This window comes from Mobula birostris, chromosome 5 (assembly GCF_030028105.1).
Source record: "Mobula birostris isolate sMobBir1 chromosome 5, sMobBir1.hap1, whole genome shotgun sequence".
NCBI classification, from domain to species: Eukaryota; Metazoa; Chordata; class Chondrichthyes; order Myliobatiformes; family Myliobatidae; genus Mobula; species Mobula birostris.
The window spans coordinates 180,403,775-180,547,953 of record NC_092374.1 but is presented as its reverse complement, the minus strand read 5'-3'; the positions used below and the strand labels follow the sequence as shown (position 1 = coordinate 180,547,953).

The 144,179-nt window shown below is 45.5% G+C and overlaps 2 protein-coding genes across 3 annotated transcripts in view; both read right to left on the bottom strand.

Moving 5' to 3' along the window:
• The window catches only part of LOC140197385 (complement C3-like), a 67,336-nt gene extending 12,841 nt beyond the window's left edge, over positions 1-54,495 (bottom strand). Inside the window, exons 1-12 of the mRNA XM_072257343.1 lie at positions 54,384-54,495; positions 49,424-49,616; positions 47,639-47,816; positions 42,938-43,008; positions 35,499-35,587; positions 31,963-32,045; positions 20,617-20,720; positions 18,506-18,679; positions 16,816-17,007; positions 10,607-10,801; positions 4,840-4,986; positions 3,258-3,387 (exon numbers count right to left, since the gene is read on the bottom strand). Coding sequence (XP_072113444.1) covers positions 3,258-3,387; positions 4,840-4,986; positions 10,607-10,801; positions 16,816-17,007; positions 18,506-18,679; positions 20,617-20,720; positions 31,963-32,045; positions 35,499-35,587; positions 42,938-43,008; positions 47,639-47,816; positions 49,424-49,616; positions 54,384-54,448 — 1,621 coding nt within the window. The 5' untranslated portion in view covers positions 54,449-54,495. The remainder of the gene's footprint in view (positions 1-3,257; positions 3,388-4,839; positions 4,987-10,606; positions 10,802-16,815; positions 17,008-18,505; positions 18,680-20,616; positions 20,721-31,962; positions 32,046-35,498; positions 35,588-42,937; positions 43,009-47,638; positions 47,817-49,423; positions 49,617-54,383) is intronic.
• An 11,726-nt stretch (positions 54,496-66,221) lies between these two features.
• Positions 66,222-138,545, bottom strand: LOC140197384 (complement C3-like). 2 transcript variants are annotated; one of them, XM_072257342.1, is made up of 21 exons: positions 138,447-138,545; positions 135,933-136,137; positions 131,401-131,578; positions 129,125-129,195; positions 127,416-127,504; positions 123,914-123,996; positions 114,125-114,212; positions 113,861-113,960; positions 110,026-110,152; positions 109,150-109,262; positions 102,626-102,799; positions 97,168-97,359; positions 96,052-96,243; positions 93,844-93,993; positions 80,137-80,266; positions 79,005-79,046; positions 76,364-76,417; positions 75,043-75,118; positions 71,548-71,615; positions 69,240-69,345; positions 66,222-66,399 (listed from the first exon to the last, which is right to left on the bottom strand). In XM_072257342.1, the coding sequence occupies exons 1-21, from the start codon at positions 138,506-138,508 to the stop codon at positions 66,396-66,398; spliced, it is 2,304 nt and encodes a 767-aa protein (XP_072113443.1). In that variant the 5' UTR covers positions 138,509-138,545; the 3' UTR covers positions 66,222-66,395. The 2 variants fall into 2 exon arrangements, with proteins under 2 accessions (XP_072113443.1, XP_072113442.1); XM_072257341.1 differs by having other exon boundaries at positions 76,358-76,417; positions 138,447-138,544.
• Between the last annotated feature and the right edge of the window lie 5,634 nt (positions 138,546-144,179).

Genomic DNA, 144,179 nt, shown 5'->3' with positions numbered 1-144,179 from the left:
AGCTCACGCCCACTAATATAGGCAATATCCTGGAGAACCTCTTCTGCACCCTTTCCAAAACCTCCACACACTTCCTGTAAATGGGGTGAATAGAAAAGCAACTCAGGATCCTTTGTTTCATTCAATTCCTCTCTTTTGCTTCTCCACTGACAGAATATCAGGAATACCAAGGAACTGATGTGAACTTCAGAAAGTTGGGAAAACACACACCAGTCCACATCGAGGAGTCAGCGGGGGGAAAGGGTGAGCAGCTTCAAGTTCCTGGTCATAAATATTTCAAAGGATCTACCTTGGGCTCAACACACTGATGCAATCATGGCAAATGTACATCATCAGCTCTACTTCATCAGGTGTTTGAGGAGATGTGGTATGCCTCAAAAGTCTCTTGTTGCAAATTTCGACACAGCATGGTATGGAAGCTCTAATGCAAGGGATCACAAGAGGTTACAGAGGGTTGTGGACTCAACTAGCTCCATTATGGTCACAATCCTCCCCACCATTGAAGACATCTTCAAAAGCTGGTGCCTAAAGAAGGCAGCATCCATCATGAAGGATCCTCACCATTGAGAAATGCCCTCTTCTCATTACTACTATCAGGGAGGAGGTACAGGAGCCTGAAGGCCCACACACAACATTTCACAAACAGCTCCTTCTCCTCCACCATCAGATTTTTGAACAGTCCATAAACCTGTGAACATTATATCAGTATTTCTCTTTTCTCTTTTGTAACTAATAGTATTTTTTATGTCTTTCACTATACTGTAACTTAAAAAGAAAACAAATTTCATGATATTTGTCACTGGCAGTAAACCTAAACACAAGAGATTTTGCAACACACACAAAATGCTGGAGGAACTCAGCAGGCCAGGCAGGATCTTTGGAAAAGAGTACAGTCGACGATTTGGGCCGAAATCCTTCGGTAGGGCTGGAGTAAAAAAGCTGAAGAGTAGATTTAAAAGGTGGGGAGGAGGGGAGAGAGAAACACCAGATGATAGGCAAAACCTGAAGGGGAAGGGATGAAGTAAAGAGCTGGGAAGTAAATTGGTAAAAGAGACAGAAGGCCCCTACACCTCCTCCCTCACTACCATTCAGGGCCCTAAACAGTCCCTTCAGGTGAGGTGACATTTCACCTGTGAGCCTGTTGGGGTCATCTACTGTGCCCAGTCCACCCGGTGTGGCCTCCAGTGCATCAGTGAGACCCGACATAGATTAGGAGACCACTTCGCTGTGCACCTACCTTCCGCCTGCCTGAAAAAGTAGGATCTCCCAGTGGCCACCCATTTTAATTCCCCTTTCTATTCCCATTCCTATATGTCTATCCATGGCCTCCTCCACAGTCGTGATGAGGCCACACTTAGGTTGGAGGAACAACACCTTATATTCTGTTTGTGTAGCCTCCAACCTGATGGCATGAATGTCAATTTCTCAAATTTACAGTAATGCCCTGTGGTAAACCATATATATATGTTGTAACTGGGTTACCTGTCTGGACACGCCCCTCTGCTGACTGCTCCTGTGGCTCCTCACACAGACCCCTGAATAAAGGTGATTGCGCCATTGCTCCTCCTCTCAGTCCAGGGGCAGATACTCAGCATGGTGGAGGTCACATTTTACTGCTAATAAAAGCCTTTCAGTATTTACTCTACTTCCAGTCTTTTGGAGTTATTGAAGGTGCATCATGCCCCCCACACACCCCCCACCCCCACCAATTCCTATCCTCTTGTCCCTCTCCCACCTTATCTCCTTGCCCACCCATCGTCTCCCACTGGTGCTCCTCCCCCCTGGGCTGTCTGTCTCTTTTACCAATTTACTTCCCAAGTCTTTACTTCATCCCTCCCTCTTCAGGTTTCACCTATCACCTTGTGTTTCTCTCTCCCCTCCATTTACCTTTTAAATCTGTTCCTCAGCTATTATACTCCAGTCCTGTCAAAGGGTTTCAGCCCAAAACATCGACTGTACTCTTTTCCATAGATGCTGCCTGACCTGCTGAGTTCGTCTGGCATTTCGTGTGTGCAGCTCGGATTTCCAGCGTCGGCAGATTTTTCTCTTGTTTGTGACAAGAGATCCTGTGGTTGCTGGAAACTCGGAGCATCAAACCCACATAAAATGCAGGAGGAAAGCAACAGTCAGGCAGCAGCTATGCAGAGGAATAGATAGTTGATGTTTTAGGCTGAGACACTTCATCAGGATTGGAAAGGAAGAGAGAAGAAACCAGAAGCAGGCTATTATCCCCTTTCCTGTTCTGAAAGGTCTTGGCCCAAAACTTTGACTATTTATTCCCCACCATAAGTGCTGCCTGACTTGTTAATTTTCACCAGCATCTTGTGTGTGATTTTGTCCAACTGTTCTAGATAATTCAGGGATCCATTAAGTAAAATATATATGGTAGATAATTTTGAATATAGGGTTAAAATAGCTGTAACTATTGGTAAAGGCTTTGTGTCCTTGAGAATATCCTGTTTCTATAATTAATGTTTCTAGTCTACATAACTAAGATTATAGTTCTGGCCAAATCCCTCATTAAAGTGATAACACAGCTGCAGAAATGATAGATGGATAAACCACAGATCAACTCTTTATCTTGCTGATGTGGGGTTGGTTTTGCTCACTTGTCTGTTACTAGATATAAAGACAAGCTTTTCCTTTGTACCTCAGAGTTCACATTGAACTCTCCATGATATCATGCTAAAATGAAAGATTCACCACTTGAAGTCTGATATCGAGCTCTATGTTAAAAATTCCTTGACCCTGTGTCTCATCTACTTCTATTATTGGTCTTCCTTAAACAAGGACTGGACACAATACCCTAGATGTGGTCTCACCAATACCCTATGTAACTAAATTACAACAGCCCCGTTTTTATACTCAGCTTCCACGAACAGTAAATGACAAGACCGTGGAGACTGACAAAAAGCACTGCAGCAACTAAACTGGTGTAGTTGAGGGGTCTCAACATGAAATGTTGATTGTCTCCCCCGTTTTCCTCCACAGATGCTGCATGACCCTGAGTTCCTTTGTGTTTTTGTGTGTTCCTCCAGATACCCAACATCTGTAGTTTCCTGTGTCTCAATGGTACCATTTCGTGAGCTTTCTGGATTACTTGTGCTACTTGCATACAAGACTTTTCCAAATTGTGCATGAGGATGCCGGATTCCTTTGTAACACGGCACTCTCAGTGTTTGGATCATCTGCTTCCGCAAAAAAAATGGAGATGTTTGTTATCCCCCTCATTACTTGTCTGGTCTTTACTCACTTACCTGCTATCAGTTGTAACTCTGGCATTAGATCAGAGATGTATCGCAGCCCAGAATCCTTGAAGACCTCGGCCGTGTTTCGGCCCCCGCCATAGGAGATGCCAAAGTCATACAAGTCCTTTCTGTAGAACACCTGCACGGTCAGAAGAAAGAGCCATCATTTCCAACAGAGACTTGGCCTCTGTTAAAGGGGGGTTGGACCATCTCTACACTCCCAATACCATGACTAGGCAAATTCATTGAGGTGGAGCATTAGATTAGCAATTAGTCCTGCCTCCATATTACACTCCTCCCAATACCCATTCCCTCTGAAGTCAAAGAATAGAGGAGAAGAGGACAGAAGAAGTCAGAAAATTACAGCACAGTTGGTCCACAGCGTCTGTACTGAACGTAATGAACTTACCGCATTAGATCAATTGCGCGAATACGGCCAATCGATCGTGCCTTCTACATGTAGGAGGCACTCTTATTTGGGTATGAGCTTTCTAGTGCACATGCTTTCATCTTGGCGTGCCTGATTCGTGCCTCTTACATGGTAAGTGCCCGTGTCTACTGTTACTAATGTGACTCAGTAAAAATATTTAATCCTATTACTCCATGGTTGCTCTTGCTCCATGTATATATAACACAAACTAGATCCATGTGCCTATATGTGATCCAAATCCCTCCACCCATGCCTGTTCAAATTCCTCGTAAATGCTTTCCTCACAAATCTCCTTGAAACCTTCCCCTTCAATCTCGGCCAACTGTGATGTCTACCTGGAGGAGACAGGATGGCCATTCAGCCTGGGGACAGAGGGATGGAAAGGGAAAGACCGAGGAGGTTATCTGGGAATTGGAGGGGAGTTCAGGTCTGGGTGTTAGACATGATATTGGGCAGGCCACTCTGAAGTGATGACTGAATGGTGGTGGGGAGCTCCGACTCCCAGTTGAAGCATTGGGATTTAGGATGGTAGCACCAGATCTAGTAAGCCCCTTGAACCCATTCAAGCCATTCATCAGCAAAATGGCAGGTCTTCTGTCTCAACTCCACCTTCTCGAACTGTCTGCCCACCAGGAACACGTCTGCTCTCTTCCTTGACTGAATCTACCGGTGTGCCAGCAAACTCTAAAAGACTCACGGCGCTCCTGGCAAAGAGGTTTCCGCTCAGTTCATTCCCTCCCGTCTTTGAGGCTGAAGTTTCACCACCTCATGCTGGTCACTGGATCGCTCAAGGAAAATCAGGGTTCTCGGGGCAACTGCTGGGAGGAGGCATGGCTACAGTGTTGAACCTGGGTAAAGGCATGTGATTTGAGTCACTGGTGGAGCCCAAACAATGTCTGGAGCATAGCTGAAGAATATTATTATCCCAGAGCTCTCTCTGGGAAAAAATTTCCACAAATGCACAACCTTCCAGCAGAAGAAATTCCTCCTCACCTCAGTTATAAAGTAACTCCCTTTTAATCTGAGGCTGTGCCCTAGGATCCTAGACTCTCCCACTAATCCGTCTATGTTCACCCTATCTGGGCCTTTCAGATCCGGTAGATTTCAATAAGACCGTACACCAACTCTTCTGCATGAACATTGCCCAGTGGAGCTTCTCACCTGACGGTAAGTGTCAAGGTCCACATGAGCTCTCGAGAGCTTCCCATCCACCACTTGCACGTAGACGCTCGCCGTACTGTTGGTGAAAACGGACAGCAGCAGGTCTCTCTTGTCCTTCTCCTCCAACAGCCTGGGCACCATCTGGAACTGTAAAGGGTCGGAATGAATGCCTGCACTTTGGTCTTAGTACATCCTGGCCCCGAATCATAGCCCAATCCCCAATGGCCGGTTTACACCCCACCCGATACCTTACATCAGACAGCTCTTGATAGAGACCAAGGTCAAAAACAACTTAACATCCATACCTGCTCGGATATTTCCTTACTGTTCCGTTGCCATGCTGAGGCCAGATGCAGCTTCGAGGTACAATAGCCCATAATCTGTCTTGGCATTTTCCAATGGGACAGCATCAACATTGATTTCTGAGTTCTCCCAGCATCTTGTCAATGGTTCTGGATTTCCAGCTATCTGCAGAGTATCTAATGTTATTGACTTCTCCAACTTCTAGTAACCACTGCCCTCTGTGCTTCCCAGTTTCTGTTTTCCTTTACTCCATGGCCACGTTACCACTTCTGTTTCCACCTACCTCCTGCCTATTACCTTCACCTTCCTCCTTCTGGTTCTCCACCTCTTTCCTTTTATTCCATTGTCTACCATTCTTCTTCTTCTTCTTCAGCCTCCCATTTTCTCACATCATTCCCTTCCCAACCCCATCCACCACTTTCCTATGTCCCCCTCCCCACTCACCTGGATTCATCTATCATTCATGAGTTCAAAACAGGCTCATGCCATTCCCTGTCCCCTACCCTCTTATTCTGCCTTCTAACCCAGTCCTGATGAAGGAGCTTGGCTCGAAGCATCGCCTGTTCATTGGATTCTGCCTGACCTGTGGAGTTCCTTCAGTAATTGCTGCCTGTCGATTCATATTTCCTTACACCAAGGACATAAAGGAAAGATGTACCACTGAAACTTAAAAGGTGTTGGTTAGACCACATTTGGAATATACTGAGTATTTTTGGAAGGAAGAATGTTCTGACCCTGTAGAGGTCCCGAGGAGGGTCACAACAATGACCCCAGGACGAAAGACTTAACCTATCATGAGCATTTGATGTCTTGATAATGTTGATCGAGTTCAGAAGGATGAGGGTGAAATCTCATTGAAATCTACCAAATGGAGCAGATGGAGAGAAGCTTTTTCCAGTAGTGAGAGGGTCTAGGATCCAAGGCCACAGCTTCAGAATACAACGGCGTTCCTGAAATCTGATATGAGGAGCAATTTTATTCAACCAGAGGGTAGTCAATCTGTGGAATTTGTTGCCACAGTTGGCTGTAGACACCAAGTCATTGGGATATTTAATACAGAGATTGATAGGTTCCTGATTGGCGAGGGGCAGAGGGTTGGGTTGGGAGTAACAGGGAGAAAGTCGGACAATGGGGTTGAATAAAAAATAAGCCATGATTGAATCGCAGAGAAGCTTTCATGGCTGAATGGCATAATTATGCTCCTATGTCCTGTGGCCATAGAAGGATGTTGCTCACTCTGTTGAGTCAATGCCAAGTCTCAGAGCAATTCATCAATCCTACTCACCCACCTCTTAGAATACAACAGAACATCACAGGAATAGGCTCACCAGTCTACAATGTTGTACCAAACTAATTAAACTTATGTCTGTACATGGTCTATATCTTCCCATTCTCTGTATATTCAGAATCAGGTTTAATAAGTTTGGTAACTTTATGGAAGCAGTACCATGCAATACATAATAATAGATTTTAAAAACTGTGAATTACAGTATATATAGTTAAATTAAATAAGTAGTGCAAAAATAGAAATTTAAAAAAAATGTAGTGAGGTAGTGTTCATGGGTTCAACGTCCATTCAGAAATTGGATGGCAAAGGGGAAGAAGCTATCCTGAATCACTGAGTGTGTGCTTCCAGGTTCTGTAACTGATGGTAGCAATGAGAACAAGACATGACCTGGGTGATGGGTGTCCTTAATGATGGATGCCAGCTTTTTTGAGGCATTGCTCATTGAAGGTGTCCTGGATACGACAGAGGCTAGTGTGCATGATGGAGCTGGCTAAGGTTACAACTCTCTGCTGCTTATTTCAGTCCTGTACAGTAGACCCCCCCACCCTACCACCTCCCCACCTATACCAGACAATGTTGCAGCCAATTAGAATGCTATCTACGGTACATCTGGAGAAATTTGCTTACCTAAGAGCCTATTAAACACCCCCATCATTCCTGCCTCCAGCACCATCCCTGGCAGTGGATTCCAGACACCCACCTCCCTCTATGTAAATTATCTAGACCCAAGCATCTTCCTTCAACTTTCCCCCCTCACATTAACTGCATACCCTCTGGTTTTAGACATTATGACCCTGAGCTGCTTACACTATCTATGCATCTCATAATTTTACAAAATTGTATCAGGTTTCCTGCAGCCTCCCGTGCTGCAGAGAAAACAACCCTATTCTCTCTCACTTGCCCATAAATGCTCCAAGTCTCATAATGTGGATGTTGGTCCAGCACACTGTTGTCCCTGACAGAGTTAAAGGCAAATGGACTTCAGGATGGAAACACCGAGAAACCTTAGTGTGTGATCTTCTTCCAGTGATGAATTTCAAAAGTAACCTGACATTCACATCAGATGGTAGAAAAGAAGAATATTGTGCTCAGTGAGTCTATGCAAAATCTAAGCCATCCCATGTCCCCACTAATTTCCCTGTGCATTATTCTCCCCACATTCCCATCAACTGACCCCTCTACCCCTAACCCACACTCTAGCAACAAATTATATGGGCTAATTAACGCTCTGACCCACATGACCCACATGCGAGAGGAATCTAGAGCACCCAGGGGAAATGCACCTCGTCACAGGGAGAACATACAAAAACTACATACACACACACACACACACACACCGGTGGGGGTCTAGATTGAACACATGAATTCAGAAGAATGAGGGGTGATCTAATTGAGACCTATCGAGTTGTAAAAGGCCTTGATAGAATGGACGTGGAGAGAATGTCTCCTGTGGTGGGAGAGTCTGAGACCAGAGGACACAGGCTCAAAATAGAGAGGCGTCCTTTCAAAATGGAGATGAGGAGGAAATTTTTTAGCCGGAGAGTGGGTGAATCTGTGGAATTCATTGCCACGGGCAACTGTGGAAGCCACCTTTATGTATATTTAAGGCAGAGGTGGATAGATTCTTGATTGGTCAGGGGATGAGGGATACGGGCGGGGGAGGCAGGAGATTGGGGCTGAGAGGAAAAATGGATCAGCCATGATGAAATGGTGGAACAGACTCAATGGGCCAAATGCCCTAATTCTGTTCCTATATCTTATGGTCTTAGGGTCCCTTGGGCTGTGAGACAGCAGCTCTACCCGCTGCGTCACTGGGCCATCTTCAGTCAGGGCAGGGAACTAAGACTCCAACACCCAACCCCATCAATTCCCTGTGAGAAAATTAGCGAAATGTTGTCCCCTCAGAATGACTTCAGATGTTCAATAAAAAAATAATTTGCATTAATCTAATGCTGATTTGATTTGACACAAATGACACCACTGCATAGTTCAATATACAGAGACAGTGACAGCTAATTGCTGTCTTCCTTGAATTCACTATGCTCAAACAACACCACAAAGCTTTGCAGATTGCGGGATCTTGCTGTGTGAAAATGAGCTAACATCTTTCCAATGGCAGCCATCCCACAGAAATATTTTGTTGATGCAATTGGAAATATGGAGCCTATGATATACCTGTAATGTGTGGCTAACACTGCAAGATCCACAAATAGCAATTTTTTTTTTGTCATGTCATTTGAAGGGCAAACATTAGTCAGGACATCCTGTTGATAAGTCTGCTTGAACTAGAAAGTATGGTTTCACACCACCAATGACAGGGACACAAACCCGGGGCAATTTGAACCCAGTCCAGACTTTCTGGCAAGAAACTAATATGAAGTGAGATTGCTCCATGTCCATCTCCTGTCCCATATCTGTATGTGGGCCCAGGACACAGATGCAATCACAAGGAAGTTTGGCCAGTATCTACTTCCTTAGAAGGTTTGGGATATCACTGAACACTCTAACAAATTTCTGCAGATATAGAGGATTCCGTGGATGCTGGGAATCTTGAGTGACATATACAAAATGCTAGAGGAACTCAGCAGGTCAGGCAGCATCTAGGGAGGGGACTAAACTGTCGAGGTTTCGGGCCAAGACCCTTCATCGGGTCTTATTCCAAGCTTCCTCAGATGCGCCGATGGAAGCATGCTGTCTGACTGCATCATAGCCTGGGATGTCAATTCAAATGCACAGGAAAGTAATGAGCTGCAGAGCACAGTACATCACGGGTGCATCTCATCCCTCCATCACTAGTACCTACAGAAAAAGCTGCCTCAGGAAGGGATCATCTATCCTCAAAGATATCTGCCATCTTCTTGCACCTATCATGGGGCAGGAGGTAAAGAAGCCTGAAGTCCCGCACCATCAGGTTCCCCTCAACCAACCTTCATAACTTAATCAAAACCTCAGTAGAGAGACACTATAGTTACATTGACAATTTTACAATGCAATGAACTTCGCATGTTCTTACTGTGCTTTCTCGGATAATTTGGTATTATTTATGTATAACATGTTTTTCTTGTGAATGTTGTGTATCAGATGCTATATGTGATGATTCTGTCGCAAGTTTTTCATTGCACCTGTGTATATATGTGTTTATACGTAAACTACAGAGATTTGTGGACACAGTCCAGTACATCATGAGAAACAACCTCCCCTCTATGGATTTATCCACTCTTCTCACTGCTTTGGAAAAGCAGTCAACATTATCAAAGACCCCTTCTACACCCAGCTTTCTCTCTTCTCTGCTCCCCCATTTGGCAGAAGATGCAACACCTGAAAGCAGGTACCGCCGGGCTCAAGGATAGCTTCGATCCTGCAGTTATAAAATAATCGGAATGGACCTCTTGTACAATGAGATGAACTCTTGATCTCACATTCTACCTGGCCAATGCCTTTTATCTTACTGTCTGCCATCACTGTATTCTGCATTCTGTTATTGCTTTGTCCTTGTAATACCTCAGGAGACTGTGTGGTGGCTCATCGCTGTGCTGGCGGCTTGCTGTGCCTAGAGGCCAGGCCTCTGCATTTGAGCGGTGTCTCTCTCTTTCGACGATGTCGGAGGATGTTACTGAGGTTCTGCGTTTATGGATTTTGGACTATGGACTATGGACTTTTTCAGTCTTATGGTTTTTATATTCTGTGCCTTCACCCATTCTCATTTTTTTGTGGGGGAGGAGGGTTTGCGGGTCAATGTTCTTGTTGTGTTTTGTGCAGGGGGGTGTTTCAGGGTTAATAATCGTGTTGCAGTTCTTTTTTTGATCAGGTGGGTGGGTTTGCATTTCCTTTGAACGACGACCAAGGTATTCTTTGTTTCATGGCTATCTGGAGAAGATAAATCTCAGAGATCTGTACTGTATTGCATACTTTGATAATAAATGACCCTTTCAACCTTTGAACTGATGTGGGGGAACACGCTGTATGGATGACATGCAAAGTAAAATTTGTTACTCATTACCAATTACCAATCTGACAATAAACTCATTTTAACTTGGGGCTGTTAACAGCCAATAAAAAAAGGCACGGATGTCTCACATATGGGGTCTGCTTATTAATGCAAGTCTTACACTTTCCAAGAATCAATTAGCAGAGTAATTAACAGACCCTCAAAGAATGAAGAAAACCACCACATACCTTTAGGTCACATAGGTCCTCCACTTCCAAACGCACTGAGTCTGAGATCAGCTCTTCAACGCCGTTGATGTCAACAAGATAATAGGCCACAATGCGGAAATAAGGTACCATGTCTTGTGTGATGTTAACCAGAAATGAAGTGTTGGTGGACCTCTCAATTGTCTCATAGTGTATCAGATTCCCTTTGTTCAAGATCTAGGAAGAATTAGCATCTTGGATAGGAGCATCCAAAATGTGACTTCAGAAATGGGAAACCCTGGTCTTCTCCAGAGACCCACTTCAAAAGTAACCTGACATCCAGAGCTGAAGTTATATAGTAATTCCTACTTTTCCTATAATGCAGCCCGTCAGTCACATTCCCGCATTAATCCTCCTTCTTAGACCCAACCAAAGCACTCACCTGTATTGGGAGCCAACTGTGCTACCAACCATAATATTGGAAACAGTAAATCACTCCCCACTGTTTTAGAAAAGGGTATCACTGAAAGACCACATTGCAGTGCTGTGGACCAATATAGAAACCAATAAATTGTATCTGTTAATGTAGCAGATTAACACATTTATGCATTTAAACTGTATGTGTGTTGTTGGCACTTGTAGCCTTGTCTGTCATTCTGTCAGCTCTTCATGTTTATCTATCTGTCTGTGTGTCCACCTGTTCACCTGTCCAGTGGTTCATCAGTCATTCTGTCCTCCCATCTCACCGTCCACTTCTGTCCACTTGTCCCATTCTTCATTTGTACAGCTATCAAATTCTCCACCTGTTCACTTTCCTCCTGTCTCTCTCTGTCTGGTGTCTCTCAGCACATTTGTACATCCATCCACCTGCCTATTTATCCAGTTATCTATTCGACTCTTGGCCCATTTGTTCATTGGTCTTCCTATCGATCCAGTCCCCTGTTGCTCCATCTGCTATCTGTCACCCTGTCCCTCTGCCTTCCTGTCTCTTTATACACATGTCCTTCTCCCATCCTTGTATGTTCATCCACATGTTCATCTCCCCTCCTGTCTCTCCTTCCACATATTCATCTGCCCTCCCAACTCCTCATCCACAGGTCCATCTCCCCCCAGTCTTTTTAGCCACATGTCCATCTCCCCTCCTGTCTCCCCATCCACATGTCCATCCCCCTGCTGTCTCCCCATTCACATGTCCATCTCCCCTCCTGTCTCCCCATCCACATGTCCATCTCACCTCCTGTCTCTCCATCCACATGTCCATCTCCCCTGCTGTCTCCCCATCCACATGTCCATCTCCCCTCCTGTCTCTCCATCCACATGTCCATCTCACCTCCTGTCTCTCCATCCACATGTCCATCTCCCCTCCTGTCTCCCCATCCACATGTCCATCTCCCCTCCTGTCTGCCCATCCACATGTCCATCCCCCTGCTGTCTCCCCATTCACATGTCCATCTCCCCCCCTGTCTCCCCATCCACATGTCCATCTCCCCTCCTGTCTCTCCATCCACATGTCCATCTCACCTCCTGTCTCTCCATCCACATGTCCATCTCCCCTCCTGTCTCCCCATCCACATGTCCATCTCCCCTCCTGTCTCTCCATCCACCGGTCCATCTCCACTCCAGACTCTCCTTCCACATGTCCATCTCCCCTCCTGTCTCCCCATCCACATGTCCATCTCACCTCCTGTCTCTCCATCTACATGTCCATCTCCCCTCCAGTCTCTCCTTCCACATGTCTATCTCACCTCTTGTCTCTCCATCTACATGTTCATCTCCCCTCTTGTATCTCCATCTACAGGTCCATCTACCCTCCTGTCCACCCATCCACAGGTCCATCTCCCCTCCTGTCTACCCATCCACATGTCCATCTCCCCTCCTGTCTCCCCATCCACATGTCCATCTCACCTCCTGTCTCTCCATCCACATGTCCATCTCCCCTGCTGTCTCCCCATCCACATGTCCATCTCCCCTCCTGTCTCTCCATCCACATGTCCATCTCACCTCCTGTCTCTCCATCCACATGTCCATCTCCCCTCCTGTCTCCCCATCCACATGTCCATCTCCCCTCCTATCTCTCCATCCACCGGTCCATCTCCACTCCAGACACTCCTTCCACATGTCCATCTCCCCTCCTGTCTCCCCATCCACATGTCCATCTCCCCTCCTGTCTCCCCATCCACATGTCCATCCCCCTGCTGTCTCCCCATTCACATGTCCATCTCCCCTCCTGTCTCCCCATCCACATGTCCATCTCCCCTCCTGTCTCTCCATCCACATGTCCATCTCACCTCCTGTCTCTCCATCCACATGTCCATCTCCCCTCCTGTCTCCCCATCCACATGTCCATTTCCCCTCCTGTCTCTCCATCCACAGGTCCATCTCACCTCCTGTCTCTCCATCCACATGTCCATCTCCCCTCCTGCCTCTCCTTCCACATGTCCATCTCACCTCCTGTCTCTCCATCTGCATGTCTATCTCCTCTCCTGTATCTCCATCCACATGTCCATCTCCCCTCCTGACTCTCCATCCACATGTCCATCTCCCCTCCTGACTCTCCATCCACATGCCCATCTCCCCTCCTGTCTCTCCTTCCACATGTCCATCTCACCTCCTGTCTCTCCATCTGCATGTTTATCTCCTCTCCTGTATCTCCATCCACATGTCCATCTCCCCTCCTGACTCTCCATCCACATGTCCATCTACCCTCCTGTCTCTCTATCTGCATGTCTATCTCCTCTCCTGTATCTCCATCCACAGGTCCATCTCCCCTCCTGTCTCTTCATCCACATGTCCATCTACCCTCCTGTCTCTCCATCCACATGTCCATCTCCACTCCTGACTCTCCATCCACATGCCCATCTCTCCTCCTGTCTCTCCTTCCACATGTCCATCTCCCCTTCTGTGTCCCCATCCACATGTCCATCTACCCTCCTGTCCACCCATCCACAGGTCCATCTCCCCTCCTGTCTCCCCATCCACATGTCCATCCACCCTCCTGTCTCCCCATCCACATGTCCATCTCCCCTCCTGTCTCTCCATCAACATGTCCATCTCCCCTCCTGTCTCTCCATCTACATGTCCATCTCCCCTCCTGTCTCTCCATCCACATGTCCATCTCACCTCCTGTATCTCCATCTACAGGTCCATCTCCCCTCCTGTCTCTCCATCCACATGTCCATCTCACCTCCTGTCTCTCCATCTACATGTCCATCTCCCCTCCTGTCTCTCCTTCCACATGTCCATCTCACCTCCTGTCTCTCCATCTGCATGTCTATCTCCTCTCCTGTATCTCCATCTACATGTCCATCTCCCCTCCTGTCTCTCCATCCACACGTCCATCTCACCTCCTGTATCTCCATCTACAGGTCCATCTCCCCTCCTGTCCCTCCATCCACATGTCCATCTCACCTCCTGTCTCTCCATCTGCATGTCTATCTCCTCTCCTGTATCTCCATCCACATGTCCATATCCCCTCCTGACTCTCCATTCACATGTCCATCTACCCTCCTGTCTCTCTATCTGCATGTCTATCTCCTCTCCTGTATCTCCATCCACAGGTCCATCTCCCCTCCTGTCTCTTCATCCACATGTCCATCTACCCCCCGTCTCTCCATCCACATGTCTATCTCCCCCGTCTCTCCATCCACATATCTACCTCCCCTCCTGTATAGCCATCCATACGCCCATCTCCCGTCCTGTATCTTTATCCACAGGTCCATCTAACCTGCTGTATCTCCATCCACAAGTCCATCTGCCTTCCTGTATCTCTGTATCTCCATCTACGTGTCCATCTGCCCTCCTGTAACTCCATCCACGTGTCTGTGTATCTATCATAGTTTTCTTTTATTTATTCATTTGTTGGGAATCACTCTTTGGTATGTGGGGTTGAGTCAGCTTCTTGAACTGCTGCAAACCTTCTGGTAAAAGTGCCCCCACCCTGCTCTGGCAAATAAGTTTTCCATATTTCTAGTAAGTTTGCCAAGGTTGTTTGGAGTTGATCCCAGTATAGACAGACCACAATCACATTGAGGACATTGCAAATGGAAGGGGCCTGGTGGCCAATTCTTGTTCCACTTTCTTCCGGTGTGCTTGATACTATGAACCTGTGGTAGCTGTACGCTCCAGCCCTGAGTGCATTAATCCACAGTAAGTTCTCATTGACTACAGAGAAGGGGGCAGTGCTCATGCTCTTGCTTGCATCAACAGTGCTCAGGTCCAGAGCATTGAAAGCTGCAAATGAACATCACCAATATCCTGCTCTGCTCCAGCCATGGCTAAGAGTCTCACCAATGCTTTTAATACTTCAGGATGCTGAAGAAATATAGCATGTCCAGGGTGACTCTCACCAACTTCTATTGATGCATCATAAAATGCCTTTTATCTGGATGCATCATGGCTTGGAGTGGCAACTGTTCTCCCATGACTGTGAGAAACTGCAGGGAGTTGTGAACACAGCCTAGCACAGCGTGGAAACCAACCTCTCCTCTATGGTCTCTGTCTACAACCCCTCCTCTATGGTCTCTGACTACCCTTCTCTCTGCCTACAAACTCTCCTCTATGGTCTCTGTCTACAACCTCTCCTCTATGGTCTCTGTCTACAACCCCTCCTCTATGGTCTCTGTCTACAACCTCTCCTCTACGGTCTCTGTCTACAACCTCTCCTCTATGGTCTCTGTCTACAACCCCTCCTCTATGATCTCTGTCTACAACCTCTCCTCTATGGTCTCTGTCTACAACCTCTCCTCTACGGTCTCTGTCTACAACCTCTCCTCTATGGTCTCTGTCTACAACCTCTCTTCTATGGTCTCTGTCTACAACCTCTCCTCTATGGTCTCTATCTACAACCTCTCTTCTACGGTCTCTGTCTACCCTTCTCTCTGTCTACAACCTCTCCTCTATGGTCTCTGTCTACAACCTCTCCTCTATGGTCTCTGTCTACCCTTCTCTCTGTCTACAACCTCTCCTCTATGGTCTCTGTCTACAACCTCTCTTCTATGGTCTCTGTCTACAACCTCTCCTCTATGGTCTCTGTCTACAACCTCTCCTCTATGGTCTCTATCTACAACCTCTCTTCTATGGTCTCTGTCTACAACCTCTCCTCTATGGTCTCTGTCTACAACCCCTCCTCTATGGTCTCTGTCTACCCTTCTCTCTGCCTACAACCTTTTCTCTATGGACTCTGTCTGCAACCTCTCCTCTACAGACCCTGTCTACACTTCACACTGTCTACAACCTCTTCTCTCTACACTCTATCCACACTTCTCTCTGCCTTGTAAAGAAGTCAGCATATCCAAAGGCCTCACACACCCGGACATTCTCTCTGCCCCCTCTCATTGGGCAGAAGCTGCTCATAAGACTAGGCTCAAATACTATTTCTAGCCCACTGTTATAAGACTATTAAGAGGTTCCCTAGATGTAAAGATGGACTCTTGACCTCAGAATTGATTCATATAATCACACCTTATCGTCTACCTACTCGGTTCCTTAAGGTTGTTATAGCTGGTGGGTGGTAATGGGGACAAGCTCCCACTACTATTAAATGCTCCTAATGGTGTGTGACCTAAATAGCTTCTGACCACCAAGTCGAGCTCCTGTCCTTCATGTATGGCTGAACTACTAAGCCCAGAGGAACTCTTTCTACTGACAGGAGAAGGGGCAAAGGTGGGTTACTGGCACCTTAAAACAAGCTGCTTTGGGCAGATGGGGCTTGTCAGCCGTGGATGGCAGCTCACCTAAGAGAAGGAAAACTCTGATCTCAAACCTCCACTGCCATGCAGATATGCCCACACATGGGGAAGGCTACGGGAGTGAACCCCGAGGGAAAGATTCGGAGCTGGAGTCCCTAAGGCAGTCTTACGTTCAGTACAACGATGACTGGAAACTCCTGCGAAGCACTTGGTACCAAACTGCAACCATCTCCTGTTCCTTTGGGTTCATCAGATGCATGGAGAGGGGGAGCTTGCTACATGGGCAGCAGCTTACTCTCTAAATCGTACTGCCCTAGATTGTGTATCCAGACAGCTGGGATGCAACATTTATGGTCAACCCTGACCGACAGAGGTCCTCATGGTGGCCTACCTGCTCTGTACTTTCCCTGTAGCTGTTACACTTTATTCTGCATTCTGTCATTGTTTTCCCTATTTCAACCTCAATGCACTGTGTAATGAACAGTATGCAAGATAAGCTTTGCACTGTACCACAATGCCTGTGACAATTCCAATTTCAAAGGTAAAATGCACTCATTAACTCACCATGTAGTAATAGTGATCAACATTGCTACCATCAGTCAGACCCAAAGCTGTCAGAGTCACCTCGATGCTGTCGCCAGGGTACAGTAGAACATTGGGTGCTTCAATATACAGGTAGGCCTGGCTACTCTGATGGGATTTTATAGCCATCTCACTCTTTCTTTCTGTGCCACTGGCTTTGGTCCCAGCAGTCACCTGGGGAGAAACAACAGGCAAGAAAATTGTGTCTATCTAACAGCCCTTTAAATAGCTCAATTGTATCTGTTTCCACCAAACCACTTGGCAGCCTTCTGGGCACTTAATGCTCTCTGTGTTAAATAACCCGCCCAGCACCTCTTTAAAATTCCCTCCTCTTGCTTTAAAAGCAATGTTCTCTAGTATCCAATCTTTATATTTGAAAAACATTCAGGGAGGCTTCAAATGAGTTTATTGAACATGGTTAGGTCTTGGGATGTGAGGGGAGGCTGACAGCAGAATGAAGCAGCAAACAGAATGTCTTCAGGGACCTTGGTTCAGTACCGACTTCATACGGCCATACGGTTGGCCCAATTTGAACATGCTGACTGCGTTGCCCAGCGAGCCTATTCCATCTGGCCATACCTGGCCCATGGACCTCTAAACCTCTCCTGTCCATGTACTTATCTCGATGGTTTTAAATGTTGCTATTGTGCTCACCTCAACCACTATTTCTGGCAGCTCATTCCCTTTGTGTAAAAAAAGGAGCATCCGAAGTCCCTTTTAATTCTTCTACTGGTGACTCTAGACCTATGCCTTCTTGTTCTTAGCACCCTCGCAGGGTAAATGTCTATATTCTTTCTCCCTGTTTGTGCCCCTCCTCAATTTATATACCTTTATCAGGACATCCCTCAGTCTCATGTATTCCAGAGAATTAAGTCCTAGGCTATACAGCCTCAGGCCCCCACGTTCAGTCAACATCCTGATGAATCTTCTCAGCACTCTTACGAGTTTTATCATGTTTGTCCTGTAATGGCGTGACCAAACCTGCACACGATCCTCCAAGTGGGGCCTCACCAACATGTCTCACGGATATACAGGAGGTACATCGGGAGTACCGGACACGGTATATGACCTCAACAGACTCACAGGTGAAGAGTCGCCTCACCTGGAAGGACTGTTTAGGGCCCTGAGTGGTAGTGAGGGAGGAGGTGTAGGGGCAGGTGTAGCACTTGTTCTGCTTGGAAGGATAAGTGCCAGAAAGAGATCAGAAGTGAGATGAATGGACAAGGGAGTTGCATGAGGAGCGATCCCTGTGGAAAGCAGAAAGTGGCGGGCGGGTGTGGGGGGGAAGATGTGCTCGGTGGTGGGATCCCGTTGGAGATGGCAGAAGTTTCAGAGAATTATGTGCTGGAGGCGGAGGCTGGTGGGTTGGTAGATGAGGACAAGAGGAGCCCTATCCCTGGTAGGGTGGCGGGAGGATGGGGTAAGAGCAGTCGTGTGTGAAATGGAAGAGATTCCGCTGAGGGCAGCGTTACTCAATGCCCTGACTAATGAGAGCAAGATTGCCTTTTTCACCACCTTGTCTACCTGTGATGGCACTTCCAGCAAACTGGACACTTGCACCCTTAAGTCCCTCTGTTCCACAGTCACGTCCTCTCAGAATATCATACGCTTCAATGAGTTCATGCCTCATTCTTGTCTTTATCACCTTCTCCTTTTCTGGGAGCATACACACCGTGACATATATCTCGCTGGCATCTTCAGGGACATTGAAGGTAAGACTCATCTCGCCGAAGTTGTCTGTGAATCCTCCCTGAGAAGCCTGTATAGTTTTCCTCTCCTTGATCATTACAGAAATCTCGATGGGTGCCTTGGCAACTGGTGAATAATCCTGGTGTGTCACGATTGCCTGTAACACAGCACAACTGTATGAGTAAGCTGGATCTCTCTCTACATCAACATGAGAACAGCAAACTTTAGCATCCTTGTATCTCCTCAAATTAAAGCTTTCAAGAGAAAAGATAAGTTGGGATGGTCCACATGTCCAAAATGTTGTAACAACAAAATTGGTTTAGTACTGTCACATGTACTGAAATACAGTGAAAATCTTTGTTTTGCATTCTATTCATACAGATAATTTGAAAACAAGAGTACTTCGAGGTAGTACAGGGGAGAAGTAATCACAGAAGACAGAATGGAGTGTAAAAGTTTCAGAGAAATTGTAATGAGGGAGAAAATAAGATGCACAGGCCACGATGAGGTAGATTGTGAGGTCAAGAGATCGTCATTATTGTCAACATTGGGACAGAACTCTCGTTGAGCCTGATGGTATGTGTTTTAAAGTCTTTGCATTGGAAGCTTGATTGGATAGAGGAGAAGAGAGAATATCCGGGGTTGGCACGGTCTCACGAGAACTCAGCAGACTGAGAAACTTTGCTTATGTTGGCTGCTTTATTGGGGCAGTGAGAAGTGTAGATGGAAAGGGGGCTGGATTCTGCGGTGGACCAAGGTGTCTTCAATTTCTTCTGGTCTTGGACTGTGACACGTCCAGATAAGATGCTCTCAATAAAAATTAACAAGGATCAATGGGAACATGCTAAATTTCTTAGCCTTCTGAGGAAGGCCCATGCTCTCTTGGCCTGGATGCTGTTTATATGGAAGTGACTAGTTTCCCAGATACCAACTATTGAATCAATGTATCTACAAAGACTCTAAAGAATGTGCTTGTCCCTCACACTCTCCCATCCACTTGTTTGCAAGGTTAGGACTGAAAATAGGTGGAATATTTATGTGCAAAGGAAACAGAATTTATGACAGGAATCACAGTAAGTTCTTCCAGTAAAAGCCAGCTAATTTCAGCAGGACATACTGTGAACAGGAGGTAGCTACAGTTACTGTAGTATAACTGACAGAGCTAGTGCCTCAAAGCTCCATCGATCCGCATCAAGGTTCAAAAGTTCAAAACAAATTTATTATCAAAGCATATATGCAACTCTCAGATTCATTTTTGTGGGCATACTCACTAAATCTATAGAATAATAACCTTAACAGAATCAATATTTGGGTGTTCAAACAGAGTAGAGAAGACAACAAACTGGGCAAGTAGGAAAAGAAAGAAATAATAATAATAATAATAAATAAGCAATAAATATCAAGAACATGAGATGAATAGTCCTTGAAAGTGAGTCCATTGGCTGTGGGAACATTTGAATGATTGGGCAAGTGAAGATATGACCTTTGGTTCGAGAGCCTGATGGCTGAAGGGTAACAACTATTCAATCCCAACCTCTGGTGAGTCTATGTGGAGTTTGCACTTTCTCCATCTGAATGTGTGGGTTTCCCCTGGGTGATCCAGGTCCGTCCCACAATTCAGGTAGGTTGGTGGGTTACTTGGCTGCTGTAAATTTGTTGTGGGCAAGGACAGAAACTGGAGCAAGGGGGTGATGGGAATGTGGGGAGATTTTAAATGGGACAGGTGTAGGATGAGTATAAGTGAATGCTAAAAGATCAGTATGATCTCAGTGGATTTCAGGGCCTGTTTCTGTCCTCTAGGATGCCCTGACTTCATTATGCAGTATATCGAGAATTTACCTCCATCACCTTTGCCTGTTTGGAACCAGGGTTACACAGTGATCCTCACTTTAACTGAGCAATACCATTTTATGCAGGTTAAGAACAATGACGTTCAGTTCACTTGAAGTCATTGCAATGACGAGGATGGCATTGACTTTAGGAATAGGTCTCTTGAACTACAGTACCTGTCCGGACCCTGTATACAAGCACCGTCCCCCCGCCCGCCCACCATCTCACACCATCCACACGACTCCTGTACAACCTCGTAGCCACCTGAATTCGGAAGGGACCTCCAGGTATAAAGAAGCGTTTCATCTTTGACAAATTGATGACGAAGGGTGTAGCCTCCACGTCGTTTCTTAGACTTTCTTCCTCACCTGTGAAGGATGAGATGAGGAACTGTTACTTTGTGATTATCGAGGGGAGAACAGATCTTGGAACTTTCCTGAGTCTACCGTCTCAGGACTTTTAGATGCTGTCATTTTCCAAGCTGTTTCAAAAGAAAATATAGAGCATAGGACAGAACAAAGGGGTCACATTGGCACGATATAAACCTACTCCATGGACGAACCTGAAGACCCACACTCAAATGATTGATGACAGAATAGCTTCTTCCCCACTGTAATCAGATATCTAAAAAATTCATGAACTCAGGAACACCACCTCACTCTTCCTCTTTTACACTCATAGTAACTTGTTATACCCACACAAAATATCACATTTCAACACTTATGCCAGTGACAAGGTCTGATTCTAATCAATCTAATTCTTCCCTCTCACACATCCCATAACCTTCCATTTTTCTTTCATCTATGTGCCTGTCTAGAAGAGTCCTAAACGTTCCAAATGTATCAGCCTCTACCAGTACATCCCAGAAGAACATTCCAGGCACTTACAGACACTCTGTGTAAAAGTAAAAAATCCTACCTCTCACACGTCTGCTAAACTTTCCTCCACTCATCTTAAAAGAATAACTTCTGGTATTAGCCATTTCTGCCCTGGGAAAAAGAGAATTCCAGAGGAAGGGAAAATGTTTCTGGGATCCATCACCCTCTCTTGGGAACCACTGCCCCCTAGAAAATCTAACAAACCTCTACATCCTCAGCAGGATGGAGAATTTTGACATGTTTCTTTCCACACCTACAAACTTTCATTGATGCACCGTATCTGGATGCATCTCTGCTTGGTATGGCAAATGTTCTGCGTGTGACCACAGGAAACTGCAGAGAGATATGGATACAACTCAACACAACAGGGAAACCAGCCTGACCTCCATGAACAGTGCCTTCACTTCTCGTTGCCATGGTAAAGCAGCCAGCATAGTAGGGGAATTAAGGGTTATGGGGAAAAGGCAGGGAGGTGGAGATGTGTCCATGGCCAGATCAGCCATGACCTTATTGAATGATGGAGCAGGCTCGACAGGCCAGATGGCCGATTCTTGCTCCTATTTCTTCTGTTCTTATTGTAACATGCTGTAAGATTTCACTGATAATGTAATGGTTTCCCTGCAGCAGCAATGTTTGGGTTATGACTAGCGATAACGGGGTTTGGAATGCTGTTGTTCTTTCTTGTGAGTCTGGAAGAGAGATTTCCGTGGTCTTTGGTTGGCAGGAGGGGAAGAAGGAAGGCACATGTGGAGAGAGCTGGTAGACCACCAGACTGAGTGGACCACGAGCGAGGGTCCGAAGGTTGGCGACGCTAGGAGGAGGTCAATGGCTGATGAATTGCTGTATTTGTGAGCTGCAAAGCGCACTTTTGACTTTTCTCTCAAAATTGGCCCTATTTTCTTTACTAACCCTATATTCAGATTAAGATTTATAAAGTTCAATCAGTTGCTTGCATATGGTGTACTGTCTGATATCTTGTGATGCGGATTTGTAACACATCACGCAGCATCCACACAAACGAGATTTCTCAGTTTATCTTCCCCTAGACGAACATGTGCTTGCCGAGCCCAAGGGTTACATTATAATCAAAGATCCTACCCACCCTGGAGAGAAGATACAACAGCCTGAAAGCATATACCACTCAGTTCAAGGACAGCTTCTAGCCCACGTGATAAGAATTTTGAATGATTCCCTGATATGATAAGATGGACTGTGGCCTTGACAAGTTACATCGTTATGATCCTGCGCCTGATTGTTCACCAGCTCTGTAGCTATTGCTCTTTTTTCCTGCCTTGTTCTATCTCAATGGACTGTGCATTGATTTGATCTGTGTGAAAGGTATGTAAGTCAAGCCTTTCACTGTACCTTGGGACTTGTGACAATAATAAACCAATACTTATGCCAAGCACCCAAAGTCACCAGTGGGATCACGCATTACATGTGCATTAACTGATGAGGGAGTACATACCCTCCCAACAATGTACCGGCCTGTCCCATCACATAGTACCTGCCACAGCTGTGAGATGGAGGCGCCCTATATTAACCTCATCAGTCCACCCCAGTCCCCTCAAAACTGGAAAGAAAGCATCAGCCTTGAAAGTGAAGTACTTTTTAATTTCATAAAGTACCTTTATTCATAACATAATATATATAACTGAAAGAAAAAGAAGTACAAGAACTTTTAAATTCTTAGTCATTTGTTCAGAAGGATTAATACTTAAAAAAAAATACATAGCACCACAGCCCCTTGTGTGTCTAGGAGAGAGAAACCACTTCCATGTCCGAGGGGCTTCCCCACTCAACTCATCCCCCTCGTGTGCAGAGGCAAAAGGAACCTACTCTGTAGTCCTTCCCCACCAAGCTGCAGTGTATCTCTCAACACACGCTCCAGCAGTCTGTACTGTGCCAGATGGCAACATCCCATAAGACCATGCAACCATAAGATATACGTAGGAGCAGAGTTAGGAGTCTACTCTGCCACTTCATCATGGCTGATCCAGTTTTCCTCTCCGTCCCAGTCTCTGCCTTGACCAATCAAGAATCTATCCCTCTGCCTTAAATATACATAAAAACTTGGCCTCCACAGCTGCCTGTGGCAGAGAATTCCACAGATTCGCCACTCTCTTGCCAAAGAGGTTCCTCCTCATCTCTGTTCTAAAAGGACGCCCATCTATTTTGAGGCTGTGTCCTTGGATCTTAGACTCTCCCACCATAGGAAACATCCTCTTCACATCCACTCTATCAAGACTATTCACTATTCCAAAGGTTTCAGTTAAGTCACCCTTCATATTACAAGCCATTCAATCCTAGAATCATTTTTGTGAACCTTCATTGAACCCTCTCCAGTTTCAACACATCCTTTCTAAAATAACTGCTCACAGCACTGCAAGCAAGACCCCACCAGTGCTTTATAAAGTCTCAACATTACATCATTGATTTTATATTCTAGTCCTCTTGAAATGAATGCTAATATCACATTTGCCTTCCTCACCACAGACTCAACTAGCAAATTAACCTTAAGGGAATCCTGTACAAGAACTCCCAAGTCTCTTCGCGACTCAGATTTTTGTATTTTCTCTCCATTTAGAAACAAGTCAACCCTTTCATTTCTTCCTCCAAGGTATATGACCATACAATTCCTGATACTGTGTTCCAACTGCCATTCCCCTGCCCATTCTTCTAATCTGTCTAGGTCCTTCTGTAGCGTCTCTACTTCCTCACAACTACCTGCCCCTCCTCCTATCTTCATATTGTCTGCAAATTTTGCAACAAAGCCATCAATTTCATCATCCAAATTATTGATGTATAACATAAAAAGAATGAGTTCGAACACAGACCTCTGTGGAACACCACTGGCCACCAACAAGCTCCCTTTATTCACACTCTTTGCCTCCGGCCAATCAGCCACTACCTTTATCCATGCCAGTGGGCTTATAACTTCTTAAGCAGCCTCATGTGTGGCACCTTGTCAAATGCCTTCAGAAAATCCAAGCACACAACACCCACTGAGTTTCTTTTGCCTATACTGATTGTTATTTCTTCAAACAGTTCCAACAGATTTGTCAGATAAAATTTTCCCTTGAGGAAATCATGCTGACTACAGCCTCCAAGTAACCTGAGACATCATCTTTAATAATCAAATCCAAAATCTTCCCAACCATTGAGTTCAGACTAACTGACCTAAATTTCCTTTCCTTCTGCCTCTCTCTCTTCTTGAAGAGTGATGTGACATTTGCAATTTTACAGTCTTCCAGAGCCATTGCAGAATCTAGTGATTCTTGGAAGATCATTATTAATGCTGCCACAATCTCTTCAGCCACCTCTTCCAGAACCCTGGAATGTACACCAGGGTGGCCTATCTACCTTCAGATACATCATGACTTCCAACAGCTGGAACTTCCACCATGCTGCTGGTGTGTTCTACACTGGAGAATGACACTAAATACTTATTCAGTTCATCCTCCATTTTGCTGTTCCCCATTACTAACTCCCCAGCAACGTTTTCCAGTGGTTCAATATTCACTTTATGTATTCAAAGAAACTTTTGGCATTCTCTTTAGCATTATTGACTTGCTTACTTTTGTATTTCATCTCTACCTTCTTAATGACCTTTTTAGTTGGTATTTAAAAGCTTCCCAATCTTCTAACTTCCCACTATTTTTCACCCTATTATATGCCCTCTCTTTGGCTTTTTTTGTTGACTTTGACTTCTCTTATTAGCCATGGTTGTGTCATCTTGCTGTCCGAGTACTTTTTCCTCTTTGGGATGTATACAGTATATCCTGTACCTTCTGAATTACTTCCAGAAATTCCAGCCACTGCTGCTCCGCTGTCATCCCTGCCAGTGTTCTTTTTCCAATCAACGCTCATGCCTCTGTAATTCCTTTTACTCCACTGCAATATTGATACACCTGACTTCAGCTTCTTCACAGATTTCAAGGTGAATTTGATCATATTATGATCACTTGCTTCTAATGATTCTTTTACCTTAAGCTCTCTAATCAATTCAGCTTCATTGCACAACTCCCAATCCAGAATAGCTGATCCTCTAGTGGACTAAAACACGACCTGCTCTAAAAAGCCATTTCATAGGCTTTTTTAGAAATCCTCCCTCCTGGAATCCAGTACCAACATGGTTTTTCCAACCTGACTCTATATCAAAGTCTTCCATGACTGTTGTGGCATTGTCCTTTTGGCATGCATTTTCTATCTCCCATTGTAATAATGTACTGGTTGGGCACAGGAGTACATTCAGCCGGAGACTCATTCCACCGAGATGCAACACAGAGTGTCATAGGAAGTTATTCCTGCCTGTGGCCATCAAACTTTACAACTCCTCCCTTGGAGGGTCAGACACCCTGAGCCAATAGGCTGGTCCTGGACTTATTTCCATCTGGCATAATTTACATATTGTTATTTAATTATTTATGGTTTTATATTGCTATATTTATATTCTTGGTTGTTACAACTGTACTGAAACCCAATTTCCCTCGGGATCAATAAAGTATGACTATGACTAATATGTAGATCACGTCCTTACCACTGTTTGGAGTCTGTATACAACTCCCATCAGGGTCTGTTAACCCTTGCAGTTCCCTATCTCTATCCACGATGATTCTCTGACTGAGCCAGCTGCAGAAGAAGGCAAATCAGCTTGATTTACTGTGTGTCAATTGCTGTCAGAGCAAAGTGTGTAATTCACACAGTTGACATTTCAAGTAGCACTTGATATCTGCCTCAATGTGTGTCTGTTGGAACAGCTCATAGATCGGAGAGTCCTCTGTAACGCAGCTGTGGAGCTGGTATGAGGCAAGAACCCTTGTGCCTGTCTCCACGCTCTCTAAGCAAATCCACAGCCTGCCAAGAGATGACCCTCCTTCTTCAAGGAATCTTTCTGAAACATTAAAGATGTCCTCTTTCTTCAAAGAATGTTTCTTCAACGTTGGAGATGTCCTCCTGCTTCAAAGAAGCTTGCCAGAACATCAAAAGTGTTCTGCTTCTTCAAAGAACATTCCCAGTACATCAGAGATTCTCTGCTTCTTCAAAGAACAGGTTTTCCTTCCTTCACCATTGCTGCTGCCCTCACACTTTTCCCAGTCATCCGCTCTCAACGTGTCTTCCCACCGCCTTAACGGTGAAGGACTTCCTCTTGTCCTTACCAACCCATGAACCTCCACATCCAACACATCATTCTCTGAAACGTGCACTGCCTCCAAAGGAATCCTGCCACCAAACACATTTTTACCTCTGCCCCGCTCTCCGCTTTCTGCAGGGATCACTCTCTCAGTGATTCCCATCCATTTGTCCCTCCCCACTGATCACCCTCCTGGCACTTACCCCTGCAAGCTGAAGAAGTGCTGCACCTGCCCCTACACGTCCTCCCTCACCTCCATTCAGGGCCCCAGGCAGTCCCTCCAGGTGGGGAAGCGCTTCACCTCTGAATCTGTTTTGGTCGTTTACCGTATTCAGTTTTCCTGATGTGGCCTCCTCTACATTGGTAAGACCCCAATGTAAATTGGGGGGCCCTCTCTGTTGGGTACCTTCGCTCCGTTCACAAGAAGCAGGATTTCCCAGTGGCCAACCATTTTAATTCCAAACACCCACTATCAACCCAAAATGTCGGTCCACAGCCTCCTCTATTGCCACAATGAGGCCACTCTCAGGCTGGAGCAGCAACACCTTGTATTCCGTCTGGGTAGCTTCCAACCTGATGGCATGAACATTGATTTTTCAAACTTCCAATAATTCCACCCTTTCCCCCTTCCCACTTCTTCCATTTCCCACTCTGGTTTCCCTCTAACCTCTCCTCTTCTCCTCACCTGCCTATCACCTCCCCATGGTGACAATCCACTCTCCTCTCCTGTGTGTCGACTGTTTATTCATTTCCATGGGTGCAGCCCGACCTGCTTGAGTTCCTTCAACAAATTTGTGTGTGTTTCTCTGGATTTCCAGCATCGGCAGAATCTCTTGGGTGCCTGTGCAAATGATGCTTTTGTAAAGTATTGTAATTGTACCTATCTCCCCCACTTCCTGTGGCAGCTTATCTCACATACCCACCACCCTCCTTGTGATAATCGTGCCCCTCAGATTCCTTTTAAAGCCTTCCCCTTTCACCTGAAACCTTTACGCTCTAGAAACCATAGAAACTACAGCACAGAAACAGGCCTTTTGGCCCTTCTTGGCTGTGCCGAACCATTTTCTGCCTAGTCCCACTGACCTGCACACGGACCATATCCCTCCATACACCTCCCATCCATGTATCTGTCCAATTTATTCTTAAATGTTAAAAAAGAACCCACATGTACCACCTCGTCTGGCAGCTCATTCCATACTCCCACCACTCTCTGTGTGAAGAAGCCCCCACTAATGTTCCCTTTAAACTTTTCCCCCCTCATCCTTAACCCATATCCTTTGGTTTTTTTCTCCCCTTGCCTCAGTGGAAAAAGCCTGCTTGCATTCATTCTATCTATACCCATCATAATTTTATATACCTCTATCAAATCTCCCCTCATTCTTCTACGCTCCAGGGAATAAAGTCCCAACCTATTCAACCTTTCTCTGTAACTGAGTTTCTCAAGTCCCGGCAACATCCTTGTAAACCTTCTCTGCACTCTTTCAACCTTATTTATATCCTTCCTGTAATTTGGTGACCAAAACTGAACACAATACTCCAGATTCGGCCTCACCAATGCCTTATACAACCTCATCATAACATTCCAGCTCTTATACTCAATACTTTGATTAATAAAGGCCAATGTACCAAAAGCTCTCTCTACGACCCTATCTACCTGTGACGCCACTTTTAGGGAATTTTGTATCTGTATTCCCAGATCCCTCTGTTCCACTGCACTCTTCAGTGCCTTATCATTAACCCTGTATGTTCTACGTTGGTTTGTCCTTCCAACGTGCAATACTTCACACTTGTCAGTATTAAACTCCATCTGCCATTTTTTAGCTCATTTTTCCAGCTGGTCCAAGTCCCTCTGCAGGTTCTGAAAACCTTCCTCACCTTCAATCTTTGTATCATCAGCAAACATGCTGATCCAATTTACCACATTATCATCCAGATCATTGATATAGATGACAAATAACAATGGACCCAGCACTGATCCCTGTGGCACACCACTAGTCACAGGCCTCCACTCAGAGAAGCAATTCTCTACCACCACTCTCTGGCTTCTTCCATCGAGCCAATGTCTAATCCAATTTACCACCTCTCCATGTATACCTAGCGACTGAATTTTCCTAACTAACCTCCCATGCGGGACCTTGTCAAAGGCCTTACTGAAGTCCATGTAGACAATATCCACTGCCTTCTCTTCATCCACTTTCCTGGTAACCTCCTCGAAAAACTCCAATAGGTTGGTCAAACATGACCTACCACACACAAAGCCATGTTGACTCTCCCTAAAAAGTCCCAGTCTATCCAAATGCTTGTAGATTCTGTCTCTTAGTACTCCCTCCAATAACTTACCTACTACCGGCGTTAAACTTACTGGCCTATGATTTCCCGGATTACTTTTCAATCCTTTTTTAAACAACAGAACAACATGAGCCACTCTCCAATCCTCTGGCACCTCACCTGTAGACAGTGACATTTTAAATATTTCAGCCAGGGCCCCTGCAATTTCAACACTAGTCTCCTTCAAGGTCCGAGGGAACACCCTGTCAGGTCCCGGGGATTTATCCACTTTAATTTTCCCCAAGACAGCAAGGACCTCCTCCTTTTCAATCTGTACAGTTTCCATGATCTCACTACTTGTTTCCCTTAATTCCATAGACTTCATGCCAGTTTCCTTAGTAAACACAGATGCAAAAAACCTATTTAAGATCTCCTCCATTTCCTTTGGTTCCGCACATAGCCGACCACTCTGATCTTCAAGAGGACCAATTGTATCCCTTACAAACCTTTTGCTCTTAATATACTTGTAAAAGCTCTTTGGATTATCCTTCACTTTGACTGCCAAGGCAACCTCATGTCTTCTTTTAGCCCTCCTGATTTCTTTCTTAAGTATTTTCTTGCACTTCTTATACTCCTCAAGCACCTTATTTACTCCCTGCTTCCTATACATGTCATACAACTCCCTCCTCTTCTTTATCAGAGTTGCAATATCCCTTGAGAACCAAGGTTCCTTATTCCTATTCACCTTGCCTTTAATCCTGACAGGAACATACAAGCTCTGCACTCTCAAAATTTCTCCTTTGAAGGCTTCCCACCTACCGATCCATGCCAGAGAACAACCTGTCCCAATCCACGCTTTTTAGATCCTTTCTCATTTCTTCGAATTTGGCCTTCTTCCAGTTCAGAACCTCAACCCTAGGACCAGATCTATCCTTGTCCGTGATCAAGTTGAAACTAATGGTGTTATGATCACTGGAACCAAAGTGCTCCCCTACACAGACTTCTGTCACTTGTCCTAACTCGTTTCCTAACAGGAGATCCAATATTGCATCCCCTCTAGTTGGTCCCTCTATATATTGATTTAGAAAACTTTCTTGAACACATTTTACAAACTCTAAACCATCTAGACCCCTAACAGTATGGGAGACCCAATCAATATATGGAAAATTAAAAGCCCCTACCGCCACAACTTTATGTTTCCTGCAGTTGCCTGCTATCTCTCTGCAGATTTGCACTTTCAATTCTCTTTGACTATTGGGTGGTCTGTAATACAATCCCACTAATGTGGCCATACCTTTCCTGTTTCTCAGCTCCACCCACAAGGACTCAGTAGACAAGCCCTCTAATCTGTCCTGCCTGAGCACTGCTGTAATATTTTCCCTAACTGCTGTAATATTTTCTAGTGTTTAACTTCTCCTAGTTTTGGATAAAGACTGTGACCAGCCCCTTACCTCTGCCCCTCATGATTTTATAAGTCTCTGTCAGATCACCCCCCCTCACAAACTACCTTGCTCCAGGGAATACAGTCCCAGTCCATCCAGCCTCTCTTCCCTCACACCTTCATGTCCAGCAACATCTTATCTATCATTTCTTTATCCGCTCTGTCGCTTCCATTCACCTTTTGTTTATACAGACGCAAAAAATTCTGCCGATGCAGGAAATCTTGAGCACACATCAGATTCCCTGAAATCCTGAGTTCCTCCAGTAGAACAGGGAGAATGGTGCCAGCGAACAGCGTGACCAACGGCAACAGCCTGTTAACAAGGTCCCGCTCTAAGAACTGGAATTTGATTGTAAACAAGGTGGGACAGTGGAATCCCGATTGGATGAGGACTAACCAATCAGGACGGACAGACGTTGGGGATATAAATACCACCAGGCATCGTCCCTGATGAAGGTGGCAGAGTTTATTATCAAAATGTTCGTTACAATGATACTTGTACCGGCTGGAAGCCCGAGAGGAGTTTATTCATCATATATGCCAGGAAAGAACTAGATCCTTTTTCCTGCTAACAGTTCACAAAACTGCTTCTTTTACTTTTGCCTCTTACAAATTTGATTCTACAACTAAGCTGCCTGTGATTGGAACCCGTGGTTTACAACTTGATGTTGAGATTTGGGGCCGATTGAGTGATCTGGGCTTTGGCGAGGTTTAGTGCGGAGTTTGAGGCCTGTGGGTCTGGAACCCTGGAGACAGGACACAAGCCTATGATCAACTCCATTGCCTCTCTCTCCAATTGAGGCATCGAGTGAGGTTGAAGCCACTGAGGACTGGTGTGGGCTCAACGCTATCTGCCTGCGTTTGACTGGTCTTACGTTCTCTCTCACTAGCCGCTGTCGGCGGAATGTGCAGGAGCCTTGGGTTCCATGTCACCAGGATTGATCAGCAAATCTGTGGACTCTTTTGGGGCACTTTGAGGTTCATGTCACATATGTTCCAGGATCCTGGTTGCTTTTTTTTTCTGCTGCTCCTGAGCAGTTTGATCGATGCAGTCTGGGGGAGGACGGGTTGGCGAAGAATGGCCCTGCGACCTGCATTGGCACCGAACTGAACTAAACGGAACATGACTCGAATCCTGGTTTGATATTTGCTATTCTGTGTGTTTTTCACTCTCTCTCTGCCATTTGCACAAATTGTTCCTTTTTCTCACTGGTGTTTTCAGGAGCAGGTTGAATGGTTGTTCTTTGCTTTGGCTGCCTACGGGAGGACAAATCTCAGTGTTCCCTCCTGTATACGTACTTTGATAATAAATGTACCTTGAATCTTTGGAATCAATTTTGTGTCTGTTGCACAAGATTTTCAGCAGCTGCAGAATATCCTGTTTCCCTCATCTTCCTATTCTCGTTTCTGCCTTCTTTCTTTTCAGTCCTGATAAAAAGTTTCAGTACAAAATACCAATTGTTTGTTTCCCCCCACAGGGGCTGTCTAATCTGCTGACTTCCTTCAGCATTTTGTTTGTGTACTATCCTTTATTTACTGATCTACTGGGGTCTTAAATACATTCAAAGTCATCAGGAAATACAAACCAGAACCTTAGAGTTCTCAGAACTGGTGATTCCTCTCTGTTCAGTTACAAAGTCGTACAACACAAAAACAGACATTTCGGCCTACCAGGTTCAGGCCAAACATCAAGCACCCATCTAGACTAATCCTAGTTGCCAGCACTTGGTCAATACCCTGGCGATGACGGGCTCATTCAGATATTTTTCAGAGTTGCCTCCAACACCCTGTAAGGAAGGGTGTTCCAACTCCCAACACTCTCTGGGTGAAGCTATTCCCTCAAATGGACCACAGGTCGGTAGGAATAACAACTTTGAAGCTGGACTCACCTGCAGCGTTAACCCGGAACTTCCTGTGACCATTGTATTCCGCATATTCTTTGGAAACAGCCTGAATTTCAAAGTCTCCAACCCTTTAAACAGAATGAGATCCAATTATAATGCAAGTCGACTTGATTTTATAAATTAATATCCCAAGGTATTACTACACCTACACTACTCTTTGATCTTTCTTGTAACTTGGAAATAGCTTGATCCTTTGATCATTCCTAAAATGTAGAGTGTTCGTTAGTGGTTCTTTCACATTTAACTCTGATACCAAATAACTAACCCCGTCACTAGCACCATTGCTTTATACCGCTTTGGTGAGAGCTCACACCTGGAGCCTCTCTCTGTGAGAGAGGGAGAAGAGATCAGAAGTACCATCTGTTATAAAGGAGAACATATGGATGAAAACAAATTTCCTATGGATGTAACTTTGCTGCATCTGATGATAGTCTCATAGAGAGGTACAGCAAGGAAACAGATCCTTTGGCCCAACTCTTACCTGCTGACCAAGGTTCCAACTGAAGTCAGTCTCATTTACCTACATTGGGCCAAATCCTTTCCAAGCCATTCACTTATCCAAATAGCTTTTAAGTGTTGCTATTGTACCTGCTTCAACCCAATTCCTCTGGGAACTTCATCCATATATGGACCATCTCTCTGGTCCCTTTGAAATCTTACCCCTCTCACCTTTAGCCTCTGCCTTCTAGTTTTTGGTTTCCTTCCCTGAGGAAAATGGACTGAGTACATTCACCATTTCTATGTCCCTCATGATTTCATATGCCTCTATAAGGTCACCTCTTAGTCTCCAACACTCCAGGTAGTTTTGGGGAACAGAGGAGATGCTCAGAAGACTTCCTGCCCCTCCGTCTGCCTTTGGTTTGTACTGCTGGTGGATGTTACAAGAAAAGAAGGGTCACATTGGTACAAGGCATCAGGACATCCCAAAGTATTTCACAGGCAACCACAGAAAGTGTCTTGCAGCACTGAAAAAGTCCGGGATTTGAAACGCGAACTGTTCCTCTCTCTCTTCACAGATGCTGCCTGGCCTGCCGAGTGTTTCCAGTATTTTCTGGTCACGTTTCCCACTCCCAGTCAACCAGGCTAGCCCAAGGATAGTTAGGGTCAGCATTTGGACTGGAGTCACACAGAAAGCAAGCCTGAGGGCGGTGGGCCAGATAGAGCCTTACTCTACAGCCTGGTAGTTACAAGGTAATATCTCAAACTTTTATCTCAATTTCTTTATTGACACATCATAAAAAAACAAACTGCCCGTGTGTATCGCTGATTGGTAAGGCAACTGCTCAGCAAAAGGATAAGAAACAGCACAGACTTTTGGTCATGGCTCAGCACATCCCCCACACCCCCTCCACTGACTCTGTCTACTCTTTAGAATTATGTACATTGTAATACACAATAATAGAAGAAAAAATGTATGTTACAATCAGAAATATATATAACTATTAAATTAATTAATAGTGCAAGAGGAAAGCAAAAAAAGGTAAAACAGTGTAAGATAGTGTCCATTCAGAAATTTGAAGGGCAGAGAGGGAAAAAACTGCTCCCAAAACTTTGAATGTTTGCCTTCCAGCTTCTATATCTCCTCCTTGATGGTAGCAATGAGAGGAGAGAATGTCCTAGGTGATGACGGACGATGCCTTTTTGAGGCCGCGCCTTCTGAAGATATCCTCAATGGTGGGAAGGCTGGTGACCATGGTGAAGCTGGATGAGTTTGCAACTTTCTGCAGCTTTTTCTGATCCTGTGCAGTGGCCCCTCCATACCAGACGGTGATGCCATCAGCTGAATGCTCTCCACGGTACATCTGAAGAAATTTGTGAGAGTCTTCGGTGACTTATCAAGTCTTCTTCCTCTCCTAATTAAATATAGCTGCAATCATGCCTTCTTTGTAATTGCATTAATATGTTAGGCCCAGTAGAGGTCTTTAGAGATGTTGACGCACAGGAACTTGGAACGTCAGCCTTTCCATTGCTGATCCCTTGATGGGGACCAGTGTGGTCGTCTCCTTCCTGAAGCTGATAATCAATGGTCTTCGTGATGTTGAGTACAAGGTTGTTGTTGTGACACCACCCAACCAGCTGATCTATCACAGTCCTATGTACCTCCTCTTCCTCCTGCTGCCTCAGTAAAGCGGTCAGCATTGTCAAAGATCGCATCCACTGCATATGTCCTCTCATCTACCTTCTTCCATCAGGCAGAAGATGCAAAAGCCTGAAAGCACATACTACCAGGCTCAAGGACAGCTTTTACTACAATGTTAAATACTACTGAATGGTTCAATAATAAGACAACATGGACTCCTGACCTCACAATCTACCTCATTGTGATATGCACCTTATTGTCTACTTGCACTGTGCTTTCTCTGCATTAACTCTGCATTGTTATTGTTATACCTTGTTCCACCTCAATGCACGGTGTAGTGAATTGGCCTGTACATTCAGCATGCAAGACAAGCTTTTCACTGTACCTCAGTTCATATGACAATGATAAACCAATTTCAATTCTAATTCCAAATCCCAGGCCATGCTCTCTTCTCGCTGCTGCCATCAGGAAGCAGGCACGGAAGCCTCAGGACTCACACCACTGAGTTCAGGAAGAGTTATTACCCCTCAACTATCAGGATCCTAAACTAGAGGGGATAACTTCATGCAACTTCACTCGCCCTGTAGCTGAACTATTCCCACAACCAATGGGCTCACTTTCAAGGACTCATCATCTCATCTTCTTAATATTTATTATTTATTTATGTCCTATTATTATTATTATTATCATCTCTTTTTTTCTTTCTTTTTTGTATTTGCACAGTTTGTTGTCTTTTTCACGCTAATTGTCCATCCTGGTCTTTCATTCTATTATAGATATTGGATTTATTAAGTATGCCCGCAAAAAAGTGGGTCTCAGGGTTCTTTACGGTGACAAAGATGCACTTTGGCAATAAATCTGCATTGAACTTTGAAGTCTTCATACTGGCTTCAGTAATATCAATGTAACCTTCTCCACTACCTGCACCGAAGGCACATTACAGCACCAAATGTTCAAAAAGTGGTGATTGTGGTGGGGTTTGAATATTGAGCCCCAGCTTTTTAATTCACTTTTATTTAAATTTCCCAGTTGCCACAGTAAGATCTGTGCTGGAGTCTCCAGATAATTAGTCAGGGGCTTAGAAAGTGACTACAGTGCTGTAGCGGGTCGAGGCTGAACTCTGACCCTGCCTATATGTGGAGTTTGCATGCCCTCTCTGTGCCCTGTGGTGTTCCCCCCAGGATACCCTCACATCACAGAGACTGCATGTCAGTGGTTTAATTGGCCATTAGTGAGTAGGTGTGTGTTAGAAGTTATTTTGGTGGTGGGGGGCTGAATTCAAGGTGAGGAATTGAGGAAGACAAAATGGGTGAGGGTGGGATTAGTATTGATTAGTTCTTTGTGGTGGGTATGATGCAATGGGCTGAATGGTCTGTGGCCCTATTGCATCCTCCCACAAATGCCCTACCAGACCCACAGTGTTTGAGAGAACCAGACTTACTTTGAGGGACTGATTCTTATTTCACCTTTGCAGACCTTGCCTGAGCCCTCTCTTCGACTCTCAACTTCATTGACCAAGACACCCGCGTTCTGGAAGGGAAAAAGACCAACCTTGAGTTATCAACAGCTTCAGCAAGGAGCAGGCAACTGGGACTGTCAGAGCACTATAACCAAAGAGGTAGTACAGAGCAGAATGACCTCCATCTGTACCAAATTAAAGTGTGAAGTGATACCCTTTAAACGTTTGAACTTGAAGGCAGAATACAGGGTTAATGGTAGCTTTCTTAGCAGTGTGTAAGAACAGAGGGATCTCGGGGCCCATGTCCATAAAACCCTCAGAGTTGCCATGCAAGTTGACAGGGTGGTTAAGAAGGCATTCAGGGTGGCCTTCATTAATCGGGATTGTGTTCAAGAGTTGCAATGTAATGTTACAACTCTGTAACACTCTGGTCAGACCACGGTCAGGGAATTATGTTCATTTCTGGTCATCTCATTATAGAAAGGACGTGGACACTTTAGAGAGGGTGCAGAGGAGATTTACCAGGATGCTGCTGGGATCAGACAGCATGAATATAAGGAAAGGTTAAGCAAGCTAGAATTTCCCTCTGTAGAACAAGAGAGGATAAGGGGCAACATGATAGAGGTATTAAAATGATGAGAGGCATATATAGAGTAGACCTCTTTCCCAGGCTGGCAACGGCCAATACAAGAGAGCACAGTTTTAAGGTGATTGGAGGAAAGCATAGCAAGTAGTTTCTTTTACACAGAGAGTGGTAAGTGTGTGGACTGCACTGCCATGGATGGTGTTAGAGTCAAATATATATTTTTTTCAGTCAGTGGGTGCCGTTTCAAATCCGGGCTTGGCAGCTATGCACCGCCACCTTCTTCGATCTTGTGACAGCACCGAGTACAGCCTCTCCTCCAGTTTGTTCTCACTGGCCGCCTTGGCACCGCCCACCACCACCCGCACCGAACTCGAACCCGAGGCCATGTTGGCCTCCAGCCGTGGCCGCTTCTTCGAGTTCGGCCCTTCCTCAGGCAGAGGCCTTGGGCAGGTCCAGGCACACGGTGCAGCGCCCAAGTTCATCATGTCTCTTCTAACTAGGTGCACAGCATACGATTCGTAGATACATGGTGAGGCTTTAATCTCTTCCACGGAAGATGGCCGTTGGCTCATCCGCCCTTTGTCAGGTCTTGCTTTTTTTAAGTCCTGCTGGGTGTTCTCACACCATCCTCACCAGACTAAGTCTGGTGGGGGAGACCGTCCAAGTTGCCAACCACTCGACCACGGCCCCCAGCCGAGCGCTGGGTGCCCGCCCCCCGCTGAATCTCTCCGGGCATCTGGTGCCCGACCAAAAACCATGGTCAAGCGGCCGACAACCAAACCAAATATATTAAGGCCCTTTAAAAGACTCATAAACACATGGATGAAAGGAAATGGAGAACTATGTAGAAGGAAGGGTTAGATTAATCTTGGAGTGGTTTAAAAGTTCAGCACAGCACTGTGGGCTGAAGGGCCTGTACTGTTCCACATTCTATGTAATGTTCCCATTATACACTGAAGATGTGCCAATGTATCAGATGCTGCGGATTGCAGAAGAGAAATAAATGGTGGTGGACCCCTGCAGGGGATTGCTCCGATCTCTCTGCTGGAGGATGGAGGCTCTGGTCACCACACACAGCACTGCTGTGGAGAAAAGCGGTGGAGGCTGGCAGGAGAGAATTACTATGCCAGAGCAACAGAAAGTCTGCTGGAGGAACTCAAATGGTTGCACAGTATCTGTGGGGAGAAAAGGAACTGTCAAGGTACTGGATCAAAAAATACATCAGGACTGAGAATGGAGGTAGGAGATGCTACCTGATGAATAGATGAGGAATGGTGTGATAGAGGCCAGAACATACATCATACAACATAGTATAGCACAGGAACGGGTCTGTCAGCCCACAATGTTGTGCTGAACTAATATACAAAGTAGTTAAATGCCAAGTTAAACTAATCCCTTCGGCCTTCAAAAGGTTCATGCCCTCCCTGCTCTGAAAGTCATGTGCCTATCAAAGGGCTGCTTAATCACCTCTAACGCATCTCCCTCGACTTCCACTCCGGCAGCATATTCCGGGCATCCATTACTCTCTGTGTTAAAAAAAACATGTCCTGCACATATCCTTTGAACCTACTCCCTCGCACCTTAAATGCATGCCTTCTAGTGTTAGAATTTCGACCCCGGCAAAAAAAGATACCAGCTCTTTGTCTCTGCCTCTCATAACGTTATAAACTTCTGTCAGATTTCCTCTTAGCCATCTCTGCTCCGGAGAAAACAACCCAGGTTTATCCAATTTATAATCCAAGCAGCATCCTACTACTACTACGTCGACTCAGGCCTAGGGGGCTGGTGTTGGGCAAAACCTCTTCTGCACCCTTTCTAAAACCTCCAACAGTTTCCTATAATGGGGCGACCGGACCTGAATGCGATACTCCACATGCGGATTACCCAGAGTTTGAGTCGTCTATAGGGTGGTTAAGACAAAAGAGATGCAGGAAATCTTGAACAGCAACGTACAAAATCCTGGACAAACTCAGTTAGTCAGGTAGTATCCATGGAGTCTATGTCAGAGATAGCCCGGGCCTCAACCTAGCAATGGACAAGCTCCCAAACCTTCCTGGACACAGAGAAGGAGAATAACTGATGTTTAAAGGTGTGGATCAGGCAGAGGATGAACTATCAGAGAGGGCTCTGACAGGTGTTTGAAGAGAAAGACCCAAAACTGTGGTAGAGAAAGAGAAAGTGACGATGGCATGTAGCTTACTATGGGAGAAGCAGTCAATGAAACGCAGGCACATGGGATCCTCACTGAAGCCAAACTGGGAGGCCTGGAAACAGATCTAGAAGCCTTGTTGCACAAGATGGTGGCTGTGACAAGTTCTGAGGAAGGCCCCATGGCTGTGATGGTGAGTCTGGGCAAACACATGATCAAAGAGCAGGAGAGATCACTGAGGGCAAGCAGACAGAGTGTGTTTGTTTCCCTCCATAGATGCTGCCTGGTCTGCTGATCTTCTCAAACAACAGAAAATCTGCAGATGTTGAAAGTCCAAAGCAACACACACAAATGCTGGAGGAGCTTATCTGGTCAGGCAGCACCTATGGAAAAGAGCAAACAGTTGGCTTTTTGGGCCGAGACCCTTCATCCAGACTGCTGAGCTCCTCAGGGTTGTGTGTGTGTGTGTGTGTGTGTGTGTGTGTGTGTGTGTGTTGTGAGCAGTGGACTGAGAAGGGGTTAAGGGTGAAGGACAGATGGAGCCAGATAGGGAGAGAGGGAGGTCAAAGGAGGAAATGGCTGCTGGAGAGACATAAGCAGGAACACAAAGGCTGCCTGATAAGTATGCAAGGTATGAATGGGAGCTATTCAGGGAGAAAGGGACAGATCATATGGGGGATGGGATCAGGTGTGAAGTGTGTGGGCAGTGAAGGATGGAACCAGGAGGGGATGTTTCAAAATAGGTGATGTATTTTATTTTAGTCAGGTTGTTCCCAGAGATCTTTCCCTGAACTGCTTATTATATATAACATAGAAGATTACAGCATAGTATGGGACCTTCAGCCCATGATGTTATGCCAACCTATATAAACCCTCTCCATCATCAATCTAACCCTTCCCTCCCATAAGTGTTCTTACAACCATGTGCACAACTGAGAGTGTCTTAAATGTCCTTGTATCAACCTCTCCAACACCCCTGGCAGTGTGTTCCAGCACATACACTTTCTGTCTGGGAAAAAAAAACTACCTGACATTTCACCTAAACTTTCCTCCACTTACCTCAAACTAATATCCTCTGTTAATGGCCACTGGGGAAATGGAGTTGGTTGTCCACTATATCTATCCCGCTCCTAATCGTCTAAACCTTTATCAAGTCACCTGTTATCTTCTGTCACTCCAAAGCTGGGATTGTATTTGATTTCATTGGAGTGGAAGAGTCCAAGGGGCACCTGGGAGAGGGATACAAAAGTTGCGGTGGGCGCAGTTAGTTAATAGAAAACTTTCCCAAGCCAGAAGTGTCTAAAGTTAAATGTTTAATGTGTGGATGAAGAATCTTTTTACCCAGAAGGGCTTGGAGTTTGGAATGCACTGCCTTTGGGGGTGGTGGTGGGAGAAACTCTCACAGTATTTAAGCATCTAGATGAGGACTTGAATTGTCAAGGCTTATAAAGCCCAAGTATTGCTAAATGGGACTGGTGTAGATGCAGGGGTGGCGCTAAGGTGGTGCTAGCTGGTGCTATAGCCCCAGCAGAAATTACAATAGCACCACCATAGCACCACCAAGAAATTAACTGAAATTTCACATACAAATTGCAGCTGCTTTGCTTTCTCTGCATAGTTTTGAATACAGCTTGTTTCTCCAGTTGATCTAGTGAAACAGCGCCCCCAATTACCATAGCACCCATGCAGCATAAAGTTATAAACTCTGTCAGATCCACTCTACACTTCTGCTTATTCGTTCGTTGTCAATATCTTGCCGTTGCTGTCCTCAGATCAGTTAAGCTGATCTAAGCTGACTTAAGGTGGGGATGTCACTCACTCTCACTCACTCGAGAGATTGATAGTATACATCCAGCCACAGATCCATGGTCTTGAGAGACTAATGGATGCCACACACACACACCCATTGTGCTTTTACAAGCGAGCGTGGGTCTGGCTCGTGCATTATTTTGGCCGGTGTGAAAAATGGATTGATTTTTAGTGAGAAAACGAACTCATCCTGAGGAATCAGTGGTGTCTCAGCCTGAGCCTGTCTTAATTGAAAGTGACATGCAGAAAGAAGTAAGTGGGGATGAGGACGACAGCAGTTCATCGAAGGAGTGTGAGGGCGAAGTAGAGGAACAAGAAATGGAGCGAGATTCGTGGATGAAGCTGCTCTTAGTGCCAGTGGGAATACTGTTAGCGATGTTAGCCAGCAGCCTGAGGAAGGACCCGTCGGCCAGCATTGAAAAAGTACCCTCCGCTGTTCGCAACAGTTTGGCAATCAGCAAAGGAGTTTTATTCGTGTCTGGTTTGACTGACTGGAATATTCAATCACGAAAGATACTACGTCCTGCTTCACATGCAGTCATTTCCTGTGTGGAGGACATGGGTTCCATTCTGAGTTTACCTTCACTGTCACCGGTCACCACAACTGGCGGAAAGCTACAACAGCTTTCAAAACCCACCATGTAAGTGCAGCTCATAAGTTTGCTATGGAGGCATGGGCCAAATTCAGATTGAGAAAACAAGACGGTTCAAGATTGGGAAATATGCTTGACAAAGGACATGCAAAGATTGTCCAAGAAAATCGTGAGTATATGAGAGCAGTGGTTGAGTCTCCAGCAAGGACAGACAGTGAATGACACAGTGGAATTTCTAGCTCTAATGAGACCCTACCATGATGCATTTGTAGATTTATACAAACTAACCTGCATATCACTGACTCTACCTGTGACATCTGCCTCATGAAAACAGAGTTTGTCTTGCCTCAGACGCCTCAAAAACTACCTAAGGAATAGCAGCGGTGATGCTCGGAACAGCAACTTGGCCCTGTTGGCCATAAACAGCCGGAGGACCAAAGCACTTGACATCCAGAAAACCATTGATGCTTTCGCCACCAATCACAACAACAGATGGATTGTGCTTCTCTGAAAACATCAATGGTGAGTGCAGTTGATTTTTTAAAAATTTGGGCCAAATCTAATGTTGATTATTATTATTATTTTGTGGTGGATACCCCATAGTCCTTATGTTTCCTGCAGATCTTAAAATATTACATTTGCTGCTATTAAGCCTACTGGTTTTGCTTAGACTTCCAAGCAGTGATTCTGTTGATTTTTGTTTTAAATTCAGTATCTGAATTAATTGAGGTATTGCATGGTCAGAGTATGATTTGTCCAACTCCTGGTAAAGCCTTGCATCTGTTGTTTGCCTTATTTGACTTTAATAACAGTGTATCTTTTGGCATTGTCTGTCTATGTAATGCAATTAACAGTGGACATTGTGGGTTAGTGTTGTGTTTTTCAGTTGAAAAGCACGCATTTGACGCTGATTGCTGGATTGGTGTGTGATTCATGTTGTGCACTGTGGGTCAGATGCTCTGTTGGTTTGTTTGCTTACGCTCTGTGTAGCCCGGGCTGTCTCCGATACTGTTGACAATGTCACAGTTCACTTCTATATTAGATCTGTCAATTGCTGTTGCTTGTGAATCAACAGAGGTATTTATAGTAGACACATAATGCTTGAAACTGACTTTTGAACGCCACGCGTCTGGCCTTGCGAATACATATTACCATACAGTATGTCCCTCAGCACCATCACTGAATAATTCAGCCCCACTGTAACACCAGCAAGAAAAAAATCTCTGGCGCCGCCACTGTGTAGATGGGTATTTGATAGTCAGTACTGCTCCTTCTAAGCTGCACAGCTGTGCAGCCACAAATTAACTGAAATGTTCCCATGCATATTGAGTTTGTTGCTATGCAGCTGGAATTTTCTTTTATATAGTTAATATAATATTGAAATCTATGTTAATATAATTGTGAAATATCCTGTAATTAATTATGCATTGATAAATATAATCCATGGATTTTCTAAATAATAAATGTACCACGACCTTTACTTTGAAACATTTTAGAGCTTCTATGTATTTATACTGTCCTTGTTTCAAGTTACAGCACTGTTATAAATTGCAACAATAAACACAGAATGGAGGTCTGTAGCATTGTTAATAAACTGCCCACTGAACACCGACACCACCTCGTAAAAATGTATTATTTTTGCCATTGTGCCTGTCAGTTGTTTTGCCTTCACTTACTCATGTGTGTGTTTAAAGTGAAAAATTTTATATTCTGACTTTCTAACATTGTTGGAATATTTCAAGCTTCTAGTGCTGACTGCAAACATAGATCTAGTCTTATGAATTCTATCAAATATAAATCCAGAAACAGACGAGAAGGGAAACATTTGGATAATCTAATGAGGATTAAGACATATCTTTTATCTGGATGTGAAATTAATCTGGACAGTGTTTACAAACAATGGATTTCTAATAAAGGCAGACAAGAAAAAGTTTATGAAACATGAAATATTTTCTTTGTTTTACTGTATTTCATTATACCCTTCATATGTGATTTTACCATTTTCATTCTAAATATTCATGGTGTGTGTATATATATATCAAAAAAACATTTGAAGTGCTGCACAGTTTTCAGGCCATGTAAAAATTTCCTGCTCAGAGCAGTGGTTGGCCTGTGCAGCTGTAAAAGAATATTAAGAGGAAACCTTGGTGGTCAGCATGGACATGACGGGCTGAAGTGCCTGTTTCTGTGCTCTGTGATTTGATGCAGAGATAATTAACTCTGTGAGCTGTCCAGAGTTACAACAGTGACAATACTACAGTGAAGCAAAGAGATAGTCACTCACCAAGATCTTCAGTCTGGCCTCACAGTCTGTGAGCTTCAGTGCGTGGTCCAAGGTAAAACTTCGGAAATAGACTGGAAGGGGAGGTTTGATAATCAGAATCTTAGTTAAGGTAGACAAAATGCCATCAATTAATAATGCTTTTTCCTTTTCTCTGATAACTGACATTGTCAGTGACCCAGCTCACCTCTCCCCACCATTGGTAATATCGACAGGGGGCGCTGCCTCAGGAAGGCAACATCCATCGTCAAAGGTCTCCACCATCCGCCCCATGCCTTTCTCTTTGCAGCTACCATCAGGCAGGAGGTACAGAAGTCTGAAGTCCTACACCACCAGGTTCAAGAACAGCTACTTCCCCTTCAGACTTTTGACTCTTGAATCAGCCCGCGTAGTCTTAATCACTACAATTATCAAAGCCTCTTTGATTACTTTTCACCAAAATGGACTCATTATTAGTCTGTGTTTTAAATATTGTGCGTAATGCATGTTTGATTTATGTTTTTTTCTTGTGAATGCTGCTTATAGGAGTTATCATGCTGCTGTAAGCTTTTTTGATTGTATCCGTGCATACATCCATTGACACACAGCATAGAAAAGGCCTTTCCGGCCCTTCAGCCATGCCGCCCACCGACCCTCCGATTTTAATCCTAGCTTATTCACAGGACAACTTACAATGACCAATGAACCTAGCAACTGGTACGCTTTTGGACTGCGAGAGGAAACCCACGTGGTCAAGGGGAGAACTTACTGGCAGTGCGGGTCTCGGGTCGCTGGTATTGGAAAGCATTGTGCTAACCACTACACTACCATGCCACTCCTTGGACTTCAGTGCATTGCAACAAATTTCACTTTGACAATGGAAATTTCCTCCGAGAAATTAAAATAGTAGGGCCCCCAGGGTCCCTGCTTAGTTCATCCAGATCGATAGTAAAGTCCCAACTCCCTCACCATCAACATGGAGTGGCAATTCACCATCCCGCTAACTGTGCAGACTAACAGCACAAGGTCCTTTGAAAGTCTCCCTGTGGTGACAGGAGATATTGCAGCAGTCACAGAAGCTGTAGAAGTGTAAGTGGCCAAATTTTCTAGCTGCTGCAGGGCCACGATGGTGGTCTGGCAGGTGGTTACAGAGGATTTTGCTAGCATGCAGGCTGCAGTGATAACTGTTGAGGAGCAGGTCATTGTGCAGAGCCAGCAAAGTCTTAATCCCTTTCAGTAGAGTTGGGAAAATAAGGTAAACAGCCCAAGACACTTTTCTACACCAATGTTCACTACAGATTCCATCAGACAGAGCTCGCTACTGAACAAGATTATTTTTAACTAAGCACTATGAAAGGCTTTAGTTGGCGAACAAATATCAGTTCAGCACTGAAAATCCTGGCTAATGCAATACAGTTGGTATAAGTGGTCCCTCAGAGCACCAGAGAATTGGGTTTGATCCCGACCACCGGTGTCTGTGTTTGGAGATCTCACTTTCTCCCTGACACTGCATGGGTTTCCCCCACATGCTCCGGTTTCCTCCCACATCTCCAAAGACATGTGGACAGGGGAGTCAGCTGGCTGTTGTAAGTTATCCTTAGTGCATGGGTGAGTGGCAGAGTCAGGGAGAGGAAGTGGGGGATTGATGGGAATGTGAGAAGTATAAAAGGTCAGAGTGGGACAGAGTTGATCAGAAAGTGGGGAGAATGAAAATAGGATTAGTATAAATGGATGGCTGATGGTTGATCTGGGGTTGATGTACTGAAGGGCCTGTTTTCTTGCTGATTTTCTTGATGCATCTACTAGTAATAGGAACAAGAATACATTAAATATCCTTCTTATCTGAACTTTGCTGGGTTACTGTTAAGATGACGCTGAGCTGCAATCTCCCTAGAGGCTCAGATATAATTTATTTTAGGTGCATAGGAGACAGGGACAGAGAGGGGAGTTAGGGGTCATTTTAGGACAGTGATGTGAGAGGTTAGAGGTCAGGAGAGAGTCTACACTTCTGATCCATGTTCTGCAATTGAAGACCACCTATAACATGGATGAAGGGCATCCGTGGATGAATATTGGGCTGGGTGATTGAAGATCATCGTGGTGTTATGGGGGCACAAGCCCCATTTCAATCTGTGTTGCTCTATGTTTCAATGAAGAGACGAGCTTGGAGTTAACCTCCCTGAAAGACAGGGGGCAGCACTTGGAAGCCACACAGCTCTTAGACATTGTAATCATCTGCTCCACAGAATCGTGGACACAAGGTGAACCCTGGGTACAATTGTAGCCACAAATTCAAACCCTGGAATTTTCCCATCAAACTAGAGAGTGTGCAGATTGGCTCCTGGACTGGAGGACTTTCATTATGTGGAGAGATCAGACAGGTTGGGATCATTTTCCCTTGAGCAAAGGAGGTTGCACTGGAGAGAGTGCAGAGGAGGTTCAACAGGACATTCACAAACCAGAGAAGATCTGCAGATGCTGAAAATCCAAGTAACAGACACAAAATGCTGAAGGAACTCAGCAGGTCAGGCAGCATCTATGGAAAAGAGTAAACAGTCAATGTTTTGGGCCGAGACCCTTCATAAAGACTGGGAAAAACAGAGATGAGCAGTCAGAATAAGAAGGTGGGGGAAGGAGAGGAAGAAGTGCAGGGTAGTAGGCGATACATGAAACTGGAAGAGGGCAAGGTGTTGATGTATAGAGCTGCAAAGCCAACTGGTGAAAGAGATAAAGAGTTGGAGAAGGGGGAATTTAATAGGAGAGGACAGAAAGCCCATAATGAGATGCTAATCTACATAAACCTGCTCCACAATCAACCTAACATTTCCCTCCTACAAAGCCAATAACACATTTTTCTTTCATCCACGTGCAAATCTAAGAGTTTCTTCAAAGTCAGCACTGCATCTGCCTCTATCAGCACAGCTGACAGTGCATTCCAGGCACTTGCCTGCCACTCTCCATGCAAGAAACTACCTGCCATCTCCCCTGAGCTTTCTTCCTCTCACTCTTAAAGGATTCCTTTGGTATTGGCCATTCTCGCTGGCCACCCACTCTATCTATGCCTCTTATAATCTTGAACACGTCTATCAAGTCACTTCTCATTGTCCTTCATTCCAAAGAGAAAAGCCTTAGCTTGCTCAGCCTTTCCTCATAAGAGACGTTCTCTCATCCACGTGGCATCCTGGTAAATCTCCTCTGCACCCTCTCAAAAGCTTCCACATCCTTCCTATAACGAGGTGACCAAAACTGAACACAATACCCCATGTGGTCTAACCAGAGTTTTATGGAGCTGCAATATTACCTCGCAGTTCTTTAACTTAATCCCCCAGCTAATTGGTACGGCATGCCACATGCCTTATTAACATCTCTGTCGACTTGTGCGGCAAATTGAGGGATCTGATGACTTGAAACCCAAAATCCCTCTGTTCTTCCATACTGCTAAAAATCCTTCCATTAACTCTGAACTCTCCCTGCATGTTCAACCTTCCAAATTGTGTCATTTCACAGTTTTCCAGATTGAAGTCCATCTGCTACTTCTTAGCCCAGAGACATAGACATGCAGTCTAAGTCCCATTGTAACCTAGGACAGCCTTCTCCACTATCCACAGCACCATAACCTTCGTGACCTCTGCAAAATTACTAACCTACTTTTCCAAGTCATTTATAATTATTAAAAAGACCAGAAAGGTTGGCACAGACCTGATGTGCTGAAGGACCTGTTTTTGTGCAGTACCCTTCCAGGACTGGGAGCCACGGCAGCTTAGGGGTTAGCGTGATGCCGTTACAGCTCAGAGAGTTTCAGAGTTTGGAGTTCAATTCCGACACTGTCTGGAAGGACATTGTAGGTTTTCCCCATAAGTGCGTGGGTTTCCTCTGGGTGCTTCAGTTTCCTCCCACAGTCCAAAAACGTACCGGTTAGCAGGTTAATTGGTTAATGCAAATTGTCCTGTGATTAGGCTAGTGTTAAACAGATGGGGTTGCTGGGTAGTGCGGCTCGTTGGGGTAGAGGACCTGTTCCACACTTTATCACTGAATTTAAAAAAATTATCACACAAGTGTACCAGTAAGATTTGCTTGCACCTCATCTTGCCTTGAAGAAGACAGTATGAGACTGCTCTTCACTACCAAAAGGACAGAAAGTTAATGCTCTTTCACTACTATCAAAAGGAGGTGGCTGGCTCAGTATTCTGACCTCACTGGCTCCAGCTCCCATCTCGGGAAGGTCTGGCAATTTACGCCATATCTTCCAACATGAGTCCAATGGTTCCTTCTCTGCCTCCTCTACATTCAATTGTCGCTAGGAGAGTCATAGCAGGTAGAGAGAGCCTTTGGCGCACTAAGGCAGTGTTGGCCATCAACCATCACACACAAAATGCTGGAGGAACTCAGCAGGCCAGGCACTGTTTACTTCCCATTTACACCGACCCACTTTTATTCTCCCCACACTCCCATCACCTACTTCTGCACCCCTCCCAAACATATTCTACCTCTCCCATACAGTGTTGGGAAATTTACAGTAGCCAGTGAACCCAGCGTCATTGGGATGTGGCAGGAAACCAGAGCATCTGGGGGGAACCCCAAGCCATCGCAGGGAGAACGTGAAAACTCCACACGCAAACGGCTCTGAGGAGGCGGCTCTACCGCCCCTCCCCCCGCCCCCTGTACACTGGAATTTTATTGGGTTGGGTTGTGAGAATGAAAGACGAATCCTCAGCCCTCGCTTACCTGTCTCTCCGGGCCTGTATATCGGCTTGTTGGTTTCAATAAAGACGAAGTAAGGCTTGGCCCGAAGGTGCAGGTAAGTTATCTTCCGGTTGGGGAAGAGCTCCGGCATCTCTGCCGCCATTACGATGTATGACATCGTCCCGCGTAGTTTGCACTCCTCCATTTTTTCTGGAAGGATCTGTATGGTGAGATCCCAGCATAATAGCTAGAGTAGCGATGATAACTTTGAAAGGGAGCTAGGGCTTTACTCTTTGGAGAGAAGGAGGATGAGAGGAGACATGATAGAGGTGTACAAGATAATAAGAGGAATAGACGGAGTGGATAGCCAGCACCTCTTCCCCAGGGCGCCACTGCTCAATACAAGAGGACATGGCTTTAAGGTAAGGGGTGGGAAGTTCAAGGGGGATATTAGAGGAAGGTTTTTTACTCAGAGAGTGGTTGGTGCGTGGAATGTGCTACCTGAGTCAGTGGTGGAGGCAGATACACTAGTGAAGTTTAAGAGACTACTAGACAGGTATATGGAGGAATTTAAGGTGGGGGCTTATATGGGAGGCAGGGTTTGAGGGTCGGCACAACATTGTGGGCCGAAGGGCCTGTACTGTGCTGTACTATTCTATGTTCTATGTTCTATGAAACAAGAGCAAGCTTCTGGGACATATTGGCATTGAACTGGGTGAGTAGTGACTCTTGGTATTTCATGTGGGGAAAATCAGCAATGTGTGCAGTTGGGATTGTCATGCTATAGGGATGACTTGGGAGTGATGTAGAAAGTGCACAAGAGATTCCCCAATATGTTGTCTGCACAGGAGGGCTGCAGCTGTCAGCAGAGATTGGATGGACTGGGTATATTCCCACCACTGGAATGCAGGAAGCTGAGGGATGATCATCAGGAGGTTTATAAAATTATGAGGGGTGAGAGTCAGTCTTTAATCCAGGGCAGGGGAGCCTAGAACAGGAGGGCTCAGGTGTAGTATGAGAGGGGAAGGATTTAAAGCGGACCCAATCACCACTCTGAGGGTGGTGATTATCTGGTGGTGGGGAAAATTTGAATGTTTACAAGGTATTAGATGGGTGCTTGGATGGAAAGGCATAGAGGAGTTAATGCAGGCAAATGGTTTAGTGGATTGTGTGTGTGTGTAAGAGAGAGAGAGAGAGAGAAATTGAGAAAGTGCGAGACAGAGTGAGAAAGTGAGAGTAAGAAACTGAAAGAGAAAGTGAGAGAGCAAGAGAGAGAGAGTAAGAAACTGAAAGAGGGAAAGCACAGAGCAAGAGAGAGAAAAGGAGCAAGAGATGAGAGGCATGATAAGTATATTTCACAATTGTACACAATCACATTTCCTTTTCTGGTTTCTGGTGCGGACAATGCTGACAACGTGAGTTGACACCTTTAAATGTTAAGGCTTTGGGATGTGGAAGGAAAGTAGCACACCTGGTGAGGTGACCCACGTTGTCACAGGGAGTAGAAAGTAGCACACCTGGTGAGGTGACCCATGTTGTCACAGGGAGTAGAAAGTAACACACCTGGTGAGGTGATCCACGTTGTCACAGGGAGTAGAAAGTAGCACACCTGGTGAGGTGACCCACGTTGCCACAGGGAGAATGTGCAGACTCTACACGCAGATGAACATGGGATTCAACCTGGGTCTCTGAGGTTGTGAAGCTGCAGCTCCACCCACTGTATCACCGAGTCACACACAAAGTGGAGGGTGACAGAACTACAATGCAGAAAATCTTATAAATGGGAGTCAGGGAGCAATTCAAACCAGAAAGCATTGGACAATTTACCTGGACAAGGAGATCATGAGTGAATTTGTTTGTGTGGTTCAGCTGCACACTGTACTTGTCTGAACACAACCTTAGGGTTTTTTGATTGATAAAGTACACAGTGGCGTTAACGTTGCCCTGTGCCCCGAACACTTGAACAGTTATGGACTCTTTCACATCAATGCGGATTACTTTCGGAGCCGTAATCAAATACCTGCAGGAGGAGAGAGGGAGAAAACTATTACTTAGTGTTTTATTTAGTCAAAGTCATACTGCACACTGAAGGAACTCAGCAGGTCAGGCAGCACCTGTGGAGGGAAAAGGACAGCCGACGTTTTGGTCGAGACTTCATCCAGGGAAATGGTCAGTATAAAATGGAGGGAAGGGGTGGAGCGCACTCTGCCAGGTGATTGACGAAACCAGTTGAGGAGTGGGTGTAGGTAGGTGGGAGAGGGGCAGTGTGCAAATGGCAACAAGAAGCTGGGAGCTGATAGGTGGAGGAGGGAAAGGTCTGAAGAAGACGGAAGCTGATAGGAGAAGAAGGTGGAGCATGGAATGAAGGGAGGAGGTGGAGAGGGAAATCAGTGGGAAAAGTAAGTGGGCGATTGTCAGATGGAGAGTGCAGGGGAGAGGAAGGGGATAAGTGATGAGGGCCAGAAGGATCAGGAGGAGTGAGAAAAGAGAGAAAGCACAGAGGAAGAGTAGTTACTGGACCTGAGGACCTGAGCTACAGGGAAAGGTTGAGAAGGTCAAGGCTTATGTTCCATGGAGTGCAAGGGAATGAAGAGAGATGTTGTAGATGTATGAGGGGTATAGATAGGGTGAATATATGCAGGCTTTTTCTCCTCAGGTTAGGGTGAGACAGAACTAGAGATTGTAGGTTTGGTGTGAATATTTAAATATTTCATGTGAAACCTTAGGGGGAATTATTCTCTTAGGTGTTGTGAGTGCGGAACGAGCTGCCAACAGAAGTAATGGAGGCGGGTTCAATAACCACATATCAGAGAAGTTTGGATAGGTACATGAATGGAGGGACAATATCTGGGTGCAGTAGATGGGACAAGGCAGAAGATCGGGGGGGGGGCACGGACTACGTGAACTGAAGGGTCTGCTTCTGTTCTATAGGACTCTAGAAGTTGAGGGGCAACTTTTTTCACAAAAGGTAGCACGGAAGTGGACCGCCCCAGAGGGGCAGGATGGGTTCAATAACATTTAAAAGACACTTGCACAGACACATGGATAAGAAATGCTGGCAAGTGGGACTACCATGGATGGAGATTTATGGTCAGGGTGCAGAAAGTGAAGTCTGATGTAGCAGTATTTCAGTGGAGTAAGAGAAATCACAGTGGTATGAGAGAGGAGTTGGCCAAAGTAAATTGGAAGGAGCTGCTGGCAGGGATGTCAGCAGAGCAGCAATGGCGTGCATTTCTGGAAAAATGAGGAAGGTGCAGGAACCATGTGCTCCAAAAATGAAGAAATACTGCAATGGTAAAACAGTACAAGCGTGGCTGACAAGGGAAGTCAAAGCCATTGTAAAAGCAAAAGAAAAGGCTTACAACAAAGCAAAAATTAGTAGGAAAATAGAGGATTGGGAAGTTTTTAAAAACCTACAGAGAGCAACTTAAAAAATCATTAGAAGGGAAAAGATGAAAGCAAGCTAGCAAATAAGAGCAAAGTGGATAGTGAAAGTTTTTTCAAGTATGTTAAAAATGAAAGAGAAATGAGAGTGGATATAGGTCCACTAGAAATTGAGGCAGGAGAAACAAATAACGGGGGACAAGGAGACGGCAGATGAGCTACATGAGTATTTTATATCAGTCTTCACTGTGGAAGACACTAACAGTGTGCCTGATGTTGTAGAGCATGAAGGAAGACAAGTAGGTGCAGCTACTGTTACAAGTGAGTAGGTGTTCAAAAAGCTGAAAGACCTTAAATCACCTGAACCATATAAACTGCACCCTACGGTTCTGAAAGAGGTAGCATTGTGGTGGCATTAGAAATTATCTTTCAGAAATCATTAGACTCTGGCATAGTGCCAGAAGCCTGGAAATTTGTAAATGTCACTCCACTCTTTAAGAAAGGAGGAAGATAGCAGAAAGGAAATTATAGACAAGTTAGCCTGACCTCAGTGGTTGGGAAGATGTCAGAGCCAATTGTTAAGGATGAGGTGATGGAGTACTTGGTGACACAGGACAAGATAGTACAAAGTCAACATAGTTTCCCGCAGGGAAAATCCTGCCTGATGAAACTGATTGAATTCTTTGAAGAGATTACAAGTAGAATCGATAAAAGGGATGCAGTGGATGTTGTATATTTGAACTCTCAGAAGGCCTTTAACAAGGTGCCACACACGAGGCTGCTTACCAAGTTAAGAGCCCATGGTATTACAGGAAAGTTACTAACATGGTTAGAACATTGGCTGATTGGAAGGAGGCAGCGAGTGGGAATAAAAGGATCCTTTTCAGGTTGGCTGCCAGTGACTAGTGGTGTTCCGCAGGGGTTGGTGTTGGGGCCACTTCTTTTTATGCTGTATATAAATGCTTTATATGATGGAATAGATGACTTTGTTGCCAAGTTTGCAGATGATACGAAGATTGGCGGAGGGGCAGGTGGTGTTGAGGAAACAGGTAGGATTCAGAAGGACTTAGACAGATTAGGAGAATCGGCAAGAAAAAGGCAAATGAAATACAATGTTGGAAAATGCATGACATGCACTTTGGTAATGGAAATAAACGTGCAGACTATTTTCTAAATGGGGAGAAAATCCAGGAATCTGAGATGCAGAGGGACTTGGGAGTCCTTGTGCAGAACACCCTGAAGGTTAACTTGCAGGTCGAGTCGGTGGTGAGGAAGGCAAGTGCCAAGTTAGCATTCATTTCAAGAGGTCTAGAATACAAGAGCAAGGATGTGATGCTGAGGCTTTATAAAGCACTGGTGAGGCTTCACCTTGAGTATTGTGAACAGTTTTGGGCCTCTCATCTTAGATAATATGTGCTGGTATTGGAAAGGATCCAGAGGAGGTTCGCAAGGATGATTCCAGGAATGAAAGTGTTATCATATGAGGAACATTTGATGGCTCTGGGTCTGTACTCGCTATAATTCAGAAGGATGAGGGGGGGGATCTCATTGAAACCTTCTGAATGTTGAAAGGCCGAAGCAGAGTAGATGTGGAAAGGATGTTTCCCATGGTGGGACAAGAAGGCACAGCCTCAGGATAGAGGGGTGCCCTTTCAAAACAGAGATGCAGAGAAATTTCTTTAGCGAAAGAGTGTTAAATTTGTGGAATTTGTTGCCTCATGCAGCTGTGGAGGCCAGGTCGTGGGGTGTATTTAAGGCACAGATTGATAGGTTCTTGATTGGACATGGCATCAAAGGTTATGTTGAGAAAGCTGGGAACTGGCCTTGAGGAGAAGATAAAAAAGGATCAGCCGTGATTGAATGGCGGGGCAGACTATATGGGCCAGATTCTTCTCCTATGTCTTATGGTCTTATAGACGAGGCTGGACAGGAAAACAGGTTGTTATGGACTAGATGGGACGAAAGTCCTGTTTCTGTACTAGTCCTCTATGACTCAGTGAATAAGCTAGTGAATTCAATGGTTCTGCTGCCAGTTTAGGGGCTGCCCAGGGGAAGTGATGAGAGGCATTGATCATGTGGATAGTCAGAGGCTTTTTCCCAGGGCTGAAATGGCTTACATGAGGGGGCACAGTTTTAAGGTGCTTGGAAGTAGGTACAGAGGAGATGTCATGGGTAAGTTTTTTCAAGCAGAGAGTGGTGAGTGCATGGAATGGGCTGCTGGTGATGTTGGTGGAGGTGGATACAGTAGAGTCTTTTAAGAGACTCCTGGACAGGTACATAGAGCTTAGAAAAATAGGGAGTATGGGTAACCTCGGTAATTTCTAAGTAAGTACATGTTCAGCACAGAATTGTGGGCCAAAAAGCCTGTATTGTGCTGTAGGTTTTCTATGGTCCTGTGTTCTAAATGTCGTGTGTTGCTCCTCCAACTTGCACTTAGCCTCGACCAAATAGCGGTGGAGTTTAGGGACAGATGGTCAGTGTGGGAATGGGAAGGAGAACTAAAATGTCTGATAACCAGGAGATGCGGGTGGCCACGAGTGATGGAGTGAAGCAGTTACCCACCCTGTGTAGAAGCAGGTCTTTGAGGCCACGGAATAACCCAAGCATCCATTCATGCCAGTCCTACACTAATCCTTCTTTTTTCTGCCCTCATTCCTATCAACTGCCCCCCCCCCCAAAGTTCTATCACTCACCTACAATACACCTGTTAACATACCAATCGGCACGTCATTGAATTGTCTCAAAGCACTCCACTTCCCTCCCGCATCCCACAGACGTTCAGGTCAGTAAGCTAAGTGCCTGCTGTAAGTTGCCCCTGTAAGTGCGTCGCTGGGGGCGGGGCTGGGAATATGAGGGGAACAAATAGAATTAGTCAGAAGTAGGTGCTTGACATTAGCACAGCCTTGATGGGTTGAGGGTCCTGTCTATCAGTTCTGTGATCCATGAGCTGGGAAGTTTGTCAGCAAAACCAGAGAAGGGAGCCATTGGACAGGTTAAGCAACACACTGTTTTACTGGTGATTAGGGGATCCAGTTACTTCTAAGGATTGTTAAAAGAAAACATAATTTAAAATATAAAATGTACACTGACCATGGATTGCAGGATGCTGGGAAATATGAAGGAATTGTGGGAGGTTATTTTGAGTTACCGAGTCATAGAGCACAGAAACTGCCCAATGTGTCCATACCTGCCTACAGTTAGTCCACAGCCTCGGCGATTCAAGAGCTCATTCAGACACCTGAAACGCCGCGACCTGAAGCACCCTTAGGTTCCAGATTCCAACCACTCTCTGGCTGAAATAAAAAACTGCTCAGATCCCCTCTTAACCTCTTAACCCCTCACTGTAAAGCCACAGATCCTTGCTGTCGTAGCAGGCCCTGCTTCTAGGAAAGGAGGTACTTACGGAAGCCTTGGCTCAGTGAATGAAACCCACGAAGAGATCAAAAGCAAAACCTTTAGGGGTGCCATAACTGAGACGGCGGGCGTCAGCACTGCCAGTGTTGGACGGCCTGTTTCTCAAATGCCAAACCTCGTTTGCTTTCATTTCCAGTATTAGGATTACGTTACTCATTAATTGTGGACAGATTTCAACATTTCATGTAAACAGTAGTTTTAACTATTTTGTTCCCAGGCGTCCTAACCTAGCATGAATTTCCCCCAGGACAAAGGAGGAGGATATTCGGCCCACTGCTTCCGTGCTGACACCTACTAGTCTTTCTTGTAACCCACTCTCCCCACTTTCCCGTCAGCTCCCCCTCCCCTCCCTATACCTGACCGCTCACCCATACACTTGGGGGCAATTTACAACGATCAATTACCCTAATGACCTGCATGTCTTTGGGATGTGGGAGGAAACCCGCACAGTCACTGGGAGAAGGTGCAAACTCCAACTGCAGACTGCGGCGGAGGTCGGGATTGAACCTGTATGTCCGGAGCTGTGAGACATCGGCTCTACCCGCTGCACGCTGTGCACCGTATCAGCTGCACAGAGGACCGTATCCCAAATATCAGTCCCCTCTCCATGTGTGGGAGTGTTCCTTAGCTTTGCTCCTGAGAGGTTAGTCAAAGTAGACTATGAGAGTCAAAGTGAGCACCAGAGCAGGAACAGGCCTTTCAGCCCATTGAGTCTGTGCTGACTCATACTGATCTTATCGACTCTCAGTTCTCCTATCATTCACTGTAGGCACTTTACAGGGTCGATTAACATCACCTCCTGTGTTTTTGGGGTGTGGGCAGAAGCCAGAGCACTCAGTAGGAAACAATGCATTCACAGGGTGAGCATGCAGACTCCTCATGCACAGCTGCCAAGGTCAGGCTAGAACCCAAGTCTTCGTTGTGGTAAAGCATTGAATCTCTGTGCTGCACCACTATGCCACCAGCCACATATTCGCTCCATAAGTTCCCTCGGTACTGGGACAGCAGAGCAGTACAGCAGTGAGTTTAATGCTGTTACAGATCTAGCGATCAGTATTCACGGTTCGACTCCCATCACTGTCTACAAGGAGTTTGTACATTCTCCCTTGACCATGTGGGTTTCCTCCAGATGCTCTGGTTTCCTCCCATATTCCAAAGGCACATGGGCTATTAGTAAGTTGTGGGGTTACTACGTTGGTGTCAGAAGTGTGACCACGGTTGCGGGCTGCCCCCAGCATAATGCTCAGACTGACTTTGTTGTTGACACAAATGGCACATTTCATTGTATGCTTTGCTTAGGTTAGATTATGAGGACACGCAGTCCCCTTTTATTGTCATTTAGTAAGGTATGCATTAAGAAATGATACAATGTTCCTCTAGTGTGATATCACTGAAGCACAAGACAGACCAAGACTGAAAAACTGCCAAAAACCACATAATTATAACATATAGTTACAACAGTGCAAGCAGTACAGTAATTTTGATGAAGAACAGACCATGGGCACAGTAAAAAAAAGTCTCAAGGTCTCTCGAAAGTCCCATCATCTCATGCAGACGGTAGAAGGAAGAAAACTCTCCCTGCCATGAGCTTCCAGCGCAGCAAACTTGCCGATGCAGCATCCTGGAAGCACCCGACCACAGTCCGACTCTGAGTCCGTCCGAAAACTTTGAGCCTTCGACCAGCCCTCCAACACTGAGCACTGAGCGCTTCAACCCCGGCCCCAGCCGCCAGCAGCAGGCAAAGCGAGGATTTGGGGCCTTCCCCTCCAGAGATTCTCGATTGCACAGTAGCAGCTGCAGCGAACCGGGCATTTCAGGAGTTTCTCCAGATGTTCCTCCATGCTTCCCACGTCTGTCTCCATCAAATCAGAATTGTGCATGACTCCTACTTACAGATATGATATCATTCACCGGAGAGGCCGTGCGCACTGCGTCACACCGCCATCTTCTCCTCCCTCCTCCCTCCTGCTGATGTTTCAATGTTCACGTGACAGAAAGACAGCTAATCTTTAAAAAAAATATTGTTAATCTTTTTACCGCACAAATTGATAGGGTCTTCAAGAAGGCATGTGGTGGGCTGGCCTTCATTAGTCTGGGTGCTGCGTATAATAGCCGTAAGGTAATGTAACTCTAAAATATCTGGTTAGATCACACTTGGAGTGTTGTGTTTCGTTTTGGTCGCCTCATCATAGGAAAGATGTGGGAAGCTTCAGAGGGGGTACCGAGGTGATCTATCAGCAAGCTGCCTGGATAACAGGATGAGCAAGCTAGGGCTTTTTCTTCAGGGGAGAGGAGGATGAGAGGTGACTTGATAGAGGAGTACAAAACAATAAGAGTCATGGATAAAGTGGACAGTCAGACATTTCCCAGGGTGACAATGGCAAATATCACAGAGGACATACAGTGCTTTTAAGCTGAGCAGAGGAACGCACAGAGGAGATGCCAGAAGTATTTTTTTACACAGTGTTAAGTGCCTGGAGTGCTCTGCTGGGGATTCTAGAAGAGGACAATACGTTTGGGATATCTAGAAACATAGGAAGATCTACAGCACATTACAGGCCCTTCGGCCCACAATGTTGTGTCGACCATGAAACTATGAAACTACTCTAGAAACTATCCAGCATTTCCCTACCGCATAGCCCTCTATTTTTCGAAGCTCCATGTACCTATCTAAGAGTCTCTTAAAAGACCCTGTTGTATCTATCCCTACCAACTTCACTGGCGGTGCATTCCACGTCCCCACCACTCTGTGAGATAAACTGATCTCTGACATCCCCATTGTACCTACTTCCACACACCTTAAAACTATGCCCCCTCGGGTTAGCCATTTCAACCCTGGGAAAAAGCCTCTGGCTATCCACACGATCAAAGCCTCTTATCATTTTATGCACCTCTATCAGGTCACCTCTCATCCTCCGTCACTCCAAGAAGAAAAGGCCAAAGTTCACTCAACCTATTCTCATAAGGCATGCTCTCCAATCCAGGCAACATCCTTGTAAACCTCCTCTGCACTCTCTATAGCATCCCCATCTTTCCTGTAATGAGGTGACCAGAACTGAACACAGTACTCCAAGTGGGGTCTAACTAAGGTCTTATATAGATTTAAGAGACTCTTAGGCACATGAAAGAAGGAGGGTTATGTTCTGTGCAGGAGGGAAGGGTTAGATTGACCATGGAGTAGGTTAAAAGGTCAGTACATCTTTGCAGGCCAAACGCCTATACTGGATGATCCTGTTCTGTAATGGCATCTTGAACTCAATCAATGTGCATAGCACAATATATAAACCCAGTCTGTGCAACTGAACCTTACAGGGTTACCAAATATCCTATAAAATCTATCATGTCATGTGTTGGAAAAAAACAAAGATATTGGAGTGAGGGATGAACCTTACTATGAAGTTGAACCCAGAACAGTGTAAAGTTTAAACTCATTCTTCTGATGAAGTGCTAGAGATGTATTAGGACTAGTAGTCCTGTTTAGGACTACTAAAGCTACCAAAAGGAAGGTACACACAGTTGCTGAGGAAATAGAGGAAGTCTTTGTAGATTATGTGCAGAACGCTGGTGCTGCTAAACAGAATGGATTGTCCCAGTGAGACTATTTCCATTCAAGCTTGACACCAGAGCTCAGGTAAATCTGTAATCTGTGGATAATTACAAGACTCTCAAAGTAAAGAGCAAAATTTACCCAGTGAAGGTAAAAGTGACAGGCTATAATGCAGAGAACGTTTCAGTAAAATGGTGACCTTAAAGTACCTAAAGGCATAGATACTGGTTGCAGAAAAGAGAGTTCAGCCAATAATCAGGTCTGAGTGCGTGTGAAAAGCTCATCCTGTTGAAAGAGTTTTTGTAGTAGCTTCACTGACCAAAAATGACCACACTTCACTCATGGAAAAGTACACAGATGTCTTAGAGGGTCTCAGATGCTTGCCTGGAATACAGAAAATCCATATAGTTGTCATAATTTCTACAGGAAGAACTTCTGTAGAAAGAACTATCTACAGGGGCACAATTGAGAGCATCCTGACTGGCTGCATCACTGCCTTGTATGGGAACTATACCTCCCTCAATCGTAGATGTCTGCAGAGTGGTGCAGACAGCCCAGCACATCTGTAGATGTGAACTTTCCACTGTTCAGAACATTTGCAGAGACAGGTATGTAAAAAGGGCCTGAAGGATCACTGGGGGCCCAGTCACCCCAACCACAAACTGTTCCAGCTGCGACCATCTGGGAAATGGTACCGCAGCATAAATGTCAGGACCGACAGGCTCTGGGACAGCTTCTTCTACCAGGCCACCAGACTGATTAATTCATGCTGACACAATTGTATTTCTATGTTATATTGAATGTCCTGTTGTACATACTATTTATTACAAATTACTATAAATTGCACATTGCACATTTAGACGGAGATGTAACGTGAAGATTTTTACTCCTCATGTATATGCAGGAAGTAAGTAATAGGGTCAATTCAATTCAGTAGCTCCTGTTGTCCATGCATACAGGAAAGTTCCATTTGCACATAGAGATAAACTTAAACAAAAATTAGCATGCATGGAATGGATGAATGTCATACAGAAAACTGAAGAATCAACAGATTGGGTGAGCTCACTAGTTATTGTGCAAAAGAAAAATGAAATCATTCTGGATATGTTTAGACTCAAGAGATCTTAATAAAGCCATCAAGAGAAAGCATTTTAAATTGCCAACATGGGAGGAGATCATGACCCGGTTTGGAGGAGCCAAGTGGTTTACCAAACTCAACGTATTGTATGTTCGAGACTGGGTACTTTTAACACACCGGAGGGAAGATAATTATTTTCTTCAGTTACTAATGGGATCCTGTCTGCACCAGAAGTCTTTGAGGGCCTGGTGTTGAGACCATGATGGATGACATCTTCGTCTGGGGATCCATCGAGGAAGTATATGGTACACAACTGAGACAGATGCTAGATGTGACATAGAATGTCAATTTGAAATTAAATAAAGAGAAATGTGAGTTTGGTGTTAATGGCTGACTTTTATAGGAGACATTATATTGTAAGAGGGAGTGAAGCCTGAACCAAGAAAGATGTCAGCCATTGAGAACACGGAGAAGCCCTGAAACAAAGAGGAGGTGAGACGTTTCCTGGGTATGGTGACTTACCTGGCAAAGTTCATCCCTCAACTGTCTACTGTGTCAGTGCCACTTAGGTCACTCCCTGAGCAGCAAAATGAGTGGATTTGGTCCCAAGAGCAAGAAGAACGTTTCCAGAGGTTGAAAAGAATCCTAACTGAAGAGCCCATGCTGGTGTTTAATGATCCGGAGAGGAGTACTAAGATCTCAGCTGATGTGTCCTGTTATGGCCTTGGAACAGCAGCATGATGACACATGGCAACCTGTGGCCTATGCATCAAGAGCTTGAACAAATGCAGAAGCCAACTATACACAGAAAGAGAAAGAGTTTCTTGCCAGCACATATGGCCAAGCTTTTGAAGTGGAGACAGACCATAAACCACTGGTCTCAATTATGTCCAAACCACTGAATGACTGTCCCATGAGGACACAGCACATGCTGATAAGCCTGCAGAAATATAAAGTGAAGATGACCTATAAAGGGAAGATGTATGTTTGCTGCTGATGCACTGTTCAAGCAGTCAACAAGAATGAAAAGAGTAACCAAGAGGTTAATGCTGATATATAGGCCTATGTTGACATGATTGTCACCTTCATTCCAGTATCTCCTGATAGAGCAGATATGATAAGGGCAGCAGCAGGAACAGATGAAAGAATGAAAGGACTCAAAGAGAAAATACAGAAAGGATGGCTAGCAACTAAGAATAACTGTCCAATGTGTATTCAGAATTATCGGGCTTGCTGAGCTGAACTGTCAGTAATGGAAGATATGGTCTTCAAAGGGAACAGGTTTGTGATTCCAGTGTTGCTACACAAGGAAATGCTACAGAAGATACATGAAAAGCATCTTGGTGAGGAAAAATGGAAATGAAGAGCTTATGAAGTGATGTACTGGCCAAGAATGAAGCAAGACCACTACTTCATGTGAGATGTGTCTTACCTACAGACCAAAGCACCAAGCAGGTCTGCTTACACTGCACTCTGTACCAAACAGGACGTACTTCAAAGTTGGAGTGGGTTTGTTTGATTGTAATGGGAAGAGTCACATTGTTGTAACAGACTACTTTTCTAATTACCCAGAGGGTGCAACACAAAAATCAACATCCAGCAAAGCAATCATCACCTTTTGTGTGAGGCGGTATCAGACAATGGCCCACAAGTTTCCAGCTGTGAGCTTGAGTCCTTTGCCAATGTTTGGGGGCTTTCGACATAGAACTTCAAATCCACAGCAACCAAAATCTCATGGCCTAGCAGAAAGTTCAGTCAAGGCAGTGCAGGGTCTCAGGAAGAAAGTGCAAGATGGATAGAAGGATTCCCACAGAAGTCTGATGATCTACAGAAGTGCACCACTGCAGAATGGCCTTTCACCAGCCCAGACATTGATGGGTTGATGCATATGCTCTAATCTTCCAGTGCATGGAAACCTGTTGACACCTAAAGCAGCACACAAGGTCAAATTGGCTAAAGTAAAAGGGATCGAGAAGCAGAAAGAGTATCATGACAAGACTGTGAAAAGCCTACCAGTCCTGAAGCCTGGAGATCAAGTGTGAATCCAAGATCGCAATCCTGCAACATGGTCCATATAAGGATATGTGCAAGAGGAAGTCCAGATCCAGATGGAGCGAGGAACACCTGAGTAGGAACAATGTGGATCTACAAGCTCCAACCCTTAGCTGTGACACTTCACCTGTCAGCACACCAAAGGGACCAACAGATGTAAAGAATAAATGTGTTGATCGGAACTCTCAGAAAGACACAAATATTAATGCACCAAATACAAGCCATACACCTATGGAAATATATGGCAGACCAAAAAGGATCATTAAACCACCTCAGAGACTGATTGGAAGTTGCAGTGATAAAGGGACTGGCTACAGAATGTAAATATCTTTGTTGCAAGGATTATTGTTTCTTTTAGGTTTGTGGGAAGCAGTATTGTTTTTGTTTTTCTTTAAAGGGTGAAGGTGTGTTATTATGTGTGTACATAATAAAGAACTTTAGTTTCCAGTGAGCAATGCGAGTGGTTCACATGGAACCAAAAAGGACACAGGTGAGCCTGTTGCACGTGCTGGGGCTAGAACAAAAGCCATTGCTGTAAATCTGTAAATAAAAGTAGTTATAGTGTTTATCTTTAGAAAGAAAAAACGTAACAGTTGGCATGGATGATCTGGGCAGAATGGCCTGTTTCCATGCTGTAAGACTATGACGCTCAGGTTTATTTGATGACTTTCAGACATCTATTCTGTACTAGGTGTGACTCAAACTCACTGCAAAATGCATGAACCTCTGGACTGAGTTGATATGTCATTCAGAACTACTTCAAGAGTCCAACACAGGGACTGCAGCAGTTTTTTTTTTCTCTCTCTCTGCAGAGTAACTAAGGAAGACAAAGGACAATAACTATGACACAAGCAAGCTCCCTGGAATTATTGAATTTGCATCCCAAAGGCCACAGTCTCTACAGATGAAAGATAAAAGGACAGTGCAGCCAAGGACAAGCCCTTCAGTACACTTTGTCTGCAGCGTTTCTGGGCTTAATGGCTGGCCTTCATTGAAACAAGGTTGGCTCCTGACTGCCGCTTCCATTCAGGAGTAATTAGGGATGGGCAAGAAATGCTGGCATTCAGTCATGATGAAACGTCTTGGTCTGAAACATCAGCTGCTGATTTCCCTCAATAGATGCTGCCTGATTTGCTGAGATCTTCCAGCATTTTATCTGTGTTCCTCAAGAATTCCAGCACTTGAAGAATCATTTGCATGCCTGAGGCATTCCAATGATTTCCTTACTCTGAAGACAAATAAAAACAGCTGTCATAGAGTCATAATGCAAAGAAACAGGCCCTTTAGACTGCAATGTTCACGCTAACCCATCTACGTTAATCTCATTAATCCCTTGTGCTGTAGCCTACCAGCACTTGTCAAGATAGGAGTTTGTTTACATATGTCTGAGATGCTGAAAGAATCTCTGCCTCTGCCACCCACCTGAGAAAAAGGGTCAATACTGCTGTGGCATTTCATCTCTCTGCTGTCTGCTCCTTAATCAAGCAGAATTTTTCAGCAAGTCTAAAGACCATCGTGGCCTTATCTTAGATAGGATGTGTTGAAACTGGAGAAGGTCCAAAGGAGGATCTTGAAAATGATAACAAGATTGAATGGTTTGTCATATGATGGCTCTGGGTCTGTATTCACTGGAATTCAGAAGAATGAAGGGTGACCTCATTGAAACCTACAGAATGGTGAAAGGCCTTGATAGAGTGGACGTGGAGAGGATGTTTCCCATGCTGACAGAGTCCAAGACCAGAGGACACAGCCTCAGAACAGAGGAATGTCCTTTTAGAATGAAGATAAGGAGGAATTTCTTTAGCCAGAGAGAGGAGAACCTGTGGAATTTTTTGCAATAGGCAGCTGTGGACATTTAAGACAAAGAATGATAGACTCTTGATTGGTCAGGGGATAAAAGGATATGGAGAAAAGGCAGGAGGTTGGACCTGAGAGGAAAATAGGATCAGCAGTGATGAAATGGTGGATTAGACTCGATAGGCCAAATGGCCTAATTCTGCTTCTATATAACCATATAACAATTACAACACGGAAACAGGCCATCTCGGCCCTTCTAGTCCGTGCCAAACTCTTACTCTCACCATAACCCTCCATTCCTTTCCTGTCCATATAGCGCTCCAATTTAACTTTAAATGACAACATCGAACTGCCTCAACCACTTCTGATGGAAGCTTGTTCCACACAGCTACCACTCTCTGAGTAAAGAAGTTCCCCCTCATGTTACCCCTAAACTTTTGCCCTTTAACTCTCAACTCATATCCTCTTGTTTGAATTTCCCCCATTCTCAATGGAAAAAGCCTATCCACGTCAACTCTATCAATCCCCCTCATAATTTTAAACACCTCTATCAAGTCCCCTCTTAACCTTCTACACTCCAAAGAATAAAGACCTGACTTGTTCAACCTTTCTCTGTAACTTAGGAGATGAAACCCAGGCAACATTTCAGTAAACCTCCTCTGTACTCTCTCAATTTTATTGACATCTTTCCTATAATTCAGTGACCAGAACGGTACACAATACTCCAAATATAGCCACACCAATGCCTTATACAATTTCAACATTACATCCCAACTCCTATACTTAATGTTCTGATTTATAAAGGCCAGTGTACCAAAAGCTTTCTTCACCACTTTATCCACATGGGATTCCACCTTCAGGGAACTATGCACCATTATTCCCAGATCCCTCTGTTCTACTGCATTCTTCAATGCCCTACCATTTACCACATATGTCCTATTTTGATCAGTCCTACCAAAATGTAGCACCTCACATTTATCAGCATTAAACTCCATCTGCCATCTTTCAGCCCACTCTTCTAACTGGCCCGAATCTTTCTGCAAGCTTTGAAAACCTACTTCATTATCCACAACTCCACCTGTCTTAGTATCATCTGCATACTTACTAATCCAATTTACCACCCCATCATCCAGATCATTAATGTATATAACAAACAACATCGGACCCAGTACAGATCCCTGAGGCACACCACCAGACACTGGCCTCCAATGTGACAAACAGTTATCCACCACTACTCTCTGGTGTCTCCCATCCAGCCACTGCTGAATCTATTTTACTACTTCAATATTAATACCTAACGATTGAACCTTCCTAACTAACCTTCTGTGTGGAACCTTGTCAAAGGCCTTACTGAAGTCCATATAGACAACATCCACCACTTTACCCTTGTCAACTTTCCTAGTAACCTCTTCAAAAAATTCAATAAGATTTGTCAAATATGACCTTCCACGCACAAATCCATGTTGACTGTTCCTAATCAGACCCTGTCTATCCAGATAATTATATATACCATCTCTAAGAATACTTTCCATAAATTTACCCACCACTGATGTCAAACTCACAGGCCGATAATTGCTAGGTTTACTCTTAGAACCCTTTTATAAAAAATGGAACAACATGAGCAATACGCTAATCCTTCACCACCATCCCCGTTTCTAATGACATTTGAAATATTTCTGTCAGAGCCCCTGCTATTTCCTCACTAACTTCCCTCAAGGTTCTAGGGAATACCCTGTCAGGACCCGGAGACGTATCCACTTTTATATTCCTTAAAAGCGCCAGTACTTCCTCCTCTTTAATTATCGTAGTTTCCATAACTTACCCACCTGGTTCCCTTATCTTACACAATTCAATATCCTACTCCTTAGTGAATACCAAAGAAAAGAAATTGTTCAAAATCTCCCCCATCTCTTTTGGCTCCACACATAGCTGTCCACTCTGATTCTCTGAGGGACCAATTTTATCCTTCACTATCCTTTTGCTATTAATATAACTGTAGAAACCCTCTGGATTTATTTTCACCTTACTTGCCAAAGCAACCTCGTATCTTCTTTTAGCTTATCTAATTTCTTTCTTAAGATTCTTTTTACATTCTTTACATTCCTCGAGCACCTCTTTACTCCATGCTGCCCATATTTATTGTAGATATCTATCTTTTTCTGAACCAAGTTTCCAATGTTCCTTGAAAACCGTGGCTCTCTCAAACTTTTAACCTTTCCTTTCAACTTAACAGGAAGATAAAGATTCTGTACCCTCAGAATTTCACTTTTAAATGGCCTCCATTTCTCTATTACATCCTTCCCATAAAACAAATTGTCCCAATCCACTCCTTCTAATTCCTTTCGCATCTCCTCAAAGTTAGCCTTTCTCCAATCAAAAATCTCAACCCTGGGTCCAGACCTATCCTTCTCCATAATTATATTGAAACTAATGGCATTGTGATCACTGGACCTGAAGTTCTCCCCAACACAAACCTCCATCACCTGGCCTATCTCATTCCCTAACAGGAGATCCAACACTGCCCCTTATCTAGTTGGTACCTCTATGTATTGCTGCAAAAAACTATCCTGCACACATTTTACAAACTCCAAACCATCCAGCCCTTTTACAGTATGGGCTTCCTAGTCGATGTGTGGAAAATTAAAATCTCCCACAATCAGAACCTTGTGCTTACCACAAATATCTGCTATCTCCTTACAAATTTGCTCCTCCAATTCTCACTCCCCATTTGGTGGTCTATAATACACCCCCATTAGTGTTACTACACCTTTCCCGTTCCTCAATTCCACACAAATAGCCTCCCTAGACGAGCCCTCTAATCTATCCTGCCAGGGCACCGCTGTAATATTTTCTCTGACAAGCAATGCAACACCACCCCTTCTTATCCCTCCGATTCTATCACACCTGAAGCAATTAAATCCAGGAATATTTAGTTGCCAATCACACCCCTCCTGTAACCATGTTTCACTAATAGCTACCACATCATACTTCCAGGTATCAATCCATGCTTTAAGCTCATCCACTTTTCTTATAGTGCTCCTAGCATTAAAATAAATGCATTTAAGAAATTTTCCACCTCTTATTCTCTGTTTATCACTAACGGTGCAAACAACTTTACTATTTTCTTTTTCTTCCTTCTTCCCTACATCTGTTCCTACACTCTTGTCCCCCTTCCCCCTTGTATCTAGTTTAAATCCACTGGAGCCTATATCTTATGCTCTTAAGGCCGGAAGTGCTCCAAACTGAATGCAGACCTTTTCCCCAGGGAAAGGGAACCAAAGGCTGCAGTGCTCTGGTTTGAGAGTTACTGACTTGGCTTGGGACTTGGATTGAAGCACTTAACAGAAGCTCGGTTTGGATGTCATGTCTGACTTTATTTGATTACAGCATGATGTGAATGCATTCCCCGTGCCATCAAAGTAGCCAGCCACCCAGGAAACTCGGCCCTTCTGGAGACCTCACCGACTGCACGGTGGGACATCTTTGTTTTGCATCTTCATCTGTCAAGTCAGACCAGCTAAAGACTTTTACCTGGAATGGAGATCAGAGACACCATCAATGGTGTAACAAGCAACAGGAGAAACAACAGCCAGAATGTGAACTACAAATTACAGCAGGAGACAGAAAAGGCATGTCAGAAGAGCAATGTCAAGATAATCATTGGGGATTTTAACATGAAAGTGGATTGGGAAAACTAGGCCAGTACTGGACCTCGAGAGAGAGAATTCATAGAATGTCTAAGGGATAGCTTTTTAGAACAGCTTGTTGTTGAGCCCACTCGGGGGTCGACCATGCTGGATTGGGTGTTGTACAATGATCCAGAGGTGATAAGCGAGCTTAAGGTTGAGGAACCCTTGGAGAACGGAGATCATAATATGATCGAGCTCACTTTGAAATTTGAGAAGGAGAGAGAGACACTAGCAGGAAGGACAGCAGAGCAGCGACGGCTGGAGTTTCTGCGAAAAATAAGGGAAGTGCAAGACAGATATATTCCGAATAAGAAGAAATTTTTGAATGGAAGACAGACACTACTGTGGCTGACAAGTGAAGTCAGAGCCAAAATAAAAGCTAAAGAGAGGGCATACAAGGAAGCCAAAGCTAGTAGGAAGATAGGGGATTGGGAAACTTTCAAAAACTTGCAGAATGAAACTATGGTCATTAGAAAGGAAAACATGAATTATGAAAGGAAGCTGGCGACTAATATCAAAGATACTAAAAGTATTTTAAGTATATAAAAGGTAAAAGAGAGTTGAGGGTAGATATAGGACCAATAGAAAATGATGCTGGAGATATTGTAATGAGAGACGCAGAGATGACAGAGGAACTGAATGCGTATTTTGCATCAGTCTTCACAGTGGAAGACATCTGCATTATACCGGACATTCAAGAGTGTCAGGGAAGTGAAGTATGTGCAGTGAAAATTACGACTGAGAAGGTGCTCAGGAAGCTTAATGGTCTGAGGGTGGATAAATTTCCTGGACCTGATGGAATACACCCTCAGATTCTGAAGGAAATAACTGGATATATTGTGGAGGCATTAACAATGATCTCTCAGGAATCGATAGATTCTGGCATTGTTCCGGATGACTAGAAAATTGCAAATGTTATTCTGCTAATTTAGAAGGGTGGGAAACAGCAGAAAGGAAAATGTAGACCTGTTAACCTGACACCAGTGGTTGGGAAGTTGTTGGAATCGATTGTTAAGGATGAGATTACGGAGTACCTGGAGGCACATGACAAGATAGGCCAAAACCAGCATAGTTTTATGAAAGGAAAATCCTGCCTGAATAACCTACTGTAATTTTTTGAGTGAATTACAAGCAGGGTAGACAAAGGAGATGTAGTAGACGTGGTGTACTTGGATTTTCAAAAGGCCTTTGACGAGGTGCCGCACATGAGGCTGCTTAGCAAGATAAGGCCCATGGAAATATAAGGGAGTTACTAGTGCAGGTGGAGCATTGGCTGATCGGCACAAAACAGAGAGTGGGAAAAAGAGATCCTGTTTTGGCTGGCTGCCGGTTACCAGTGGAGTTCAACAGGGGTCGCTGTTGGGATCGCTGCTTTTTACAGTGTTTGTCAATGATTTGAACTATGGGATTAATGGATTTGTGGCTAAATTTGCCGATGATACAAAGATAGGTGGAAGAGCAGGTAGTGTTGAGAGCCTGCAGAGAGACTTAGATAGTTTAGGGGAATGGGAAAAGAATGGCAAATTAAATAGAATGTTGGAAAGTGTATGGTCATGCATTTTGGTAGAAGAAATAAATGGGCAGAGTATTATTTAGATGGGGAGAGAATTCAAAATGCAGAGATGCAAAGGGACTTGTGCAGGATACTCTAAAGGTTAACCTCCAGGCTGAGTCTGTTGTGAAGAAGGTGAATGCAACGTTGGCATTCATCTCTGGAAGTATAGAATATAAGAGCAGGGATGTGATGTTGAGGCTCTTCAAGGCACTCGTGAAACCAGACTTGGATTTTGCAGTTTTGGACTTATTATTTTCGAAAGGATATACTGATATTGGAGAGGGTTCAGAGAAGATTCACAAGAATGATTCCAGGAATGAGAGGGTTACCGTATGAGGAACATCTGGCAGCTCTTGGGCTGTATTCCCTGGAGTTCAGGAGAATGAGGGGGGATCTCATAGAAACATTCCAAATGTTAAAAGGCCTGAACTGATTAGATATGGCAAAGTTATTTCCCATGGTAGGGGAGTCTAGAACAAGAGGGCACGACTTCAGGATTGAAGGATGTCCATTCAGAACAGAGATGCGGAGAAATTACTTTCGTCAGAGGGTGGTAAATCTGTGGAATTTGTTACTGTGAGCGGCTGTGGAGGCCAAGTCATTGGGTGCATTTAAGGCAGCGATAGATAGGTTCTTGATTAGCCAGGGCATCAAAAGGTATGGGGAGAAGGCAGAGGAGAGTGGATAACTGTAAGAATTGGATTAGCTCATGATTGAATGGCGGAGCGACTCGATGGGCCGAATGGCCTGCTTCTGCTCCTACATCTTATGGTCTTAGGATTATCTCCAACCCTTCCCTTCTCTCCAAGTCTTTGCTCCTTCCCTTCCCTCCTTTCCATTCTGCCATCTCCAACCTCCCTCCCATTTCCTTCCATACCTGCCCCGCCCACCTCCTCTCCGAGATTAGCTCAGCGTTAGTAGCAGCTCCCAAGGTGATCACTGACCACTAACGCCTCAACTTTAAATTTAATTTCCCTCCTTATCTCTGTGACATCTTCCACCCAACAACCCACTGAGACTGATCGTAGTCACAAAGTCCCAAAGAAACAGGCCCTTTGACCCACGAAGTCCATGCCAACTTCAAGTACCATCTCTACTAATCCCATTTCCTGGCACTTGGTCTGTACCTGAGATGGATTCCTCGTGGTTTGTCGCACTCTCCAGCGTTGGTACAGCTTTGGATTGGGACCATGTTCTCTCTTTGAACCAGCACATGCCTCGCGAGACACAGCCCTTCAACAAGCAGACAAAGCAGGGTGAGCACACAGGGCAGGAGTGGAAAATGTTGAAGGTTAGTGGCGTCTGTGAAGTGAGAAACCTGCCTTCCACCAAGGGGAAGGTTCGCAAATATGTTTCAATGGTAACTGGTAGACCGGTTCATCTGTTGAGGAACAGTGAACATTGCTTTGCATGCCCACCATATTGACCATTTCACTATTGGGACTGTAGGGGAACAACAACGATGTAAGTCAAAATAAAGTATTACAGTTACAGAGGAAGGGCATTGCAGGCAGATAATACCGTACAAGAGCTATGACAAGGTAGAGAGTAAGGTCAAGAATCCACCTTACCATACCAAAGGACTGTGCACGGATGTTCTAACAGTGGGAGAGAAGCAGTCTTTGAACCTGATGGTGACCCATCACTACCCCATCGGCCATTCCCCCCACACCACCACCTCTGGAACTCTGGACATAGTTTGGTCATAAGCCACAGAGCTGTTCGGCCCAGCTCATCCATGCTGAGCAAGATATCCGCTTGAACCAGTCCCACCTCATCCTGTTTGGCCCATGTCCTTCTAAATCTTTCCTATCCCAATAGCGGTCCTAATCACATTTAAACATTGTTGTAGTAACTGTCTCTACCACCACCTCTGGCAGCTCATCCCATATACCCACCACCCTCTGCGTGAAAAGGCTACAACTCTGGTCCATTTTAAATATGTCCCCTCTCACCTTAAACCTATCCCCTCTAGTTTTAGACTCCACTACCCTGGAAAAAAAGCTGTAAGCATTCATATTATCAACACCTCTCATGATTTTATAAACTTTGATGAGGTCTCCCCTCAGCTTCCTACACCCCAGCCTATCCAGTTTCTTATAGTTCAGGCCCTCCAGCCCTGGAATTTTTTTCCACAGTTTAATGTAACTGGAAAACCAGAACTACATGTAATACTCCAATTGTGGTTTCCCCAACACTTTGGCACAGGGTACAGATATAATGTGATGTTCACAACTCTTGTATTCAGTGCACTAACCAATGAAGGTGAGCATGCCGAATGCCTTCTTTGACACCTTGTCTGCTTGTGACATCTCTTTCAGAGAATTATATACCTGGGTTTCTTCATTCTACATCCACAGGACTCTTCTAATCACTGTGTAAATCCTGCCCTGGTTTAATTCACCAATTAGAATTAGATTCCATAAGCTATTCTCTAGCCTTCTGCTCAAGTTGGTCAAGATCATATTGTCGATCACACTTCTCACTAATTCTACACATTTCTGAGGAAAACTGAACAGTTTTGTCTCTTTCTCAGCTCTTGAGTCAGTAGCATAGAAGTTAAATTCAATGTTAGAATTCATTTTGATAGGACTAGAATATAAAATCAGTTGTACTACTGAGGATTTTGAAAATCATTGGTTAGAATGCATTTGGAATATTGTGAGCAATTCTGGATCCCATTTCCAAGGAAGGATATGATGACTTTACAGGGAGTCCAGAGCTGGTTCAAAAGAATGATGCAGGAATGAAAGGCTTAATATATGAAGAGTGTTTAATGTCTCTGTGTTTGGAGTTCAGAAGGATGAGGGGTGATCTCACTGAAACCTACCAGACATACTGAAAGGGCTGCATACAGTGGATGTGAAAAGGATGTTTCCACTAATGGGAGAGTCAAAGATCTGAGGCAGCAGTCTCAGAATAAAGCAATATCCCTTTGGAGCTGAGGTAGAAAGGAATTTCTTCAGCCGGGGGTGTTAATTCTGTGGAATTCATTGCCACAGAGGGCTGTGAAGGCCAAGTCATTGGGTGCATTTAAGGGAGAGATTGATAGGCCCTTGATTGGTAAGGGGTTAATGCTGACATGGAGAAAACTAGAGAACGGAGTTGATAAAAAAATCTACCATGATGGAATGCTGGAGCAGATTAATGGGCTGAATGGCTTAATTCTGCTCCTATATCTTATGGCTTTGTTAAGTGCCTTCACCAGAAACATTAACTCTGCTTCTCTCTCCACAGTGGCTGTCAAACCTGCTGAGTTGTTTCCAATCTTTTCAGTTTTTATTTTAGATTTTCAAGCCTGGTTTTTACTTTTTACTCTATTTCCTGGTTATTTATCTGTGGTAGCACCAACAGACAGGAGCAATGGTTCCTTGACTTTAACTGGAGCTAATCCAATCACCCATTCATACATCCACGACAACCGAGTTGACTCACCATCCTTCTCAGATATACTGAGGGCTTGGACCTCCCAAGATTCGGGTGGATGCATGTCAGGCACTAACCTGCAGGGACGAACAGTGAAACAACAACCAAAGTTAGAGTGCATAGTTGCATGGAGAGACATCTGAATCAGAAGATGGAGTCAGACCAGTTGGCTCCTCAGTGACACAAGAAATTCTGCGGATGCTAGAAATCTTGAGCAACACACAAAATGCTAAAGGGAGTCAGCAGATCAGGCAGCATCTATTGAGGGAAATGAGCAGTTGATATTTTGGGCTGAGACTGTTCAATGGATCTGGAAAAAAAGGGAGCAGAAGCCTTTTCTTCCCCTCTCCTGCCATTCTAACCTGCCCATTGCCTCCCTCTGTTTCCCCACCTCCTTCCATTTATTCCATGTTCCGCTGTCCTCTTGTATCAGATCCCATCTTCAGCCCTTTATATCTTTCACCTATGACAGCAAAATTTGGGGACATAGTGGATAGTGAAGAAGGCTATTAAAGCTTGCAGTGGGATCTGGACCAGCTGGAAAAATGGGTTGAAAAAATGGCAGATGGAATTTAATGCAGACAAGTGTGAGGTGTTTCACTGTGGGAAGACAAACCAAGGTAGGACTGACACAGTGAACAACAGGGCAGTGTGGAGTGTGCTAGAACAGAGGGATATGGGTATACAGATTCATAATTCTTTGAAGGTTACATCACTTGTAGATTGGATCATAAGTGAGAGCTTTTGGCACATTAGGCTTCATAAATCACACTATTGAGTACAGGAGTTGAGAAGTTATGTTGAAGTTGTATAAGGTGTTGGCGAGGCCTAATTTGGAGTATTGTGTGAAATCTGGCCACCGACCAGTTGGAAAGATCTCAAAAATCTAAATGTGCACAGGAAAAAATTACAAGCATTGCTGGAACTTGAGGACCTGAGTTAGAGAGATAGTTTGAAAAGAGTAGAACCTTCTTCCTTGGAAGATAGGAGAATGAAGGGAGATTTGATCGATGCGTATAAAAGTGGTATAGATAGGGTAAATGCAAGCATGCTTTTTCCACTGAGGTTGGGCGACACTTGAGCTAGAGGTCATGGGTTGAGGGTAAAAGGTGAAATATTGAAGGGAAACATAAGAAGGAACAACTTCTTTCAAAAGGTGGTGGGAATGTGGAACAATCTGCCAGCATAAATGATGGATGTGTGTTCAATTTCAACATTTACCTGGAATTTGGATAAGTACATGGATAGGGAGGGGTATGAAGGGCTCAGGTCAGATGCAGCTCAATGGGATTAGCACCGAGTAGATGGGCTGGTGGGCCTGTTTCAGTGCTGTTCAGCTTCTCCCATCATACCCTTCCATCCCTTCTCCCCCAGCCATCCACCTTCCCACTCACTACGTCCCACCTATCTCCTGCCAGCTTGTGCTCTTCCCCTCTCCACTCTCTTCCCTTATTCTGGCTTCTTTCTCCTTCCTTTAAAGTCCTGTTGAATGGTCTTGGTCTGAAATTTCAAGCAACACACACAAAATGCTGGTGGAATGCAGAAGGTCGGGCCACATCTATAGGAAGAAGTACAGCTGAAGTTTCGGGCCGAGACCCTTCGTCAGGACTAACTGAAAGAAGGGATGGTGAGCATCTGCAGATTTCCTTGTGTTTGCGTGCTGAAATTTCAACTGTTGTTTTCCCTCCATATATGCTGCCAGAACTGTTGAGTTCCTCCAGCATTTTTCTGTGTCAACCCCTCAGTCTTGCCCTGCCTTTCAAGTTCGTGATAACCTGAGTATGTCGTGTTGCTTTAAGCAGGACCATGGTCTGCAGCAATAATCCTGGAAAGTCGATCAGTACTGATGTGATGATGGTGTTGAATCCTGAGCAATAATCAGTAAACAGCAGCCACCGTTCAGGTCCTCCATTGTGCCCACTCTAAACCGTTGTGGTGGTGGGCGAACTGCAGTGAGTCCAGATCCCTGCTCAGATAGAAGTTAAGTCAAGCCGTGACTAACCTCTCAAAGCATTTCATCACCGTAGGTGTGAGTACTACCGGAGAGCTCACCCTGCTCTTCTCGGACACCAGTATCCTTGATGCCCTTTTGAATCAGGTGAGAGTCTCTGACTGCAGAAGTGAGAGTTCCAGAGGCAGTCTCAAACTTACGCTAGGATACAGCTCGTTGATTCTGTTTGAAAGCTCAAAGTAAATTTATTGTCAAAGTACGTATATGTCACCATAATGAAGCTGAGTGAAGTTACCCCCTTTGGTTCAAGAGCCTGATGGTTGAGGGGCAATAATTTTTCCTGAACCTGGTGGTGTGAGTCCTGAGGCTCCTGTACCTTCCTCCAAGAGGAGAGCATGGCCTGGCCGTTGGGCTGCTTATGTTGCTTGTATGCACATCCCTGCACCCTGCCGTGGACTCTTTCAGACGTACAGGCACAAGATGGAAGAGCAAAAGTGGGCCTCCATCACTTGCTGTGTAATTCAATAAGTTCATGACAGATCTGACTGTAAGAACAACTCTGCAGTCCCATGTACCCAGGATAATCTTTCCTCCCCTATGATCCATTCTCACCTACAGATGCTGCCTGACGTCAAACAAAGGATGTTAAGGGCTGACGTTATTGAGGTAAATAAAATCATGAGATTCATGTGCACTTAGTCTTTTTCCAGTGGCTGGGGCATCAAGAACTCAAGGGTATAGGATAAGAGTGAGAGGGGAAAGATTTTATAAAAAATAATAGAGTGGAATAAAGGGTAAACACAAGAAAATCTGCAGGTGCTGGAAATCCAAAGGTAAGTAAACTTGGGAATATACATCCACAATTCCCTGGGAGTGGCACCACAGCTAGCTAGGGTTGTAAAGAGCTTTGGGACATTGGCCTTTATAAATCAGGGCACTGAGTACAGGAGTTGGGATGTCACGATGAAGTTGAACAAGACGTCGGTGAGGCCGAATTTGGAGCATTGTGAGCAGTTCTGGTCACCTACCTACAGGAAAGATATCAATAAACTTGAAAAAGTGCAGAGAAAATTTGCAAAGGACGTTGCCTAGACTTGCGGAGCTGAGTTCTAGGGAAAGATTGAGTAAGTTAGGACTTCATTTGCTGGACTACAGGAGAATGAGGAGAGATCCTACAGAGATACGCAAAATTATGAGGGTAAAGACTGTTACTCCTCAAATTGGTTGAGATTAAATCCGGATGACATAGGTTTATAGTGAAAGGTAAAATATTTAAAGGGAAAGTGAGTGTGGAATAAGTCAGTTCAGTGGTAACGTTCAACAGAGGTTTGGATAGGTTCATGGTTAAGATGGGATGGAGGGTTTGGACAGATATTGTTTGGGTAGGTAGATGAAATTAGGGAAAAAATTAGGCTGGCATGGACGAGATGGACTGACGAGCCTCCTGAGCCATAGTACTCTAAGAACTTGAGGGGATAATATTGTTTTTACCATTTACCAGTTGGGCCAAGGGACCAATTTCCATATTGTATGACGCTATGATTCTACTGTACCTGAAGGTATTGTTTCCTGTATTTACATCCACCCTCCACATTGAGCATCCATCACAGGTCGGCTGCACAGAGTCAGCTATGTAGTGGGGAGAAAACAGAGAGAATGGAAAAGCAACTGACGTTCAGCCTCCACTGACTCTGCATAAATTCTTCTACACCTACTCCCCGTCACCCATTGAGTCTCTGCTGAGTTCCTGCATTAATATTCCTTGTCGTCCATTCTTTCAACTCCCCCCTTTGATTTTACCACTCACTTACAAACTGGGAGGAACTGACAGGACCCTTCAACTGAGGGACAGCACAGTGATACAGTCAGTGGAGCTGCTGCCTTCCAGCTCCAGAAAGCCAGGTTCAATACCGACCTTCGGCACTATCTGTGTGTGGAGTTTGCATTGTGGCAAAATGGGTTTCTTCGCATATCTCAAAGACACGGAGCTTGGCCAATGGCCCCTGGTGTGGGTGAGCGGTAGAATCTGGTGTAGGGGGCAATTGATTGGCAGGACGACATGGAAACAAGGAGAGGCGTGATGCAACAGGTAGCAATAGCCTGAAGATGATGGGCTGAAAAGCCTCCTCCAGTGTTGCAGTGAAGAAGGGAAGATGGGGCACAGTACCGAGAACCCCTTTACAATCATTAGTGCAGAATGGGGAGGAATATCCTGGAAATGATCACATCCCAAAAACGTGAATATTGTTTGGTTACTTTCCCAGTGTAAATTTCCCTCAGTGTGTGGTGATGGTTCGAAGTCTGGGGACTTGGTGAGAATGTGAGAGGAAAGTAAGACACCGTGAAATAAGTGAGGAATGAAACTGATGGGATTGCCTTGAGAGCTGGCACAGACTTGATGGGCTAAATGGTCTCCTCAAGGTCCACTAAGTTGGGCGCCGCAGTAGTGTAGTGGCTAGCATGACACTATTACAGCTTGATAGCCGGCGTATGGAGTTCAATTCTGGCGCCATCTGTACAGAGTTTGTATGTTCTCCATGTGACCGTGTGGGTTTCCTCTGGGTGCTCCAGTGTCCTCCCACAGTCCAAAGACGTACCGGTTACTGGTTAATTGGTCATTGTAAACTGTCCTGTGATTAGGCTAGTGTTAAATAGGGGGTTTGCTGGGTGGCACTGCTCATTGGGTCAAAAGAGTCTGTGCTGTATCTGTAAATTAAACAAATAAATAAAAATAAGAATTTCATTTTCTTCCAGATTGCTTTCCCCTGGGTATAGCATCATCTTCTACACAACTAAGCAAATTTTTAGAGAAATATAGAGAAAGATCAGTGGCAGAACATGTTTTACAACATGTTTATTCAACATTACCATCACCTCTGTGTGCTTCTGTGCTTCTCCATCTGATAGTCACCAGCCCATGTCCTCTGCCTGGGAATAAGAGACGTTGGACATGAGTATATTGTCCTTACTTACAACTAGTCTCTCAGTTCACTTCAGCCTGGTGCCAGTCACACAGAACCCTGTCAGAAAGGATCAGAAGGTGCTGTTGCAGAGTGAACAGCTGATGGAACATCTACCCCACAGCTCCCAGATTCCCAGGTCAACCTCGACCTCTGGTCTTGTCAGAGTGGAGTTTGCACCTTACAGAGAAAATTGACAGGGGAATGAAATTGCTTCAATCCGATGAGCTGATGGACCTCCTTCCACTTTGCAAGAAATTTGTGGAAACATATGATAACAGGAAAAGTTTTGCACTATTCACTCTTTCTGTGCCCTCATAACTTTGTACTCCTCCCTCGGCCTCCACTCTAAGGAATCAAACCAATCCTTCCTCATAACAGAAACACTTCATCTCAGGTAACATCCTGGTGAATCTCTTCTGCACTCTCATCAGTGCTGTAACCTCCCAACTATAATGTGCCAACACTATACTCCAGTTACAGCCAGATTAATATTCCAGCATTTTGATCCATAGCTTCCGTGACCACCCACCTCAGACGTCCTCTCTTCCCCCTCCTCCAGAAGGCACAGAAGTGTGAAGACGTGTGCCACCAAGCTCTGCTTCTATCCTGCTGTTATAAAACTATGGAATGGTTTCCTAGTAAGATAAGACAGGCGCCTGAGTGGTGGGGAATCTGTGAAGAAAGTTGCTGCCTTCTTGAGGCAGTGCCTCCTGAGTAGACTTCCGATGTAAGGAAGGGATTTTCCCGTGATGTATTGGGCAGAGTCCACCACTCTCCACAGCTTTTTACATTAGTGCAAATTTGAATTGCTCAATCAGAACCTGATGTAGCTGGTTAGGACACTTTCAACAGTACACCTCTATAACCTTGTTAGTGTGCTTGGTGACAAAGTGAACCTCCTTAATCTCCTGAGAATGTAAAGATGCTGGTGCACATTCCCTATGATTATAGCTATGTGCTGAGCTCAGGGCAGGTCATCTGATATGTACCTGTGATACTGCTCCAAACAAACTTTTCATTGTGGCTGTACCTCCCTGTACCTGTGCTGAGGACAATAACATTGCCGTAACGCATTACTTACAGCACCAATAATTTTTACGGCATCTGCATCTTACTAACTATAGCTCCTACATTAATATCCAGTTTGTTAAAAGCACCATCAGTAACAAACAGAAAGGGTCCCAGTTCCGATCCCTGAGGTACACAAGAGATCACAGTCTTCCAGTCACGTGAACAACCCTCCTCTCTCATCCTCTGCCTCCTATCACTAAATTAATTTGGGATCCAATTTGGCATAAAGGTTTAAGGCCCTCCATTGGCCAGGGTTGAGCATGGATGTTGCGTCCTGGCCATCTATGTGAAAGGTAAGCCAGGGCAGTTCAGGCTGCTGCCCATGCAGCAGGCTCCCCCTCTCCACACAGCTGATGAATCCAAAGGAACGGCAGAGACTGATACAGTTTGTACCAGCAGCATAGCAGGAGTTGCCAGTCAGTGTTATACACAACATAGGACAGCCTCCAGCTCTGGATTTTTCCTCAGGGTTTAGTCCAAACACATCCCCTTGAGTGGGTATAACTGCTAGGCAGCGAGTATTTGAGGTCAGAGCTTTCCTTCTCCTAGGTGAGCTACCAACCACAGCCGATGAGCTTTAAAGCACCATCATTGCCCCTTCTGTCAGTAGAAACAGTTCTGCTGGGCTTAGTAGCTAAGCCACATGTGAAGGACTTGGTTGTCAGAGGCTATTTGAGATGCACACCATTGGGAGCGTCTAATTGTTAGTGGGAACTTATCCCCATTTCCACCCCAGGCCATGACAACCTGAAGGAATCTAATTTGCCATAAACAGCCCTGTTATTCTGTGTACTGTAGAATCTTGGTGTGTCCCTGAATGCTCATACTCTGTAGCATTTCCTGCATTGGATCGCAGTTTACACATGGAAACATTCTGAATTGGCTTTAAATGTTCCAAGCCTCATAGTCATAGAGTAAGACAGCATGGGTAAGAGCCCATTGGCCCAACCAGTCCATGCTGACCATGGGGCTTACCCAGCTAGTCCGAGATCCATGCATTTAGCCCATATCCCTCTAAGCCCCACCCCTCCATATACCTATCCAAGTGTTTCTTAATTGATACTGTTGTACCTGCCTCACGTGCCTCCTCTGCCAGCTCGTTCCATATACTGACCACCATCTGCATGGAAAAGTTGACCCTCAGGTCACTTTTAAAGTTTCCACCTCTCACCCTAAATCTCTGTCCCATAGTATGGACTCCCTTACACCGGGGAGAAGACTATTTCCTTCTACATTTTCTATGCCTCTCATAATTTCATGGAATAAAGAAAAGCCTTTCTTTCTTTCTCAGACCCTGGAGAAAAAAGTCCACACAAAAAAAGACAGGACATTTTAGTCTCTGTCAATCTTTCTACTATGCTCTCTCCCAGCCAAGGAGAAGTGAACACTTCCAAACACAATAATATTCATCATCAGGGCAAAACAGCCAATCTTCTTTCCTTTCGCTTTCAATGGAATGCCCCACTTGTTTTACAACTTACCATTTCTTGGTGGAAGCTCCCACATCCCTTTTGGCTGGTTGACTGGAAGGAAAGAAGCATTAATTAGTAATCTGCGTCAGAACTATTTCTGATTTCTAATCGAGAATTTCTACCCCGAACTACTCACTACAAAAGCTAATTTAGTAATTTGGAGAGTTTCAGTGTCTTTTCTGTGTGTAGGCGAGGGGTAGAGTCTGGAGGGAGTTGATGGGAATGTGGGAGAATAAAAAGAGGTCAATGTAGGATTAGTACAAATGGGAGCTTGATAGTTAGCATGGACATAAAATAGTCTGTGTCCGTGCAATATCTCTAAAATGACTTTATAGATTTGTACAGCATAGAAACAGGCCCTTCAGCCCACCATGTCTGTGCTGTCCACTGGAATATCAATCTGAATTGGAATTAGTTTATTATTACCATGGTATAGTGAAAACCTTGTCCTGCATTCTGCCCCTAAATCAAATGATTACACAGTACATTGAGGTAGACCAAGACAAAACGATAACAGAATGCAGAATAAAGTGTAACAGCTACAGAGGAAGTGCATTGCAGATACAAGATCAGAATAAGGTCAAGAGTCCATCTTATCACATTAGAGGATTGTCCAACAGTTCAACCGCACGGTGGAAGCTGTCCTTGAGCTTGGTAGTACATGCTTTCAGGCTTTTGCATCTTCTACCTGATGGTAGTGGGAGAGGAGAGAGTATCTAGAGTGGGAGGGTCTTTGATTAGGTTGGCTGCTTTATCAAGGCAGCGAGGCATACTGTGGATAAAGCATCAGATATTTATCTATATTAATCCAACTTCCCAACAACTAACTAGTCAGTTTCTCTGTTTTACCAATTCAGCTGTGGCTTGACCAATGCATTACAAAGTTGTACCATAACTTCCGGGCTGTCAGGTTCTAGTGGTCACCTTTCCAATTTTGTGTATTGATTCCAGATTTTCCACATGTACAATATTTTATTTTCATTTTGGTGACATTACTCTTACCGGGTGGATTTGTTAAAAATGTGATTAACAATGTGTATCTGGTTACAATTAGCAATGGAAATATCATTAACAATTCATTCCCCAGTCACTTTGGTGTCACTTCCATTGACAATCTGTTGAGGCATTTACTTTCACTTACTAGGTGACTCAGAAGGTGGTTTCATTAAATCAGAGAAGAAGAATAGTCCGGAATCCCTGAAGACACTGGAGGTGTTGTTCCCGCTTCCAGATGATAAACCGATATCAGTGGAGTCCAGGTCTTCAAACACCTGAACCAAATAACAAGTTGAGAGTTTCACACAGAGGACACTTTGGCAAGATATAGAACACTTTCTCCACACAGGAGAGTTTAACACGACCCTTTCCTCCTTTTGGATAACATGGAGGACAAGAACTGTGCAATCCATCTAAAGTAATAATATCATATACAGTGCCTTGAAAAAGTATTCAGCCCCCACAATTGTTTTCATTTTGCTGTCTCCTTTTCTAACCTACAAAACATTGTGCATCATGGGAAATCAAAAGAAAAATTCCAAAACCTGTCAACAATTTACAAAAAGTTAAAAAATGGTGAATCTGTGGAACTTGTTGCCACAGGCAGCTGTAGAGGCAAAGTAATTGAGTTTACTTAAGGCAGAGGTTGATAGATCTAAAGATGTGAAGAAGGTCTTCCAGATGAGACAAAAGTGAAACTTCTTGGTTTCAACACTAAGTGGCATGTGTGGCATTAATTTAATACCGCAAATTATCCATATGACACCATCCCTATTGTAAAGTACAGTGGAGATAGCATCATGCAATGGGGATGCTTTTCTGCAGCAGGGACTGGATATCCAGTCAGGATTAGTGGGAAGATGAATGCTGCTAAATAGAGGGAGATGCTGGATAAAAACCTGCGAGCTGCTGCCAGAAAGTTTAAACTGGGAAGGAAGTTCATCAAAGCAGACTGTCAGAGCAACCATGGTGTGGTTTCAAAAGAAGAGAATTGATGTCCTTGAGTGGCCCACTCGGAATCCTGACTTTAACCTGATCAGACACCTCTGGCAAGACCTTGAGATTGCTGTCCACCTAACCTGGCACAGCTTGAGCAATTTTGCAAAGAAGAATGAGCAAATCTTGTTCCATCACGTGGTGCAAAGCTAATAGAGACTGATCCAAGAAGACTACCAGCTGTAACAGCTGTGAGACGTGGTTCAACTAAGTACTGAGAAAAGGGGGATGAATATTTCTGAACTGCTGACATTTCAGTTTCTTGATTTTTGGTTTTCATGTTTACAATCCTCCCTGTTTTTTGGGCTGTACTGTGAAAAAAGGAGTACGTGATTCACAAATAAATGTTAAATCGACCAAAATCCCTGATTATAATACTCTTTTATGTGAACAGAGGGTTGGGGGATGAATACTTGTTCCAAGGCACTATATCTGACTTTATTTTATTAAACCTTTGTGATATATGCAGCCTATATTGTTACAATGGTGTGGTAATGTCAGCTTATTGAAAAATCTTACATGTCCTTGTGGTCATTCAGGACATGCTGGGTTTTATAACAAGCAAACATTACCATAACATGCCTCCAGTTTCACAAAAGCAGGTGGATAATTAAGAACATGGTAAACAGCTCGATCACATAGGTTACATGGTGTGATCGGGTATGTGGTGCGAAAGTACTCGATATGTGTAATAGACAGGAGAACTAGTCCTTTCATCTGCGGCTGTGAGTGGTGTACCAAGGACCATAACCATAAGGCCATAAGGCCTTAAGGTATACAGTGCCTATAAAATGTATTCACCCACTTTGGAAGTTTTTATGGTTTATTTTTTTTACAACATTGAATCACAGTGGATTTAATTTAGCTTTTTATGACATTGATCAACAAAAAGAGACTTTCGTGTCAAAGTGAAAACAAATCTCTACAAAGTGATCTAAATTAAGTTCAAATATAAAACACAAAATAATTGAATGCATAAGTATTCACCCCTTTCAAGTCAGTATTTAGTACACACACTTTTGGCAGCAATTACATGGTTGAGTCTGTGTGGCTGGGTCTCTATCAGCTTTGCACATCTGGACACTGGAATATTTTCCCCATTTTTCCATGGATGCTGCCTGGCCTGCTGAGTTCCTCCAGCATTTTGCGTCTGTTGCTTGGATTTCCAGCATCTCCATCTCTTGTTTGTGAACTAATTAACATCCCTGGTGGGATTGCTCTGCTACCAGAGATGGGAGACTGCCTTTTGATCACTGGTGGGATCACTCTGCTGCCTTTTGATCACTGGTGGGATCGCTCTGCTACTGGAGAGGGGACACTGCCTTTTGATCACTGGTGGGATCGCTCTGCTGCCTTTTGATCGCTGGTGGGATCACTCTGCTGGAGAGGGAAAGGCCGGCTGCTGTGCCCAGAGAATGGTACCCAGATTTTCTGCTTTTTGGATGTGGACTTGGACTATGAATTGTTTTTCAGTCTTTTTTTTATATATTCTGTGTTTTTTACCTGATCATTCTCATCTTTTTTTGAGTGGGGAGGAGGGATTTGGGGGTTGATGTGCCTGTTTATTTTTTTGGTGCAGGGAGGGGGATTTGGGGGTCGATGCTCATGCTTCTATTCTTTTCTTTTTTAGCTCTGGAGGGAAAGAATTTCAGAGTTGAATACTTTGATAACAAAAGAACTTTGGAACCTTTATCACAAACTCCTCAAACTTTGCTGGGTGCCTGGTTGTTATTCCTGAACTGGAGGGTGCAAGTTGAAGTTGACAGGCAGGAGGACAAAGAGTGACATGAGGAAGATTGTTTCACAGAGCCAGTGAAAGGTGCTGTTAATGGCAGGGATTTCGCATGAATGAGTGGCTTCGATCTCAGACAACTATCAAGGGAGTGGAGATATGCAGTGGGCTGATCAGTAAAAACACCAAATTTCCTTTCCTGAAGGACTTGTTAGGTTTTTTAAGCCAGTTAACTATTTCAAGATACAATCTTTTTAATTTCTGATTTAAAATTCCTATTTGCCATAGAGGGATTGGAACTCACATTCCTGTGCTAATAGGCTTGTGGACGTGATTTGTAGTGTCCTCCAACACAGAGATAGGGTAAGAGATCTCAGTCTTACACAGAATAGTGTAGCACAGGAACAGGCCCTTTGGCCCATCATGTCTGTGCAGACCATGATGTCAAATTAAATTAATCCTATCAGCCTATCCACCCTGTCTCTGTCTAAATATTTCTTAAACATTTCTATCAAATCTGTCCAGCACTTCCCTTGCAGTATGTTCCAGGCACCTACCATTCTCTGTGTAAAATAATATTGCCTCATTACCACCATCAGGAAGGAGGTACAGGAGCCTAAAGGCACACAGTCAATGATTCTTCCCCAGATGTCCGAATGGCCATTGAACCCATGAACACTACCTCACTACTTTTTTTTTCTTTTTGCACTACTTACTTAATTTAACTTTTTAAATATATATATGTACTCCATAGTGAAATTTACAGTCTTTATTATTATGTATTGCAATGTTCTGCGGCCACATAATGACAAATGTCACAACTATTGTGGGACTAAATGGGAGAATGGATCAGCTCATGATAAAATGGCAGAGCAGACTCGATGGGCCGAATGGCCGACTTCTGCGCCTTTGTCTTATGGTCTTATGGTCTTATGGATATGTGCCGGTGATATTAAACGAGGTTCTGATTCTGAAACGTGAAACTTATGTGAACGATCAACAGTTCAAAGATGTGCTGGGAACAAACTACAAGCCTTGCAGTGCTTCTGGCACCAATGAACCCTTGTTAATGCAGCTTTTGAATGTGGGAGGAAACTGGAACACCCGGAGGAAATCCACGTGGTCATGGGGAGAATGTACAAACTCCTTAGAGACAACGGCAATCCTGATCACAGACACTGTAAAGCTTTATGCTAGCCACCACACCACTGTGCTCCCTCTCTCACCTGAAAGCTATGACATTTCACCCAGGGAAAGGACTCTATCCGCCCTATCCATATCTCATTATAAACTTCTCTTGAGTCACCCCACAACCACCAACGCTCCAGAGGAAAACTCCAAATTTGTAGTTAATTTTCTCTTTATAGCAAATAATCTCTCATCCAGGCAACATCCTGGAGAACCTCTTCTGCACTCTCTCCAAAGCCTCCTCACCCTTCCTGTAATGTGGCAACCAGAACTATGGCAAATATGGCCTTATCAAAGTTTTATACAACTGAAACATAACTTCTCATTCTGCTGTTTATACACAACACCTTGACTGATGACGGAAAGCATGCCGTGTGCATCTTTACACTCTAACTACCTGTGTTATCACTTTCAAAGAGCTATAGACTTGCACCCCAATCCCTCTCTCCATCAGTGCTCCTGAAGGTCCTGCCATGAACTGTATACTTCCCCCTCAGTAAGTGTAACACCACACTTGTCTGGTTTAAACTGCACTCCCACTTGCCCCCATTGAGTTCTAACCCCAGGAACAAGGCTGAGATGGAGGCTCTTCAACATATTCTCACTTCCTACTCTTTCCTGCTCTCTCGGGAACTTGTACGCTTTATATCTCTTGATGTTCTAAACTCCTCTTAGCACAAGATAATTTTACCAACTGATTGTAGCGGTGTGGTGACACAGTAACTAGGGTTCCTGGTTCACAGCCCCCTCCCAATTTTTCCTGTGATCCTCCCTACACTAGGGGTAATTGACAGAGGCCAGTTGCCCCACCAACTCAGATGTGGGAGGAAACTGGAGCCACTGGGAAAAACCTACAAGGGGTTCATGAAAGGAGGGGTGTGAGTGTTTCCAATGGATTGATGGGCAAGGAAACAGCATTAAAGGTCAGATTGTTTGAGTGGAGGCTTGATGATGTGTGAAAAGAGCAGAGTTACGTGGAGGAATGGTACTGAGGGCTTGTCAGGTCATGACGAGAGCAATGATGTTACTTGCTCACAACTTTAAGTTAATTAGCTCTTGTAACTCAAGGGTTCCCTGCCCTACAGTTGCATTGGAAGTAGTCCAAAAGAGATTCACCAAGTCAATTCATGGGATGAGAGCATTGTCCTATGAGTTTGGAGCTTAGGTTCGAGTAGATTTGTCAGAGCACAAGAGATTTTGCTGGAAATCTTGGGAAACACAGGCAAAATGCTGGAGGCTCTCAACAGATCAGATAGCATCAGCATATAGGGAAATAAAATTCGATGCCTCAGGGCCAACGGGTCATCTGTTTATTTCCCTCCATGGATGCTGTCTGACCTGCAGAGTTCCTCCAGTATTTTGTATCTGTTGACAGAGTATATGCTGTGGTGTCTCCAGCAATGGCAGAGTCTCGAACAAGGGGACATAGCTACAAGATTAGAGATTGGTCATTAGAAACCGAGATGTGTTGACTTTTTTTTCTTTCAGTGAATAGAGAATGTCTGAAATTGTCTATCACCTAGAACCATAGAACCATAGAACACTGCAGCACAGAAAACAGGCCTTTCGGCCCTTCTAGTCTATGCCGAAACATTATTCCGCTAGTCCCATTGACCTGCACCTAGTCCATGACCCTCCAGACCTCTCCCATCCATGTACCTATCCAAATTATTCTTAAAACTTGAGAGTGAGCCCGCATTCACCACGTCAGGTGGCAGCTCGTTCCACACTCCCACCACTCTCTGAGTGAAGAAGTTCCCCCTAATGTTCCCCCTAAACCTTCCCCCTTTCACTCTAAAACCATGTCCTCTCATATTTATCTCTCCTAATCTAAGTGGAAAGAGTCTATTCACATTTACTCTGTCTATACACCTCATAATTTTGTAAACCTCGATCAAATCCCCCCTCATTCTTCTATGCTCCAAGGAATAAAGTCCTAACCTGTTCAATCCTACCCTGTAACTCAACTCCTGAAGACCCGGCAACATCCTAGTAAATCTTCTCGGCACTCGTTCAATCTTACTGATATCCTTCTTACAGTTAGGTGACCAGCACTGCGCACAATACTCCAAATTTGGCCTCACCAATGTCTTATACAACCTCCCCATAACATCCCAACTCCTATACTCAATACTTTGATTTATGAATGCCAGGATGCCAAAAGCCTTCTTTACAACCCTGTCTACCTGTGATGCCACTGTGATGGGGAATTACGTATCTGAACTCCCAGATCTTTTTGTTCCTCCACACTCCTCAGTGCCCTACCATTTACTGTGTATGTCCTACCTTGATTTGTCCTTCTAAAATGCAACACCTTACACTTCTGCATTAAATTCCATCTGCCATTTTCTGGCCCATTTTTCCAGTTGGTCCAGATCCCTCTGCAAGCTTTGAAAGCCTTCCTCACTGTCCACAACGCCTCCAATCTTAGTGTCATCAGCAAACTTGCTGATCCAATTTACCAGATTATTATCTAGTGCAATGGAGGCCGGATCCATGGTTAAATTTATAGTGGAGATGGATAAATATTTGAAAAAGTGGCAAATCCAGGCCTGTGGAGAACTGGCACAAATGAGGAGCTGAGGCAAGTATAGATCTGCCAAGGTTATATTGAATAATATTGGGGCAGATTTGAGGGACCAAGTGGCCTACTCCTGTTCTTATTTCCTTCTTCCCCTGTGAGGGTTGGCAGGAAATCAAGAAGGATAATAGAGATAGAGGGGGGAAAGTGAAAGGAGTGAAAATAGTAACACACATCAAAGTTGCTGGTGAACGCAGCAGGCCAGGCAGCATCTCTAGGAAGAGGTGCAGTCGACGTTTCAGGCCGAGACCCTTCGTCAGGACCCGTCTCGGCCTGAAACGTCGACTGCACCTCTTCCTAGAGATGCTGCCTGGCCTGCTGCGTTCACCAGCAACTTTGATGTGTGTTACTTGAATTTCCAGCATCTGCAGAATTCCTGTTGTTTGGAGTGAAAATAGGCCCAGGCACCAAGTAAGACAAACAAAAGGTTTGGAAGGAACTTATCCCACTACAGTAAAAGCTGAGGCTACAATGCTACACCCCTACTCTACCACACCACACTTTGCCCCTCACTGGCCTTGATGTAATAAATATCCATTAGTGGGTACTACAAGAGCGGGATGTCATTTTACATGTACAAGACATTGGAGTATTATGTGCAGTTCTGGTCACCACTCTGTAGGAACAATATGATAAAGAAGGTTCAGAAAAGATTCCGAAGGATGTTTCCTGGACTGGAGGGCTTGAGTTATAAGGAGAAATTGTATAGGCTGGGTCTGTTTCCCCTGAAGTGAAGGAGACTTAGATGTGATATTTGGAGTATGGTGACCCGTTTAGTCCTCATGTCTAAGAAAGGGTGTGCTGACACTGGAGCTGGTCCAGAGGAGGTTCAACAAGAATGATCCAGAATGAAAGGGTTAACCCACAAAACTAATTTGGGCATGTATTCACTGGAGTTTAGAAGAATGGGGGGGGGGGGAATATCTCACTGAAACCTACTGAATATTGAAAGACCTAGATACAGTAGCCGTGCAGAGAATGTTTCCAATAGTGGAAGAGTCTGGGACCAGAGGACAAAACCTCCAAATAGAAGTTCATCCCTTCAGATGAGAAAGAACTTCTTTCGTTAGAAGGTGGTATCTGTGGAATTCATTGCCCACTACAGCTGCGAAGAGCTAGTCATTGAGTACAATTAAAGCGGAGGTTGATAGGTTCTCGATCGGTAAAGATGTCAAAAGTTACAAGGGGAAGGCAGGAGAACGGGTTTCAGAAGGAACATAAATCAGCTATGATTAAGTAGCAGAGCAGACTTGATAGGTTGAATGGCCTAATTCTGCTTCTGTGCCTTATGGCTTTATGGACATGACAGAGATGAAATAAAGGGAAGTACGGAGGCATGAGAGAGGAGCTTGCCCAGGTGGATTGGACGAGGATACTGGCGGGGACGACGTCAGAGCAGAGATGGCTGAAGTTTCTGGGAATAGTTCACACGGCGCAGGATAGATATGTCCCACAGAAGAACAGGTTCTCAAATGTCAGTGGTAGGCAACCGTGGCTGATGAAGGAAGTTAAGGACTGCATAAAGTCCAAGGAAAGGGCATATAAGGTAGAAAAGTTGAGTGGGAAGTTGGATGATTGGGAAGCTTTTAAAATCCAATAAAAGGCAACTAAGAGAGCTTTAAGAAGGGAAAAGATGAAATATGAGGACAGACTAGTCAATAATATAAAGCAGGGTACCAAATGATTTTTCAGGTGTTAAAGAGTAAAAGAGAGGTGAGAGCTGATATTGGACCACTGGAAGATGATGCTGGTGAGGTAGAAATGGGAGGCAAATAAATGGCAGATGAATTTAATGGGTACTTTGCATCTGTCTTCACTGGGGAACACACTCGCAGTGTGCCAGAGGTCTGTGAGTATCAGGGAGCAGGAGTGAGTGCCATTGTTATTACAAATGAAAAAGTGCTCAGCAAACTCAAAGGTCTTAAGATGGATAAGTCACCAGAGGCAGATGGACCAAATCCCAGAGTTCTGAGGGAGGTAGCTGAAGAGGTGACAAATGCATTCATCAAGATCTTCTCAAGAATCACATGGTCCTGGGGACTAGAAGATTGCAAATGTCACTTCACTCTTTAAGAAAGGAGGAAGGAAAAAGAAAGGAAATAGCCTAACCTCAATGGTTGGGAAAACGTTGGAGTCTATTATTAAGGATGAGGCTTCAGGGTACTTGGTGACCAATGATAAAATCAGCATGGTTTCTGTCAAGGGAAATCTTGCCTAACAAATCTATTAGAATTCTTGGAGGAAGTAACAAGCAGGGTGGACATAGGAGAGGCAGTGGATGTCAATTATTTGGATTTGCAGAAGGCATTTAATGAGGTGCCACTCATGAGGCTGCTTAACAAGATAAAATCCTAAGGTATTACAGGAACAATATTAGGATGGATAGTGGAATGGCTGACAGACAGGAGGCTGTATGTGGGAATAAAAGGGGTCTTTTCAGAATGGCAGGCAGTGACTAGTGGGGTACCGCAAGGCTCAGTGCTGGGACCCCAGTTGTTTACAATATATATTAATGACTTAGACAAGAGAATTAAATGCAGCACCTCCAAGTTTGCGGATGACACGAAGCTGGGCGGCAGTGTTAGTTATGAGGAGGATGGTAAGAGGATGCAGGGTGACTTGGATAGGTTAGGTGAGTGGGCAAATTCAGGACGGATGCAATTTAATGTGGATAAATGTGAGGTTATCCACTTTGATGGCAAGAATGGGAAAATATTATTATCTGAATGGTGGCCGATTAGGAAAAGGGGAGGTGGAACGAGACCTGGGTGTCATTATACACCAGTCATTGAAAGTGGGCATGCAGGTACAGCAGGCGGTGAAAAAGGCGAATGGTATGCTGGCATTCATAGCAAGAGGATTCGAGTACAGGAGCAGGGAGGTTCTCCTGCAGTTGTACAAGGCCTTGGTGAGACCACACCTGGAGTATTGTGTGCAGTTTTGGTCCCCTAATCTGAAGAGAGACATTCTTGCCATACAGGGAGTACAAAGAAGGTTCACCAGATTGATTCCTGGGATGGCAGGACTTCCATATGATGAAAGACTGGATCGGCTAGGCTTATACTCTCTGGAATTTAGAAGATTGAGGGGGGGATCTTATTGAAACATATAAAATTCTAAAGGGATTGGATAGGCTAGATGTAGGAAGATTGTTCCCGATGTTGGGTAAGTCCAGAACGACAGGTCACAGTTTGAGGATAACGGGAAGCCTTTTAGGACCAAGATGAGGAAAAAGTTCTTCACACAGAGAGTGGTGAATCTGTGGAATTCTCTGCCACAGGAAACAGTTGAGGCCAGTTCATTGGCTATATTTAAGAAGGAGTTAGATGAGGCCCTTGTGGCTAAAGGGATCAGAGGGTATGGAGAGAAAGCAGGTACAGGGTTCTGAGTTGGATGATCAGCCATAATCGTACTGAATGGCGGTGCAGGCTCGAAGGGCCGAATAGCCTACTCCTGCACCTATTTTCTATGTTTCTATGTTTCTGTGTTTTCTGGTTGGCTGCTGGTGACTGGTGGTGTTCCTCAGGGGTCAGTATTGGGACCACTACTTTGCACATTATTTGTCAATGATTTATAGTGGAATTGATGGCTTTGTGACAAAGTTTGTGAATGATATGAAGATAGGTGGAGGGGTAGGTAGTGCTGAGGAAGCAATGTGATGGCAGCAGGACTTAGACAAACTGGAAGAATGGGCAAAAAAGTGGCAGATGGAATACAGTGTGGGGAAATGTATGATAATGCATTTTGGAAAAAAGACCAAGAGTGCAGACTATTATCTAAATGGGGAGAAGGTTCAAACATCAGAGGTGCAGGGGGTCTTAAGAGTCCACGTGCAAGACTCCCAGAAGGTTAATTTACAGGTTGAGTCTGTGGTAAAGAAGACAAATGCAATGTTGGCATTTATTTCAAGGGGAATAGAATATAAAAGCAAAGAGGTAATGCTGAACAAAGAGATAATTCTGTGTGTCGCTCGGATTTCCAGCATCTGCAGATTTTCTCTTGTTTGTGGCGTGATATCTATGGTGGATAGATAAGGTAAAGGAACCCTCAGGGATCAGTGTCATAATATGATAATGGTGGATAGCCAGAGACAGTTTCCAGGGGCAGTTTCTCAGTGGGTGAGCATCTGGGGGACAGCGACCACCGCTCCCTGGCCTTTAGCATTATCATGGAAAAGGATAGAATCAGAGAGGACAGGAAAATTTTTAATTGGGAAAAGGCAAATTATGAGGCTATAAGGTTAGAACTTGCTGGTGTGAAGCGGGATGATGTTTTTGCAGGGAAATGTACTATGGACATGTGGTCAATGTTTAGAGATCTCTTGTGGGATGTTAGGGATAAATTTCTCCCGGTGAGGAAGATAAAGAATGGTAGGGTGAAGGAACCATGGCTGACAAGTGAGGTTTAGGAAGCAAGGATCAGATGGGTCTATTGAGGAATATAGGGAAGCAAGAAAGGAACTTAAGAAGGGGCTGAGAAGAGCAAGAAGGGGGCATGAGAAGGCCTTGGTGAGTAGGGTAAAGGAAAACCCCAAGGCATTCTTCAATTATGTGAAGAACAAAAGGATGACAGGAGTGAAGGTAGGACCGATTAGAGATAAAGATGGGAAGATGTGCCTGGAGGCTGTGGAAGGGAGCGAGGTCCTCAATGAATACTTCTCTTCAGTATTCACCAATGAGAGGGAACTTGATGATGGTGAGGACAATATGAGTGAGGTTGATGTTCTGGAGTATGTTGATATTAAGGGAGAGGAGGTGTTGGAGTTGTTAAAATACATTCGGACAGATAAGTCCCCAGGGCCTGACGGACTATTCCCCAGGCTGCTCCACGAGGCGAGAGAGGAGATTGCTGAGCCTCTGGCTAGGACCTTTATGTCCTCGTTGTCCACTGGAATGGTACCAGAGGATTGGAGGGAGACGAATGTTGTCCCCTTGTTCAAAAAAGATAGTAGGGATAGTTCAGGTAATTATAGACCAGTGAGCCTTACATCTGTGGTGGGAAAACTGTTGGAAAAGATTCTTAGAGATAGGATCTATAGGCATTTAGAGAATCATGGTCTGATCAGGGACAGTCAGCATGGCTTTGTGAAGGGCAGATCGTGTCTAGCAAGCCTGATAGAGTTCTTTGAGGAGGTGACCAGGCACATAGATGAGGGTAGTACAGTGGATGTGATCTATATGGATTTTAGTAAGGCATTTGACAAGGTTCCACACAGTAGGCTTATTCAGAAAGTTAGAAGGCATGGGATCCAGGGAAGTTTGGCCCGGTGGATTCAGGATTGGCTTGCCTGCAGAAGGCAGAGGGTCATGTTGGAGGGAGTACATTCAGATTGGAGGATTGTGACTAGTGGTGTCCCACAAGGATCTGTTCTGGGACCTCTACTTTTCGTGATTTTTATTAACGACCTGGATGTGGGAGTAGAAGGGTGGGTTGGCAAGTTTGCAGATGACACAAAGGTTGGTGGTGTTGTAGATAGTGTAGAGGATTGTCAAAGGTTGCAGAGAGACATTGATAGGATGCAGGAGTGGGGTGAGAAGTGGCAGATGGAGTTCAACCCGGAGAAGTGTGAGGTGATACACTTTGGAAGGACAAACTCCAAGGCAGAGTACAAAGTAAATGGCAGGATGCTTGGTAGTATGGAAGAGCAGAGGGATCTGGGGGTACATGTCCACAGATCCCTGAAAGTTGCCTCACAGGTGGATAGGGTAGTTAAGAAAGCTTATGGGGTGTTAGCTTTCATAAGTCGAGGGATAGAGTTTAAGAGTCGCGACGTAATGATGCAGCTCTATAAAACTCTGGTTAGGCCACACATGGAGTACTGTGTCCAGTTCTGTTCACCTCACTATAGGAAGGATGTGGAAGCATTGGAAAGGGTACAGAGGAGATTTACCAGGATGCTGCCTGGTTTAGGCAGTATGCATTATGATCGGAGATTAAGGGAGCTAGGGCTTTACTCTTTGGAGAGAAGGAGGATGAGAGGAGACATGATAGAGGTGTACAAGATAATAAGAGGAATAGATAGAGTGGAAAGCCAGCACCTCTTCCCCAGGGCACCACTGCTCAATACAAGAGGTCATGGCTTTAAGGTAAGGGGTGGGAAGTTCAAGGGGGATATTAGAGGAAGGTTTTTTACTCAGAGAGTGGTTGGTGCGTGGAATGCACTGCCTGTGTCAGTTGTGGAGGCAGATACACTAGTGAAGTTTAAGAGACTACTAGACAGGTATATGGAGGAATTTAAGGTGGGGGCTTATATGGGAGGCAGGGTTTGATGGTCGGCACGACATTGTGGGCCGAAGGGCCTGTACTGTGCTGTACTATTCTATGTTCTATGTTCTTTGAAAACCAGGGGGCATATGTTTAAGGTGAGAGGGAGGAGGTTTAAAAGAGAATCAGAGGAGCAAACGGTATCTGGAATGATCTGCCATAGGAGGCTGTGGAAGCAGGAACAGTCACAACACTTATGAGGTGTTGGGGCAGTTACTTGAATGAGCGGGGCACAGGGGACATGGAACCAATGCAGAAAGTGGGATTGGTACAGACAGGCATGAGGGTCAGTATAGTTATGGTGGGCTGAAGAGCCTGTTTCTGTGCTGTACTACCCTGTGGGGAAGGGTGGCCGTATATTCTAAAAAGCTTGGTGGCAGAGCAACCAGGTTTTTTTTCACTGCCTGTTCAGTTGCTGGTGTTTAAGGTAGCAATGAACATCCTCCATTGCTGTCTGTTCTTGGCCATCAAAACCAACATGACTCTCCGGGTTATTGAGGCACACCAGCCTGCAAAGCCTATGGTAAGGTTATGATTCTCTTGGAGGAGAGCAGGCAGGTGAATCACCCTTTATTTTGGTCCTGGTCTTGGTGGTGTTCAGGGTTTCCTTCATCGTGCCTGCAGCTTCCTCTCGGTTTTCACTACAGTCGGTCACACAAGTCCCGGGCAGAGACTCGGGAATACCGTCACACGCAGATGCAGAATGACACTGTGTTGTTGTTTCTGTAACAATCTTGCTTTACCAGTCAGGTCTTTAGCCCAGAGCTGAATGACTGACCGGTGGATCACTTGATCTGGCCTCTGTCCTTTGACCTGTTTGGTGTGGGTGACCCTGCCAAGAGTCAAAGCACAAAGCCCTGCCTCCAGGCAACGTGGCTGTCTAGGTCATTGAGGCACAGAAGCCTGCAAAGCCTATGGCAAAGGTTATGATCCTATTGGTGAAGCCAGGCAGGTGAATCATCCTTTATTGACCTTGGAGGCTGTCAGTCGACAGCACACACACCTTGTTCAGCTGCACCAATTCAGCAAAGGGTTCTGAGATACAGGCCCGCTGGTTCCACTGTGGACAAGTGCTGATAGAAAGTGCTCACCATCCGAGGGCTGATAGAGTCGTCCACATGCAACGTCTTCAGACTGACATCTGTGGCCAGGACAAACATCTCGGCGGGACTGTAAGAGAGAGCTGACAGGAGAAGCTGCGGATCTGGCCCTTCCTCGTATTCCACCGAGAGTATCTGAAACTGGGAAGCACAAGCCGAAAGAGGCAGCAGTGAGCTTCAGAATGGGAGTGGTTGTACACGTCCAGGATCAGTCAATGCCAGCTCTCAAATTAGGCCACACTTCCCGACTAATGGGTTACAACGGAGAGAATGGGTGATGGCCAGAGAGGGTGGTGAATTGATTAGGGTGACAGCATGTGGTGAATGGGTGACAGTGATGGTACACAGAGAATGGGTGACGGTGAGAGCGCACTGGGAATGGTTGACAGTGAGGGTGCGCGGTGAATGGGTGACGGTGACTGCACACGGTGAATGGGTGACGGTGACTGCACACGATGAATGGGTGATGACGAGGGTGTGCGGTGAATGGGTGACAGTGACTGCACAGGGTGAATGGGTGATGATGAGGGTGCGCGGTGAATGGGCGACGGTGACTGCACACGGTGAATGGGTAATGATGAGGGTGCGCGGTGAATGGGCGACGGTGACTGCACACGGTGAATGGGTGATGATGAGGGTGTGCGGTGAATGGGTGACGGTGACTGCACACGGTGAATGGGTGATGATGAGGGTGTGCGGTGAATGGGTGACAGTGACTGCACACGGTGAATGGGTAATGATGAGGGTGCGCGGTGAATGGGCGACGGTGACTGCACACGGTGAATGGGTGACGGTGACTGCACACGGTGAATGGGTGATGATGAGGGTGTGCGGTGAATGGGTGACGGTGACTGCACACGGTGAATGGGTGATGATGAGGGTGTGCGGTGAATGGGTGACGGTGACTGCACACGGTGAATGGGTGATGATGAGGGTGTGCGGTGAATGGGTGACGGTGACTGCACACGGTGAATGGGTAATGATGAGGGTGCGCGGTGAATGGGCGACGGTGACTGCACACGGTGAATGGGTAATGATGAGGGTGCGCGGTGAATGGGTGATGATGAGGGTGTGCGGTGAGTGGGTGACGGTGACTGCACACGGTGAATGGGTGATGATGAGGGTGTGCGGTGAGTGGGTTACTGTGAGAGTGTACATTGAATGGGTTACGGTGAGAGTGTACATTGAATGGGTTACGGTGAGAGTGTGTATTGAATGGGTTATGGTGTGAGTATACATTGAATGGGTTACGGTGAGAGTGTGTATTGAATGGGTTACGGTGAGAGTGTATTGAATGGGTTACGGTGAGAGTGTATTGAATGGGTTACGGTGAGAGTGTACATTGAATGGGTTACGGTGAGAGTGTATTGAATGGGTTACGGTGAGAGTGTGTATTGAATGGGTTACGGTGAGAGTGTATTGAATGGGTTACGGTGAGAGTGTATTGAATGGGTTACGGTGAGTGTACATTGAATGGGTTACGGTGAGTGTACATTGAATGGGTTACGGTGAGAGTGTGTATTAAATGGGTTACGGTGAGAGTGTATTGAATGCGTTACGGTTAGAGTGCATTGAATGGGTTACCGTTAGAGTGCATTGAATGGGTTATGGGGGGGTGTGTATTGAATGGGTTACAGTGAGAGTGTATTGAATGGGTTATGGTGAATAGCGTGTATTGAATGGGTTACGGTGAGAATGTATTGAATGGGTTACAGCGAGTGTACATTGAATGGGTTATAGTGAGAGTGTATTGAATGGGTTACAGTGTGAGTATACATTGAATGGGTTACGGTGAGAGTGTGTATTGAATGGGTTACGGTGAGAGTGTGTATTGAATGGGTTATAGTGAGAGTGTTTTGAATGGATTACGGTGACAGTGAACACTGAATGGGTTACGGTGAATAGCGTGTATTGAATGGGTTACGGTGAGAATGTATTGAATGGTTTACGGTGAGAGTGTATTGAATGAGTTACGGTGGAGGTGTACATAGAATGGGTTACGGTGAGAGTGTATTGAATGGGTTATGGTGAGAGTGTATTGAATGGGTTACAGTGAGAGTGTACGTTGAATGGGTTATACTGAGAATGTGCCTGATCTGGCCCAGGTTTTATCTTTCCCTCTGTGACAGAGCCCCAGGGCCTTTAATGCTCAACCTATTTTATCAGTTCACTACATGACAGACCAGGTGTGGGATCCACCTTGGTATCACACAGGCTCTCGACCTCCACTCGAACAGAGTCGGCGATGATCTCCCTCTGGCCGTTCTGTAGGAGGTAATACGCCACAATCCGGAAGTACGGCACCATGGGCTGCGTGATGGTCAGCTGGAACGACGTCTCCGGGCGCCTCTCGATTCTTTGGAAATCCAGCATTCTGCCTTTGCCAAGAACCTTTGTGAAGGAGGCCAACAGGTAAGGAGAGTACAGGCACATTCTAAATTTCAGAGGCATACATCTGCAACAGGGGCTGTAATCCATGCAAGACTCTGACTTCCCCTCTCCCATTCTGGGCACTGTGTCCGAGCAAGGCTAGGATCAGCTTCGCAAAGGACCACACTACAGGAGGATATTGAGCCCATACAGTTAATGCGTCTTCCCCCTCCCAACAGACCATTGTCAATGATTTATCTCCTTATTTGTTCTCAGATGGCTAACGTCACCTCCCTTACAGTTTCCTGTGTTTGTTTATGGTGATCAATTCATTCCATATGACTCCATGACATTCCCGACAACTCCCTCCAGATCCTACACACTCAGGGCAACTGACAACAGCCAATTAACTCACCAGAATGGCTCTATATCTTCCTAACATTTCCATTGAGTAACCCACCCTCTGGTTTGACCTCTCACCTACAATCTAAGGACAATTTACAGGGGCCAGTTAACCCACTGGCGGGCATGTCTTTGGGATGTAGGACCTACTGGGGACACCCCACATGATCTCAGGGAGATCAGGAAATCTCCACACATGAACAGCACCAAGGATGGGGTCAAACCCATGTCTTGGTAGCAGCTGCACCTTGGTGCCACCCCAACATGTTCTCAAGTAGTTGGCTGTTCAGTTTTGTTTACAATCAGACTGATTTGAGATGTTTTAAAGTTTCTATACAAGTGCACTTCTGTTCGAATTTGACCTAATCCAAAACTTTGCCCCTGTGTCACAAGCTCCACATGTACGTCCCTTCCTCCTTTTGAATATCATTCCCAAGTTTTTGAACTCCCTTATCACCTCATGTACTAGCATCGCCTCTTACTTCCCAACAATTAAAGACCGCTTGCACACCAAAAGTTTTCCCGGAAGTTTTCTGAACCAACCATGTAGTTGTAGAAATGAACATGATCAGTATCAAGCAGGCCGGGAGCTGTCAAGTTCACGGTGATAATATCTTCTGGATAGAGGAGGGCATTGGGCACTTTGATATGCAGATACCTCCTTCTGGCAGTCTGGTGTCTCTTCACCGCTGCGTGTTTCTTTGCAGCATTTGTGGGCGTATTTCCAACTCTGGCCTGGAAGGGATCAAAGACAGGGTGAGTGTTGAGGGATACATTTACAGGCAGGATGATACATCCTGAGGAGATCTGAGAGACTGCAGATATTGGAAGCTGGAGCAGCCAACGGCCAGCTGGAGGACCTCAGTGGGTAAGAGCAGCATCCGTGGGGCGAAAGGAATTTGTCAACGTTTCAGATCAAAACCCTGCTCAGGACTCTTGACACCGGGTTTCAATCTGAAACGTCAACAGTTCCTTTTCCTCCTGTGGATGCTGCTCGACCCACTGAGCTTCTCCAGCAAATGGTATGATACACCCCTCCTCCAAATAACACCCAATAGAGTAGAACGTTGGCTTTGGAAGCGGTGTAAAACGCACACCACACCAGCCACCCTGCTGTACAAGATGCTCACTGGACAAGCAGCATCTGAGGAAAGAGAAACAGTTAATATTTCCGCTCCTGGTCCCTGGAAAGACAGGAACAAATGAGACCACACGACAGAGGAGGTCATAGAATCATAGAGTCATACAGCATGGAAACAGGTGCATCAGCCCAACTCATCCCTACCTTCCAAGCTCTTCTTATTCGCCTGCATGAGGCCCTGAACCTTTCCTGTGCATATACCCGACCAAATGCCTTTTTAATGTTGAAATGCACCTGCTTCTACCATGTCCTCTGCTGGTTTTCCTTCTACTCACCACCATCTGTGTGGAAAAGTTATCACTCAGCTCCACTTTGCATCCTTTCCCTCTCATGTTAAACCTATACCCTCTAGGTTCAGACCCCCCTATCCCAGGGAAAGCATGTGAGCATCCACCTTACTGTGCCCTTCATGACTTTACAACTCTCTATAACAGGCGCTCCCAACCTTTCTAATGCCATGGACCCCTACCATTAACCAAGGGGTCCGTGCAGCCCAGGTTGGGAACCTTTGCTCTATGTCACCCACACCTCAGCCTCCTACACTTCAGGGGAAAAAAGGTTTCTCCTAATAATTCAAGCTGGACTATCCCAGTAACATCCTAGTGAAGTTTGTTTTGAATTTTTATTAGTATAAATGATATTGGAGATGAAGAAGGGGTGGAATGGTGTGTGAAATAAAGGGAATTTCTCCAATGGGTGAAATTATTTAGTTGTTATGGGGCATTTAAAGTCAGGTTAATTTCCTTTGCCTGTTGCATACTGAGGACAAAGTTAGCAATGGGTCCGTTCTCATAAAAAGCATGTTATCTGCATTTGTAGAGCTGGGTTCAGAGTCCAGCTGGTTGCAACATGCCCAGTCAGAAGATGAGCTGCTGTTCCTCAAGCTTCATTGAACATTATGGTCAGAATGCAGGAGAGAGAGTGATGGGGAATTAAAGTGTCAGACAATGGGAAGAACAGGGTCACCCTTGGGGACTGAACACAACTGTTCTACCAAGTGGTGGCTCCAATATAAAAGTGACCACAGTCTGGGCTTGGGCCCGGCTCACTTTTCAGACCAATGAACGAGACAGACACCGGACTACCAGAATCTCCAAACAATTGGAGGCCAGATTACTGGAGTGTTGGCCATAAAGGGTGGGTCTGTGGAACTCTGCAATCCCCAGACATAGTGAAACAAAAGAGGGTTGAACCTCAACATCTCACCACCACCTAAACCTGAGGAGCAATCTATGACCTTCACGTAGCCTTGAACACGGGATGTTGTAATTCGATGAATGGTCATTATAATCTGCAATAAATTCATTGCCCTTATCCTGGAAACCCTTTAAATCAAGGTTAATGCTCAGTGAAATTGCCCATTCACCCTCAATTGAAAGTAGATGTCCCACAAAGATTGAGCAATCTCTCAGTTTCCTCTTCCCCAGTGCAAACTGATCTTAGCTCCAGTGGATGCCCAGGACTACTGATGTCCTTAAATAACAAGGATACCATCTACGCTAGTGATTTGTTGGGCACGAAGCCAAGTGGTTAAGGCATTCGTCTAGTGACCTGAAGGTCGCTAGTTTGAGCCTCAGCTGTGGCAGCGTGTTTGTGTCCTCGAGCAAGGCACTTAATCACACATTGCTCTAGTGTCTGTGCGAGGAGTGGCGCCCCACACAGACTTCTAATCTGTGCCTTGTAAGGCATGAAAATGCCCGACGCAGGCCTCTCATGGTCTGAGTTGACGTTCCCTCCCCCTCCCTCCTAGTGATTCTGCAGATGCTGGAAATCCAGAGTAATGCCCACAAAATGGTGGAGAGGCTCAGCAGGTCAGGCAGCATCTATGGAGAGGCATAAAGAGCCAATATTTTGGGCTGAGACCCTTGATCAGCACCATCCCATTAAACAACATTCCAGGGCAGCAGGAAATATGTCTGGACATTCTTGTGGACATCTTATAATTTTACAAAGAGCTGTGCAGCAGCAGTACATTGCAAGACATGAAGTAGCATAAATTACAACAAGAAATAAAACAAAATAAACAGTGTAAAAGAGGAATATTGAGGCAATGTTCATGAGTGATGGTGAACGAGAAGAAGCAGGTCCTAGAACATTGAGTGTGCATCTTCTTGCTTATGTACCTCCCCCTCTGATGACAGCAAAGAGAAGGAGGCTTGTCCAAGGTAGTGATGACTCTTTAGGATGGGGCCGCCTTTTTGAAGCACTGCTTTTTGAAGTTGTCCTCTCTGGTGAGGAGGGTTGAGCTTGTGATGGTAGTGGCTAAGTCTATGCAACCACTCAGAATGTCCTCTGCAGTACATTAATAGAATTATTTTCAAATTTAGAGATACAGCACAGAATAGGCCTTCTGGTCCTTCGAGCCGTGGAGCAAACATCCCCAATTTAACCCTAGCCTAATCACAGTATGATTTACAATGACCAATGAACCTACTAATCGGTACATCTTTAGACTGTGGGAGGAAGCCGGACCATCCGGAGGAAACCCATGCATTCCACAGGGAGGACATAAAGACAATGCCGAGATTGAACTTTGAACTCCGGCGCCCCGACCTGTAATAGCATTGTATGAGCCACTACGCTACCGTGGCGCCCCCTACTCGCTAGAGTCTCCGGTGACGTTCCAGTCTCCAAGTCCTAATGTACTCTACTGACATGCCCTCTTTGTGATTTCATCAATATTATTCTGTGATGGAGAGTTTGTCAACCATTGTTGTAAAATTATGTTGTGCACGGCCAGATTGGTTATTCAACAGTAATCAAGGAGCAGCATGCCTTTAAAATCTGAGTTACATTCCTAACATTCCCATAGCTTCTACAGTTTATAAAATGCCAAAATTTAAAGCGCAGATGGTTATTATCACTGGGGAGGAGATGTAGTAGCCTGGAGACCCACACGCAATGATTCAGGATCATTTTCTTTCCATCCACTATCAGATTTCCCAATGGTCCATGAACCATTGTTTCTTTTTTTGCACAATTTATTCCTTATTATAAAATATTTCACTAAATTTTCTCTGTAGCCCTTACCCTTTATTGTTATTGTTTGACCTTGTTCTCTCTCAATGCACCATGTAATGAATTGATCTGTATGATCAGTGTGCCAGACAATCTTTTCACTCTAACTCGGTATAGCTGACAATATTGAAATAAAACCCAGTTCCAGTTTTATGTCCTTGCACTATCCTGCTGCTACATTTCACATATTACATTAGTGATAGTAATAGTGATTCTGTCAAACAGTCAAAGCCAAGTTTATTGTCATCTGCACAAGTCCACGTATGCACAGGTGCAATGAAAAACTTACATACAGCAGCATCATAAAGACATACCAGTTAGCAGCAGCATATGTAAGGCTCCTTTTCATTGACTACAGCTCTGCCTTTAATGCCATTGTTCCAAATAAACTGATTCCTAAGCTCCGGAACCTGGGCTTTAGCACTCAGATCTGCAGCTGGATCTTCAACTTCCTCACAGACAGGACCCAGGCTGTAAAAATAGGGGACAAGCTCTCCTCTATAATCACTCTGAGCACCGGTGCCCTACAAGGCTGTGGACTCAGCCCCCTGCTGTACTCACTGTACACCCATGATTGTGTAGCCAAGTTTCCATCAAACTCAATATATAAGTTTGCTGATGACACAACGATTGTAGGCCGTATCTCGGGTAATGATGAGTTTGAGTACAGAGAGAAAATTAAGAACCTGGTGGCATGGTGCGAAGACAATAACCTATCCCTCAACGTCAGCAAGACAAAGGAATTGGTTGTTGACTTCAGAAGGAGCAGCGGACCGCATGACCCAATTTACATCGGTGGTACGCAAGTGGAACAGGTCAAAAGCTTTAAGTTCCTCGGGGTCAATGTCACAAATGACCTGACTTGGTCCAACCAAGCAGAATTCACTGCCAAGAAAGCCCACCAGCGCCTTTACTTCCTGAGAAAACTAAAGAAATTTGGCCTGTCCCCTAAAACCCTCACTAATTTTTATAGATGCACCGTAGAAAGCATTCTTCTAGGCTGCATCACAACCTGGTAAGGAAGTTGTCCTGTCCAAGACTGAAAGAAGCTGCAAAAGATCACACAAACCAATCTTCCGTCCTTGGACTCACTTTACACCGCACACTGTCGGAGCAGTGCTGCCAGGATAATCAAGGACATGACCCACCCAGCCAACAGACTTTTCATCCCTCTTCCCTCCGGGAGAAGATTCAGGAGCTTGAAGACTCGTACTGCCAGATCTGAGAACAGCTTCTTTCCAACTGTGATAAGACTGCTGAACGGATCCTGACCCAGATCTGGGCCGTACCCTCCAAATATCCGGACCTGCCTCTCAGTTTTTTTGCACTAACTTACTTCCCATTTTTCTATTTTCTATTTATGATTTATAATATAAAGTTTTAATATTTACTAATTTTAACTATGTTTAATATCTTTAATATTAAATATTTGTAATCCAGGGAGCGGGAAGCGCAGAATCAAATATCGCTGTGATGATTGTACGTTCTAGTATCAATTGTTTGGCGACAATAAAGTATAAAGTATCACTGCCACAGCGTCAGATACACAACGTTCACAAGGAAACCTCATATTAAACAATTTTTACAAGAAAGAGCACAATAAAATACTGTTTAGTGTATGGTGATCAAAGTGGTCACGATTAGCTTGGCTGTTATGATGGCTGGTTCCAGATTCACATAAATCCAGAGATGCTGAACACACTTTCATCTGTGAGGGTTTCGAAGGTATCACCGGCACAATTAATGGCATGTGTGAAGGCTGTGGAAATCGCTGTCAGTATGCATTCACTGTGATGCCCTCTCCGAGCCCTCATGAACAGTAGGTTAAAGGAGGTGACTTACTGTGATGTTCATGCTGAGTACGTCCACGGGAGTGGTAAATGAGAAAGTTATCTCGCCGAGCATGTCGGTCTGTCCTTCAATTGACTCCTTAATTATTGCTTCTTCCAGGATACTTACTTCCATGAGAACTGAAATGTTTTGTACAGGGGAACCGTTGGGATAGGTAACCGATATCTGCAAAACAGGAAGACATGAAGGAAAAGATGAAAATGTTCTTAAGCTACCATCTGATGGGCTTCCTCACCCTACCCTCTTCTAAGTGATTTTGGATCATCATTCCGTGGAAGGAAGACATTCAAACCATCTAATCTGCTTCCTTGTTGGAGTAAACTCACTGATCCCAGTTAGAGTATGGAACCTGGAACAGCACAGCTTTGGAACAGGCCTGAAGCCTACTACACTGTGCCTAATTAAGCTAATCTAGTCCCTTCTGCCTGCATATGGTCCAAATCTTTACACTCTGCAGATTCCTTTGCCTACCTGAGAGCTTCTTAAATGCCTCTAGCATATCTGCCCCCACCACAACACCTGGCAACTCTTTTGAATGTCCCTTTCAATGCATGTTCTCTAGTATTAGACATTTTGACCCTAAGTAAAAGATTCTGACTCCTAAGCCATCAACACCTTTAGAGAAAACAACCCATTTCTCCAATTTCTCCTTATAGCTCAAATCCTCTAGTCAAGTTGGCATACAAGTGAACCTTCCCTGCAGCTTCTTCAAAGCTCCAAGTTCTTCCTAGGCCTAACACTAACCCTGAGCTTTCCTACAATGGAGTGACCAGAACTGAGTGCAATACTCCAGATACGGCCTATCCAGAGTCTTATAAAACTGCAACATAACTTCCTGATTCTTGAACTTGTTGCCTTGACAAATCCTGTTAATCATACCATATGCCTTCTTTGCTACTTGTGTGGCCACTTTCATGGAGTTTCCTTGCTTGTATCTCAGAACGCTGCTTACTATTTTCATGTGGGTGTAGCTTGAGTACTCTAGTTCCCTCCCACATCTCAAAGATGTTATGGTGGATTAACCAGCCACTATTTGGGAGAAGGGTGGGGGGAAGAGGAAGAAAGAATGGCAGGTTGCTTTGAATGGTATAGACAGACCAAATGGCCTCCTTATATGTTGTGGGAAAGTATGAGGAACATCTCTACTAGGTAAGATAACCCTTTAAACTACACATGGATCACCAGCTGCCCGTCCCTGAGAGAATTCACACCTTGCTCAGTTTGTTTTTCATTATTCATTTACGGGATGTGGGCTTCGCAGGAAGAGCTCGTCTTTAATTGCTCCTCCCTAGTTACCCCTCAGAAGATGGTGGTGAGCTGCCTTCTTGAACTGCTGCAGTCCTCGAGGTGTGGGTACACATGCAATGCTGCCAGGGAGGGGATTCCATGACTTTGCCCCAATGACAGTTAAGGAACAGTGATATATCTCCGAGTCAGGCCGGGTGTGCGGTTGGGAGGACCACTCTCAGCTGGTGGCAGTTGCCTATGCTTTCTGCCGCCTTGTCCTTCTTGCTGGTAGAGGTGGTGGGGTGAAAAGGTCCTGGCTAAGGAGTCTTGGTGAGTTGCTACAGTGATGGTACAAATGGCTTCCATTGTACATTGGTGGTGGAGTGAGTGACTGATTGTGGATGGGCTGCCCACCCAGCAGGCTGCTGTGCCTTGTACGGTGATGAGCATCCAGAGTGTTACTGATGCTGCACTCACCCAGGCAAGAGGAGAGTGCTCCATCTCACTCCAGACTTACCAACAATGGACAGGTCTTGGGGAGTTGGGAGGTGAGTGACTCACCACAGGATTCACAGCCCCTGCCCTGATCTTGTAGCCACATTGTGAAAATGGCCACTCCAGCTCAGTGTCTGGTCTACAGTACAAGGCCATAAGGTATAGGAGCAGAATTAGGCCATTTGGCCCATCGAGTCTGTTTCCCCAGTTCATGACGGCTGATCCAATATCCTGCTGGGGTATTAGTCCACCTCCGGTTCAGGAGCAAACTATCTTATTGTGCAGGTGCCACCTTCCCTGGAAGAAAGCCCATTGATCCAAATATCTTATGCCCTCCATCCTACACTAACTCCTTAGCCACGTGTAATCTTCCTAGTTCTGCCCTCACTAGCACGTGTCATGGGTAGCAATCCTGAGATCACAATCTTGGAGATCCCTACTCTTTAACTTAGCACCTAACTCCCTGAATTCTCTGTGCAGAACCTTGTCACTCATCCTACCCATGTCATTGGTACTAACATGGACCACAGCCTTTGGCTGTTCACCCTCCCACTTAAGAGTTTTGAGAACTCGATTTGAGATATCCCAGACCCTGGCACCCAGGAGGAAACATACCATTAGGAAATCTTTTTCTCGCCCACCGAACCTCCTGTCTGTTGCCCTAACTAATGATTCCGCTATCACCACAGCATGTCTATTCTCCACCGTCCACTTCCCTTCTGAGTCACAGAGCCTGACTCAGTGCCAGAGACCTGACCACTGTGACTTTCCTCCGTTAGATCTACACCCCCCCCCCCCCATCAGTATCCAAAGAGATATACCTGTTGTTGAGGCAGATAGCCACAGGGGTACTCTGCACTGGTTCCTTAACCCTTTCCTCTTCCTGCCTGTCACCCAGTTTCCCGTATCCTGCACCTTGGGTGTAACTACCTCATTGCATGCCCTCACTATCATACCCTCTGCCTCCCGAATGATCCTGAATTCATCCAGTCCCAGCTCCAGTTCCTTAACATGGATTGTTAGGAACTGCACCTGGATGTACTTCATGCAGTTGTAGTCATCAGGGATACTGGAAATCTCCCTGCTTTCCCACATCCTACAAAAGGAGCATTCTATTACCCTGCCTGGAATCTCTGTTGTCCTAGCTGAGCAGATAACCCAGCCAACACACTTTTCGTCCCTCTTCCCTCTGGGCGAAGGCTCAGGAGCTTGAAGACTCGTACGGCCAGATTTGGGAACAGCTTCTTTCCAACTGTGATAAGACTGCTGAACGGATCCTGACCCGGATCTGGGCCATACTCTCCAAATATCCGGACCTGCCTCTCGGTTTTTTTGCACTACCTTACTTCCCATTTTTCTATTTTCTATTTATGATTTATAAATTAAATTTTTAATATTTACTAGTTTTTACTATTTCTAATATTTAATATTTGTAATCCAGGGAGTGGGAAGCCCAGAATCAAATATCGCTGATGATTGTACGTTGTAGTACCAGTTGTTTGGCGACAATAAAGTACAAAGTATATAAAGAAAGGAAGGAACAAAAACTTAACATTGAGCTTTTCTTTCCTTTGCTTTCTCTGACTGAAGCCTCTCTTCACAGGAGCCTCGAAGAGCTAAAGCTTCAGGATCACTTCTCTGACTCTGTCCACTCCGACAACGGCCGCTGTGCTTGCCCCTGCCTTCCTTTAACTTGCTCTTACTAATCAATCCCAAACGGCAAACAGCAACCGGCCACTGGTCAAAACCCTTCTTCACCGTAGCAATCTGCCGCTGGCTGTTTTACTAAGGCAGTCGACCTGAGTGAAATCCTTTCCTCTAAAAACTTGTGTTGTCTGGATTAGTCGCTGGTCAAAGCTCTTTTCTGCTGTAGTGACCCGCCGCTGGCTTTTCTACTCGGGCAGTGGACCTCATTGAAATCCCCTCCTCTCAAAACTTCCGACTTCCGGATGGGGCGCTCCTGGGGTACTGACAGAGGGGGATTCATTGACAGTAGTGCCATGGAGTGGCAGGCATTGAGAGCCCGGTAGCCAGCCCAATATCCCCAACAAGCCTGACAAAAGATTTGAAACAGCTAAGTGCAAGTTTAACCTGACATGGTCTTTTCCACACCTTGTCCGTGGTATTGGTCGTGTCAAATAAAGTGTAAGAAGATTGGCGAGTTGAAGCGGTAAGTAGCCTCATGAGGCTTACGGTTAACAACATGCAAAGAAATATGATTTATCTTGTTAACCAATGGCTCTGAGGAGCACTTACACTCTGTGTCCACATTATCGTTGTGTTTGCAACACTGAGCATCATAGGAAGTCATTCCTGCCTGTGGCCATCAAACTTTACAACTCCTCCCTTGGAGGGTCAGACATCCTGAGCCAATAGGCTGGTCCTGGACTTATTTCCTGGCATAATTTACATATTACTATTTATTTATTTATGGTTTTATATTGATATATTTATACTCTATTCTTGGGCAACTGTAATGAATATCAATTTCCCTCGGGATCAATAAAGTATGACTATGACTATGTTTAACTGGTTAATTCTGCTCACCAACACACTGATACAGTACTAGTTGAAGACAGCACATTAACTCAGACTGATGCTATGTATATAATACCAGATTTGGTGAAGCAGTCACAGCAGCAGGGATACTCGGGGAAGGAAAAGGTGTAGCAGAAGCTGAATGGAACTGAAACAGACCTCAAAGGGACATGTCAGTGTGAACTTTGGAAGGCGAGCATGGAGCTGGACTGGACAGAGTGAGTGGACAGTGAAGAAGGCTGCAATTGTAATCCTGGTTGTAATTGGCCCCACAGTGAAACTGCAAGTACTGGGAGACTGGACCTGTAGATCCAGCAGGAAGGTCGTTGGAAATGTGGAAGAGCAGAGTGGTTAATGGCAAAGGAAAAGAAGAGTGGGATGGCGCAGTGGTTAACATAGCACTATTACAGTGGGTTCAATTCCTGCCACTGTCTGTAAGGAGTTTTCCTTCTCCTTGGGACTGTGCTGATTTCCTCCGAGTGCTCTGGTTGCCTCCCACATGTTAAAGACGTACGAGTTAGGAGGTTAACTGGTCACATAGTGTAATTGGGACAGCACAAGCTCATTGGTCTGGAATAGCCTGTTACTTGGCTAAAATAGACTACATTTTACAGGATGCTGTTGGTTCTCAGTAATAAATTTTAATTGGGTAAAGGATTTAAGACCCTCGATACATTCAATGGACTTGAAGTAACTATTAAATTACTGAGCCCCCTGGTTCCTTGGCAATGCACAAAACATGCTGGGGGAACTCAGCAGGTCAGGCAGCATCTACGGAGGGATTTGGGCTGAGATCCTTCATCTACATTGGCCGTGACTCAAAATGTCAACTGTCCATCTCCCTCCGTAGAAGCTGCCTGACCCGCTGAGTTCCTCCAGTGCTTTCCATGTTGTCCCAAACCCCAGCATCTGCAGTCTCTTGCGTTTACACCCCCGGTGTCTTGTTGAGGCAAGCTTGCCCAGAGACCAAATCCTTTATCCCTCCGATCAAAGTTCTCACAACTAGAAGCCATCATATTACTATTGGGTGTCCCAGTGGAAATGGGTCCAGATTTTAACCCATCATATCTCTGAACACACACACGTGCATACATATACACAGGTACACACATCTACACATTCACACATATATGCAAACAAGTGTGCTTGCACGCATTTGCTCTCATAAATATACCAGTTGTATATGCACACGCACACAACACACGTGCACACAAAGATGCATACACATAACCACACACACACACACAAACAGTCCCTGAGGTCTGAGAGATTTGCTCCCAGCCGAATATTGTGTGTTCTGCAAGGACAAAGTTGGACCCACAGACTTCATCCCCCCACCTCCCACAACATCCGCTTGGTAAGTCGGGGGTACAGTCCTTACACGGGACTTCTGTGCATTCCCAGAGCAGGGCCTCCAGCTTCTCAAACACATCCCACATACTCCTGTTCCACCTGGGTCACGCTTACGGGTCAGAGACTACCGCAAGTCAGTGGGGAATGTCACATTTCTACAAGGAGGATTAGAGCCCGAACGTGAACTTCTTCCTCTGTCCGCCTGGAGATCTGATCTCCAGGACAGAGAGTGTGTTTCAGGAGTCTGGGGTGGGACCTGTGAACGAGGTGACTGGGCCCTCAATGCTGGGAATGTCTGTCTGGGATGGAGTTGTCTCCCTTTTCTTTACTGTGGGTTGGGGGATGCTGTGGAGGCAGTGTTGGGCATCTCTCTCTCACACCATCACTGAGAGGTGCCTCCCGAGACACAGGAGAAGTCACATTTTCTAGGCTGAAACATGAACCTTCACTGTTGGGCAGTGGGTTCAGGAGTGGGAGGGGAGCAGCTGTGTCTTACACAAACACACACAGAAACCAACACACACACGCACACAGAAACCGACACAGATATGTGCGCACAGAGAAACTGACACACACATACACATGCACACCCACACACTCACGGACCAACGTCCCCACAAATACCCACTGTAACCCACAACACACTCAAACACAGTCCCACAGTGACACAAGCCACACACACATACACAAAACACCCCTCATGCACACAATAAATGCAAACATAGACATACACTCAAACTCACAAACACACACTGACCAGACACATACACACTGACTCTGCAGACACACTCTCACACAGACACACATACTTGCAGACAGACAGATAGACAGCCAGACGCAGATACACCCATAACAGATAGACACACAGCCAGAGACACAGTTAATAACAAATACAACTCTACCGGGACACGGAATGGAGCTCCTGGAGTGAAGTATGGTTTCATTGATGCAAAGCTGATGTTATAGTGGGAGAGTCGAAAAGGTATATTGTCCAGATGCTTCTTTTCTTTATGTTCTGCAGAGAAAAAACAGAAATCTGTGTTTGTGCAACCACTTCCACTTGGTGAAACATCCAAAGGTGCTTTAGAACAGATTTTGTCACAGCAGCCAGATTCGACCCCAACCTCCAGTTCTGTCAGTGTGTGGAGTCCACACATTCTCCCTCTGACCATACTGGTTTTCCCTGGGTGGTCCCGTTTCCTTCCCCATCCCCAGGACCTGTGGCTGGGTGGATTAATTATCCACTGGAAATTGCTCCCAGTGTTAGTGAGGGGTAGAATCGATGGGGGTGGGGGGCGTGCGGTGGTGGCAGGGTGATCAGAATGTGGGGGTGATTATAGTGAAATTAGTGTAGGCTTGTCGTAACCGGGTGGTTGAGGTTCAGAACAGACTCGATGGGCCGAAGGACATGTTTCTGTGCTGTATGACTCTACGATGAAGAAGCCCTCTTTGTGATTCAGGGAAAATGAATTTGAGAGCACAATAATGTACGGATCTGAAATCCAGTACTCATAGGATAGGATCATAGACTACCCAGCTGGAATCTGAGGTACATTTCTCTAGTTTGATTCGAGCCTCACAGTGGCAGTGGGGAAGGCCGAGGGGAGACAGGTCAGTGTGGGACTGGGAAGTGGAGTTGAAATGGCAAGCAGCCGTAAACTCAACGTAACCACTCAGGATGGAGAGGCATTGGTCCACAAAACAATCGGCAAGTCTGTGCTTGTTCTCGTCGATGTAGAGGAGGGGACAATGCCAAGTTGGAGAAAGAAGTCACTTACTATTGTCTGACACCTTTGCCTCAATATAAAGGGTGCTGCCAATGAACTCATCCGGCTTTCCAACCTTCAAGAAGTTGCGCCAAAACTCTCTTGTTCGCAGAGTCACATTTGCTCTTCCTTGCCGCATCTGACAGTGGAAATGAAAGCATTGAGTTGGCATTGACCCCGCAGAGGAACAAGAAGGGAGTGGCGTGTATTTGTCACCATTCACGGCCCTCGATCATCTCATCTGGGTGGATTACACGTGTGCATGGCAAGGTTCCGCAGACAGTAAGGTGGGAACTTGCAAACAGTTTGCATGCTGGGATAGAGAGCGGTGAGTTGCATCTGTGGATCAGAGCTTCAGGACCATGAGAGGACTGGGTTACTTGAATGCAATGATCGTACCATTGGGTTGTGGACGACCCAGGCAGAATTTGTGGTGCTGGAGCATAGAACAGTACAGCACAGGAACAGGCCCTTTGTCCCTCAATGTTGTGCTGAACTCATTATAATAGTAATTATATGCCTAATCAAACTAATCCCTTCAAAACAAAACAATGTCCATAAATAACCTCTTAAACACCTCCATCACCGTCCCAGCAGCACATTCCATACTCTGTGTGTAAAAAACTTTACCTGCCTCACTAAGCAATTCTTACCCTCTGGCATTACACATTTCAACACTGTGGAGAAAGATACTGGCTGTCTACACTTATCTATGCCTCTCATAATCTTATAAACCTCTATCAGGGTCTCCCTTCTGCTGGGTTAGAGAAAATAATTGGAGCACATGGCACCTAATCCAAGCAGCTTCCTAGCAAACAACTTCTGCGCCCTCTACACAACCTTCCCATATTGGGGCACTCAGAACTGAATGCAATACTTCAGATGCTGCCGAACTGGAGTATCATAAAATTGCAGCATAACTCCCTGTCACTTAAACTCAATGCCTCGACGAACAAAGACAAGTGCTCCATTTGCCTTCGTTACTACCCTATCACCCTCAGGGAGCTGTGGACTTGGATTCCAACATGCTTCTGCACCTCAACACTTTCCCCGTAAATCAGGTCCTCAAGTTCCAATAAGATTGGCGAGACATAGCCTCCCATGCACAAGGCTATGTTGACGATCCCTATTCGGTCCCTGTCAATCCAGATATTTATATACAATATGCGCTGCCTTAGAATACCTTCCAATAACTCACCCACATCTGACGTCAGGCTCACCTGCCTTTAATTTCCTGGTTTATTCTTAGAGCCTTTCTTAAGCAACAGGACAACGTTAGCTGCCCTCCAATCCTACCGTGGCTAAGGATGTTTAAATACCTCTGCTAGGGCCCTGCAGTTTCTTCACTTGCCTCCCACAGGGAACACCTTGTCAAGCCTTCGAGATTTAGCCACCTTAATTTGCCTCAAGACAGCAAACAACTCCTGCTCTGTAATAAGTATAGATTCTGTCAGCTGTCCTGTCTCATTCCCTAATAAAAGAGCTAGTATCGCACTGGGGTATCTATGTACTGATTGAGGAAACTTTCCTGAGCACATTGACAAATTCTTTCCCATCCAGTCTTTTAACAGTCTGGGAGTCGCAGTCGTTATGTAGGAAGTTAAAATAGTCTACTGTACTATCACAATCTTCCTTAAGTTTCTTGCCACACTCTGCGACCTCTCTACAAAGTTGCTCCCCTAAATCCTGTGGGATGTTGGGTGGTCCAATATGTGGTCATACCTTTCTTATTCCACAGTTCTACCTACAAAGCCTACTAGGTCTCTCCAGTCAGACTACTGCTGTGACATTTTCCCCGACTAGTAATACCACCCCTTCTCCTTTAATCCCTCCCACTCTATCATGTCTAAAACAATGAAACCCCAGGATACTGAGCTGCCAGTTCTGCCCCTACTGCAAACAAGTCTCACTAATGACTGCAATGTCACAACTCCACGTGCTGATCCATGCCCTCTCATCCACTTTTCCTACTATACTCGGTGCATTGAAACATACACAGCTCAGAGCATTAGCCCCACCATGCTCAACCTTTTGATTCCTGAATTTACGTTTAAGCTTGGGAACATTTTTCTCCACAACGTCTCCACTATCTGTACTAGTGCAGTGGTCCCCATCCCCCTGGAACTCTAGTTTAAACCAACACTAACCCCCCCCCCCCCCGCCACTGAGCAGCAACAAGAGCAAACCTTCCTATTAGGATACTAATCTCCCTCAAATTCAAGGGCAAACTGGCCATTCTGTATGGCTCCAGCTGCCACCTTCCCTGAGAGAGGGCCCAATGATCGAAAAATCTGAAGCCCTCCCTCCAGCCCCATCTCCTTCGGCATGTGTTAAAATGTGCGACCTTCCTCACCAGCACGTGATACGGGTAGCAATCCCAAGGTCACAGCGCTGGAGGTCCTGTACTTTAACTTAGCATCGATGTCCCTGAACTCACTTTGCAGGACCTCGTCACTCCTCCTAATCATCTCATCGGTACTGACATGGACCACAACCTCTGGCTGCTCACCCTCGCACTAAAGAACGCTGTGGACTTGATCCGAGAAGTCCCTGACCCTGTCATCCAGGAGGCAATATACCATATGGGAATCTCGTTCTCATCCACAGGCCCTTCGTTCTGCTCTCCTAACCAACGAATGTCCTATCACTATAGCTTGCCTCTCCTTCCTCCTTTTCGTCTGAGCCACAGCACCAAGCTCACTGCCAGAGACCTGACTGATGCAGCTTTCCTCTGTTAGGTCATTCCCCCCACCCCCAGCCCCAGCAGTATCCGAAGTGATATACCTGTTGTTGACGGGAGCGGCCACAGTGGATAGCTGCCTATCCCATTTTCCCCTCCTGATGGTCTCCCAGTTACCTGTGGCCTGTACCTTGGGTGTAACTACCTCCCTGTATGCCCTGTCTATCACCCCCTCAGCCTCCCGAATGATCCCGAGTTCACCCCGTTCCAGCTCCAGCTCCTTATCCCGGTCTGTTAGAAGCTACAGCTGGATGCACTTCTTGCAGGTTTAGTCACCAGGGAGACTGGAGGTCTGCCTTCCTTCCCACATCGCACAAGAGGTACGTTTTTGCCTGGCGTCCCCACTGCTCTAAATGAATAATCGGAAAGAAAGAATAAATAATGGAAAAAAATCTATCTATAGCCTGCATCTCTCCTCACCAAAGCCTCAACTCCCCACTCTAACATGGTTTAATAGCAAACCATTGCCAAATCTAATACCACTTGCAAGGAAAACACCTCGGAATCTGTTGATCCCCTCTCAGAACATCCGTCAATGTGTATTGGCTGGAAGTCAATGGATCATCATAATGTAATGTGCATTTAATGCTTTGTGGCACAGTAGACTTGCGGGGAGAGCTGCCTCCTCACCGTCCTGAAGACCTGGCTTCAATCTTCTCCTTTAGTGTTGTCTGTACGTAGAGTTTTCACGTTCTGCCTGTGACAGTGTGGCTTTCCACTGGGTGCTCCCATTTCCTCCCACATCCCGCATACGTGCAGGTCTGGAAGGTTGATCGGTTGCAGGAAGTTAGCCCTTAGCGTCTGGGTGAGGGGTAGAACTTGATGGGAATTTGGGGAGAATGAAACAAGGTTAGACCTATTTTCATGTTGTATCTCTCTGTATACAGCAACTGTTCATGTGAACTGCCCCTGGCATCTGGATGAGTGGCAGAATCAGGGGGAAAGCGATGGGAATAAAATGGAAGCAGTTGATGGTCAGTGAGCAGATGAACCTGTTTCCCTGCTGTATGACTCTGTGTGTTTGGAGTAATTCTGCCTTTTGGCTCCTCATTATTGCTGAAGGGAAGGTGGTGTCGGTGTGTGCTGGGGTGTCAGAAAGTTGTTCACCTGCAAATGTTGATCCAGTCGTGGTAAACACACCCTCGTGCCAGAGGGCTTGGTCAGCCCAAAAATCACCATAGCATCCAGAACGCCATCCGTTTTATTCCTGCAAGGAAAGTAAATAAAATAACAGACAGGTGATCAACGGCACACGTCGGCTCCCGGCAGACAACTTGTTACTGAGGGTCAAGACTCATGGCACAAGCTCAGGTCTCGGCTAAGTGCCGCTGCATCTCTCAGAGCGTAAGAGGATGTGAAGACATTACTCACTCTACTTGGATCGAGAATGGGAATGTGTCACTGCTCGTCACGTAGTACCAGTAGTCCGGGATTATCTGCACACCAAACCTGGGCACCTCTAGAAAACAAAAATCAGTAACAGGCTTGTTGGAATTTCCATCAATATCTCATCAACATCGCTTGCAAAGCAAAAGCAGCACTCAATGTCTGTCACATTATTTCTCCAAAACTTGATGTAGATAGAGGCCAGATGATTAGCATGTACTCGGTGTGCCAAAGGGGCTGTTCCTGAGTAGTAAGACTGTGATTCAATCGGTACATTTAACGTCAGAGAAATGTATACAACATACATCCTGAAATTCCTTCTCTTCACAAACATCTACGAAAACAGGAGAGTGCCCCAGAGAATGAATGGCAGTTAAATGTTAGAACCCCAAATGGGAATCCCTCCCATTCCTAATATTAAAGACAAATGCTCAGTTAAGATTGTGGCAACAAACAATCTGCTGAAGGAACTTAACGAATCAAGCAGCATCTGTTTTGAGGGGTGGGGGGTGTGGTGGATGGGGGGGGTTGGTCATGAGACAGTTTGGGTGGAAACACTGTACCAGTGTTCTGAGGCAGGCCTGATACTTTGACAATCCCTCAACCACCCCACGACCCCCAGGGAGGCTTTTCGGATCGCTGAAGTTCTTCCTGCAAATTGTTTGTTGCTCCATATTCAAGCGTCTGCGGCCGTTTGTGTCACATTGGTTAAGATCATGTTAATTCCTTGGACTGTTGAGAAAATGGAGACAGATCCCTTCTCCAGAGCTTTGCTGCTCTGAGGTCTTGGGGGGGTGGGGGGGAAGCAGGTGGAATCAGGTGGAAAACTGGATTTGGATCATGGCCGGTATAACCCTCACCTCTGGACAAGACAAGGGACACATCTTGACTGGAATACAGATTTGCACTTCTTGGAGGCTTGGTATTGTACAGCTAGACCAGAATCATGGAGCCATTGAAAGACACAACAGGGAAACTGGTTCTATTCTAGATTTATTTTATTGACAGGTTGTAAGCTATTGGAAGGCTATCAGCAAGCACTACCTCTCTCTACCAATAATAAAGGTTCGATCCGGACAAGTGTGAGGTGTTGTGCTCGGAGAGGTGAAATGTAAAGGAAAAGTGCACAGTTATGACAGGATATTCAACAACATTGATGTACACAGGAGTCTGAGGGCTCAAGCCCATAACTCCCTGGAAGTGACCGCACATGCTGGTAGGGTAGTAGAGAATGTGTATGGCTTGCTTGCTTTTACTAATCAAGCTACTGAGTTCCAGAGTCAGGAAGTTATATTCAGCTTAATAAAACTCTGGTTAGGCTGCATCTGGAGTATTGCCTTTAATTTTGTTTGTCCTGTTTCAGGAAGGATGTAGAGGTTATGGAAGGAGTGTGGAAGTTCATTCATTCCTTATGTATCCTGCCATATGACGTAGGCAATCACGATCTTTCCATGACCATGATTGCCCTTGGCAATTTTTATCTGCAGAGGTGGTTTGCCATTGCCTTCTTCTGAGCAGTGTCTTTACAAGATGAGTGACATCAGCCATTATCAACACTCTTCAGAGATTGTCTGTCTGGTGTCAGTGGTCAAAAAAGCAGAATTTGTGATATTCTGATGTTGTTGTTGGCATACATCTGTCTCGAAGGATATTGGGTGATGATGATCATCATCACAAGCCTGGGCAGAAGATATGGAGATCCTGAGATGCCCAGTTATCAAGATCCCCCTCTTGGCCTCACCAGTGTAGTCCAGCTCCCTAGTTGTAAGCAAAACGCTTGGCACCAGCTTGGCTGCAGGAGTTGCCAGAAGGATGTTCAATGATGTCCAGCCACCGAAGGGTTTTGGCCCAAAACGTCGACTGTACTTTTTTCTATAGATGCTGCCTGGCCTCCTAAGTTCCTCCAGCATTTTGTGTGTTGTTAAGGACTCCATTCCAGACTTGCTCTCTGGGTTTACGCCCATAGCCTTCATCTCTCCCAAGGCTCCCCACATGGCTCTAGGGCTATTTAACCATAGCTGAGGATCTGGTTCATAAGCCCCAGGGTATGTCCACATACCGGTGGGCCTGCATGCTGCATGTGTAGACCAGACCTTCTCCCCATCCTCTGTAATTCAGCCCGAGTCCAAAAGGAGTTCAGTTTCCCTGTGTCGCCAGCAAGGAGGCACTACATGGGACTATGTATGTGCACCAGCTGTTCATATGACCATCCACCATCTGCTCCCACGGCTTCACGTGACTGTGATCGAGGGGCTAAGCAGCTGCTGCACCTTGCCGAAGGGTGACCTGCAGGCTAACAGGGGGAAGGACAGACTTATACCTCCTCTGGTAGAGACATATACGTACTCCGCCTCCCAAGCGTAGAAGACGTGAACCAAAATAGTGCCTGGATTACAAGGTGTGGGCTGTAAGGAGAGGCTGGAGAAACACAAGTTGTTTTCTTTAGAGCGTTGGTGGTTTTGGGCTCCTGGGAGACATGATGGAAATTTATAATATTAGGAGAGACAGCTGTTTTTTTTTCACTAAGGTTTAAATGTTGCATCTAAGGTGAGAAGGGGAAGGATCCGTCAATTGATGAATCAACTCTTTATTTCCCTCCGTAGATGCTGCCTGACCTGCTGAGTTCTTCGAGCAGTTTGTGTGTGTTGTGTGACAGCTCTGTCGTGTACCGTTCCACCTGACGTAATTTCTCAGTGTTCTCAGAGGCCGAGCATCTGTAGGTTTTCCTTGGGGGTGCTGCTTACAAACTGAGCTCCATCAATCACAGCGGGCTTCTGGTCGATGCACCAGGCAAACAGCTGGGCAACGGAGACACCAGGGACTGCAGACGCTGAAATCCAGAGCAACACAGCACACAGGGAGGGAGTCAGCATCTACAGAGGGAAATGCACAGTCACTGTATCAGGTCGAGAATCCTTCACCCTTAATTGGGATTCTGCGAAAACCTCTCTCACTGCTCCCCACCCCACCCTGCTGTGATCTCTGCTTCTCTCTAGTCCAGAGGAAGGGGCTTGATCTGGAACGTTGACTGTCTGCTTCTCTCTGAAGAACTGGCTAGTGATGGTCAGGAGACAAAGCCCAGTCTCAATCAGGTTTCATTGGACTGGTGCTGTATGAATCTATGTCATTAAGAGAAAGGGAAACAAAGATATAGGAGGCACTTGTCATTACCACCAAATGTTCAACTTTAGCAACATCTGTCCCTTCTCACTGTTGGACTTGTGGTTCCTGTCAGGTCTAGTCTGACAACACAGCATTGGCCCAAACAGACACTGAACCACCAGACTCCTGAGGTGAGATGAGAATCACCATCACTGGAGTTGACGCAACTCTTTGACCAAGTTTGGCCTCAATGAGACCTGATGGACAAAACTCTAAGAGGAACACAAAACTTGGAAGGAAAACACACAGAATGCTGAAGGAACTCATCAGATCAGCCACCATCAGCAGCTCAGGCCAAGCCTCTTCATCAGGATAAAGCATCCTGATGAAGTCCTGGTGAATGGCCTCAGCCTGAAACGTCAACTATTTATTCTTTTCCATAGATGCTGCCTGTCTTCCTGAGTTCTTGCAGCATTTTGTGGCTTTCACTCAACATTTCCAGCATCTGTAAAATCCCTTGTGACTAAACTCTTGAGGAACTCAGCAGGTCAGGCAGTGTCTGAGGAGGGAGATGTGTCTCCATTAAACCCCCAGAGGAGCTGAAGGAAAGCATTTATTATTGAAGTCCTACCTTGCTCAAAGGAAGACTGGATATCAATCATCCTGGCCCCAGGACAACACAGGGAAAAGCAGTGCCACTGCCACAAAGCCCCAGAGACCTGGGTTCAATCCCAAACTCTGGCATTGTCTGTATGCTTACTTTGCACATGCTGTCTGTGAGTGCAAGTGTTTCCCCTTGGGTATCTGGTTTCCTCCCACCAAAGACATGCAGGCCAGTGGTAAATTCTTCATGGTATATTGGTCCTAGTGTGTGGGTGGGGCAGTTGTTGGGAACATGGGGAGAATGGAATTCAGGGGGAAAAGCTAGGGAATGGGATTCGTGGGTTGGGCTGAAAGCTATCACAGATTGGAAAGGTCAGATGGACAGTACTGAATGAAAATCTGAGGTTGCGATTCAGGCAATCCGAGCACGGTCTGTTTTTCGGTGAGTGGCAGTCATCACTAAAAGACATTTATTGGTGAGGCAGCGCGAGGTTTAAAAAGAGCTCAGGAACTTTTGGAACTTATCACTGGGATACAATCATAATAATCTCTTAGGGACTTGGCAGGAACTGATAAAAAAGAAGTGAGGTGTAAGTGGAGTGGCCTTTGTAGAGTGGTCAGTGTTGGAGTGGCCAGGCCTTAGCTCAACAGGCTTAGGTGAGAACAGACGCAGGCTGGGTACCTAACAGTCTCCCTGATAACTACATCGGCAGGAAGCACACCCAACTTCAGCTCCAGACTGACAAGGTCAAGGTACGGGATGTTCTCAGGGTCATTCGGGAGGCTGAAAACCTTAAAGATGAGACTTTTACTGAGGTGGTCACACCCAGAGTGCAGGCTTCAGATTGTAGATGGAGAAGTAAGGTACTTAAGCAGACAGTGCAGAGTTACCCTCTGGCTATTCAGCTCAGCAACCAGTAAAACACTTTGGGTGCTGCTGTGGGAGTAGATGCCCTGTCAAGGTACAGCAGCAGCAGCAGGCCAGTGGTACTGAGGCCCGTTCTGAGGCTCAGCAGGGAAGGGTGAAGTCAGGCAGAGCAGTAATGATTGGAGACTCTATAGCTAGGGAGAAGGACAGGAGATTCTGTACCTGTGAAAGAGAAGGCAGGATGATGTGTCTCCTCCCAAAGGCTAGGGTCCACAATGTCTCAGAACGGCTGCAGAAGATTCTCAAGATGGAGAGTGAGCAGCTAGAGGTTGTGGTGTAGAAGGGGGAAGAAGTCCTTCGCAGTGAGTATAGGAAGTAAGCTGCAGAGGAGCACACCCAGGGCAATAATCTCTCTATTACACCCAGTCCCACATGTTAGTCAGGACAGGAATAGGATGATCATACAGATGAGTGAGTAGCTGGGGGAGTGGTGTAGTGGGCAGGTTTTCAGATTTCTGGATCTCTTCTGGGAAAGCTATGACATATACAAAAGGACGGCTTACACCCGAACCCGACAGGGACGAGTATCATTGTGGGCAGGTTTGCCACAGCTGTCAGGGAGGGTTTAAACTAATTCAGCAGGGGATGGGAACTGGAGTTATCAAGCTGAAGATGGAGCAGTTGGTATACAAGAAGATGCATGTTTAGTGGACTGTAAGGATAGACAGGCAGATGATAGGGCAAAGTTGCAGTCAGTGGGATGAGATGAAGTGTAACATGGGGGCAAAATCGAAAAGGGTGATGAATACAGGACTGAAGGTTTTATATTTGAATGCACACAGTATACAAAATAATCTTGTACCGCAGTTAGAGATTGACAGGTATGGCATTCTGGGCATCACTGAGATGGCTAAGAGAAGATCATAGTTGGGAGCTTAACACCCAAGTATGTACATTTTATTAAAAGGACGGGTAGTTAGGCAGAGGAGGTGTGGTGTTAAAAGTACAATTAAATCCTGAATAAAGAGGTGACATAGGATAGGTAAATATAGAATCTGTGTAGGTAGAGTTAACATAGCAACATAGAAAACCTGCAGCACAGTACAGGCCTTTCAGCCCACAAAGCTGTGCCAAACATGTCCTTACCTTAGAAGTTACCTAGGGTTACCCATAGCCCTCTATTTTTCTAAGCTCCATATACCTATTCAGGAGTCTCTTAAAAGACGCTATCGTATCCACCTTCACCACCGTCGCCGGCAGCCCATTCCATGCACTCACCACTCTCTGCGTAAAAAATCTACCCTGACATCTTCTCTGTACCTATTTCCAAGCACCTTAAAACTGTGCCCTCTCGTGTTAGCCATTTCAACTCTGGGAGAAAGCCTCTGACTATCTACACAATCAATGCCTCTCATCATCTTATACAACTCAATCAGGTCACCTCTCATCCTCTGTCTCTCCAAGGAGAAAAGGCCGAGTTCACTCAACCTATTCTCATAAGGCATGCTCCCCAATCCAAGCAACATCCTTGTAAATCTCCCCTGCACCCTTTCTATGGTTTCCACATCCTTCCTGGAGTGAGGTGACCAGAAATGAGCACAGTACTCCAAGTGGGGTCTGATCAGGGTCCTATATAGCTGTAACATTACCTCTCTGCTCCTAAACTCAATCCCACAATTGATGAATGCCAATGCACCGTATGCTTTCTTAACCACAGAGTCAACCTGCGCAGCAGCTTTGAGTGTCCTATGGACTCGGACCCCAAAATCCCTCTGATCCTCCACACTGCCAAGAGTCTTACCATTAATGCTATATTCTGCTATCATATTTGACCTACAAAAATGAACCACTTCACACTTATCTGGGTTGAACTCCATCTGTCGCTTCTTAGCCCAATGTCCCACTGTAACTTCTGACAGCCCTCCACACTATTCACAACACCCCCAATCTTTGTGTCATCAGCAAATTTACTAACCCATCCCTCCACTTCCTCATCCAGGTCATTTATAAAAATCTCCAAGAGTAGGGGTCCCAGAACAGATCCCTGAGGCACATCACTGGTCACCGACCTCCATGCAGAACATGACCCCTCTACAACCACACTTTGCCTTCTGTGGGCAAGCCAGTTCTGGATTCACAAAGCAATGTTCCTTTGGATTCCATGCCTCCTCGGTTTCTCAATAAGCCTTGCATGGTTACCTTATCAAATGCATTGATGAAATCCATATACACTACATCTACTGCTCTATCTTCATCAATGTGCTTAGTCACATCCTCAAAAAAATTCAATCAGGCTCATAAGGCATGACCTACCTTTGACAAAGCCCTGCTGACTATTCCTAATCATATTATGCCTCTCCAAATGTTCATAAGTCCTGCCTCTCAAGATCTTCTCCATCAACTTACCAACCACTGAAGTAAGACTCACCAGTCTATAATTTCCTGGGCTATCTCTGCTCACTTTCTTGAATAAAGGATCAACATCCGCAACCCTCCAATCCTCCGGAAACTCTCACATCCCCATTGATGATGCAAAGATTGCCGGATGGTCAGCATCCTCTTCACTCACCTCCCACAGTAGCCTGGGGTACATCTCGTCCAGTCCTGGTGACTTAGCCAACTTGATGCTTTCCAAAAGCTCCAGCACATCTTCTTTCTTAATATCGACATGCTCAAGCTTGTCAGTCCGCTGCAAGTTTGCAGTTAAGAGACAGGAAGGGTAGAAAGACTCTGGTGGAAGTTGCAGTATATGCAGGCCTCCGAACAGTTGCCAGGATGTTTAAAGTACAATGGTGTAAAAAGGGCAATGTTACGATAGTCATGGGGCATTTCCATTGGTGGGTGAATTGGGAAAAATATGTTGGTGCTGGATCCCAAAAGGTGGAATTTATAGAATGCATATGAGATAGCTTCTTAGAGCAGCTTGTGGATGTTGTGAAATGGTCAAGATTTGATTGAGGACCTTTATGTAAATGACCCCTTGGGTGGCAGAGATCATAGTAAGATAGAATTCACCCTGCCACTTGAGAGGGAGAAGATAAAGTCAGATGTATCAGTATTACAGTGGAGTAAATGTAATTACAGGGGCATGAGAGAGGAGCTGGCCAACGTTGATTGGAGGGGAACACTATCAGGGATGACGTCAGAACAGACATGGGTGGAGTTTCTTGGGCCAGTTAAGAAGGTGCAGGGAGAGATACATCCCAAAAATGAAGAAGTATTCTAAAGGGAGGATGAGGCAACTGTGGCTGACAAGGGAAGTCAAATTCAACTTAAAGGGAAAAGCAAGGGCATATAATATAGCAAAAATTAGTGGGAAGTTAGAGAATTGGGAAGCTTTTAAAAAGAAACAAAAGGAAACCAAAAAAGCCATGAGGAGAGAAAAGATGAAACATAAAGATGAAATAAAGCCAATAATATAAAAGAGGATACCAAAAGTTTTTCTCAGTTATATAAAGAGTAAAAGAGAGGCAGATATCAATCCACTAGAAAATGGTCCTGGAGAGGTAGTAATGGGGAACAAAGAAGTGGCAGATGAACGAAATATTTTGTGTTAGTCTTCACTGGAGAAGACACTGGCATTGTGCCAGAGATTCAATAGTGTCAGAGAACAGAACTGAGTGCAGTTGCTATTACTAAGGAGAAGGTGCTTGGGAAACTGAAAGATCTGAAGGTAGATAAGTCACCTGGACCAAATGGACTCCACCCTACAATTCTGAAAGAGGTCACTGAAGAGATTGTGGATTCATTAGTGACGATCTTTGAAGAATCTCTAGAATCTGGAACGGTTCTAGAAGCTGGAACAATGCAAATGTCACTCCACTCTTTAAGAAGGGAGGGAGGCAGAAGAAAGGAAATTATAGGCTGATTAGCTTGACCTCAGCGGTTGGAACGATGTTGGAGTCTATTATTAAAGGATGAGGTTTTGAGGTACTTGGAGGCACAATAAAATAGACCAAAGTCAGCGAAGTTTTCTGAAGGGAAAATCTTGCTTAATAAATCTGTTGGAATTTTTTGAGGAAATAACAGGCAGGATAGACAAAGGAGAGTCAGTGGATGTTACTTTGACAAGGTGTTACACATAAGGCTGCTTAACAAGATGAAAGCCCATGGTATTACAGGAAATATACTAGCATGGATAGAAGATTGACTGGCAGAAAGCAAAGAGTGGGAATAAAGGGGGCCTATTCTATTTGGCTGCCATTGACTAGTGGTGTCGGTATTGGGACCACTTCTTTTCAATTATATGTCAACTATTTGGATGACAAAATTGATGGCTTTGTGGCCAAGTTTGTAGCCATTCAAAGATAGGTAGTGTTGATAAAGTCTGTGGAAAGACTTAGATAGATTGGTAGAGTGGACAAAGAAATGGCAGATGGAATATAGTGTAAGGAAGTGTTTGGAGAAGGAATAAAGGTGTGGACTATTTTCTAAATGGGCAGAAAATTCATAAATTAGAGGTGCACAGGTGCAGAATTCCCTAAAGTGTGACTTAAAGGTTGAGCCATTGGTAAGGGAGACAAATGCAAAGTTAGCATTTGTTTTGGGAGGACTAGAATATAAGAGTAAAGATGTAACGCTGAAGCTTTATAAAGCACTGGTCAGACCGTACTTGCAATTTTGTGAACAGTTTTGGACCATTTATCCAAGAAAGGATTTGCTGGCATTGGAGAGGGTCCAGAGGAGTTTCACAAGAATGATTTTGTGAATGGAAGGGTTAATGTATGAGGAGCGTTTGATGCCTCTGTGTCTGCACTCACTAGAGTTCAGAAAAATGCAGGGGATTTCACTGAAATCTATAAAATATTGAAAGGCCTAGATAGAGTGGATGTGGAGAGGATGTTTTCTACCATGGCACTCTGCCAACAGGACCAGAGGGCACAGACTTAAAATAGAGGGACGTCCATTTGGAACAGTGATGAGAATGAATTCTTTTAGCCAGAGGACGGTGAGTCTGTGGACTGCGTTGCCACGGATGGTTGTGGAGGCCAAGTCACTGAATATATTTAAAGTGGAGGTCGATAGGTTCTCGATTAGTAAGGGCATCCAAGGTTACAGAGAGAAGGCAGGAGAATGGGGTTGCGAGGGTCAATAAATCAGCCATGATGGAATGGCGGAGCATACTCAATGGGCCGAATGGCCTAATTCTACTCCTATGTCTTATGGTCTTAGCGCCATGCACTGTAAGGGGATGAACTCACCATGCTTCTGAACTAGGAACTTCTTCAAGCCATAATATTCAGAGTTTTTGCTGACTTTTGCCCGTATTTGATACATGCCATTCCTGTAAATTAAGAAAATCAAACATGGCATATGACTGCTTCATTAACAACTCCAGTTTCCTAGTTATAATGAAGGGTATTGAAAGTGAAATGTTGAGCTATAGTAAGATATAATGTGTAAAGTTCTCCATAACCGACAACTGACTGACAAAGAAACCCCAGTGTGAGAGCTGTTGGGAGTGCTGGACTCAGCTAGGCCCATCCTGGGCACAGCTATCCCCACAGTCTACACGTACAAGAGGCGATGTCTCATTCAACATCAGGACTCCCACCTTCTGGGCCGTGCTCTCTCCTCAGTGCTGTCATCAGGCAGGAGGTACAGGAGCCTGTAGACCCACACCTCAATGTTCAACCACTCCCCACATCATGAACCAACCCGAAGAATCCTAGTTCTAAGTTTCCTTCAAATTGCATCAATGTTGCCGACTATTTTTTAAATTTTGTCACGTAGATTTTGCATTTCGTGACTGTCATGTTTATAATGTACAGTGATGGTGCTGCAAAAGGGTAATTTTCCTTTATTCTCCAGGGAAGTGTGGCCATGACAATAAACTAGAACTTGAACTGGTCCCACACACAGAAAATGCTGGTGGAATGCAGCAGGCCAGGCAGCATCTATAGGAAGAGGTACAGTCAACGTTTGGGGCCGAGACCCTTCGTCAGGACTAACTGAAAGAAGAGATCGTAAGAGATTTGAAAGTAGGAGGGGGAGGGAGAGATCAGAAATGATAGCAGAAGACAGGAGGGGAGGGGTGGATCTAAGAGCTGGAAAGATCATGGGACAGGAAGCCTGAGGAGGGAGAGAACTGGGGAGGGGAGCCCGGAGGGTGGAAAGCAGGCAAGGAGTTATAGTGAGAGGGGCAGAGGGAGAAAAAAGAGAGAGAGAAAAAGAAGGGGGAAAAAATAAAAAAACATATTAAATAAATAAATAATGGATGGGGTGTGAAGGGGAGGAGGGGCATTAGCAGAAGCTAGAGAAGTCAATATTCTCATTTTATTCTCCCCACATTGGCACAAACTGACCCTGGATTCTACTCCTCAGCCACACACTGGGGGCAAATTGCCAATCATCCCATCAACCTGTACATCTTCTCGCTACAGCTTGAGATGTGGGAGAAATCCGGAGCATCCTGGAGTCACAGGGAGAATGTTCAAACCCTGCAAGTAGGCAATAGAATTGAACCTGGGTCTCTGGAGAAGAGGCAGAGTTTCGATCCACTGTTGCTCCATGTCACGTTAACACTATTTTTCTCGTCACAGATGCCACTTCATTGCTGGATTTTATTGCAGGTTCCTGCTCTGCAGTTTACTTTTAGACCTGAAATGATTTACAGCTCTCTGATACCACGTCAGTCGCTGGAACAGCCTCGTTGAACACAGGGTTGTTTTGGTCAAGAGCTTTGCTTCAAAGGGCATTGATCATGACCACACATCTCTTAAGTGTCACCTAAAAACAGATTTCCTGACCATTATCACTGGTCAGCACAATGGTGCAGCAGGTAGAGCCATTTCCTCACAGCTCTGGAGGCGAGGGTTCGATTCCGACCTCCGGCGCTGCGTGTGTGGAGTTTGCACGTTCTCCATCTGACCACGTGGGTTTCCCGTGGATCCCACATCCCGAGGACATGCAGTGTGTGGATGAGGGGTAGGATCTAGGGGGAGTTGAAGGGAATGCGGGGAGAATAAGATGATCGATGTAGGCGAGGGGTAGATAGCTGAAGGGCTTACAGGAAGGTGGCGGCGTCCATCATCAGAGACCCCCCCCCCCCCCAACGCCCCATCATCCGGCCAGGTCCTCTTCATGATGCTGTCATCAGTTCGGTGGCACAGGAGCCTGAAGACCCACACCCCAATGTTCGACAACAGTTGCATCAGGGTCCAGTACTGACCGGAAAAAACTTAACACTACCTCAGACTAGATTTCTTTTTCTCTGGTGTCATTAAGCTTATTTTTGTTTTGTAAACTGTGCACCATTTATGTTAAATTAAGCTTAGGTCAATTTATGTTCCATAACATTTGGTTCTGCCAAAAACTAACTTCCATGGCATTTATGTATGCCTGCCTGTGACAATAAACTCAAATGGTGTTACTCTCTTTCACTGGGGGAAAAAAAAACTATGTATTCACCCTATCTGCACCCCTCATGATTTCATACACACCTTGATCTTCAACATCCATTGCTTCCCAAACAAATAATGCTGAGTGGATGGAAGAGTTTGGATATTGGGCCTCTGTCCTGGTCTTCTACAATTTCAGAGTCAAGTTCGAGTCTATAGTCTTACTCACAAGTACATATGCGCGCAGGTGCAATGAAAAACTTACTTACAGCATCGTCACAGACACAAGGTATCATAGAGCAGCATTCACAAGAAAAACACAAATTGAACGTGAATCATACACATTTTTACAAGAAAGGAGAAAATTAGAATAAACCAGTCCATTTTAATGCAAAGTGGTCATAGTGTTGCTAGAACAGGGTTTTCCATCACTGCCTGGTACGGGAACTGCCATCCACAGGAACACAAGAGGCTGCTGGGAGTGGTGGACTCAGTGCCAGCCATCACGGGTACCGCTCGCCCTTCGAGTTACTGAAGGGAAGAAGCTGCTCTTGAACCTGGCGGTGTGGGAATTCAGGCTGCCCGGTGGTTGCTGCGAGAAGATAATGTGGGAATCGTTGACGACCGCTGTTGCCTTCTTGAGGCAGCAGCTCCTGTTGATACCACCGATGGTGGAAGGGATGTGCTTCTAATGTATTGGGCTGATTCCAGGGCTCTCTGCAACTTCTTACGTTCCTGCACATTCAAATCACTGTACCGTACCAGACCATGATACAGCCGGTCAGGACACCTTGTACAGTACATCTGTAGAAGTTAGTGTTCAGTGACATGGCAAACATCATAATCTTAGAAAAGTACAGCACAGTATAGGCCCTTCGGCCCACAATGCTGTTCTGACCCATATAAACCTACTCCCTTCCTCCTACACAGTCCATGACCTTGCATTTTTCTTTCATCCATGTGCCCATGTAAAAGTTCCTGAAATATCCCTGATGTATCAGCCTCTACCACCATTCCCGACAGCACGCTCCAGGAGCTTCAAATTCGGTGTAAAAATCCTACCCCTGATATATCCCTATACTTTCCTCCACTCACCTTAGAAGGATTTCCTCTGGTATTGGCCATTGTCACCCTGGGAAAACAGTGCTGTCTATTAACTCTGTCTTTGCCTCTTACCATCTTAGACATCACTATAAAGTTGCTCCTCGTCTACTTTTGCTCCAAAGTCCTAGCATGCTCCACCTTTTCCTCATAAGACATGTAACTATCTGTGAATGCAAAGACACTGCTGTGCCTTCCCTTATGATGACAGGAGGTGCAGATTAGAGAATATATTCAGTGAAGCCAGCAGGTGGAACCTTACATTTCAGATTCAGAGCTGATCTCCCCAGAGTGAACTGAGCTGGATTCACTTTGTCCTTCCAGAGTTGACAAGACACTGCCCATTGAATCCTGGAAACACAGGAGGACACCTACAGTTCATTGATAACGGAGATCGATAAAGATCAACACTACAGAGGGTCAACATAAAACAAGGTTAATCATTACAGTCGAGACGTTGCCATTAACCAGCTCTTTCAAATGATTCCAAACCAGCAGTCTCCTGGGTGGCTGTGAGCTCTGCTTCGGCAGACTAGCACACCGGGTAGTGCCTCTGCCCACAGCCCCAGAAACCTGGGTTCGATCCCAACCTGTGACGCTGTTCCTCTGGAGGGGGGGGGGCCACACGCTCTCCTTGTGACCTGAGTGGAATTCCCCTGGGGCAGTACAACCGCCGGACTTTTGCAGACCAATACCGTAAATGATGACAAGCGTGAAGGGCTGCACTCTGAAAGGTCAAAATAGGGTAGGACATGTACGGGAAATGGCAGGGAGTGTTGACAGAGGGCCCTTGGGGTCCAAGTTCATAGATCCATGACTATGGCTGTACAGACAGATATGTGATGAAGAGGCAAGTGGGAGATTTGCCTTCATCACCTGTGGAACAGAATAAAAGAGCTGGAACTTCATGCTACAGCTTTTAAGAAGCATTAGTTCAAAGTTCAAAGTAAAACATTATCAGAGTACATACGTGCCACCACGTACAACCCTGACGTTCTTTTTCCTGAGGGCATACTTAGCAAATCTATAGAACAGTAACTGTAAACAGGATCAATGGACAACAGACTGTGCAAATGCAAACATAAATAAACAGTAATAAACACAACTGCATTATTGCATACAGTTCCATTTGCAATGTGGAGTGGGTGCAGAGGAGATTCACCAGGATGTTGCCTGCGTGGGAACATTTTAGTTGTAGGGAGAGATGGGAAAAACTTGGTTTGTTTTCCCCAGAGCGGAGGAAGTTGACCTGATAGAGAGATATAACTTTGTGAGGGGGATAAATATAGGGTACAGAATCTTTTTTCCCATTGTAGAGTTGTCCAACTAAGAGGACATAAATATAAGGTGAGAGTTAAAGAGTTTACAGAGAATCTGAGAGGGTGTATTTTTCACCCCAGTGAATAGCTGGAATCTGAAATGCACTGTCTGAGGGAGTGGTGGAGGTCGAGATTCTCACAACATTGGAGAAGTATCTAGACAAGCAATCACCAAGGCCAAGGAAGCTACCAACCAAATGCAAGGAAATGGGATTGGGGTGGGTAGGTGCGATGGTCAGCAGGGACACATTGGGCTGAATGGCCTGTTTCTGAAGTGTGTAACTCTATGACTGTACAACTGTGTCCTCTTGGTTCAAGATACAGTCAGCCTGTGATGATTGGCTCAATTCTGTTGATTATAACTAAATACAGTAGACAAGAATGTAGACCAAGAGGTTTCAGAAGATATAAAATATAGAATACCTCTTCAGCCCACAATGTTGTGCAAACTCTTAATTTGCTCAAAGATCATTCTAACCGTTCCCTCCAATATAGGATCATAGACCTCCATTTTCCTTTCATCCATGTATCTATTTGGAGTCTGTTAAACATCCCTATTGTATCAGCCAGCTGAAATATTCCTGTAAAATATTGGTTATTCCACAATAGTTTTAAGACGAGATCAAGGAAAAACAATTGGACCACCACTTACCAATACTTCAATGTCAACCGTGCAGTTTATGGGTTTCATTTCTTGATCGAATGTAAAGGTTTGATAATGTACTGCAAAAAAGTATAATTGGAAATAATGTCAATAAACAAGAATTTGTCAATGCAGTGGGGAAATTTGAAGACGTTTCTTTATTCAGCAGCGTTCTCTCTAATTTTTTTTATAGCTACACAGACCAACCATTGCTCTGAGTAGGAAATTTTTACATGGCCTGAAAACTGCACGCCACTTGGTAATAACACTATATTGTTTAAATTCCGGCTGTGTGGCAATAAAGGCTATGTGTGAGGGAGCATTTCAGTCACTGCGTGGCCCTGCAGCTTAGAGGAACTGTGCTGTTCGGTGAACAGACCTCAGGTTTGCTCATTAATTCATCTGATATCTGCACCTGAGTCACAGTTGTGGGCCCAGAAAGGCACCAAATGCCTTCCCACTGTATTAGAGTCAAAGAGTTATACAACATGGAAAAAACAGGCCCTTCTTCCCAACTGTCCACATCGACCAAGAATCCCTGTCCAAACGAGTACCATTTGCCAGTGTTTGGCTCATAACTTCCTAAACCTTTTCAATCCATGTGCCTGTCCAACTCTCTTTTAAAAGTTATTACTGTACCTGTCCCAGCCATCTTCCCTGACAGCTCATTCCATATAAATACCACTCTCTGAATGGAAAAAGTTGTCTCCCAAGCTCCTCCTAGATCTTTTCCCTCTCAGCTTAAACCTGTGCCCTCAAGTTCTTGATACCCCAAGCCTGGGGGAAAAAAGAGAACAAGAGAAACAAGACCACTATCTCTTATGAGGATGAAGAAGAGTGTATAAATGCAATACAAAGCTGCGGGTGAGGGAGAGAAATAAGGTAGCTTGATTTCCTGGGGAAAATGTGAGTGGAATCACTCTGGTATACAAAATAGGAAGGCTGAGGATGGGCTTGTCACAGAGTGGCTACCACAAGTGGGCCATACCAGGTATTCTCTCATGAGGAGAAATTAAGTAGAATAGGGTCATATACCAAAGCATATCTCTTTAAGGTGAGTGGAGGAAAATTTAGGGGAGATACTAGCAGTAGCTTTTTTTACATGGAGAACACTAAGTGCATCAAATGCACTGCCTGAGTTGGTGGTAGAGGCTGATGTAATAAGAACCGTTAAAAAAATTCTTGGATAGGCATACGGATGTAAGGAAAATGGAGGTTTATGGGCTGTGTAGGTAGGAAGGGTTGTACTGAAAATGGAGTAGGGTTGTATTGGTTGGCATAACGTTATGGGTCAAGCTACTCTAATTTATTAACTATTTATGGTTCTATTACTATTTATTATTTATGGTGCAACTGTAACGAAAACCAGTTTCCCCCGGGATCAATAAAGTATGACTATGACTAATGATTCTGGAAACGAAAGGTTTAATGTATGAGAAGTGTCTGATGTATCTGGACCTGTACTTGAAGGACGTCAGAAGAGTGAGGGAGAAGTCTCATTGAAACCTATTGGATACTGAAAGGCCTGTATAGGTTGGATATGGAGAGATTGTTTCCATTTGTGGAAGAGTCTAGGACCAGAGATCACAGCCTCAGAATAAAAGGACGTCTCTTTAGAACTGAGATGAGGAGGGACTTCCTTAGCCTGAGGTAATGAATCTGTGGAATTTGTTGTCACAGTGAGCTGTGGAGGTCAAGTCATTCGTGTATTTAAAGCCGAGATGGATAGGTTCTGATTGGCAAGGAGAGAAGGTGGAAGAATGGAGTTGAGAAAAGAAAATTGGCCATGATTCAAAGGCAGAGTAGATTCTTTAGGCTGAATGGCCTAAATATGCTCCTATATCATCTGGCTTTACGGACTTCTAACTGTATACGTCCCTCAATCGCTACACTTCCATGTTGGAAACATCTCAAAATTTACCCTGTCAAGCCCTCTTAAGATATGTTGGTTCGATAACACCACATTCTTGTAATCGAAGTGCCTGTCCAACTCTCTTTTAAAAGTTATTATTGTACCTGTCCGAGCCATTTCCTCTGGCAGCTCATTCCATACACACATCACCCTCTGTATGGAAAAAGTTGCCTCCCAAACTCCTCTGTGTTTTTCCCTGTTTCCCTACACCCTAAACCTGTGTCACTCTCCTGAGCTGCAAAGAATCCAACGGGTCTAATGTCATTACTCATTGGGGTAGAGCTGCGATTGCCCACCCTCTGAAACCAGCGCTCAGTACCATTACGATAAGAATAATCCACAGGTTTACACCTGAAGTTGCCGTGTTACTTACCAGTTTCATTAGGAGCATAAATGGGTTTATCAGTCACTATGTAAATAAAGTAGGGTCGTGATCTCAACCGGATGGGAGCCTTTCTGGTCTCACTGAATGGTGGGGAGAGTTCAGCGACGAGAGTTGTATACTGTGCTCCATGGTTGAAGTTCAGGTGAGCTGTCTCCCCTGGAAGAATCTGGGGAAATAAAGTTGCGTGGAATTGTATTAGTGGTACAACGTATGCCCGTGGAGGCAGATCAACAGCGTAAGGGTCCAGGGTCTAATCAGAGATGTGATGTTTAATAGTGCAGCTGCCTCACAACCTCCCAGAGAACCAGGTTCAATCCTGACTTCGGACACAGAGTGTAGTTTGCACATTGTCTCTGTGTGTCATAGAAATGTCGTATCATACAGAGTGGAAACAGGCCTTTTGGCCCTTTGGTCCTTGCTGTCCCTGTGTGTCATAGAAATGTCGTATCATACAGAGTGCAAACAGGCCCTTTGGCCCTCTGGTTCTTGCTGTCCCTGTGTGTCATAGAAATGTCGTATCATACAGAGTGCAAACAGGCCCTTCGGCCCTCTGGTCCTTGCTGTCCCTGTGTGTCATAGAAATGTCGTATCATACAGAGTGCAAACAGGCCCTTCGGCCCTCTGGTCCCTGCCAAGGTTCCCATCTGAGCTGGTCCCATTTTTCTGCATTTAGCCCACAGCCATCTAAAACTTTCCTATCCACACAGTGTCCAAGTATCTCTTAAATATTGTTAATGTACCTACCTCAACAACTTCCTCTGGCAGCTCATTCATTACACTGACCACCCTCTGTGTGAAAACGTTGCTCCTCAGGTTCCTATTAAATCTCCCCTCCCACCTTACACCGATGCCCCCTGGTTCTAGGTTCCCTAGCCCAGGAAAGTGATTGTGCATTGCCGGTGTATATGCCCCTCATTATTTTGACTGTCTCTCATTCTCCCACACTCCGAGGGTTAAAGTCCCGACCTGCTAAACCTCTCTCTCTAACTCAGAGTGGCTTCCTGCCCCATTCCAATGACTGCAGCTAACCAGCCGCTGTAAATCGCCCCTGAAGGAGGTGGGAGAATTGGTGGGGGTTGTGATGGAGAATATTAGAGGGATGCAACTTGAGCAACGGGACTGATAGATCTGGACGGGTTGAATTGCCTCCTTGGCGTCCGAAAGAAATATGAGGTGATGAGGCAGGGCTGATTCCAAAGAAGAAAGCCTTTATGAAAGAGGGTGAGCTTCGAGGAGTGGTTTGGAGCTGAGGTTTCTGGAGGGTGCTGTCACCCGTATCAAGGAGGCAGATAAAAACCCCAACAAGGCATGTAGACCCTGCTGAGGGTCTGAGGCTCAAAGAAGAAATTCCTATTTTCAAACAAATATAGTCTTTCAGATCATCTGTGCCTACACTACCTCCTATAATCCAGAAAAAAAAATCTATTTTCTATTTATTGAGAGACACAGTACAGTAACAAGCCCTTTCATTCCAATGAGACCCTGCTGCCCGATTACATCCCTGCGACCAGTTTACTCACTAACCTGCACGTCTTTGGAACGTGAACGGAAAGGGGAGCACCCGGAGGAAACCCATGTGGACACAGGGAGAACGTACAATCGCCTTACTGACAGCGGCAGTAAGGGTCGCTGGCACTGTGATAGCATTACGCAAACTGCTTCACTACCATGTCACCCAAGTTGCTCCAGATAACTCGATGCCTCAATGGATCAATCTTGGACAATGAGGGATGAATGGGAGAGGGAAAGAAGGTTGCATTCAAGCACAGGATCGACCGTGCCGAATGGTACAGCAGACACAGAGGGGCCAAATGGACTATTCCTCTTCCTATCTCACCGGCTTGTTTCCATCGTCCAAGATCCCCATCTTCTCAGCTCCCAATGGGCAGGAGATACAGAATCGCGAGGTCCCACACCACCAGATACAAGAACAGCTACTTCCCCTCCAACACACAGTTCCCGAACTGAACTGTGCAGCCCTGACCATTACAACGCGACAGGTAGTGCCATTACCTCCCAGCTCCAGAGAATCAGGATCAAATTCAACCTCTGGGGCCGCCCATGCGTGAAGCTTGCCTGTTCTCTTTGTGACGGTGTGGGTTTCACCTACAGAATGTGCTGCAGTTTCCCCCCCACGTCCCTACAACATGCGTGTTGGTTGATTGCCCCAAGTGTAGGCGAGTGGTAGAATCTAGAGGGGAGAGGTAATCAGTGGGCCGGGTGAATGAGAATGCAGGCTGACAGGGCATCAAGGAGAGGTGAGATGGCACAGGTGAGGGTTAGCATGAAGCCAGCGGACTAAAAGATGTCCTTTTGGGTTGTGGTAAGGAAGGATTGATGGGGCATGGTATAGAGCAGACCTGATGAAGGGTTTTGTCCCAAAGTGCCAACTGTTTACCCTTTTCCATAGATGCTGCCTGGCCTGCTGAGCTCCTCCTGCATTTTGTGTGTATCGCTCTGATTTCCAGCATCTGTAGATTTTCTCTTGTTTGTCGCAGTACAGAGAATCTTTTGCACTGGAGAGTCCAGAACAGGGAGGAATGCCGAGCAGTACTGGCTAGACCGTACATGGGAGTACTGTGTACAGTTCTGGTCTCTACACTAAAGGAAGGGTGAGATTGTACAGGAGAGGATGTAGTCTGAGAGCAAGGAACAACCTGAAGTTTGGACGTTTTCAACGCTGGGTCAGATTGGAAAGTCAGGATTTGAGTCCAGAGGCAAGGGACGGGCTGGTTCAGCTCACTGCTCTGCTAGTTTTACTCAACTCTGCACTGAACTGAGGTTGTGGTCTGCAACTAGTGGGCTCTTGGACTGGCTGCAGTGATGACCGGCTTCGTGACTGTGAACTAACTTTTGTGAACTTCAGTTCTGAATGTTAGTTGCTTACTTTTATTGTTAGCATGATTTGCTTTCTTCCTACACACTGGGTTTTTTTTAAATGGGTTCTATGATGTTTCTTCGTTTTGGTGGTTGCCTGTAAAATGATGAATCTCAAGGATGAGTACAGTATACGTACTTTGTTAATAAATGTACTTCGTGTTGCTTGGATTACAGGACTGGCTACACTGGTTTCTTATGCCTGAAGCAATGGTAATTTACTTTGTGTTACTCGGATTACAGGACTGGCCACACTGGGTTCCTTCTCCCTGAAGCGATGGAGGCTGAGGGCTTGACCTGATAAATGTAAGATCATGAGAAGCAAGGATAGGATAGGTAGTCAGAATCTTTCTGCCATTGTAAGAGTATCATAAACAAGAGGGTGTGGGTTTAAGTGACAGGATAGAGTTTTAAGGTGGATCTGAAGAGTACGTTTTTCCCACAGAGAGTTGACATAACTCCTTGAATAGTGAAGCACCATGTAATCTTATTTTTCTTACGTTACATGGTATAACCACACAGAGGGCGGTTGATATATGGAAAGTGCTGCCGGAAGGGGTGGTGTTCATTAAAAACAGGATAAGAATATATAGCTTAATTGTGCATGGCATTAAGGGTGAAGAGTCAATGAAATGGAAGAATTATGGCAAGTGTTTACAGAGTGATACAATAGGGGTTACTATAAAAAAATGGATGTTTCTGACTGAAGAAGAAACCAGCTTTTGGGCAACTCTCTGGATCAGAACCCTTACCTGGGCTGGACAGACTTGGACTGTCTCCTCTGAAGTGGCAGAGGCTTAGGGGATGGCCTGACAGAGCTCTTGTAAGACTATGAAAAGCGAAGACAGGGTAGATAGTCAGCATCTCTTTCCAAGGGTCCAAGTATCTAATTTCTCTACGTCTCTATCGTTGTCAGAATCAGAATCGAATCACTGACATATGTTGCGAAATTTTATTGTTTTGTGGCAGCAGTACAGTGCAAGATGTCAAAAGCTATTATGTTACAATAAGAAACTTAAAAATTGTGCAAAAGAGGAATAGTGAGATTTCTCCTCTCCTGTCTTTTTGCATTCCCCGTTCTCACCCCTTCTCTTCTCCACGCCTGCCTATCACCTCCCTCTGGTGCCCCTCCTCCTTCCCTTTCTCCCATTGCCCACTCTCCTCTCCTAACAGATTCATTCTTCTTGAGCTCTTTATCTCTTCCATCTATCACCTCCAGCTGCTTCCCCCACCAGTCCCCTCACCAGGTTTGACCTATCACCCGCCAGCCTGCACTCCTTCCCCTCCCCCACCCACCTTCTTATTCCGATTTCTTCCCGTTTCCTTTCCAGTCCTGAGGACGGGGCACAACCCAAAACTGTTTACTTCCCTCCGTTCATGCTGCCTGACATGCTGGGTTCCTCCAGCATCTTGTGTGCACTGCTACTGAGATAGTGTGCATCGGTCCATGGAATGATCAGGGATCTGAGGGTGGAGGGAGAGAAGCTGTTCCAGTATTGTTGAGTGTGTGTTTCCAGGTTCCTGTACTCCTCCCTGATGGTTTTTCACGGGAAGAGGGCATGTCCCAGGTGGTGAGGGTCCGTTGCTGGCCAAAGGAAATGTGAGTGTGAATTCCAGCCCATACCCAGAGTAGGATTGATTACCTGTGCGTGGATCATTTCAGTGAAGTTGTTCCTCCTGCTCAGTTCCACGCTGTGCTTCCCCGAGAAGGTCCGAGGAACCACCGCCTCCCCCAGTGGCTGCTCAAAGTAGATGGTGACTGTCACGTCGGTGGAGGACTCAAAGACTTGCAGGGTGATGGTGGTGTCCAGGCCAACATGAACAACACTGGGGGTGGTGATGAGGTACCTGCAGCAGACAGGGTGCCACCACAATGAAGAGATAGGCAGCCGCCCCGGAGCATCAGCAACACCGTACATCACCTCAAACTCTGCCACGCACAAAATGCTGGAGGAACACGGCAGGTCAGACAGCATCTACAGTATGGGAAGTTGATGTTTCGGACCAAAACCCTACATCAGGATTGGAAAGGAAAGGGAGCAGAGGCAGAATAAGGTGTGGGGAGGGGAAGGAGTACATCTGGCAGGTGCTAGGTGAGACCAGGTGAAGGGGAAGGTGGGTGCGTAGGGAGGGGGACGAAGTAAGAAGCTGGGCAGAAGAGGAAAAAGGCTAAGAAGAAGAAATCTAACAGGAGAGAGAGTGGACCCTGGGAGAAAGGGAAGTAGGACAGCAGGTGAGGAGAAGGGAAGGGGTGAGAGGGTGACCAGGATGGAGAATGGACAAGGAGAGAAGGATGGAAGGAGGAGGGAGAAATTACCATACATCAGAGAAACCAATGATAATGCCATCAGGTTGGCTACTGAGAAGGAATATGAGGTGTTGTTCCTCCAATCTGAGTTTGGCCTTAGGGTGACAGCAGAGGAGGCGTGATGGGAATGGTAAGTTGAATTGCAATAGCTGGCCTGGTGATACTGCCTTTTGCAGCAGAATTAGCGAAGGTGCTCGACCAAGTGGTCCCCCAATCTACATCAGGTCTCGCTGATCTCGAGGCAGCCACACCAGGATCCGCTGATCCGTGTCGGGTCTCATCATTTGCATCCATATCCATCTGGGTCTTCTCCAACCTGATGGCATCGATTATCTAACTTCTGGTAGTTACTCCCAAAACACTGACTGTTTATACCCCCACATAGATGCTGTCTAATCACCTGATTTCCTCCAGCATTGTGTGTGTCTTGCTCAAGATTTCCAGAATACGCTGAATCTCCTGGGTTTACCAAATACCACAACACCGTGGGTGAGCTGACTGTGATAACCCTCCCCAAAACCATGTGGAGGTAGCTGAGGCAGAAGCTTCCCGTAAGCACCGCGTGCCCAGTTCCATGAAGACTTTGGATAAGGGGAGAGGCAGGACAGGATGGGCTTGTATTCCCTAGAAACTGAAGAGTGGCCTGATGACAGCTGAGACCTATCCGGTGGTTTATAACCCAGGGATCTCCTGCTATAGCATCTGACTCCACACCTCTTCCGTCAGCACTTTCCAGATATCAACCACCTTCTGTGCAGTTATACAGTGTAGCATGTAAGAAAAGTAAGCTTACATGGTGATTCAATATTGATTGGAGTTACATGAACTCTCTGTGGGAAAAGAACCCTACCCCTTTAAAACTCCATCCTCTTGCCTCTGACACAGGTAGGGGAGATTGTCAGAATCATGTCCCTGTGGTAGGACCACCAAGATTTCCATCGTCTGCAGAAGCTCTTCCTTGTGTTAATGGGACACTGCCACTCTGCAGCTGAGTAACTCCACTAATTCTCCCTGCCGCACCCCCTGCATTTAAACGCAACCTCGCCGTTTAAGTGGCATTTAGATAGGCGTGGCTGCAATGGATATGGTCCTAATGTGGGCAAATGGGATTTGTGTAGATGGGCAAAAATGTTGTCATTGGGATGGAAGCAGAGGTTCACCAGGATGTTTGCTGGATTACAAAGCATGTGGTGTAAGGATATTGCACACACTGGAGTGGCAGAGGCTGAGACGAGACCTGTTAGAGGCATAGATAGGATAGACAGACAGTGTCTTTTTCCCAGGGTGGAAGTATCTAATAATAGGGGGCAGGCATTTAAGGGGAAAGGGGTAAAGTTCAAAAGAGATGTGCGGGGCAGGTCTTTTACACAGAGTAGTGAGTGACTAGAGATGGTGGATGCAGATATGATAGAGGCTTTTAGATAGGCAGGGGAAATGGACCATATGTAAACAGAATGGATTAATTTAGTTAGGTGTTTAATTGCTAGATTAATTAATTTGACGCAATATTGAGGGCTGAAGGTTCTGCTCCAGTACAGTTCAATGTCTTTTGCAGACTGCATTAGTACATGTCATAGAATTAGCACACAGACTGGCCCTTCAGCCCAACTGGTCCATGCTGGCCCATCTAAGCTAGTCCCATTTGCTTATGTTTGACCCTTAGCCCTCTAAACCTTTCCTTTTCGTGAATCTATCCACATGTATCAGAAACATCGGCAGTTCCCTTTCAGAAAGGTTAAATGACTCTGAATGGGGCCTTTCTGAGAGCTGAAATTATATTCAGACTCCTCAGCCACTTTTCCAGCTCCAAAGCAACCGTACGACAGCAGGGCTCAGGGGGGATACTTACGAAGGTTTCTGCTCGGTAACAGCCGGGAGCCAACAGGCAAGGAGAATCATCAGTGGTCTCATATCTGAAGGGTTTCCTCCAGCAGTGATCGGCTCTCTGTGAACAGTTCAGGTGGAAGGCGGGGAGCTTGGTGAGTGAGAGCTGGTGGTGAGTTACTCATTAATACTGTCCTCGCCTGATGTTCCATTGCTTCCAATCTGTTTAACCCCTCTGCACTCACAGAGCTGTGCGAGTGCGGGACGAGCTGCCTGCAGGAGTGACAGATGCGGGCTCAGCGGAAACAATTCAGAGAAGTTAGGATAGGTACAAGGATGGGAGGGGTTTGCAGGGTTATGGTCCAGGTGTCAGTAGACAGGACTAGCCAGAAGATTAGGTTGGCATGGACTAGATGGGCTGAAGGACTCCTTCTGTGCTCCAGTACACTTGGGAAGAGGGATCAGTAGGTCCATCACTTGACCTCATCTATTCATGTTCCACGTTAAGATCTTGGCAGTCAAATGACATGTTCCTAACTCTGTAGATAATGTGAGACCAAGTGGGATTGTCAGTAGATATGAAGGTATAAAGTTGCTTCTGGAGGATCGATACCCCATGGAAACAGCCCCCTAGACCCAACTTGAGCATGCTCTACACATTTAGAAGTCACAGAGTGTAAGAAAATAATTGCCCTTCAGGTCCACTTTAAACCTTTCCCCTCGCACCTTAAACCTATTCCTTCTGGTCCTAGAGTAGAGTCACAGCACAGAGTCATAGAGCACTAGAGAACAGAAACAGGCCCTTCGGCCCATCTGGCCCCTGCCGAACAATTAATTGCCTGCCCCTTTGACCTGAACCCGTAACATAGCCCTCCATACCCTTCCCACCCATGTACTTATCCAAATTTCTCTTAAATGCTGAAATCAACCCTCACCCTACGTCTACCTCTTGGGCCGGCAGCTCATTCCACACTCTCACACCTCTTCTGAATGAAGAAGTTCCTTTTCATGTTCCCTTAAACATGTCACCTTTCACCCTTAATCCATGACCTCTAGTTCTATCTCATCCAACTTCAGTAGAAAACACTTCTTTGCATTTGCTCTATCTATACTCCTCATTATTTTGTATACTTGCATCAAATCATTCTCCAGTGCTCCAGGAAATAAGGTCCTAACCTGTTCAACTTTTTCCTATAACTCATGTCTTCAAGTCCTGGTAACATCTCATTAAAAGGAGCCCCAGTGAGATAAAAGGGAGTGCAGGAATCTGCACTGGGTGACCTTCTGATCTCAGGTAGCAGATTATCAGAGTTTTACTGTAGGTCATTTACAGTGAGACAAAGTAGTACAGAATATGAGTCTGCAGTTCGATCTTCAGCCACCAGATGGTGCTGATGTGCTTTGTTGGCCTTTACCTTGGCTCTGTGGCAGCAACACCTACTTGCATTTACATAGTGCCTCTCACTTGGAGAGCCGTCACAAAGCACTTTGCTAAGGAATGATGGTATGGCGGAAGAGGGAGAGGGGATAATTCAAGATATTGGATTAGATGAGTGTATGACAGGGAAGGGCAAATATCCAGAGGATTACAAATACCTGGGGATACGAATTGACAATAAACTGGACTGGTCAAAGAACACTGAGGCTGTCTACAAGAAGGGTCAGAGCCGTCTCTATTTCCTGAGGAGACTGAGGTCCTTTAACATCTGCCGGACGATGCTGAGGATGTTCTACGAGTCTGTGGTGGCCAGTGCTATCATGTTTGCTGTTGTGTGCTGGGGCAGCAGGCTGAGGGGAGCAGACACCAACAGAATCAACAAACTCATTCGTAAGGCCAGTGATGCTGTGGGGATGGAACTGGACTCTCTGACGGTGGTGTCTGAAAAGCAGATGCTGTCTAAGTTGCATACCATCTTGGTCAATGTCTCCCATCCACTACATAATGTACTGGGTGGGCACAGGAGTACATTCAGCCAGAGACTCATTCCACCGAGATGCAGCACAGAGCGTCATAGGAAGTCATTCCTGCCTGCGGCCATCAAACTTTACAACTCCTCCCTTGGAGGGTCAGACACCCTGAGCCAATAGGCTGGTCCTGGATTTATTTCATAATTTACTGGCATAATTTACATATTACTATTTAACTATTTATGGTTCTATTACTATTTATTATTTATGGTGCAACTGTAATGAAAACAAGTTTCTCCCGGGACCAATAAAGTATGACTATGACTATGACTATGACTATAAAAGAGCAGACGGTGGAGAAGAGAGTTGCTCAGATTGAGAAACTGCCATTGGCACTATTGGCTGAAATGCTTCCTTCTGTGCTCGAATCAATCGCTGAGCTGAGCATTGGTGAGAGACAGTCAGTGAGGGACGGCAGAGGAGGTACGTCCCACCAAGGTGAAACTCGAGATCTAGAGACCCCGGTACATAAAGGAAGAGGCAAGGTAGGGAACACAAGGGAAAGGGAGAGCTCCACACTGAACAGAAGGTGCATAAAAAGCAAAGTAGGAAAAATACTGGCTAATCTTAACGAAAATGTTTGCTGAATTATAATAGGTCAAGAGGACAACAAATTCAAATGGCAGAAGACCCATTTCTGAGCTTGTGCCGTGCAAAGAGGGAGGTTTAAGGTAGAAATGTATTATCAAATGGGTTTTAGGGAACAGTGATCATAATATCGGAGATTTTACATGGGGATGAAGGTGATACGTGGGGGAAGACTAGTAATTAGTTCTGAGTCAGAACAACACAGAGGAAGGGAAGGAGAGGATTATAGAGGGAGAAGCATAGGAAGGGGAGGTTCTAGAGGGTGGGACATAGGGGGAGGAGGGGCTTAAACAAGGTGGGATGTAGGGGAAGGGGTTACCAAGGAAGGGGTGTATGGGGATGAGGGGTTTACAGAGGGTGGGGTGTTGAGGAGGAGGGGTGAATCAAGGGAGGGTTGTAGGGGAAGGAAGGGTTGCAGAGTGGGTTGTAGGGGAGGAGAGGGGATTACAGAGAGTGGGGTGTAGGAGAGGAGCGGGTAACAGAAGTTGAGATGGGGAGGAGGGGTTGTGGGGGTTGAGTTGTAGGGGAGGAAAAGGTTGCAGGGGTTGAGGTGTAGGGGAGGAGCGGGTAACAGAAGTTGAGATGGGGAGGAGAAGGTTGCAGGGGTTGAGTTGTGGGGGGAGGAGAAGGTTGCAAAGGTTGAGGTGTAGGGGAGGAGCGGGTAACAGAAGTTGAGATGGGGAGGAGGGGGTTGCAGGGGTTGAGGTGTAGGGGAGGAGAAGGTTGCAGAAGTTGAGTTGTAGGGGAGGAGAAGGTTGCAGGGGTTGAGGTGTAGGGGAGGAGCGGGTAACAGAAGTTGAGATGGGGAGGAGGGGTTGTGGGGGTTGAGTTGTGGGGGGAGGAGGGGGTTGCAGGGTTGAGGTGTAGGGGAGGAGCGGGTAACAGAAGTTGAGATGGGGAGGAGGGGTTGTGGGGGTTGAGTTGTGGGGGGAGGAGGGGGTTGCAGGGGTTGAGGTGTAGGGGAGGAGCGGGTAACAGAAGTTGAGATGGGGAGGAGGGGTTGTGGGGGTTGAGTTGTGGGGGGAGGAGAAGGTTGCAGGGGTTGAGGTGTAGGGGAGGAGCGGGTAACAGAAGTTGAGATGGGGAGGAGAAGGTTGCAGGGGTTGAGTTGTGGGGGGAGGAGGGGGTTGCAGGGGTTGAGGTGTAGGGGAGGAGCGGGTAACAGAAGTTGAGATGGGGAGGAGAAGGTTGCAGAAGTTGAGTTGTAGGGGAGGAGAAGGTTGCAGGGGTTGAGGTGCAGGGGAGGAGCGGGTAACAGAAGTTGAGATGGGGAGGAGGGGGTTACAGGGGTTGAGGTGTAGGGGAGGAGAAGGTTGCAGAAGTTGAGTTGTAGGGGAGGAGAAGGTTGCAGGGGTTGAGGTGTAGGGGAGGAGCGGGTAACAGAAGTTGAGATGGGGAGGAGGAGTTGTGGGGGTTGAGTTGTGGGGGGAGGAGGGGGTTGCAGGGTTGAGGTGTAGGGGAGGAGCGGGTAACAGAAGTTGAGATGGGGAGGAGGGGTTGTGGGGGTTGAGTTGTGGGGGGAGGAGAAGGTTGCAGGGGTTGAGGTGTAGGGGAGGAGCGGGTAACAGAAGTTGAGATGGGGAGGAGAAGGTTGCAGGGGTTGAGTTGTGGGGGGAGGAGAAGGTTGCAGGGGTTGAGGTGTAGGGGAGGAGCGGGTAACAGAAGTTGAGATGGGGAGGAGGGGTTGTGGGGGTTGAGTTGTGGGGGGAGGAGGGGGTTGCAGGGGTTGAGGTGTAGGGGAGGAGCGGGTAACAGAAGTTGAGATGGGGAGGAGAAGGTTGCAGAAGTTGAGTTGTAGGGGAGGAGAAGGTTGCAGGGGTTGAGGTGCAGGGGAGGAGCGGGTAACAGAAGTTGAGATGGGGAGGAGGGGTTGTGGGGGTTGAGTTGTGGGGGGAGGAGGGGGTTGCAGGGGTTGAGGTGTAGGGGAGGAGCGGGTAACAGAAGTTGAGATGGGGAGGAGGGGGTTGCAGGGGTTGAGTTGTAGGGGAGGAGAAGGTTGCAGGGGTTGAGTTGTAGGGGAGGAGAAGGTTGCAGGGGTTGAGTTGTGGGGGGAGGAGAAGGTTGCAAAGGTTGAGGTGTAGGGGAGGAGAAGGTTGCAGGGGTTGAGTTGTGGGGGGAGGAGGGGGTTGCAGGGGTTGAGGTGTAGGGGAGGAGCGGGTAACAGAAGTTGAGATGGGGAGGAGAAGGTTGCAGGGGTTGAGGTGTAGGGGAGGAGCGGGTAATAGAAGTTGAGATGGGAGGAGGGGGTTGCAGGGGTTGAGTTGTAGGGGAGGAGAAGGTTGCAGGGGTTGAGTTGTGGGGGGAGGAGAAGGTTGCAGGGGTTGAGTTGTGGGGGGAGGAGAAGGTTGCAAAGGTTGAGGTGTAGGGGAGGAGAAGGTTGCAGGGGTTGAGTTGTGGGGGGAGGAGAAGGTTGCAAAGGTTGAGGTGTAGGGGAGGAGCGGGTAACAGAAGTTGAGATGGGGAGGAGAAGGTTGCAGGGGTTGAGGTGTAGGGGAGGAGAAGGTTGCAGGGGTTAAGGTGTAGGGGAGGAGAAGGTTGCAGGGGTTGAGGTGTAGGGGAGGAGAAGGTTGCAGGGGTTGAGGTGTAGGGGAGGAGAAGGTTGCAGGGGTTGAGGTGTAGGGGAGGAGAAGGTTGCAGGGGTTGAGGTGTAGAGGGAGGATGGGTGTTACAGAGGTAAAGGATTAGGAGAAGGAGAGGTTTACAGAGGGAGGCGTGCAGGGGATGTTGGGTATAGAGGAAGTGATTTATGGAAAGGAGGAAGTACAGAGAGAGAATGTGTAGGGGGAGAAGGGTTCACCACAGGAGGGGTATAGTGAGGGGAGGAGGTTACAGAGGTCAGGGTGTTGGGAGAAAAGGAGGTTACAGACGGAGGGGTGGAGGCAAGATTAGATTAGATTATGAGGACACTCAGTCCTCATTTATTGTCATTTAGAAATGCAGAGGGTGGGATATAGGGAGAGGAGGAGATAACCAGGGGAGGAGTGTAGTGACAACAGTTTGTTGGCAGTGGAAGGGTGCAGGGGAGCAGGAAGAGGTTACGAAGATCTGAAGGAAAGCACAAAATAATCTGCAGTTGCTGGGGTCAAAGCAATACTCACAACACGCTGGAGGAACTTAGCAGGTCGGGCGGCATCTGTGGAAAAGATCGGTCGATGTTTCGGGCCCGAAACATCAACCAATCTTTTTCACAGATGCTGCCCAA

Excerpts from the sequence above, each read along its gene's own strand:
- LOC140197384 (XM_072257341.1), bottom strand. The coding sequence starts at position 138,508 with ATGAGACCACTGATGATTCTCCTTGCCTGTTGGCTCCCGGCTGTTACC. Across the intron at positions 80,267-93,843 it reads ACTCTATCAGCCCTCGGATG|GTGTTTGAAGACCTGGACTC; the intron begins GTGAGCACTTTC and ends TATTTGGTTCAG. Across the intron at positions 76,418-79,004 it reads GGAGCTTCCACCAAGAAATG|GCAGAGGACATGGGCTGGTG; the intron begins GTAAGTTGTAAA and ends TCTTATTCCCAG.